General features: G+C 36.7%; 1 protein-coding gene and 1 pseudogene across 1 annotated transcript; both read right to left on the reverse strand.

The window, feature by feature from the left end:
* Nucleotides 1-553: 553 nt before the first annotated feature.
* Nucleotides 554-82511, reverse strand: ADAM28 (ADAM metallopeptidase domain 28). The gene is made up of 24 exons (XM_059177963.1): nucleotides 82287-82511; nucleotides 74926-75029; nucleotides 68292-68368; nucleotides 66675-66753; nucleotides 64934-65010; nucleotides 59363-59552; nucleotides 56492-56563; nucleotides 55508-55579; nucleotides 50745-50914; nucleotides 47895-47979; nucleotides 40234-40364; nucleotides 39056-39233; nucleotides 37415-37504; nucleotides 34719-34914; nucleotides 28921-29023; nucleotides 26750-26909; nucleotides 25959-26039; nucleotides 25575-25653; nucleotides 6259-6367; nucleotides 5228-5306; nucleotides 4382-4447; nucleotides 3568-3630; nucleotides 2631-2693; nucleotides 554-2149 (listed from the first exon to the last, which is right to left on the reverse strand). Exons 1-24 carry the CDS (start codon nucleotides 82336-82338, stop codon nucleotides 2129-2131), a joined length of 2397 nt encoding a protein of 798 aa, XP_059033946.1. The 5' UTR covers nucleotides 82339-82511; the 3' UTR covers nucleotides 554-2128.
* Nucleotides 82512-103041: 20530 nt separating this feature from the next.
* Nucleotides 103042-105834, reverse strand: LOC131827887 (large ribosomal subunit protein eL20-like; annotated as a pseudogene).
* Between the last annotated feature and the right edge of the window lie 38345 nt (nucleotides 105835-144179).

A 144179-nucleotide genomic window follows, 5' to 3' on the forward strand; every position in this document is an offset into this window, starting at 1 on the left:
GCAAGGTCGTCCAAAACCTAACCTCATAAGTAAAGCTAGAGTTTTTAATGTGCTCTCGAGTAAACTCCCATGTGGAAAGAAAGACTGCTATAATAGGAGAGATTTGGCAGATGGACCCTGGGTGTGCTGGAGATTGAGCTTATACAGAAATTCACACTGAAAGGGGAAAAGAATTTCTTGTGGATAAGTTTCTCCAAGGAGGAGTGCCTAGGTGGCTCAGTGGGTTAAAACCTCTGCCTTCGGCTCAGGTCATGATCTCAACGTCCTGGGATCGAGTCCCAGATCAGGCTCTCTATTCAGCAGGGAGCCTGCTTCCCTTTCTCTGCCTGCCTCTCTGCCTACTTGTGATCTCTGTCTGTCAAATAAATAAATTAAACCAGGTCCATGGTGTAAACGGGTAAAGCAGGCCAAGTATAAAAAACAAACCTAAATCATGGTGCTGATGAAGTGGCCTTATAATTGCACACAAGGAAATCACATGCCCTAATCATGGAAGCAGCAACTTTATTAGTTGAGATGATTTCTGTAGCAAATAAGAAAATCCAACTCGAAATGGCTTGAACAATAAGGATATTTTATTGACCAAATAATAGGAAATCCCAGCAAAAAGTAGGATAACACCCATAGTTATTAATCTATCAATTCAGTGACATCATTAAGAGATCAGGTTTTATTCTTTTTATCTCTTTGATCTATTTTATTCAGTATCTCAGCCTTGACCTCAAAATCACAACATGGTTGCAACACTACGAGAGAGGTTATTCAGATCCCAACATCCAGAAGAAGGGGCAGGATATCTTTTGTGAAAATTTCTCAATATATCTCTTCTCTTGCCTCATTGGCAAAAAAAAAAAAAAAAAAAAAAGAAAAAAAGAAAAAAAGAAAAAGAAAGAAGGGAAGGAAGAAAGAAAGAAAGAAATGTGGGGTTGAGGGAAGTAAGGAAAATAAGATTATTACAATTGACTTAAAATGATAGAGATTTATCCTGGAGATGAAATCAGGATCACCTTTTCTAAAATATCTACAACTGAATAAAACTGGGGTTCTGAAAACAAGGAGGAAGAAGGTTATTTGGAAGGCAACCAACAATGTTTATTCCAACATCAGTCAACTAAGTTAATGGTTGCTATGGGCGATGTGATTCCAGGGCTGCCAGATCATTTGATTACTTTTACAAAGCTGGATGTTTATGCAAGATCTCCCAATTTTAAAATATTGGCAATCAACAAACATTTAAATTCAAAACATTTAAAAATACTTTATGACCAAAATCATCCCTGCCAAATAAAATCAATCTGTAGTCCAGATATGTCCTGCAAGCTACCAGTTGTCAACATCTGGTTTATGCTATTAGTTTATGTAATTAGAACTTTCTCTACTTAGAAAGTGAAGTTCACTTTAAGCTTGCCAGTAGCTGAATTATACAAATTTTTATTTGTATTTGTATTTATTTGTATTTATTAATTAAAATTAAAATTTTAGTTAATAAAGTTTTATTCACTTGAAGCAAACTTCATATAACTCAGCTAATAAAGATTGCAAAAGATAATGTAGGAAAAAGATGTTATATAAATCAGAGGTTGTTTATGTAATTTTGTTCTTACAGTTCTAATTTGACAGGTTTATGGTTAAAACAGTCAAGATGCTGTTAGTCATCTAATGATGAATGTAAAATTTTGTTCCATCCCTCCCAGGTTCCTGTGATTTCCTGGGGACTTTTTCATTTGCTTGCTTTAATTAGAAGGTAAATTATTTCTTACTAAATGAGAAAATCAAGATGTTCAAAATACCTGAGGAAATATTAGTCAACATCACAATAAGAAAAGGGGGGGAGGTTAAGAAAGTCACCTAATTAGATATTTTAGATGTACAGCTGTTTGTTTAGAGTCCTCTCCTCTCCCATGAGTATGGAAGAGAGAAATGGTGAATTCACACAAAGATTCTCAAGACCATGTCTCTCTTGAAAATGTTTGTTGAGTTGCCTCAAAGCACAACATGTATCAAGAAATGTTAACATCCTTGAGTTATCAAGAGCTAATAATAAGGAGAAAGCATCTTTCTCTTCCACCCGGATTATCCAGTCTTCCAGGTTGATCATCACCCCACCCCTCCCTGCTTAGCTGCTGCTTCAGACGTTTGGATTGGAACCCTGAAAAAGACAAAAGTTCTTAAGCCATCTACGTAATTCTAAAATGTTAGATATTCTATAACTTGGAGCTATTAGGAAATTAAAATAAATTCTTTGTAGTCACACTTCCTATTTCACAGATCACTGTGGATATACCACAGTGAAGGAGTGCAAACATGGGAAGGCAGAGAAAGAACTGGAGAAAAATCGCATTAGGATCCAAATATCCATCTGAATAATGGACGTAATATGGAGAAGGTGAGGGATCAGGAGAAGAGTGGTGAGACACTGGGCCATCATCTGATGGGATATGTCCTCTATCTAGCTAAAAACTTTCCATCTTCTTCCTCTTGGTTTTGACCACACTAGGAAGGTAGACATGTCTTAGCTCCCATCCTATGATGATATAGATACTCTTCTTAGTGAACATCTTCTAGGAAGATGAACTTCTCTCCTGTCAGTAGGAGTGTGACAAGATTACATTTTCCTGCAGATCTCTTACCTTAGGTGTTGACATTATTTTGTCTTTAAAAACAGTAGAGGGAAGTACCTTCGTGGCATTATGCTATATGAGAGACAAAAATAATACTAAGTCATTAGAAATGTTATTCTTTCCCAATCCTAGGCATATTTATTACCTTATTTAAGTTATCTCTTACCTCCCCATCACTCTGAATGGCCAATAGTTGAATGGCCAATTGAAATAGTTCCAATTTCGACCACTTAGCCAGGGGATCTTTCTCTTACTTTAACTACTATGAGTCCATTCATTTTCCCCTTTACCACATTCTTTTCATTAGTTATCACTTGCTTTGGCACAAAAAAATATGTGAAAGATTAAGCTCTCTATACACATATGACTGGTTTTCACCCTAAAAATGTAAACATTCTTGAAAAAATGACTTTTAGTTCTTTCTCATCTATCGGTAATAGAGTACCAAGTAGGAACATGTTCAGTAATTACTTGAGTGAATGAATTTTACCTTTTACTTCTTAAGTGCCTAACTTTTGTTCCAGGTTTGCCTACATATGGTCTGTTTTTTGTACCCCAACTTCTATACAAAACTGTAGCTAATATAGGCCTTATATAATAAAGTCCCCTTTCTAGATACTTACTTTGGAGAATATAATAATAAAATTTTATATTCTCCAAAGTAAGTATCTAGAAAGGAGACTGTTTACCTCCTAGAGCAAAACTATTTATCATTTTTTGATGAGGAGATAATGGTAGAACTATTTTTAATAATAAAAAATTAATATCCATATTAATTTATAGATAGAACGTAGGCCTTGCTTTCTCAGATATACTTGTGTGCTACAGTAGCTCAGGTTGACCTAGAGAGTGTGTCTCCTGAGAAGGAATCTGTAGATTTAGAGACACTACCCACATGGGGCCCAAAAGACATTTAAAAAATCATCAGTGACTTCCTGGTACTTACAAGGAAAGAAGTTGACACAGATGTAGGAATCGGTGGTGGTGGAAAATCTGGCTTTGTAATTAGCTAATGAAAAGGTAAAATAAAATTAATTCAAAGATGGGGCCTTGAAAATAGATGTGCTTAATGGAAAGGCTTAAATCATTTTCAGAAAGGAAGAACTCATGCTCCTACCCATGAAAATAGTTTAAATCTGTAAGTTCAAGTGTTTTCATTTAGGTGTGTGTATGTATGTATATGTGTATATATATATATATATTTTTTTTCTTTTTTCCCCCCAGAAATTCAAGAAGTAAGGCCATTCAGACATAAGCCAGTGCCAACAGATGGATGATGAAGATGCCACTCTAGGGAGCAGATTGGTTCTCTTCTTATAACAAGTTACCAGCACATTGGGAAGGGTATGGCAAGAGCTGTGCTATGGCAAGAGCTATGTATTAACCTCTGGGGCTAATAATACATTATATGTTTATAAAAAATTTAAAAATTATAAAAACAATAAAATAGCAAAAAAAAAAAAAAGAAAGAAAAATTACCAGCATTGTGGACCCAGTAATTCAGATTAAGGGGTTAAATATAGGAATATAATCTTCTCACATTTTGCATTTCAAAAGTTTTGTGGGAAAATCTATATTTTATATTAATACTCACAAAAATTTTAACATTCTTCTAAGGAAATAAATGGGCATCATGGGTCATGTCTCTTAATAGTATTTCCTTGAGATTAATTTGGAAATGATACTTTTTTGTTGTTGTTTTTTTTTTTAACTCTGACCTTCTAATTGGAAGGAATACTTAAGAGAAAGTGTTAACTCACAAAAGAAGCTGGAGGCTCATTACCCTCTACTGGCAGATCAGGTGATTGGAGCTTCATCTGACTCATCTAATAAACAAACAAAAAACAGACAGACAGACAAAATTTTTAAACGAAATGATAAGTTCCCTAAGTTTAACTTCCAAATAACCAGTACTTTCATGGGAGATGAGAACTTAGATCATACCAAGAGAGGGATGGGAAATCATAGCGGTCCAGCTCTTGCATTCTGCTATACCCAGAGCTGTCAGAGACAGGTACATTTCCATCAAAAATATCATTGCCATTGCCAATGACATTAGCAATAACCGACCTCTGCTAAAATTTCTAAACTTCCAGGACATAGCCAGGGCCTTGAGGGTTATACATATTACATGTTTTGTCATACAAATAAACACATTATTATCTTTATTGGGACATTTGCAAAAGGAAAAAGAAATCCACTTAGAGTCAGAAAGAAAGAGAGAGAGAACAGAGAAGAGACAGGAGGGAGGGGGACAGAGAGGGGAAAAGAGATGCTGGAGGAGCTGGGGAGGGAAGGAGAGAAAGAAAGAGAGAGAAAGACAGCTGGGGTCTGCTCTCCTGTTCTATTTTCTCTGCGGTTGTGAACCTCAACAAAGCAGCCTCTGAATTTTAGGAAGACTTTTTCGCACTTAAAAAAAAAAGGCAAAGGAAAATTTTCTAAATGTGTAGTTAGAGAGCCCCAAATTCTTGCTACATACTAACTAGCGGACTGGATTTGTAAAACACTGCTGAGTAGGAGTGACAGATAAGTAGGTGGTCAGGACAAGATGATGAAAGAATCACAAACTGGGGCACGAGGCAAGCACACGACAAACTATGGCTCACCTCTTGGGGCTGAACATCCTTCACCGTCTGTGGGTTCCTCTTCTGTCTGCGAGGCCTGTTGCGAGTAGTCGACAATGGCCTGTGTGTGAAAGTATACCATTTAAATGGACTTAACAGTTTCTTCACCATGGGGAGGACACTCAAAAGAAGTTTGCCAATTTTCTTTGCCCATTGAGTCATCTTTGGACATTGACTGGGCTTTCTTCTGCTCTCTAGAACATTCTTAAGGCCTCCTTGTCCTGGAATTCATAATCACCACCACTAATTTTTTTCTAGATTCTCTAAAGAGCATTATTATTATTATTATTAATTATTATTCCTAATAATGATGGTGTTGAATCAGTGTTTATCTAAACTATTATGTCATTTAATTAATGATTTACTTTATTAATTCAATATTTAGGAAACTCATTATATATGAATAAGGCAGTCTTTATAAAAGGTTAGAAAGATACTGTAGTGTCAAGACCATGTTTGAAAGACTAACCAATGTAGGTGCAAATCAAGATTCCATCAGTTTAGGTGTAAGATTTGGAACATATTTGTTAACCTCTCTGAGCCTTTGTTTTCACTTAAGAAAAAGTGTGAAGTGCTTGATTTTATAAGATTGTTCTAAGGATTAATATACAATACCTTTTATGTATAAAATGGAAATAATAGTTACTACCTCACAACATTCTTGTGAAGATTAGAGATAATGAATGTAAAAAGACTCGGCATAGCCCTTGTCATAAAGATAATGACCAATAAATGCTACATAGTATATTCTTATAATGGGTATAAAACCTTTATTGAGAGTTATTATAATTTGTATTATTTATAAATACAGTGATTAACATAAAAACAATAAATGTATTGCTGTGAACGATTTCTCAGTAAAACTGATACCAAGCCTCTGGTCCAAGAAAAATATACCTGTACTTATTTTTTAGTATTTGAAGTAAACCACTTAAATTTGAGAATTTGGGCCCTATCCTTGAATTTAAATAAATTAGAGGTCCAAAAGTTCCCAAAGCAAGATAGAAGGCTACCTCTGGACTTCCTTCTGCTTTCTTCTGGTACTTTGGTGCCAGATTACTATAGCAACCACCACCGATATGACAGCCATAGGAAACAGCACCCCAACCACAATGGAGAAGTCTGCAACAAAGAGAACCCAGACCTGATAAGGGTATGAGAAATTCACAAATATGCATCTCTCTGGTCCTTATTTCTTCATTTATCACAAACTCCATCTACCCTTTCCTCCACAGTACAGATTCCCTGGAAAATCAGTCAGAGTCGGTAAAATGAAACTGCATTTTGATCATGAATGTTGTAGTATTATGTAGATAGGGGAAGCAAAGGGGAAATCCATATAAAATATTGGATATGAAGTAGGTAAAGCAGCATGCTACTGAGAATCCTTAGAAGGGAGGATGTTTGTTGTTATGCCCCAATAATGGGTCCGTGATTAAAGGAGCGAGACTGATATAAAGCGAAGGTCAAAAACAAAGCTTTATTTCGCGCCAAGCATCAAGAATCTAACTGAAGTTCTGGACTCACCTCTTACAAGAGAGGGCGACCCTTCTCTGTTTCACAGACTAGCTTTTAAGGGCAAAGGCCATGCGGTCGGGCCTGGCCATGCACAGGTGGCCAGTGAGATTGCAACACATACAGGAAACTCCACAATGATACTAGGTGACCAATTGAATTACAATTTACCCTAGTAGACATTTGAACCAGCCTATTACACCCTGATTGGGATTGGAGCCAAAAATGCTCCCAAAGGGCGGGGGCCCATATTCCTTGGTAGCTAGGGAGATAGTATGCATCACCCCCACTGATCAGAAGTCTCCACCTGGCCTGACCTACCCTCGTATCTGGGCTTTGTTACCTGGAGCTGGTTTCTGGGACTTGTTTTTAAGTAAATCCCCTGGGGGAACGGGAGCAGGGACAGTTTGACTTTAATGAAAGCTTCTTGCTAAATAGGTCCTCACATTTGTAACAACTGGAAAGTGTTGGGGCTGGGAGATTCGAGAGAATAGGAAGTGAGGGGGATGGAAGAAAGGGATTGAAACATTTTTAAAATTCAGCATTGGCATCAAACAAAGAAAAAGAAACTGAAGACTTGAGATCATATCCCTGTCAGCAGCAAATGAGGAGTGGAGACCTGAAGAAGAGAAGTGATCGAGGCACAGGTGAATGTCTTACTCATGTTTGCTCTGTCTCGAAATTATTGCAGACAGAAAAGAAATTACATCACCCTGTGAACTGCAGAGCAGATCGAACAAATTTCCTGGATGTATATGGCATTTTCCCTTCTAACTGCTAATTGAAGTAATGACTGTAACTTCCAAATATTAATTTCTCTTACAAAATATGAAACTTTAGAGACAAGGAGGTTTACGTTTGAAGAGCAATGAGAACGACCGCTTTCTTAGTAGAGATCAGCAAGGCAATAATAAGATTAATTTTGGTAATTTATAAGAGATGCAGTTATAGTGTAATAGAAAGTATATAGGTTTGAGGGCAGATTACAGTCATGTGAAATCCTACCAAAAGAAAAAAAAAAAAAGATTAATTTGGTATAAATGCAAGAAAAGCTCCCAAGTGGGAACATGCATACATGCAGATAGAGGCAGATATGTCAGAAGTAGAATTCTAAGATAATGGCAAATATCTAAACTTTCCACCCCTCCATAACAATTCCTATCTAAAAGCCAAAAGAAATAAAATTCTGAGGTATTTCGGTTGAATATAGCATAGATAGATTCAGAGTGGGAAAAAAATGTACTGGCGATAACCTCAGAACTGTAACTATTTTCAGAGGAGCAACATGGTATCAGAGGAAATAAAAAGGTAATTGACTGGATTTCACAAACTCCCCTACTTTGAAAGTACAAGGTCTGCAGAGAAAGGTGGAGTATAAGACAGATGGGAAATATTACGATAGGAAGAAGGTATGCACTTGGACATGGAAATAATTGAAGAGAAAGTAATGCTCTTCTGTTTCTGGTCTGGGAAATTCGGATCAACTCTCCCACTAAAATAAACTAAGACATTTTTGTTCTACCCCTCCCACCCCTCCCCCCACAAAAAGACAAGGAGAAACTAATTTGGAAAGATTAGTGAGAGGACAGGAATGTAGAAAGACAGAAAGGAAAATGATCCTGGATGCAAGTTCAGAAATGCAGGAAGGAATGAAAAATAAATAAACCAAGTATGAACCCTAATGTAAACTGTGGCCTTTGGGTGACAATCAAGTGTCAATGCAGTTTCATTTGTGACAATGCACCACCCTGGTGGTGGGAGATGTTGATAGTGAGGGAGGCTCTCTGTACTGGGGAGGAGAGGACAGAAGACATGTGGAGATTCTCTGTACTTTCTGCTCAGTTTTGCTGTGAACCCAAAAGTCCTCTAAAAACAAATATCTATTAAAATAAATAAATAAATAAAATGAACATTTTTATGATGACCACTTAAATAATGTAAAATAAATGTATAATTTCCAAATTAATAAAAAGAAAAATGGAATGATTAAAATCCTCAGTAAGCCCATAAGAAAGGAAGGAAGAAGAGAAAGGAGAACATAGAATAAGTTCCTCGGGCTCCTGGGTGACTCAGTCAGTTAAGTGCCTTCAGCTCAGGTCATGATCTCAAGGTCCTGGGATTGAGCCCCGCATTGGGCTCCTTGCTCAGCAGGAAGCCTACTTCTCCCTTTCCCTCTGTCTCTCCTCCTGCTTAAGCTTTCTGTCAAATAAATAAATAAAATCTTAAAAAAAAAAAACTGGGCAGAATAAATAAAAACAATAGGATATGATTGTAGATTACACCCAAGAGTATCTGTAATTACCTTTAATTTAAATGGCGTAAACACCCTGGTTTTTAAAAAAAAAAAAAGATTGTATGACTAAAATTTAAAAAATATATGTATGCCATATATATATATATATATATATATATATATATATATCCTTGCTTTTTAAAAATAAGATATATGCAAAACATTGAGCTTCAGAAAGAATGAAAATAGAAGTATGGGAAAATATTATAATGATGCAAAGGAGACCAACAGAAATTTGGTACAGATATTTTCGTCTCCAGGAACGAAAGACTTTAAAAAACAAGCAGACTGGAGCTATACACAAGCATGGTGTTGTCATTAGAGTGCTGAGTCAAAGACATAACAATTCTAAACTTTTATGTAATAATAGCGTGGTCATAAAGTATATAAGCACGGTAGAACCAGAAGTAATAGCCAAATTCATAGTTATAGTGAGGGATTTTAATGCTCCTGGCTCAGCACAAACAAAATACCAGTAGGGTTTAATAGATGTACACATAGTGAACAAACTTGGCATAACAAATATGGAAAAAACTTCACATAACAACTGTAGAATACATATTTCTGTGTACACAGACAATATTTACAAATACAGGTATATGCTGAACCATAAAGCAAGTTTCAACAAATTTCAACATATTCTTAACACAGTAGTTTCTCTGATCTTTATGTAATTACATTAAGTATTAATTTAGCAATGACTGGAAAATCTGCATATGCCTGTATGTTAAAAAATATACATCTAGGCATGCCTGAGTGGCTCAGCCAGCTAATCATCTGCCTTCAGCTCAGGTCATGATCCTAGGGTCCTGGGATTAAGCCCCATGCAGGGCTCCCTGCTCTCAAATTCCCTGCAGGGAATTTGTTTTTCTCTCTGCTCCTCCCCTCTGCTTGCTGCTCTCTCTCTCTCAAATAAGTAAATCTTTAAAAAAATATATACATCTAGGGGTGCCTGTGTGGCTCAGTGGGTTAAGCATCTGTCTTTAGCTCACGTCGTGACCTCAGGGGCCTGGGGTGGAGCCCCGCATCTGGCTCTCTGCTCAGCAGGGAGCCTGCTTCCTCCTCTCTCTGCCTGTCTCTGCCTACTTGTGAGCTCTTTCTCTGTCAAATAAATAAATAAAATCTTTAAAATATATATGTGTGTATATATATGTATACATCTAAACATTTAAAAGGCCAAAGAAGGAAGCAAATGGAAAATAGAATATATTTTGAATCAAATGATAATGAAAATATCATTTACCAAATGGGTTACAAACAAGAGTTCTTAGAGGAAAATATATAAATTTATAATCCTAAAAAATATTATTATAATCTTAAAAAAGTATTTAAAAAGAAGGCTGAAAATTAATGAGCCAAATAGCCCTTTCAAAAATTGTTTTAAGAAAAAATAAACTTAAGAAAAGGGAATTGAATAGCATAAATTAAAGTATAAATGAAATAGCAAACAAATGTAAAAAAAGAAAGCCAAGCAAATCCTCAAAAAATACAAATTTAAAAATTCTGTTTGGAAGATATAAAAAGAGAAAAAACAATTCTACATATCCTATTGATAAAAACATAAGTGAATATTATGAGCAATTTTAGAAAAAAAATTAAATTTAGATGAAGCATAAAAATGTCTAAGAAACCATAATATACCAAAACTTATATAAGAAGAAATTAAAAAGCTGAAGGGTCTTATAACTACTGAAGAAATGGAATCTTCCATTTTTATACAAACTCTTCCAGAGAATATAAACAAATGAACACACTTCAATTTATTTTCTATGATTAACATAACCCTAATACTCAAATTGAGGAAGAAATCACAGGCCAATATCACTCATGGACATACAATAAGAGCAAATTGCATCCATCAGTATATGGAAGAGATACTGTTTCTACATTGAGTTTATCCAAAGATTGCAAAGTTAAATAAATATTCAATTTTTTTTAAATTTTGCAATATTAACAAAGTAAAGAGTTAAAAACCTTAACCAATAAAAAGAAAAGGTATTTGATTTAATTCTTAACAAACCAGGTTTAGAAGTGAACTTCCTTAATCTCATGAAGAATATCTAAATATGTACAGAATACCTTCACATATCAGGGCAAAACACAGTCTTTGAGATTGAGAAAGAAACAAAGAAGCTAGTTATTACCATTTCTATTCTGCATTGTGGGTGGGGGTACTATTTAGTGAAGGAAAACAAGTACAAGAAATTAAAATCATGAAAATTAGAATGAAATTAAACAATCATTTCCTGAAACAATATGACTGAATATGTAGGAAGTCTAAAGGATTGATAGATAAATTACAAGATTTTTTTTTTAAAGATTTTATTTATTTGTTTGACAGAGAGAGATGGCGAGAGCAGGAACATAAGCAGGGGGAGTGGGAGAGGGAAAGCAGGCTTCCTGCTGAGCAGGGAGCCCAATGTGGGGTTCAATCCCAGGGGATCATGACCTGAGCCAAAGGCAGAAGCTTAACGACTGAGTAACCCAGGCACCCCAGTTACTAGAATTATTAAGAGAGGTTAGCATATGTGCTAGACATAAAAATAAATATACAAAATTGGTTGAATTTCTATATTCTACTAAGAGTTGAAAATAATTTTTCAAAAGACATCACTTAAAATATACAATGAAATTTAAATTCCTATAAACAAATTTAACAAAATAAATGCAAAATTTCTATGGTGAAAACCACTAAGCATTAGTTGCCAAAATTAAGAAAGACTAAATAAATGGATAGATATTTCATGTCAATGATTAGGAAATCAATATTTATCTTATTTTATTTATTTATTTTTAAGCTTTTATCTATTTGTCAGAGAGAGAGAGCACAAGAAGGGGGAACAGCAGGCAGGGGGAGAAGCAATCTCTTGGCTGAGCAAGGAGCCTGATGTGGGGCTCAATCCCAGGACCCTGAGATCATGACCTGAGCGGAAGGCAGAGGCTTAACCAACTGAGCCACCAAGGCATCCTTTTTTTTTTTTTTTTTTTAAAGATTTTATCTTAAAAAGATAAAACATATCTATAAAAGATAAAAAGATGTTTTATCTACAAAAGATAAAAAGAGAGAGGGAAATCAATATTTTTTTAAAAAGATATATTTATTTGACAAAGAGAGCAGGCAGGGGGAGGAGCAGAGGGAGAGACAGAGAGAGAAAGAATCTCAAGCAGACTCTGTGAATAGTGCAGAGCCCAACACAGGACTCCATCTCACGACCCTGAGATCATGACCTGAGCTGAAATCAAGTTAAACGCTTCACTACCTAAGACACCCAGATGCCCCAGGAATTCAATTTTTTTTTTTTATATATGTTCATTCTCACAAGTAGATCATAGATGCGATTTATGTTAAAATGTCAGTCCCCACAAGAATTATGTGTATAAGTTGAGAATCTAATTATAAGATAAACATAAAAGTACAAAAAACCAAGTCATTCTTAAAGAAGAACACAATTAAAGGACAGCCTATATCAAAACTGCTTTAAAGACACAGTTAAAACAAGTGTCATATTGGCACAAAGGACATTCAAATAGGACCACAAGAAAAGAACAGATATCCCAAAAAGACACATGTGCAAACATTTGCTGTATCAGGTAAATGGCCCTGGAGAGCATTTGGGAAGGATGATCTATTGTATGAATGATGATGTGACAACTGGGCATCTATCTGGGATGAAAATGAAATTAAACATTTGCATCATAGACAAAAGACTTTCAGATAGATTATAGACTTAAATTTGAAAAACTAATATAATAATGCTTTTTAGAAGACAATATACAGATGTATATTCATAACTTCAGGGCAGGGAATATTTCCTTAGGAAAGGACACACAAAAGAAAAAAAAATCAAGAAAATGATTAAAAAATTGACTACATGGAATTTAGAATCTTCCATTAATCACATGGCACCACAAAGAGAGTGAGAAAACACAGGAAGGAAGTTCTTTCAACATGTGTAACTGAAAATAGCTTATATCAAAAATATATTAAAACATATATAAGTTAATGAAGGGGCGGGGGAAAAACTCAATAGAAATACAAACAAAAGGGATTGAACAAATGCTTCACAGAAAAGAAAATCCAAGTGGCCCCCAAATAAGGAAAGATTCCTTTATTATAATTATTATTAGCAATATTAGATATAAAAAGTAAATTAAGGAACACCTGGGTGGCTCAGTGGGTTAAGCATCTGCCTTCAGCTCAGGTCATGATCCATGGTCCTGGGATCAAATCCCACATCATGCTCCCTGCTCAGCGGGGAGCCTGCTCCTCTGCCTGCTGCTGCTCCTACCTCCTCTTGTGCTCTTGCTTTCTCTTTCTCTCTCTAGGTCTCTTTCTGGTAAACAAATAAATAAAATCTTTTTTAAAAAGAATGCAAATTAAACCCCCAGTGTGCTACCACTACTGACCTACCAGAAGGAATAAAATTTGCTGTCTCCAAGTGTCAAATGGCTGAAAGGTTGTATAGCCATAGGAACTGGTATTCACTGCTGCTAGGAGTGTGAATTTGTACAGCCAGTCTGGAAACAGTTTGTTTCCAATAACATATATTCCATAACATATTCCATAACAGTATGATCTAGTTAAATTAGAGTTGAATGACAATATCTATAGAAACTTTTTCTCAAAATTGCCCTGAAAAATCTATAAAAGCAGTTAAAAAAAGGAAAATGTCATATATATAATACAAAACCGTAATAAAATATTACACCAAAACATGACAAAATTGTGATATTATGCACAATAGCAAAAATAAACTAATTCTAGCTATAAATAGGAATATGGATAATCTTGAAAACATGATATGGAGGAAAGAAGACTATGAGTACCAATAGTTTATATATTTTATATGTAATATATATGTTATACACATACATACATATACATACACACACATATAGTTTAAAGACAGAGCATACTGCTTAAGAATGTTTATTTGGAAAGGAAGACCATGAAGAAAAGTAACAAAATGTTTATAATAAAAGACACATTAATGATTAACCCTTAGAGAGAGAGAGGACATTAGGACACGAGTGGAGCCAAGGGATAAGATGCCTGGGCTGCTAGCTATGCTCTGTTTTTTGGCCCAGACTGTAGTGTATGAATGCTTATATGCTCATTTTATAACTATAAAACTATAACTATAACTATAACTATATATATATAGTATATGCATATATACTACACACACATATATGAATATATATTATAAATGTAAACAAATAATACATGTAATATATCTATTTATATGTTTTTCTGTATAAATTTTACAAAAAAGATGGTTTTAATCAAGGAAGCTTGCAAGCCCATGGTTATGTATGGCATACTAAAGAGCAGGGAACTTAACCTTATATGTGCCAGAGATCATTTTGGAAATCTGAGAAAGCCTATAAACCCTTTCTCTGAATGTTTTTAAATTCATTAATAAATGATTAGGACTAAAAAAAAGCCAATTATGTTAAGATATAGTTGTCAAATTTTAAAAATTTATTGATGATATAGATACATATATGCTTCTTTTTTAAACCCTAAATTACAAGACCCAACAATGGATTAATAGCCACCAAAATCTCAAACTAGAAACATATATATAGGATATTGAGGGATTTATGTAGCAACTGCAATGTGATGTAAAGATGTGTAATTTCTATTGGTGACACAGCCATGATAACTAATATCACTGTGGTTTGTTTTCTTACATCTCTGTTAATTGTAGAACATTCTAAATTTTAGATAGAGTTTAATGAAAATAGAAATGTAATTTTTCTCATCCAAGTTTTGATTAGAAGCCTGGATTTCATGAAGAGTATGCATTGCAATCTGTCCTTTTGGTGACAGGACACCTTCCTACATTAGAGGATTTTTCCCAGCCTGGTGGAGGCTTTCCTGGATGACTGGGTCAGAAGTAGTGCCAGAAATGGAATCACACTACCCACAGTGTTCCACAACCAAAAGAAATCCTGATGGATGAAGTTGAATTTGACACAGTATTTTAATGACTAGAATAAGTGATTAAGAGGAAAAGCGTCCCCTATCTGTATCTTGAACAACTCCAATCACCTCCTTGATTCCCTCGAGATATAAATTTGATGTCACATAATGCATATTTCCATCACCAGTCCTTTGATTTAAAGTTTACAATAAACACTTTAACAATTTGCAATGAAATCGATTCTTCTTTATTGGATGATAAGTAATTAAGGGAGAAAAAGCATAAAAAATATTAAAAGATTAGATTAGGTTTAAAGTACTATGTGGATATAGAATAGATATAGAATATATGCTTTCGGGGGAGGAGTCAAGATGGCGGAGAAGTAGCAGGCCGAGACTACTTCAGCTAGCCGGAGATCAGCTAGATAGCTTATCTAAAGATTGCAAACACCTGAAAATCCATCGGCAGATCGAAGAGAAGAAGAACAGCAATTCTGGAAACAGAAAACAACCACTTTCTGAAAGGTAGGACCGGCGGAGAAGTGAATCCAAAGCGACGGGAAGATAGACCCCGGGGGGAGGGGCCGGCTCCCGGCAAGCGGCGGAGCAACCGCGCACAAAATCAGGACTTTTAAAAGTCTGTTCCGCTGAGGGACATCGCTCCAGAGGCTAAAACGGGGCGAAGCCCACACGGGGTCAGCGTGGCCTCAGGTCCCGCAGGGTCACAGAAGGATCGGGGGTGTCTGAGTGTCGCAGAGCTTGCGGGCATTGGAACGGGAAAGCCGGCTACAGAGACAGAGCCGACAGTAAGCTCGCAGCTCGGGGTGACCTTGAAACGGTCGCAGGCTCGGTGAGCTCGGAGCGCGGCCGGAGGTCAGGCAGACGGGAGTAACTGGGCGCGGTTCTCTGAGCGTGCACTGAGGAGTGCGGCCCTGGGCTCTCGGATCCTCCGGGCCGGAGACCAGGAGGCCGCCATTTGTATTCCCGTCCTCCGGAACTCTACAGAAAGCGCTTAGGGAACAAAAGCTCCTGAAAGCAAACCCAAGCTGATTACTCACCCCGGCCCCGGGTAAGGGCGGTGCAATTCCGCCTGGGGCAAAGACACTTGAGAATCACTACAACAGGCCCCTCCCCCAGAAGATCAACAAGAAATCCAGCCGAGACCAAGTTCACCTACCAAAGAGTGCGGTTTCAATACCAAGGAGAGCAGCAGAATTCTAGAGGAGGAGAAAGCAAAGCACGGAACTCATGGCTTTTGCCCTGTGATTTTTTTTTAGTCTTGCGGTTAATTTAATTTTTTTCTTTTTCATTTTTTGTTTTTTTTTCTCGCCTTCGGGTAAAATTTTTTTTTTAACTGTTACCTTTTTCTTTTTTAACGATTTTTTACGAGTTTATCTAATACATATATTTTTTCTTTTTTATATTTTTCTTAGGTGTTTTCTTTTTTTTTTAAATTCTTTTCTTTTTTTTTTTTTCTTTTTTTTCTTTCTTCCTTTTTGAACCTCTTTTTATCCCCTTTCTCCCCCCTCACGATTTGGGATCTCTTCTAATTTAGTTAAAGCATATTTTCCTGGGGTTGTTGCCACCCTTTTAGTATTTTACTTGCCCCCTCATATACTCTTCTCTGGACAAAATGACAAGACGGAAAAATTCAACACAAAAAAAAGAACAAGAGGCAGTACCGAAGGCTAGGGACCTAATCAATACAGACATTGGTAATATGTCAGATCTAGACTTCAGAATGACAATTCTCAAGGTTCTAGCTGGGCTCGAAAAAGGCATGGAAGATATTAGAGAAACCCTCTCAAGAGATATAAAAGCCCTTTCTGGAGAAATAAAAGAACTAAAATCTAACCAAGTTGAAATAAAAAAAAGCTATTAATGAGGTGCAATCAAAAATGGAGGCTCTCACTGCTAGGATAAATGAGGCAGAAGAAAGAATTAGTGATATAGAAGACCAAATGACAGAGAATAAAGAAGCTGAGCAAAAGAGGGACAAACAGCTACTGGACCACGAGGGGAGAATTCGAGAGATAAGTGACACCATAAGACGAAACAACATTAGAATAATTGGGATTCCAGAAGAAGAAGAAAGAGAGAGGGGAGCAGAAGGTATACTAGAAAGAATTATTGGGGAGAATTTCCCCAATATGGCAAAGGGAACGAGCATCAAAATTCAGGAGGTTCAGAGAACACCCCTCAAAATCAATAAGAATAGGCCCACACCCCGTCACCTAATAGTAAAATTTACAAGTCTCAGTGACAAAGAGAAAATCCTGAAAGCAGCCCAGGAAAAGAAGTCTGTAACATACAATGGTAAAAATATTAGATTGGCAGCTGACTTATCCACAGAGACCTGGCAGGCCAGAAAGAGCTGGCATGATATTTTCAGAGCACTAAATGAGAAAAACATGCAGCCCAGAATACTATATCCAGCTAGGCTATCATTGAAAATAGAAGGAGAGATTAAAAGCTTTCAGGACAAACAACAACTGAAAGAATTTGCAAACACCAAACCAGCTCTACAGGAAATCTTGAAAGGGGTCCTCTAAGCAAAGAGAGAGCCTACAAGTGGTAGATCAGAAAGGAACAGAGACCATATACAGTAAAAGTCACCTTACAGGCAAAACAATGGCACTAAATTCATATCTCTCAATAGTTACCCTGAATGTTAATGGGCTAAATGCCCCTGTCAAAAGACACAGGGTATCAGAATGGATAAAAAAACAAAACCCATCTATATGTTGCCTCCAAGAAACTCATTTTAAACCCGAAGACACATCCAGATTTAAAGTGAGGGGGTGGAAAAGAATTTACCATGCTAATGGACATCAGAAGAAAGCAGGAGTGGCAATCCTTATATCAGATCAATTAGATTTTAAGCCAAAGACTATAATAAGAGATGAGGAAGGACACTATATCATACTCAAAGGGTCTGTCCAACAAGAAGATTTAACAATTTTAAATATCTATGCCCCCAACATGGGAGCAGCCAACTATATAAACCAATTAATAACAAAATCAAAGAAACACATCAACAATAATACAATAATAGTAGGGGACTTTAACACTCCCCTCACTGAAATGGACAGATCATCCAAGCAAAAGATCAGCAAGGAAATAAAGGCCTTAAACGACACACTGGACCAGATGGACATTACAGATATATTCAGAACATTTCATCCCAAAGCAACAGAATACACATTCTTCTCTAGTGCACATGGAACATTCTCCAGAATAGATCACATCCTCGGTCCTAAATCAGGACTCAACCGGTATCAAAAGATTGGGATCATTCCCTGCATACTTTCAGACCACAATGCTCTAAAGCTAGAACTCAACCACAAAAGGAAGTTTGAAAAGAACCAAAATACATGGAGACTAAACAGTATCCTTCTAAAGAATGAATGGGTCAACCGGGAAATTAAAGAAGAATTGAAAAAAATCATGGAAACAAATGATAATGAAAATACAACGGTTCAAAATCTGTGGGACACAACAAAGGCAGTCCTGAGAGGAAAATATATAGCGGTACAAGCCTTTCTCAAGAAACAAGAAAGGTCTCAGGTACACAATCTAACCCTACACCTAAAGGAGCTGGAGAAAGAACAAGAAAGAAACCCTAAGCCTAGCAGGAGAAGAGAAATCATAAACATCAGAGCAGAAATCAATGAAATAGAAACCAAAAAAACAATAGAACAAATCAACGAAAGTAGGAGCTGGTTCTTTGAAAGAATTAATAAAATTGATAAACCCCTGGCCAAACTTATCAAAAAGAAAAGAGAACGGACCCAAATAAATAAAATCATGAATGAAAGAGGAGAGATCACAACTAACACCAAAGAAATACAAACTATTATAAGAATATACTATGAGCAACTCTACGGCAATAAATTTGACAATCTGGAAGAAATGGATGCATTCCTAGAAAAATATAAACAACCACAACTGAACCAGGAAGAAATAGAAAGCCTGAACAGACCCATAACCAGTAAGGAGATTGAAACAGTCATTAAAAATCTCCAAACAAACAAAAGCCCAGGGCCAGACGGCTTCCCGGGGGAATTCTACCAAACATTTAAAGAAGAACTAATTCCTATTCTCCTAAAATTGTTCCAAAAAATAGAAATGGAAGGAAAACTTCCAAACTCATTTTATGAGGCCAGCATCACCTTGATCCCAAAACCAGACAAGGATCCCACCAAAAAAGAGAGCTATAGGCCAATATCCTTGATGAACACAGATGCGAAAATACTCAACAAAATACTAGCCAATAGGATTCAACAGTACATTAAAAATATTATTCACCATGACCAAGTGGGATTTATTCCAGGGCTGCAAGGTTGGTTCAACATCCACAAGTCAATTAATGTGATACAACACATCAATAAAAGAAAGAACAAGAACCATATGATACTCTCAATAGATGCTGAAAAAGCATTTGACAAAGTACAGCATCCCTTCCTGATCAAAACTCTTCAAAGTGTAGGGATAGAGGGCACATACCTCAATATCATCAAAGCCATCTATGAAAAACCCACCGCAAATATCATTCTCAATGGAGAAAAACTGAAAGCTTCTCCACTAAGGTCAGGAACACGGCAGGGATGTCCATTATCACCACTGCTATTCAACATCGTACTAGAGGTCCTAGCCTCAGCAATCAGACAACAAAAGGAAATTAAAGGCATCCAAATCGGCAAAGAAGTCAAATTATCACTCTTCGCAGATGATATGATACTATATGTGGAAAACCCAAAAGACTCCACTCCAAAACTGCTAGAACTTATACAGGAATTCAGTAAAGTGTCAGGATATAAAATCAATGCACAGAAATCAGTTGCATTTCTCTACACCAACAGCAAGACAGAAGAAAGGGAAATTAAGGAGTCCATCCCATTTACAATTGCACCCAAAACCATAAGATACCTAGGAATAAACCTAACCAAAGAGACACAGAATCTATACTCAGAAAACTATAAAGTACTCATGAAAGAAATTGAGGAAGACACAAAGAAATGGAAAAATGTTCCATGCTCCTGGATTGGAAGAATAAATATTATGAAAATGTCTATGCTACCTAAAGCAATCTAAACATTTAATGCAATTCCTATCAAAGTACCATCCATCTTTTTCAAAGAAATGGAACAAATAATTCTAAAATTTATATGGAACCAGAAAAGACCTCGAATAGCTAAAGGGATATTGAAAAAGAAAGCCAACGTTGGTGGCATTACAATCCCGGACTTCAAGCTCTATTACAAAGCTGTCATCATCAAGACAGCATGGTACTGGCACAAAAACAGACCCATAGATCAATGGAACAGAATAGAGAGCCCAGAAATAGACTCTCAACTCTATGGTCAACTAATCTTCGACAAAGCAGGAAAGAATGTCCAATGGAAAAAAGACAGCCTCTTCAATAAATGGTGCTGGGAAAATTGGACAGCCACATGCAGAAAAATGAAATTGGACCATTTCCTTACACCACACACGAAAATAGACTCAAAATGGATGAAGGACCTCAATGTGCGAAAGGAATCCATCAAAATCCTTGAGGAGAACACAGGCAGCAACCTCTTTGACCTCCGCCGCAGCAACATCTTCCTAGGAACAACGCAAAAGGCAAGGGAAGCAAGGGCAAAAATGAACTATTGGGATTTCATCAAGATCAAAAGCTTTTGCACAGCAAAGGAAACAGTTCACAAAATCAAAAGACAACTGACAGAATGGGAGAAGATATTTGCAAACGACATATCAGATAAAGGACTAGTGTCCAGAATCTATAAAGAACTTAGCAAACTCAACACCCAAAGAACAAATAATCCAATCAAGAAATGGGCAGAGGACATGAACAGACATTTCTGCAAAGAAGACATCCAGATGGCCAACAGACACATGAAAAAGTGCTCCATATCACTCGGCATCAGGGAAATACAAATCAAAACCACAATGCGATATCACCTCACACCAGTCAGAATGGCTAAAATCAACAAGTCAGGAAATGACAGATGCTGGCGAGGATGCGGAGAAAGGGGAACCCTCCTACACTGTTGGTGGGAATGCAAGCTGGTGCAACCTCTCTGGAAAACAGCATGGATGTTCCTCAAAATGTTGAAAATAGAACTTCCCTATGACCCAGCAATTGCACTATTGGGCATTTACCCTAAAGATACAAACGTAGTGATCCAAAGGGGCACGTGTACTCGAATGTTTATAGCAGCAATGTCCACAATAGCCAAAGTATGGAAAGAACCTAGATGTCCATCAACAGATGAATGGATCAAGAAGATGTGGTATATATACACAATGGAATACTATGCAGCCATCAAAAGAAATGAAATCTTGCCATTTGCGACAACATGGATGGAACTAGAGTGTATCATGCTTAGCGAAATAAGTCAATGGGAGAAAGACAACTATCATATGATCTCCCTGATATGAGGAAGTGGTGATGCAACATGGGGGCTTAAGTGGGTACGAGAAGAATAAATGAAATAAGATGGGATTGGGAGGGAGACAAACCATAAGTGACTCTTAATCTCACAAAACAAACTGAGGGTTGTTGGGGGGAGGGGGTTTGGGAGAAGGGGGTGGTATTATGGACATTGGGGAGGGTATATGTTTTGGTGAGTGCTGTGAAGTGTGTAAACCTGGTGATTCACAGACCTGTACCCCTGGGGATAAAAATATATGTTTATAAAAAATAAAAAATTATGTTAAAAAAAAAGAATATATGCTTTCAAAAAAAGTTATAAGGAACACAGAAAAGAAATTTAAAAAAAAATTTATAAAGAATCAAAGTAAATTTAGGGTGGCATCTGCTTAGTACTCTCAATAAAATGAAAATAAATCTATTTAAAGAAGATGCAAAATAAGAGAAGACAACAAAGTGGTATGGAAGATGTTTAAAGAAACACAAAAATGCCATTTACCATTTTAGAATGTCATTATAACTAATAAATAGGAGTGTTGACATTGTGAACAATTCACTCTATGATACACAAAATAAGTTTGAAAGACTTTCCCCAAAATAACAGGGGATAGAGAATGACAAAAAAGGATAACAGGAAGGTCACACAGTTAAGATGTTTGATACAGATAATTTATATTTCTGAATTAGAAAACAGGGAAGTGTTGAGTTGAGACAGTACAGACAAAAGGTTGATATCCAGGATCTATAAAGAACTCAAATTCAACACACACAAAACAGATAATCATATCAAAAAATGGACACTTCTCCAATGAAGACATACAAATGGCTTTCAGACACATGAAAATATGTTCATCATCACGAGCCATCAGGGAGATTCAAATTAAAACCACATTGAGATACCACATTACACCAGTTAGAATGGCCAAAATTAGCAAGACAGGAAACAACGTGTGTTGGAGAGGATATGGAGAAAGGGGAACCCTCTTACACTGTTGATGGGAATGCAAGTTGGTGCAGCCTCTTTGGAGAACAGTGTGGAGATTCCTCAAGAAATTAAAAATAGAGCTTCCCTATGACCCTGCCATTGCACTACTGGGTATTTACCCCAAAGACACAGATGCAGTGAAAACAAGGGCCATCTGTACCCCAATGTTTATAGCAGCAATGGCCACGGTCACCAGACTGTGGAAAGAACCAAGATGCCCTTCAATGGATGAATGGATAAGGAAGATGTGGTCCATATACACTATGGAGTATTATGCCTCTATGAGAAAGAATGAATATCCAACTTTTGTATCAACATGGATGGAACTGGAAGAGATTATGCTGAGTGAAATAAGTCAAGCAGAGAGAGTCAATTATCATATGGTTTCACTTATTTGTGGAGCATAACAAATAACATGGAGGACATGGGGAGATGGAAAGGAGAAGGGAGTTGAGGGAAATTGGAAGGGGAGATGAACCATGAAAGACTATGGACTCTGAAAAACAACCTGAGGGTTTTGAAGGGGCGGGGGGGTGGAAGGTTGGGGAAGTCAGGTGGTGGGTTTTAAGGAGGGCATGTATTGCATGGAGCACTGAGTGTGGTGCAAAAGCAATGAATTCTCTTATGCTGAAAAGAAATTTTAAAAAGATTTAAAAATAAATAAATACCTGAAAAGAAAAAAAAAGAAATCAAGGAAATGGAACAGAATCCGTTTTCAAATCTGTAATAACAGAAACATTCCTTGTACTGAATACAGAATCAAGCCCTCAATTTGAAAGCCTTCACTGGGTAACAATCAAAATAATTAAAAGCAAACAACACACAGGCATGGCAAAATGGTATTTTCATTAAGTAGCAATTCTAAAAACATTTAAGGGAAAACAAACTAATGATTTTTAAAGGGTTATTTCACAACAACAAGAAGCAAAATCAGGGTAGCCTCAGTTTTTGAACATTAAATATCAAGATCCACTTCTCGAGAGAGTCATGAAATTAAAACTCTGAGTCAAAAAAATCTAGTCCAATCCAACCTATTCATGTTTTCTATTTAGCAAAGGAAATAAATTCTTGTAAATGCAACATAGAAAGTTTCATGCAAGAAGAAAGAAGAAATGACTAATAGAAGTGATTTACCAAATCAAGAGATAAATAAAATAGAATTTACGAAGAGGTAAGCCATAGTTTAAAAGCATTTTTAGTGAGTGTTGAAACCATTAAATAATTTTCTAATTAAAGATTGATGTTTCTGTGTCTATTACCCTACCATATCCAAATATCAGAGGACACATCCTAAATAGAATATGTGCATATATGTGCCTGTCTATATACATGTAATAACATATTTAATATTTAAATATATACATAATAAAATCATAGAGCACTAGAAAAAACTCATAAAGAATTTTCAGAAATTTCAGAAAGTAAGTAAAGGGATATAGTCAGACAGAAACATTAAATTATAATCCAATGTCAGAAGTAAATGCTATTCTTTCTTGGGAAGTCTAGCAAAGAACCAAGAATTTTTTATTATTATTGGCATATAATGTAATATTTGTTTCAGGGGTACATGTCTGTAATTCACCAGTCTTACATAATACACAGAGTTCACCACAACACATACCCTCCCACAAGTCCATCACATTTAAAAAAAAAAAAAAAGGTGTTGTATCGAAGTGTTGAATCACCATACTGTACACCTGAAATCAATATTATGCTATATATTATCTAACTGGAATTAAAATAAAATCTTAAAAACAAAAACCAACCAAACAAAAAATAGCCCAGGGGAGCCTGAGTTGCTCAGTCAGTTAAGCGTCTGACTCTTGATTTTGGCTTTGGTCATGATCTCAGGATTGTAAAACTGAGCTCTGCCTCAAGCCCGCATTCAGCATAGAGTCTGATTGAAATTCTCTACATTTCCCTCTGCCCCTCCCCCATCTAAAAAAAAATAAATAATATATATTTTTAAAAATAGTCCAAACATCAGAAGCAAGTACTATTCTTTCTTGGGAAGCCAACAGAGAATCTGAACTGGAGACAGATGGTTTGGTCAGGTGTGTCCCCATCTACATCCCCATCCACATCCCTTGTGTACATAGAACAAGAGCGAAGACAAAGACCCAAGAACTGCTATCTAGAAGCAAGGGGATGCAAGGGCCTGAGAAGCAGAACAGAGGCTAACTGCAGATACCCACAGGAGATGAAACAGAAGAGAGGATCAAGGAAAGAGTGCGGAGAGAAAGTAGTTCTCTCAGGATATAAATGCTATGAGGAGCTCTTGTCTGGTCAAAGTACTCCTCACCATAGTGACTGGGGATGAGGATCCCCACCCTGGCTGCTTTCCGCCCTGAGGGCCTGGAGGGAGGTCTTTCTACTGATAGAGCTCACTGCCGGATCTCCCATCTGGAGAAGTATTGGTTGGTATAACAAGCACACAAACATGCAAAAAACCCCCTTGAAAACCGATTGAAGTCAACCTATCTCACCTTCAACTAAGGCCCCATACCCTGAAGAGAAAAAGCAAATAAGAGACAGGGTGAAAAAGAAATCAAACTCAAAAGACATAGAGATGAGGGGCGCCTGGGTGGTTCAGTGGGTTAAGCCTCTGCCTTTGGCTCAGGTCATGATCTCAGGGTTCTGGGATTGAACCCCGCATCGGGCTCTCTGCTCAGCAGGGAGCCTGCTGCCTCCTCTCTCTCCCTCTGCTTGCCTCTCTGCCTACTTGCGATCTCTGTCTGTCAAATAAATAAAATCTTTAAAAAATAAAAAAAGAAATAGAAATGATTCAAAGAACAGAACTGAACCTACAAAAATAATCTAAGTTGTGTTCTTAGAGAGTTCTATGAGGATATTATATCTATACATTAAGTCAAAGTTGCTACAAAAATAGAACAATCATAAAAGAAAAAAATTGGGGAAATTAAAATAAAGATTGCAAATATAAAATTTGAAGAAATTTTTTGTATGTATAGTAAAAGCATAAGGATGTGGAAAATATGCTTCAAAAACAAAAAACTATTAGAGAACTTGAAGATTAATATTGCAGATTAAATATTTATGGAATGAACAAGAATTCCAAGAGGATAGAGAAAAGGCAATGAAATCTAATGTAATATGAAATAAAAGCTTAGAAGAGCAATTTTTTCAGGCTAGACATGTAATGTTACCTACGGAAGACCACTGAAGAGTCATCACAATCAGGAGGGGCCCATCCTTCTTTACACTGACACTGGAGATCATGGTCACACACCTGGAGAAGACAAGATCTTACTAGTTTCCACACTGGGCTGACTGACCACCAACCCAGGGGCCCTATTCATCAGAAGCTAACCCTTACTCTGTAGCCTTTCAGCTATCTACATAATGTATGAATCCATCGTAGGGATGTCAATACCAAGTTCTTAGAAGAAATTCTTTTCACTGAACCAAACTACTGAGCATTAAGGCAAACTTAATAATTTTAATTTAATGCTGAAACATTAATTCAGCATCATCAAAACTGATCTAAAATTACAAAAGATTCAGCAAGATTGGGGAAGCATTGTCAAAACTTACAGCATGTCCTTTGCACTTGGAGGAGCAATTGGTTGATTTGTAGGCTCTTTCAATATCTATACATTCTGCATTAATGCAAACCTGAAAGTGATGTGAAAAGCATCAAGCTGACATCAATACCTAATGGCTTCAGCTCTGCAAATTGCTGACTCTTTGGAATTTAGTCTTCTATTATTAGCCATGATTGTTGCCCTTTTATTAGGGAAATCACAACATTCTTTTGGAAATAAGAAGATGAAGCTAGATAATTTGTGTTAAAAAATTTTTGGAAAGTCCTCTAAAGAATATTTCCTTACTTCACTTTATTCCTCCTGAGTCATTCCCTTAATCCACCTCTTCAGTCCATGCCTGAGACTGATACTTATCACTGAGCTAAGCATTGCATATGATACAAAGCACCCATTCCAAACAAAAATATTATGGAGAACATGTTAATATCACATCATCTTCAATATTGCAGTACCTATCATTTATGTAAAAATAAATAGTATTGTTATTATTCTCTTAATTATTATTTTCAAGGGAGTTATCATTTATTGAGAACCTACTGATTTGGGGCAATACAATATACCAAGTTTTAATAACCCAGTACTTAAGCACATAATAGTTACCTATAAAACAATATTGAAGGGATGAGTGGACACATGCATAAATGAGTGGTGCTAAGTATTGCTTTGAAAACTGTGCCCCATAAAACATAAAGAGTCCTTGAGAAGCAAACAAACAAAACAAAACAAAACAAAAAACAAGACAAAAGAACACTTTGATTAAAATCTACATTTTCAACTTACCTTCTTGTTTCCACACTTGGTTCCATTGGCTACCATGGCTACTTCTTGACTGCTGTCTTCAGGTTCAAATGTTTTACATGTCAGGAAAGTTATAATATGTCCTCTCCAAGGCAAAGTATCTGACCCACCTTGACAGAACAACTTCCCACACATGGCATCACTGAGGAAAAGTCAAATTTGTTGCAGTTGAAATACCAGGATCCTAACTGCAGTTCTCTGCAGTTCTAAATCACCTCCCAGGCCATCAATATTTAACTCATCATATTCTCTCTTTATGTGAAATTTCCCTTTATTCTTCTGTAATAGAGCCACCAAACATTAACAAGGCACATTGTTGCTTAAAAGCAAAACCCACATTTCTCAGATTCCTAGGCAGCTAATTTTGGTCAATTGCCTAAGTTCTGGCCAATAGGGAGGAAGCAGAATCTTATGTGTAAATTCTTGAAGGGGGTATTACATGAAGGAGTATGTCCTGCTCTTTACTTTTTTCTCTTTTTGTCTCATTGGAATGCAATGGCTGCCACTGCAGAAGCCATGACAGACCAAGAGAAACACCTGGAAATGAAGGTCATGTTTGAGCTATAAAGAGGAAAAACTTTTAACATCATGGAGGACACGTGGATATTTCTATTTTGTTTCAACTAAAGTTACTTTATTTTCATGAATTGCAGCATATTAAGTCTCCCAACTATAGCTGTGTCTACATAAGGCTGAGCCTTGGGTGACACTCGAAGACATCATTTGGGGTTCCTGAAAGAACTGTCTCCTTGCAAATAATGATGAAACAGCTCAGCACTTAGTAAAGCCATTCATTCACTGCCGGTGAAAAAAGATCCAATAAAATTGGAGTCAATCACTTTATGCAGAATTCTGAGGAAGTCTGTGAAAAACTCCTCTGAGAGGTACAGAATAAGATTCTCCTGATATTTCTGGCAACTGTTAGCAAATATGACAGAGGAGTAGAGAAAGGCACACATTCTCTCCAAACTTGAAGAGGCATTTTTCTTGAGTCACTTAGGTAGAGCTTTTATAAGGAGGGCCTAGAGCACAGAGAATTTCAGGTCCTCTCTCCACTACAACCGATGACTATTCAGAAGTGACTAGGAGGTTAGCCTGTGGAAAGAATGATATGTTTGTGCCTCTAGTTGGAGGAATGATCCAGGGATCATACAGTCATTCAGGACAATGTGTGCACCTGCTACAGAGAGAAGGGGAACCACCTTACTCTCTTTCCTGCTCGCTGCCGCTCGGACTACATATTGGTTCCCAGAAAACATATGCATTGCTTTTTACAAAATTATTTTCCCTTTTGAATCTTCCCTGATTTCTTATAAAGGAGAGACCATGGAATATTTTTATCTTTTAGGCTCAGACTCTCCAAAGGAAGACTCTCTGTCTGAAATATAGCTTGGTAATATTTATCATCTGGAAAAATCACTGTTTAACAGAAAAACTTTGAGAAAAATTAATCTTATTCAGTTTCTTATTCCACATTATTTAGTATGTGTGAAATTTGGAGAAGATACTCAGTTTAATCCATTATAATTTGAATTTTACAAGTCATCTTGAAATTATAGAATCAAAAAAAACCTTATCCAAAGATCTCAAGTCCATTGCTTATGATATTGAAGAAATTTATTTTACAGAATATCAATACAAAAAGGAAAACAAATTCTCCAGATGAATTGTCCATCTTTTCTCTTACTGTGTTTTTTCTTAGATAATGCCATGGCAACCTTAAATAAAACCAAATGAGCATTGTATTGGTTTTTCCTCTGAGTAGATAAATATTTACACTCCTAGAACCATAATGAAACACCTAGATGGAAAAGCTCCTAAGTTATATTGGAAAATCCATGTATAGACTTCCAGACATGCCCATTCACTGCTGCACATTCCATCCACATATTCCCTTTATTTCAAAACGACTGTATGTGTCATCCAAAGCACCCATCATGAGGCACTGGAAAAAAGAATTCTTTCTTATTTGTATTTTAACTTAGTGCCTAGTCTAAAACACAGCACATAATCATCACCCAGTGAATGCTTATCAAATGAATGATGTCCAGATTAACTTTTGCTTTAACTGGAATAAATCAGAACATGTGTCTGGAAGTGAATGATTTCTCTAGTCTATGCGGCAGGAAGGTTCGAACAACAAGGCCACTTACGTTGATTTGCAGGGAATGGGTGTGTCATCCACTTTGCGACAGTACCCATACTTTGACCCACCTTCATTCCTGCTGTAACACGATTTGTCTGCAACATTGGTCCCTTGAACCAGGCATGGTCAGTAGGGACATATTAGAAAAGAAAAGAGATAAGATATTCAATGCTCCAAATGATTAATGAAATATAAAATTGATGAAATATATAGCATGAGAATTACTTTTCTGGCATAATCCTATTGACCATTGTCAGAAATAAAGGTTGGAATAGTTTTGTTATTAAGAAAGCTAGCTAGAATTTAAAATACTCTTTTAGGGGCATCTGGGTGGCTCAGTTGGTTAAGCATCAGACTCTTGATTTCAGTTCAGGTCATAATCTCAGGATTGGGAGATCGAGCCCTGGGACAGGCTCCACCCCTCAGCTTGGAGTCTGCTTAAGATTCTCTCCCTCTCCCTCTTCATTTTCCTCGTCCCCCTCACACACACTCTCTCTAAATAAATAAAATATTTTAAAAAAATAAATTAAGCCTTCAAAATTTTAAGTTTTGAATAATGACTATCTAAATATTTAGAAATGTGGTTGATTTGCTGAAGATTAAAAAAAATCTAAATATGAAGACTGAGCTAGGAGAGCCACAATCATTATATTAACAGCCCACAAGCAGACATTGGGAAGCTCTTTTGATAATACTTGCTACTGTCACAATTACTTGCTATGCTTAGTCAAATTTCTGCTTTGTGCAGGCACAGCAATAGGCATCACATACTTAATTGCTCATGCAATCTTCTTTATATCCCTATCAGATGAGCAGTAGAATACAGTGGTTAAGAGCTCAGAAGCTAAATCACAGCTATGTGACTCTGGCCGACTGCCTTAACCTCTCGGTTTATCTATAAGCTGGAATCATTTTAAATAAATTTCACGTTCCAAATTCCAAGATGATAAAAAAAGTTTCATTATCATATTTTCTACATGAAAAATGTGAATAGTTAGGCATGAATGATAAGGAAAAAGCATGCTCCTAATCCCAAACTTCAGAGTTATTGCTGCTAATATTGTGGAAAGCATCATTCATACACCCAGTACCACACTGCTTCCCAAATAACAAGTATACTTGTCCATTCCCCTGGCACTAAATATTGAGCAGTATCGTGGCTATAAAAATTGCATTTTGTAAATACTCTATCATTTATTTGACTAATGCTTATTCTTTGACTTTGAGATGTTTCACAATTATCCATTATCAATTTTAAAAGTGTTGGGTGATGGTGGTTCACAGACCTGTACCCCTAGGGCTAATAATACATTATATGTTAATTAAAATAAAATACTTAGGGGAAGGCAAAAAAAAAAAAAAAAGGTGTTAGGTGAAAATCCTTTGTGAAAAAATATTCCTAAAAACACTTGCTGGGGGAAGCAGTGCATTTTCTTTTTAGGTTTTACATACATTTTTCCAATTCATCCTGGAAAGACTGTGTTAAGTCATGTTTTTACTGGAGTGCGTAAAAGTAGGTGCTTTGCCACATCTTCACTGACACTGAGCATTAAATATATTAAAGTTTTGCCAATCTGACAGGTGTTGAAGTAATCAACTTTTCAATTGTATTTCCTACTCTATTTGCATTTCCTGACACATCAATGTGTCAGTACTTCATACTTCTTGCTAGTGAGTTAAAATGATTTAAATGTTTTTTAGACATTTGTATTTCTTTATGACAAATTACCTGTTAATGCCTTGTTCACATTTCCAATATTTGGAACTACAAAGGGTTTATAGAAATGATTTGAAATTGAAGAGGGTGATCTCCTTCCTTATATATTTTATTAGACTTTTAAAACCTTGAAGATTAATTTGAAATAAATTTGTGATCCCTTATAGGTCACATAATTTGAAACTTATTTATTTGTTTGCTTGTTTATTTATTTATTTATTTTTCAGCATAAGAGAATGCATTTTTTATGCACCACACCCAGTCTCCATGCAATACGTACCCTCCATAATACCCACCACCTGGTTACCCCAACCTCCCACCCCCCCCCCTTCAAAACCCTCAGATTGTTTTTCAGAGTCCATAGTCTCTCCCGGTTCATCTCCCCTTCCAATTTCCCTCAACTCCCTTCTCCTTTCCATCTCCCCATGTCCTCCATGTTATTTGTTATGCTCCACAAATAAGTGAAACCATATGATAATTGACTCTCTCTGCTTGACTTATTTCACTCAGCATAATCTCTTCCAGTTCCATCCATGTTGATACAAAAGTTGGATATTCATTCTTTCTCATAGAGGCATAATACTCCATAGTGTATATGGACCACATCTTCCTTATCCATTCATCCATTGAAGGGCATCTTGGTTCTTTCCCCAGTCTGGTGACCGTGGCCATTGCTGCTATAAGCATTGGGGTACAGATGGCCCTTCTTTTCACTGCATCTGTGTCTTTGGGGTAAATACCCAGTAGTGCAATGGCAGGGTTATAGGGAAGCTCTATTTTTAATTTCTTGAGGAATCTCCACACTGTTCTCCAAAGAGGCTGCACCAACTTGCATTCCCACCACCAGTGTAAGAGGATTCCTCTTTCTCCACATCCTCTCCAACACACGTTGTTTCCTGTCTTGCTAATTTTGGCCATTCTAACTGGTGTAATGTGGTATCTCAATGTGGTTTTAATTTGAATCTCCCTGATGGCTCGTGATGATGAACATATTTTCATGTGTCTGATAGCCATTTGTATGTCTTCATTGGAGAAGTGTCCATTTTTTGATATGATTATCTGTTTTGTGTGTGTTGAATTTGAGTTCTTTATAGATTCTGGATATCAACCTTTTGTCTGTACTGTCATTTGCAAATATCTTCTCCCATTCCATGGGTTGCCTCTTTGTTTTGCTGACTGTTTCCTTTGCTGTGCAGAAGCTTTTGATCTTGATGAAGTCCCAAAAGTTCATTTTCGCTTTTGTTTCCTTTACCTTTGGAACTTTTTTAAAGCTAATTTGAATCTCTGATCTTTTATATGGGCAACCTTTAAATGTGTGATTTAAAATATCTTCCCTATTCCAGTATCAGATGAATATGTTCAACATTAATTCAATAATTTTGAACATTTATGAAAGTCAGACAATGTGCTCGAACACACTGGGAAGGCCGTAATGAACAAAATACATAGTGTCTAGGTACTGGGAAATCTACAGATTTTCAGGGGTGACAGATGGTGAAGGGTCAGGCAAAAGGAGAAGGCAATTGTATTTACTGCAGTGATTTATTACTTGATAATAAAGGAAAGCTCAGAACTTCAACTCTGTGCAGGGAATTTTTTCTTTCCATAGATTTCTGCTGTATACAAAGTCAGTCAAGAAAGCACAAAATCTTTCTTTAACCCACAAAGCCATCTCTGTTTCCAGCTGTAACTTAGCATGTGAGGCTGCATGATCCGTAAGTGGGAGGGTTGCAGAGGCCAGACTTCTGCCCGCTGGTGCACCTGCCCACACACAAATGGTATCAAGCTTTGCTCCTCAGATTGTGTCTCAGCCCACCCTTGCCTGATACAAAGGATTTATTTTTATTCAGAAATTTTTCTAAATTCTAATCCATGATTTTTTCTCAGGTTTCTTTTTTACTGGGTATACTGTGAAACAGTATTTTGTTATTTCCTTTATCTTGCTTTATGTATATATTCTAGAATTGTGGAAGGTTCCTGGTATGTGCTAACCCTCATTGAGAACTTTTAGGAATATATATTTTCCCCTTTAAAACGTCCCTTCAGTCATTTAAGGACAAATCTGAAAGTGTAGCTGAAGAGGGTACGAAAATTACAGATACGTGCACCATGGACATCATGTCCAGGAAGTCCAAAGAACTGGTAGTTCTTAAATTGCCTTTCTGATCAAGCTTGTTCAGTACAATTTGTTGTAGTTTACAGTTTGGGAGATTGTTAAGTTTTATTTTAAATTCCTTTTTTATGGTATAATCAGAGATTATGGTTTCTAAAACTCTAGTAATATGGGCAAAATAAGCATTCAAGAGATTTCACTTTTCTAAATTGCTCATCTGCATTCCCACAGTCCTTTTGTCCTCCCCTGTCCCTTACGCTCTGCTCATCTCCCAACACTCCTGCCATCCCGACACACACACAGACACATGGACACACACAGAGAGACATACACAGACACACACAGAGACTTCTAAGGATGTACTTATCTGAAAAGGATTTTGATTAGGGTTGCCAGATAAAGTACATGATACCCAGTTAAATTTGGGGGTTTTTTGGTTAATTTTTTATTGAAATTTCAGTAGTTAACATACAGTGTAGTATTAGTTTCAGGTGTATAATACTCAAAATTCCATAAAAAAGAGTCTGTTTTTTTGGTTTGCCTTTCTCTTCCCTTCATTGGTTTTGTTTCTTAAATTCCATGAATCATGTGGTAGGTCTTTCTCTGACTGACTTATTCTCCTTAACATATTACACTCTAGCTCCATCCATATCATTGCAGATGACAAGATTCATTCTTTTTATGGCTGAGCAATAATCACATATATATACATACACACATATATGCATATACACAAGTATTTACGTATATATAATATAAACATACATATATACATTTATATATAGATATTAATATGTCACAACCATATTGTTGTTATTGTAGATAATACCACTATAAACACCAGAGTTCATGTATTCTTTTGAATTAGTATTTTTGTATTCTTATGGTATATACCTAGTAGTGCAATTGTTGGATCGTCGGGTAGTTCTATTTGTTACTTTTTGAGGAACCTCCATACTGTTTTCCAGAGTGGCCACACCAGTTTGCATTCCCACCAACAGTGCAAGAGAGTTCCTCTTTTTCTACATCCTCACCAGCACTTGTCCTTTCTTGTGTTGCTAATTTTAGCAATCCTGATAGGTGTGAGGTGGTATCTCATTGTAATTTTGATTTGTATTTCCCTGGTAATGAGTGATGTTGAGCATCATTTCATGTGTTTGCTGGCTATCTGGATGTCTTCTTTGGAAAATGTCTGTTCATGTCTTCTGCCCATTTTATAACTGGATGATTTGTTTTGGAAATGTTAAATTTTATAAATTCTTTATATATTTTGAAAACTAACTCTTTATCAGATATGTCATTTGCAAATACCTTCTCCCATTCCATAGATCTCCTTTTAGTTTTCTTTATTGTTTCTTTCACTGTATGGAAACTTTTTATTTTGATGAAGTTCCAATAGTTTATTTTTCTTTTGTTTCCCTTGCCTCAGGAGACATGTCTAGAAAGAAGTTGCTCTGGCCAGTGTCAAAGAGGTTACTGCCTGTGTTCTCCTCTGGGATTTTTATGGTTTCAAGTCTCACATATAGGTCTTTCATCCATTTTTAATTTATTTTTGTGTATATGTTAGAAAGTGGTCCATCTTCATTCTTCTGCATGTTGCTCTCCAGTTTTCCCAACACATTTGTTGGAGACCTTCTCCCATTGGATATTCTTTCCTGCTTTACCCAGTTAAATTTGAATTTCAGATAGAGTTTTCTTAGTATAAGCTTACCTCAAATATTTCATGAGACATACTGATACTAAAAAAAAATTGTTAATCTGGAATTCAAAGTCAAATTAACTGGCCCATCCTTGTTTGTATTTCTTGAAATGCACTTATCCAGGATTTTGAGCTCTAACGCAGTTTCTAAGAAAGAAGATTGAGACAGAATACTACTTTGGCCATGATTAAACACTGTCACCTGTTACAGCATCATTTTTCTTTTCATGTGCATAGAGGCAGGAATGCCCGCAACACTGGGACTTGTCCTCTTACCTGGTCCCCACAGCTCAGTGCACTGCTCCTGCAGCGTGGGGCACATCCCCATCAAGCAGTAGCCCTCCCCGTTTTGGCAGGGGAAGCCATTGACTCGGAATCTATCATCAGGGCAAATACCAGATTTACCATCACACATTTCTGGCAGATCACACTCATCTTTTGCTGGTCGGCACACTGCCCCAGGCTTCTTAAACTGCAGGGAAATAAAAATGAAGAAAAGGCTTTGCTTTCCCACACGACTTACTTGAATATCTTAAGCTAACGTAAATAATATTTTTCCTTTGGCCTTTTTTTGGCAAGGTAGTTAGAGGCATCCTTCTATTTTAGCTTAAATCTGCATTGCATAAACTAAAGACATCTCCTATTATATCATTTCTATTGACTTCTGCCAATGGCCTGAGTCTTTAAGTAATCAATATTTCTGAATTTATAGTGCAAGCACTACACAAATATCAAGGAGAAAGGTACAGAAGAAAACCAAACCTCATCTTAGTTGCAAAGAAGGGATTTATTTTTTCCTTTGTTGAATACATTTTTGTCAAGATTTTCAAGGAGATTTATATCTGCAACTTAAGAGATTTATTGGCCAAGTGAATCTTCTGTATTAAGGCAGGTAAGTTTATAAGCACCAGATCAGTGTGCCCTGAGACTTTCCCAGGTATCATGTTTCCTAATCCTTAACTCCTTTTGTTGTATGCTCAAATATGTCTTTTCAACTCACTTCTTCCTATGAAATGATTTCTTATGGGAGAGAAACAACTGAATGTGAATTTGAATTATTCTTTATTTGATGTATTTTTGTTTGATGTATTAATTCCACTGCAAATCTTGCTCTTACTGCCTAAGGAAAAACTTAGTCAAACAAATTCTGCCATTTATGCAGATCTGAAGATTCCTGTGTGAACACTGCGAAGCATATCTTTCCCTAGATGAGGTGAACAAACATGCTCCTCTATCATCAGAGAACTTTCAGTATCTTTACATAATAACAGAGTGGAATCCAAAATTTAATTAGATCATACACAACCCTCCAAACTCAAATCTTGCTGCCCGGCCAGATGAGCTTTCTTACCAGCTCTCACATGAGCATGGTTATACTTCCTGTTCCATCTTTATTCTTTCCCTCAGTCTCATCATTTAGGAATTTTTCCTCCTTCTGTTTACTTATTTAAAATCTGCGCTTGGGGCGCCTGGATGGCTTAGTGGGTTAAAGCCTCTGCCTTCAGCTCAGGTCATGATCTCAAGGTCCTGGGATGGAGCCCCGCTTCAGGCTCTCTGCTCAGCAGGGAGCCTACCTCCTCCTCTCTCTCTCCCTGCCTCTCCGCCTACTTGTGATCTCTGTCTGTCAAATAAATAAATAAAATCTTAAAATAAAATATGTGCTTGACTTTAAGACTAGTGACAGCCTCATCTTCCATGAAGCTTCCTCTAATGTCTTCAGGGCACATGGTTGCCTTTCCTTCCTACTCATGATGGGAAGATCCCTGAATTTAGATTTGGAAGATACAGATTTGAATCTTGGCTCTATCAGAGGCTAGCTTTATGACTTAGAAAAGGGACTTTATTTCTCTGAAAATCCATTTCCCCATCTAATATTTCCTTTACAGAGTCATTATGAAACTTAGGTGAAAATATAAAGTGGAAAACATTACACAAAGGGCAAATATCCTTATAATGTCTACCTGGGCATTTGATCCTTACTATATTTTCATCTGTTTCAGGTATGTATATCATTACCCTAAAGAAATAGCATGTTCTTTGAAGTCAAAGACTATCTTTTTTTTTTTTAATCTCCCACAATCTCCAACAAATAGCACTTAATCAACACTTGCTGAATAAGACTTAAATTCCCAAATTTTCTTCCTTTTGGACTTTTTTATTTCTTTCATCTCCTTCTGACATCAAAAATAAAAAAAATCCTAAATCCTACCTATAATCTGGTATGTCATCTGTCCACACATTCCTTCTGCAAACAGGTCTTGAACATTTAAAATGTATGAAACTCTGTGCTAGGTGAGAATGAATCAGTCCCTTACCCTCAGAAGTCAGTCTAACTAAGAAAATAGACACATAAACAAATAATCATAATAGAGAAATCTATGCAATGATAGAATGTGAAATTCTACATTTGTACCTGAAAGGAAAGTCAACAAGCCTCACAGAGAAAATGACACAGAATGCTCACTTTATATTTAAGAAATTCACCCTGAAGTGACATCAAAGTCTGAAGATAGGGAAGACCCCACATTATTAAAACAAAACAAAACAAAACAAAAAAAAAAACAAACAAAACTTTTCCACTTAACCCATTATTAAAGGAATATGCAACCAGTTATGAGGTTTGGTGCAAGAAGGCTCTGTGACATCGGAAGCAGCGGCAGGTAGGAGTCCCAGCATTGGGTTTGGAAAAGGTCATATTTGGAGTTTGACTTTCAGTGGCTCTCTTACTTCACACATTTCCTATTCTGAGCTTTTGTTCCTTCAAAAGCAAAATGAGATAATAATATCTAATTCAAAAGGTTCTTGGGGGATCAAAGAGCCCATGTTTGTAAACACTCATATGTAGGCAGCATTATTTTATAGACAAAAAGCTAGTGCTTTGCTATTTTATTTAACATAATCACTGAGATTTTTAATGTAGAAAAATAAACAGTAATTATAATTATTAAAATAGAATAAAATAATAATCTTACCAGGCATTTTTCACAGCATTCTCCTAATGCACATTGAAAACTTGCTTTGATTTTACAACTTTTAGCGTCGCAACAAATGTTGGTACATTCCTAAGAAATACCAGAGACAAAGGCAAATGCCAGATTGGGTCTCAATATTTTGCTCTTGTTTCACCACACTTCATAGTATAATTTTTTCATCACACAGACCCTACTGTGATATGGTCTAAAGATAATTTCCAGGAAAATAAAATATTGAACAAAATTCAACATTAGAAAAACAGATTTTAAAACCACTGGTGACTTGTCACATATCTGAATTCTACTGACACCTTTTTAAATTTGAGTACCTCCTCTAGATCACTCAGCCTCCCATAGGATACTGAAAATGATCTATTTTTGGTAAACTATGAAAGAAAACAAAAGGAAAATGTTAGTTTTTAAAAATAAAACTTATCTAAATAGTTAAAAACACAATTAGTTGAGCTCATTGGTTTTGTACCTACTCAGCAGTAGATTTAATCTCTAAGATGTACTAAAAACCTAAATGTATAGTTCTTTATGCAACTTTGACATTTAATTCAACTCTGCATTAAGCAATGGACTTTGTCTTGCTCTCCTCACCTTGTTTCTGAGAAATCAGGTATCTGCATGAGACTTTGGGGAAGCTCTCCCCTCAGAAACTTCCTCTTATAGTTGTTTATGTTACCTAAGAGAGTTACAACTTTTTAGGAGTAAAACTCTTGCCCTTTTTTCAAATAGGAACATCCTCTTGGAAAGATTCCTCTTTTCTCATAGAATGAATGCATTTGTGGTCAAATTTTGAAATTACAGAAGATCCGATCCCTTGAGGCCTTGACAGGTCACTCATATTAAATATTAATAAAATGGTGGCAAAGGTCCCATTTGGAAGCCTGGTGGCCCTACGAATAGGGTAGGATCAGACAAGGACTCCTAATGGTAAAAACTCTGAAGTCACAAAGAGGAAAAACTAAATCTCAGTGCAAGACAGCTTTGCGACTGCCAAATCAAACACCTGAGTCTACATCTTGGCCTCTCTCTCTACCATCTCTGTGACCTTGGGTGAGCTATTTACACTCTCCAAGAGCTATTGAGGTGCCACGTCTAAAGTAACCGCTCAGTAGGTCATAGCCACATAAGAAAAGTGAAGTTATTTCTGCCAGAAAGAGAGGAATGAGGATACAAATCCCAGTTGTTGAGTGGTTCTTTTTTTTTTTTTTTTAAGATTTTATTTATTTATTTGATAGACAGAAATACAAGTAGGCAGAGAGGCAGGCAGAGAGATAGGGGGAAGCAGGCTTCCCACTGAGCAGGAAGCCTGATGCGGGGCTCGATCCCAGGACCCCGAGATCATGACCCGAGCCGAAGGCAGAGGTTTTAACTGAGCCACCCAGGTGCCCCTGTTGAGTGGTTCTTAAAAATCAGGAAATGGAGACAGAACCCCAAGAAAGAAATTAGGAAGGTCTGTTAAGCAATGCAGTAGTCATTGTTAGAAAGGCTGGCCTGACAAATGTCTAACAGATGAACATATGTAAATTATTAAAAAATGTACAACTTCAGAATAATAATATAGTTTTATAGTTTATAGTCTTAGCAATTGAAAAACAAATTAGACCATCTTAGAAAGTTCTTCGGTGGTACCTCAGGAGTCCCACAGTCACAGTCCTCTCCCATTTCTACCAGCTGATTCCCACAGATTGGGATGGATATAACCTCTGTAGGCAATGGAGCATTGAAAAGGCAATTTGATAATTTATCTTCAAAGAACTTCTCATAGCTGACACGGCTGCAGGAACTGAAGTCTGTAGGTATATAGAAGCTACGAAGATAAGGAAAGAGAAAATGGAACACAGTCATGCTGAGCATGAAGGGAGCAATATCACACATTGGGGATGATGCACCCAAAACCTCCCCTAAAAGATTAAACCCAATCCACCACCCAACTGCTAAATCATGAGCTCTTTTGTGTGCCTGAATTAGCCCTCCAGGATGGACACAAACACCTCGAGCTTAATGAAAAAAAAAAAAAATCAATTCTTAAAGTGTAGCACCCAGGCTGCTGTTTTAAAAAACAAAGATGCTCTGACTATTCCAGAGAATCTTAATCAACCTTAGGTCATTTTGGCTGCAAAGTCCTACAGGTAGTAAAGTCATACTTATTTATGTGTCTAAGAATTTACTTTCCTTCAGAGGAATTACTTTTGGCAGAATTTCTTCATTTCACAAACAAAGATGAAGTTTAAAAATGCAATAGTATCTGGGAGAGATAACAAATATATGTGACTGGCATTCCACCTTTTGGAGAAGGGTCTGGAAGACTAACCCTAGGTTGAGTGAGCTGGGACAGGGAAATAGAAGAGAGGAAATACATATATAAAAGGTATTTGGGGATTTTTAAAGATAAAATTCCCTGGAAACTTTGCTTAGGCAAGACAGGGATGTATAATGTCTTTATCCTCCTGCAAGGATGCTCTTCTTTAATTAGCTTTTTGTCCTAGAACCACCCAGTCTGAATTCAATGAAAATTTGATATATACTAATGATTTTCTGAAACCAAGTCTTGTGTAGGTAAGATGAAGTTAAAAATGTCAATCATGTCAACAGCAAAGACATAATATGTTTAAATGATGTCTTAGTTAATGAAAAATATTGCATATAGAAGGATAAAGTGGTTTGGTATAGATATGCATTCATGATTATACTATTCAATATTTAAAAGCTTGAATGTGTGGCTGAAGAAGACATGAAAGATATAGCACAGATACAGCCCAGAGTGAACCAAAACCAGGGACAGAATGCATCTTCCCAGAGAGCCTCACCTTAGTGCTCTGTCCATCACACATATTGTAGAAGGGCACTTGCAAACATAGGAGTCATGAAACATTCCAAAGTTATGACCCATTTCATGGGCCATGGTCCCTGCTACTCTAAGCATGTTGTCACTGTGGTCCTAAGGGCAAGAATAGGGAAACAGATCCTCTGGTTTTCAAACTAAATTACCACTCGGGGTATAATTAGTTTTACTAACTGGGGCAGAGAGAGTGACTTTACCTTCAGCTTTTCACTACTCACCATCTCTCTTCCTCCCCTCCCCTTCTCCTTCTCTCCTTTATTTTCCTCCTGCCTCTGTCTGTCTCTCTCTCTCTCACCCTCCCTCACTCTCCCTCTCGCTCGCTCGCTCGCTCTCACACACACGCAACTTTGGTACTGATTGCACAACACAGGGCTCATTGTTTGCTCTTTATTCTTTTAAATGGGGAATATTTATAATGAGAAACATTTCTGTGGTTTCCTGCCATGAAAGATAGTGGCAAAATGTCTTCAACGATGATAAGGAATCAGAATTTTAAAAAAACTAATCTATCTGCCACTCCCACTGGCTTGTTTTTAATACCTTCTAATTTGACTGAAGGCCTTTGATATGTTTGGCTAATGGGCATCTGAAAATGTTAACCCAGGACTTTAGTACCATTGGTATCTTTTTTCAGTTCTGGTACCACCGAAGACATCAGTCCCTTCTACACATGTCCCATTGCATGAAGTCCAGCTAGTCACCAACTTCATTCCCAGAGTATTTCTGATTAGAAGTGTCACACTGGGGGCTCCAGGTTTTTCCAGGAGCGATAAAACAGCACTACAGAATCACCACAGGCTGTAATTTCCCAGAGGGGAGACAAGAATCTGCCAGTTACACCCACCAGAATCCTGATTTCCTTATCTACTTCAATCTGAAGAAGCAAATAAAGAGATCCATACAGTACAGTGCAAGACTGGTAAACAAGGAACAACTGTGTAAGATAGGAAGTGAATACTTACAATTCATAATATTGAGTCATTCTGTCAAGATGAACCTGGTAAACCTTCCTATTTAGTAAGATGGAGTTACTCAAGGAGGAACAAAAACAAACCAAAAAAATTAAGAAAAATGGAAATAGGCTTAGACTTTCCACATTGCCTTATGAGGTCCTTAAATTTATGGTATCTTCCTTTAAAAAATTATTTTCATAACTTCAATGCTTCTTTCCTTTGGAATGAACACCAAAAGGCAGATTTCTTTTCCAATTTTATGGTAAGCTCTTTCAATTTAGAAAATATGTATTTTACTTCTTCTATTCACCTTATAAAGCTTATCACAAACTCAAACTCATAGGATATATTGGAGATATATATATATAACCCTTCCAACTCAGATGTGCAGAGCTGGGAAGAACATTATTCTTGCACTAAACAAAAGGACTAGACAGAAAAACTTAATTATAATTTTCCTTGATTCTATCAGTCAATTCTGGTTGCAGGACATCCACAGATCTGAAAACTAAGAAGAGACAGGCCCTCCCAAGTACAGATTTGACATGAGAACTGGATTATCTCCAGCAAGGCAAAGAGGAGGACATGTCAGGTACCTGCAACTGGGGATGCAATTCATCTGAGTTCTTAAATGAATTGCTAAAGGCCTAGTATGGGCCACTGTAAGAGTATAGAATCAGCAGGACCTCAGAAACAAGGGTGCTTGGCACATACTTACAGACATTTCTCGAGAGACCTCCTCTCTATAGCTCATGATAAACATTGGGAGCTAGGTAGTAGAACAGAAAGAACTTCTTTTGGTGGAATGGGCCATGAGGAGTGAAGTAGCAGTTGCTGCAGGAAAAGAGCATAAGCCATATCCAGATCTTTCTCCTTCAAGGAAGTGGCCTAAAGCCACTGGGAAGAGAAATAGTAATCTCTGATAACCTAGGGTAGAACTGAAGATTCAATATGGCTAGAGAATGGGTTTAATCTCTCTCTCAAACACACACACACACACACACACACACACACCCTCTACTCTTGAAACAGGAGGACAAAAATCTTGAGCCCAGAAGCCCATATTGATATTAATTGAGATTTTCTCCCACTGAAGGTGAGTCAGGAAATTTTTCCTCAAAAGACCTGCAAAAGATAGAAAGGAGAGTTTTGCTGCCATGGGAAGGATAGGCAGGTCCCTAAGAAAGTTTTTCCTCTGAGACCTATGACCTGCCTAAGACTAATACCGGATAAAATCGAAAAAGAAACCCTTACCCCTGCTCCTCACCACCAGATTATAGCAGGCTGGAAAGAGTGTCACTCCCCAACTTATAATAAATAAAACATTTGGCAAAGTAAGATTCATAATTTATAGAACTCATCCACAGCTCAGGGCACAAGGCAACAAACAAACCTGAAATCCAAGGAAAGGTAGGCTAACATCTGCAGCGAAAGTCAGGGCACGAATATTTGTTTACACTACCAGATACCAGATACTACCAGATGCCAGTAATAACTCATACTAAAATCTAAAACAAAAACAACACAAAACAAAACACAAAAAAACCCTAAAACTGATAAAGGCAGAGTGTGTACAGTACAGAAAGAAAATATACAAAATAGGGAGCTTCAGACATAGGGGAATTCCAACCTACTCACTGTCTTTTCTCCACATGGACCTCATCAAGTGAAACTATGGGAAAGTTTACCCAACAGCAGCAGAAAAGGCAGGAAACCCCTCCAGGATCATTCTCCTCTATGCCACAGAACAAACATGACTGTTTAGGGTGAAAGGAGGGTCTCCCTTGCCTTACTCTAGTCCTACCTCTAAACCTAGTTAAAGGGCTTTAAGCTTCTGAGAGAAATGGTGGAAAATCTTGTCCCACCTAGAGCACTGGTGAAGTCTCAAAGCAACTCTAAAAAAGGAACAGGAAGGGAAACACACACACACACACACACACGGCCTCTATCCCTGGAAGGAAAGGGAAGGAAGGGCATGAATACATGCTGGGCAGTGTCATGAGAGGTCTCCACCCCCTGGCAATGGAACAGGAGCACTGTAAGGACTACCCCAGACACTAAGGGACATGAGACTGAGATTTAACAAGAACAAAGGAGAATGTCCTCTTCCCACCAGAAGCCTACTAAGGGCTTAAAGAAACTTTGGGGAATCCAGTAAAGACCTAAAGATGAATGTGAAGCACACACTCAGAAAAACCCTCTGGAAAACCAGCCCTCACTCTAACCACAAAATAATATGAGAATAACTCAAAGCCTATGATGTACTGAGAGTAGTCTCAGCAACAACAACAAAATCCCAAACCCAACTCAATTCCTGCTAGATTGATTCAAATCCTCATGCAAGAGACCTAGCCGAAGGAAAGAAATGATCATTTCCAAGCCAACACACACACACACACACACACACACACACACACACCTTGGACTAATGTCTTTCTCAGGGTGCCTGACTTTCAACAAAAAATAGTAAGGTGTCCAAGAAAACAAAAAATAAAAACAGAAAGAAAAGCAATACCCTGCCAATCAACAGATCCAGATTCATATCTTCTGCCCCAGATGTTAGAATGACCACACAATACTTTAAAATAACTATGATTAATTGGTTAAAAGCTCCAGGGGAAAAGATGAATAGAACACAAGTCTGGGTGAGTAATTTCGGCAGAGCTGAACACCATAAGAAAGACTGAAATGGAAATGCTAGAAATGAAAAAGACAATAACAGAGATGAATGATGTCTTCAATAGGCTCAACAGTAGATTTGGAATAGCTGAGGAAATAATCACTGGATTTAATAGTTCAACAAAAATTACTCAAATGGAAACACAAAGTGCAAAAAGAATAAAAAAGAAAACAAACAAACAGCAGAACAGAACATAGAAGTTTTGAGGGGCAATATAGAATGGTCACAGATATATATAACTGGTATCCCTAGAAAAAAAAAAAGGGACAGAATGAAATAGAAGAAATATGTGAACAAGTAATGGCCCAGAATTTTCCAAAATTCATCACGATACAAGCCCCAGACCCAAGAAATTCAGAGAACACTAAGTGGGATAAATTACCCATTTCTCCCCAAACGCCCACTTAGTTATATCACAATTATAATCAAATTGAAGAAAATTAAAAAGAAAGGAGAAATATTAAAGTAGAAAAAAAGGCACATTTTAGAGCAACAAAGATAGAGTTTACAGCACACTTTTCATCAGGAACCCTGCAATTCAGCAGACAGTGAAATGAAATAATTAGAAGTTCTAAAAGTAAAACATTATTAACTCAAAATTACAAACCCAGTGAAAATACATGCAAAAGTAAAAGAGAGAGAGAGAGTTATCTGAAGCAACTAAAAGAATTCATTGACTGTAGACCTGTATTACAGGCAATATTTTTTAAAAATATTTTTTAAAAATCTCTTGGAAGAAAAATATATATATAAATACCAGATAGAAACCTGTAACTATACAAAGAAATGGAGAGCACTGGGAATGTGATAAAGGTGAATGTAGGTAGAGATAAGATAAGCATACTAATATTTTTTTCTTATTTTAAATTGCATTGAGAGATGACTAAGAAAAATTAGTAGCAATATATTGTGTATTTTTAATACATGTAAAGTAAAGCACATGATAACAATAGCATAAGAAATGGAAAGGAGTATTTAGAGGAATATTCCTATAATATTCTTATACTACATGTGAAGCAGCTGAAGAATATTCCTTTTTTTAAAAAATTTTACTTAATTTTTTAGAGAGAGAGACTGTGTGTGCAGGGAGGAGGGCCAGGGAAGAGGAAGAGAGAGTCTTAAGCAGATGACTCCACACTGAGCATGGAGCCCAATGTGGGGCTCAATCTCACAACACTTAGAACATGACCTGAGCAGTCTGATGAGGCAGCTGAGGTCATGAGACACTCTGAGACCAAAGATGCTTAACTGCCAACACCACCCAGGCATCCTGAGGACAAGAGTAAAAATGTAAATGTAAATGTAAAAACAGACAAGCAGAGGTATATAATAAACCAGGGCAACCATTAAATAAAAAAGAGAGATAACAGTTAAAAGCTAATAATGGAAATAAATAAAATTATTTTAAAGAAATCTTCAATCCCTAAAGAGGGCAGAAAAAAAATAGAAAAGATGGAATTGCAAAGATCTAGCAAGATGGAAGCTTTTAGTTCAACAATATCAATAATTATATTACATATAAATGATTTAAACACACTAAATAAAATACAGAAATTGTCAGATTAGATAAAAAGTAAAACATGAGTTTATACTGTCTACCTAAGACCTTTAAACATAGAGAAAAATATATGCGAAAAATAAAAGTAAGGAAAAGGTTGTATCAAGCAAACTTTAGCCACAAATGTCAGAGTAACTATAATCATATCAGACAAGGTAGGCTTCAGAACAGGAATATTTCAGGAAAAAAGAGGAACATGAAATAGTAAACGGATTAATTCTCCAAAAGATTTGACAACTCTATTTGTGTATTTACTTAACAACAGAGCTTCAAAATACATGAAGTGAAAACTTACAGATTTAAAAGAATAGACAAATCTACAATTATACTTGGATATTAACCAGTCTCTCTACATAAATGATTCAAAAGAACTGAACAACACTGTAAGTTAACTTGACATTATTGATAATTAAAGAACGCTCTATCCAATAACGGCAGAAGACATTCTTTTTCACGTTCATATGCAGTATTGACCAAGAATAAACCTCAAAAAGTTTAAAAATACCAAAATTCTACTAAGTATGTTCCTAGACTATCATGGATTGAATTGTGGCACCCCAACACACACACTCCAATTCATATGTTGAAGCCTTAACCACCAATGTGACTGTCTTTGGAGATAGGATTTCTAAGGAGATAATTAAGGTTAAATGAGACTATACTCCTGGGGCCTTAATCCAACAGGAGTAAAAAGGAAGGGATATGTGCCAGAAGAAAAGCCACATTGAGGATACAACAAGAAGGTGGGCATCTGCAAGCCAATGGGGAAGACCTCAAGTGAAACTAAACCTAACCTACCAACATCTGGATCTTGAGTTTTTAGCCTCCAAAACTCTGAGAAAACACATTTGTATTGTTTAAGCCATACACTCTGGGATATTTTTTAATAACAGCCTTAGCAAATGGATACACAGATCAGAACCAAATGAAACTAAATATACACTTCTAAATAATACATGAATCAAAAAGGAGGTCAGAAGAAATTAGTGAATTTTTTTAACAATGAAAATGAAAACATGCATATCTAAATATGATGGGTTCAGCTAAAGCAGTGCATGGCAGGAAATTTATGCATTAAATGTTTATATCGAATGGATAAGGAAGATGTGGTCCACATACACTATGGAGTATTATGCCTCCATCAGAAAGGATGAATACCCAACTTTTGTAGCAACATGGACGGGACTGGAAGAGATTATGCTGAGTGAAATAAGTCAAGCAGAGAAAGTCAATTATTATATGGTTTCACTTATTTGTGGAGCATAACAAATAGCATGGAGGACATGGGGAGATAGAGAGGGGAAGGGAGTTGGGGGAAATTGGAAGGGGAGGTGAACCATGAGAGACTATGGACTCTGAAAAACAATCTGAGGGTTTTGAAGGGGCGGGGGGATGGGAGGTTGGGGTACTGGGTGGTGGGTATTATAGAAGGCACGGATTGCATGGAGCACTGGGTGTGGTAAAAAAATAATGAATACTGTTATGCTGAAAATAAATAAATTTAATTAAAAATAAAGAAAGAAAAGAAGTCTCGAATGATCTAAAATTCTTCCTTATGTAATAGGAAAAAAAAAGGACAAATTAAATGCAGAGAAAGCAAAAGAAATTCTATAATCAGGACAAGAGCAGAAATCAATGAAACTGAAAGCAGGAAAGCCCAGAGCATCAATAAAGCAAAAGCAGTTTTTTAGGAATGAATAAAATTAATAAACTCAGTGAGACTGACCATGAGAAAAAGATGTAAATTACTAATATCGTGAACAAGAGGACATCACTACAGATATAAAAATTATACAGATTTTTAAAAAACAATATTATAGGAATATCATCAACAAATTTATGCCAACTTAAATAAAATGGACACTTTTCTTAAAGACACAAATTACCAAGTCTCACTCAAGAAAAGGTAAATAACCTGTATCAGTAGTAGTCCTGTATCTACAGGACTTCTCTACCTACAGAAGAAATTATACTTGTAGTTAAAAACCTTTCCATAAAGAAAATACCAGACCCATATGGTTTTACTGATGAGTTTTACCAAATATTTTAGGAAGGAATGATGCCAATTTTACTAAGACATTCTAAAAAATTGAGGGGTTGGGAATATATTATTTTATGTGGCCAGATATGCCCTAATAACAAAACCTGAAAAACACATAACAGGAAAAGACAACTACAGACTAATATCCCTCATGATTATATAGAATATAGAAATCCTCGAGGTATGTTAGCTTGTTGAATCCAGGAAGATACAAAAAAGATAATGCATTATGACCTTGCTGGGTTTATAATGGATACGCAAGACTATTTCAACATTTGAATTTCAGTCCATGTTAGTTACCATATCAACAACAACAACAAAAACTACATGATCCAGAAAAAAGAGCAATTGTCACACTTGAACTGTAGAACCAACAATTTATCTTCAAACAAACCTGAACGATGCCAACAGAATGATAAGGAGAGCACATTGTAGACATGAAAGCAAGGCCCACAGTTGTTCCAGAAAGTTTTGTTGCTCTGCAAGAAAGAAAAAAAAATTATATAACAACCTACGATTCTCAACTATATGTTCTATAGACAATCCAGAACTCTAAATTGTTAACAGAGAAACTCACATTGTGAATAATAACTTAAATATTTCCTTCAAGTTTTGACTTTGCATTAGGTTTTTTTTCCTGTATGCGATGGTTGTCATATCACCTAACTACAAGCACCTGGATATAATCATTTTTAATATTTTATATATATATATCTTATTTTTATATTATTATTATCACATATGCTTTGTTTTAATTTATATTTTTCTCTCATATATTTTTATACCCATTTACTTTTGTTCTCTTTAAGCACTGTTTTAGCTATAGTGGGATTTGGAATTTGGACCCATTCTGAACATACTTGTGTTACAGAAGCATTTATGTTATTGAAATATTTGTTACTGAAAAGGAATTTGAACCACTTGCATTTATTTGCATAGACAGTTGGTTTTGTCTTTCATACTTTTATTTTTATTTTTTAGTTTCATTTTGTTTTTCTTACAATTCATAATAATTCCATGTGCTGCCTTTGTTATTATCCTGCTATCTGTTCAACATCCTAGCCCTGATTTGTCTGTAATAATTTGCAAAGAATGCAATTATTTAAAAAATTCCTGGGGCGCCTGGGTGGCTCAGTGGGTTAAAGCCTCTGCCTTCAGCTCAGGTTATGATCCCAGGGTCCTGGGATCGAGTCCTGCATTGGAGCCTGCTTCCCCTTCTCTCTCTGCTTGCCTCTCTGCCTATTTGTGATCTCTCTGTCAAGTAAATAAATAAAATCTTTAAAAAATTCCCTTAGTAGAGGCATTTAAATTAAAAGTTGAACTTATATTTTCCCAGTTATCATCCTCAAGAATGGGGACTATTGATTTTGCCATACAAAATAAGGAAAATTAGAGAACTTTTTCCCACTTTACATTTCCTCTGGAAAATTTTCACATATGTTATTTTGAAATGGTATTTTGCATTGTACATGATATTTTAAAGATTCGTGGCATTTATATCCTCTTTAAAAATTATATTATAAAATTATTGATACTTAAGTCTGCATTTATGTAGGTTTAATACTCAGTACCAGCTCATTTAGAATAAGTAAAATCTTCTCCCATTTGGTAGTTAGCTATTTTGGTTCCTGTTTTCAGTGGTTCTTACCTGGTTATGCCTAGGTATAGACATATACCTTTTGTTAGTTTATCATGTAAAGGCTAGAATTTTCAATTTAAGAACTTTCAGTGAAAGGACAGTTATTTCCGTCCATCGTAACTTTTTAGTGCCTTTATTTTGTTTATTCTAGTCTAATCAGGAAATCTACTCTTGATATTGGATTGCCACTTACTGCCCTCTTTAATGTCCATTATCCAGTTACCCCATGTCCTACCTAACTACCCTCTAGTAACCCCCAATTTGTTCTCTATACATAAGAGCCTCTTATGATATGCCTCCCTCTGTTTTCATCTTATTTTACTTTTCTTCCCTTTCCCCTATGTTCATCTATTTTGTTTCTTAAATTCCACATATGAGTGAAATCATATGGTATTTGTCTTTCTCTGACTGACTTATTTTGCTTAGCATAATACTCTCTAGTTTTATCCACATCATTGCAAATGGCAAGATTTCATTCTTTCTGATGGCTGAGTAATATTCCACTATGTGTGTATACCACATCTTCTTTATCCATTCACCTGTCAATAGACATATGGGCTCTTTCCATATTTTGGCTATTATGGATATTGTTGTTAAAAACATTCAGGTGCAGGTGCCCCATTGAATCGCTATTTTTTTATCCTTTGGATAAATACCTAGTAGACACTGTGATTTCTAAGTTTCAATCATGGAAGTCTTGAAGCTTTCTCTTGGTCCTCTTAGAATGCTTCTTCTGGGGGAAAATTAGTCCCCTTGCAAGATACCCAGAACCCTGAGCCTGCCATGCTGGAGGCAGTCAAAGGAAGCCACATGAAAGCGGTAGATGCAGAGATGACCAACCAGGCCCTGTGCCCCAACTATACCAGGCAGGAAACAACACACTCAAGAACATAAGAAGACTTATTTTAAGTCAGGAAGTTGTAGGCTGATATGTGTAGTAGATAATCAACACAGAGTATTAATTAATTCTTAATTCCTTTAACAACTCCTGTTTTGTTAGGAAGTAAAACTTGAATACTTTTAAGTCACTTCTTGCTGCTTCCTTCTATCTGATTCCAGCTGCAAATTACCCAGCAGAATTTTTTCCAGTTCTTTTGAGGCATACCCTCCTCAGTCTTGTCTAAATTATAGTCACCAGATTTACTTCCTGTTTTTTTTTTTTAATTAGTCATTTCAGCAGGAGGGTAGAGGTATGGGATTAGAATATAATATGCCATTTTCTTTCAATCCTAGAAGTTTGTCCTGACTAGTGCTTAAAGCTAATCAGGTCTTTTAAAACATTGAATCGAAATTTCTCTTGTCATTATCTAAACCTATCTTTCCTTTCTGTATACCTAATCAAAACAGACAAAATTCTAATGAATCATTGCCAAATTGTTAGCTTTTCTTTAAAGATGGAAAAAAAAGAAATACTTGTAACAAAGGTAAGAGCATATTCACCATCAGAGTCAAATGAGTATTTTAAAACTTTTAACTCCCTTTCCCTAAGAAGGAAGCCACTTCCTCTTACCCTGCCTCCTGAGATACCACTTGCTTTGCCAAGTCTTTGGAAAGTTTCTATGCTAAATACCATTTAACATACAAAGGAGGAAAATCTATACATACGTGATTAATTGTGCAATATCATGACGCTTTCTTCTTCGGAGGACACTTCCCCTCCATTTAGAAAAATTTTCCAAGGTGAAGCTTGCATTTGGACTTATCTTTATTTTATCCCCCTCATTCCAGATTTCCATACCAACTAAGGCCACGTGAGTATCGAGCTTTTTATAAAGCTGTTCAAAGAGAGTACATGTCAAAGGAATTTGTAATGGTGATAATATCTTCCAATATTTTCAGTGTACTTTAGATTTTTGAACGTATTAACAGCAACACTGTAAACACTTTCTTTTCAAACATACTGGTATAATGGAAGTTACCACCTCTTTTATTAAGGCAGACACCCTTAGATATTTCAGGTCTGAAAACTCCTCTCTCTCTTTTTTTTTTGGAGGAAAGTTCCTATAGAAACAAAGTTCTCTTGCTTGCAATCTCAAGAAACATATAATTTTCTGTTAGTAGTTTATTACTATGACTTCAACTTAAGTGTATCTACTCAAATGCTTTTTAATGTTCTCAGAGTGATAACATTTCAAAATTAGCAAGGTTGACCCAGTGCTGGTTTGGACACTGATTATAAAAAAAAAAAAAAAAAGATGTTATGAAAAAGTCCTTCACCTATGAGTCACAAATAAGTAAGTGATCCTCTAATTCTTAAACCTAGACTGAACCAAATAATCTATAATGCACATGGATAATCTCCAGAAATAATGAATTAATCTTATAAGTCAATATGTTTACTTTAAAAACAAAAGTTTAAATTTCTACTATAGTTTACAAAACTGAACAATGTTGGTCAGATGAACTTCCAGTCATTAGATGAATGAGTTCTGGGGATCTAATATACAGCTTACTGGTGATAGTTAATAATATCATCTTAATTATTTTAACATTGGTGAGAATAATTTTCAAACGTTCTCATCACAAAAAAGCAACGGCAACTATGTGATGTGATGGAGGTGTTAGCTAACCCATGATGGAAATTATTTTGCATGTAAATATATCAAATCAATATACTGGACCCCTTAAATTCACACAATTTATAGGCCAATTATATCCCAATAAACCTAGAAAAAAAGCTGCACAGTGACAGGTTTTCTCATGGGCCAACTTCCTGCTGAGAAACACAGACATAGCTTTAAGTAGTTTGGAAAACAATAAAAGCATTGAGGAATGCAATTATCATCATCGAAAGAAAAGTCAGAATCTAACTAGAATAAAACCCTCCCTTTGATGATATCCTCAACTTCCCTCTTCTGTTCTTGCTTTATTTGACCAATCTGACAAAACCCCAACCCTGGTTAAAACAATTCCTTCCTCGGTCTCTCCTCATCATGCCCTGGAACCCAGGAGAAAGCACACTATGCTGACCACTTTCACTTGGAAGCCATGACTACTAACCTCAAGTGGTGGTTACCAGTCTCGGCAAACCTGCTGCATTACCAAAATCCACTTATTACAAGAGGCTTCTGCACATTTTTTTCCATGCTCGCTCTTCTCTTTTAGAAATTGTGACACTTTCTAGTAAAACCTCACTTCAAGTAGCTGCCCCTGCTTCCAAATTCACTCAGAGTATAGAAGCAACCAAAAGAGAACATCCACAAGCTCCCACCACTGTCTGCCTATTATGTATTTATTTATTTATTACATGAATGAATGCTGTGAGCCCAAGGCCACCTTCTCCACTCATGCACTAGATCTCCAGTCTATTCCCAGGTCAAGGAGATTATTCCAGCAATTCTTCCATCTTCCTTGCAGTTCTATGCTTAACCTTCCACAGAATCGTTCCCATCAGCATGGGAATGACCAGATGAGATGACCTATCAGGGCGGGGGGGACAATTTTTATGACCCCCATCCCTATCACTTATTCCCCATTTCTCTGATCCCACTTATAGCAAGAGTTCTGAAGGGAATTTTCTGTGTTGTCTCTAATTCTACTTCTTATTCTCACTGGACTCACTCTAATCACACTTGTACTCTTACAGTCTTACAGAAACTTGCATCATCCAGATGACCAAAAACTTCTATCTTGTTAAATTCCATGGCCAATCCTCAGTCCTCAGAAGCACCTAACATCATTGATTGTTCTCTGTCAGTTTCTCCTACCTCTGATATTTCCTCAAAGAAGCACTTCAAGGACCTATTCTCAGTCTCTGTCCTACTTATTTAGACCCACTCCTTCAGTTATCTTATAACAGTATTGGAAAGCTTCTTCTGTAAAGGTCCACAGAAAATGCTTCAGACTTTGAGTCTGTGTGGTCTCTGTCCTATCTACTCACCACCACTGGCACTGTAACTTTAAAACAGCCACAGACAATGTATAAACAAATGGGTGTGGCTATGTTTCATTAAAACTGCTTTTAAAAAGGCAGCAAGCCAGATCTGGCCACAAGCTACACTTTGCTGATCCATGTCCTATGCCATCTGTATGTGTTAAACCCTTATGGATTTATATCTCCACCTAGACCTTGCCCCTGAACCCCATCAATCTTGTATATCTAGCATTTTCACCTGGAAAAATTTTGTTTTTGCATCCATGAATCTTCTCTTCTATTTTAATGATCCAAAATTTTATAATGTCATAACCCGACACATGTTACTAGGTGCTGGACATGAAGAAGACATTGTCAGTATGTCTACCGCTCATCTTAGGAAAACTTCCTAGTATTGTTTCTCTGATTTTTGAAATGTAAAGTCTCTAATATTTTCATTTCTTAAATATAAAAATGTAACATGAAACATGTACACATTTAAAAAAATTAGTCATAGAACACTTTTAATAAAAATCAACAATCCACTGTCATTGTCACCCCCACTAAGAAACAATAATATTTTCATTGAGATATAATTGACATATAACATTATATTAGTTTTAAGTATACAACATAATGAAATATTTATACAAAAAGAAATGTCAAAGTGAATGTGTTCAAAATGGAAATCCTCATTTTCCATCTGAGTCACTATCCCCCACCATGTTACCCATTCTTAATGTTGCTCAGGTCCAAATCCTTGATGTCACTTATTCTCCTTTCCTTATACTTTTCACCTCTCATCTACCTCATCTACCCTGATGACTGAATCCAGAGATCAGCTATTCTCAATAGATCCACTACCACTGCTTTTTCTCAAGCCACCATCATCTCCTGCCCTGAATTAGGGAATAACTCCCCTATCTGGTCTTATTTCTGCCAGTGGCTTTCCTTCAGTTTGTTTCCAACACAATCGCCAAGATGATCTTTTAAGAATACACATCCGAACATGTTATACCTCAGCTCAGGCTCTCCAATGTTGTCCTTGCCTGTGAAGAATAATAAAGTCCTTACACAGTCCTACCAGGACTACAGGTTCTGGCCACTACTCCCTGTCTGATGTCATCAACTTCCACCCTCCCACCCTTACTACATGCCAGCCACAATAGCCAACCCACTGTTACTCAAATATGACAATCAAGGTTCTGTCCTTAGAACCTCACTCTGCCTTGCACACCCTCTCTTAGAGTCAGACTCTTACCTACATTCCTTTCCCTACTCAGATGTCACCTTGGACACCTTGGACTTGAGCTTTCCTATTTAACATACCACCCAAGACGAACCTCTCTTTTTTTTTTTTTTAATACCACTTTATTTTTTTTAGCACTTATAATCCCCATCCTACATACTCTTTATGTGGGGTGTTTATGTTCATCTTGAACAAGAATGTAAACTCCTTGAAGGGACATTTGTCAGTTTTTTGTCTCACTCTATTTCTGTCACCTAGAAAAGTTCCTGTCACAAAGGTGTTCAATAAATATTGCCAGTTCTTGGGGTTCTTTAAGAAGAGTCAGAATGATCTTTGTGGTGAGAAGACAAGATGCAGATGATGCTGGTCATTGAATCCACCTTCATTTTATCTCTATCCTTAGAGAATTTGCAGGCTACCACAAAATGACTCACCGTGTAAGTAGGCAGACTAATGGTATATTCAACTAACAAGGCACTAACAATTAAGGTTTAAACAGAAGAGATACAGAAATCATTTTTTAAAGATTTTGTTAATTAGATGACAAAATCATCTTTACAGACCAAAATCAACATCTTTCCAATTGAAATGGACTTTGAAATCCAAAAAATCCAAGTTCAAATCTTAGCTCTACCATTTCCTAACTTTGTAATTTTAGGCAAATTACTTTGCTTCCCAAAATCTAATTATTTAGTTATAAATTAGGTTTAGAAATATATAAATTATATATATATATATATATATAATATATAAATACATATAATATATAATAATATATAAATTATATATATAATATAATATATATAACATATAAATTAGGTTTAGTACATCATCTCACTGAATCTTCAAAACAACTCTCTCAGAGTTGTTTTGAAGATTCAGTGAGATGATGTACTGAAAGATACTACTGTGCCAGAGTTTGGTTGATTTTGTTTGTTTTCCCATGTTCTCCCATAGATTGGCTTTCTGTTGGGAATTGCTGGTCTGTGATGTCTCCCCAGGCTTTAAAAAAAACAAAAAAGCAATTCAAACAAAATGACCTCTTTCTTAGATCTTCATCAACCTGAGAATAGTGTGGCAGGTAAGGGAGAAACATCTCTATCATGTAATATTAATATTTAATTAAATAGTAAAATTTCAAGAGCCAATCAGCAGTATTATTAATCTGGGAGTATTGACTTTCTTTCCCTGCTTCACAAGCATTCATAGATCCACCCAATGACACCGCCTCACAAATTATTAAATTCCACTTGAAGTATACCATACCATGTTGACATAATTGGCCATTTCAAACACCCTCTTTCTTATTTCCTCTGGATCTTGGTTGTACTTTTTAAACTGAAAAAACAAAAACAAAAACACAAAAAAGCCAACTATGACAAAATATGGGCACTGTCAGAAATGAATATAATTGGAAGGTAAAAAAAAAAGGCAACTTCAGTTTATTTTACTTCTCAGTGGTTATAATTAACAATCAGTTATAAAAATTAACAGTTAAAAGGTAGAAGCAAAATGCTACCTTTGACTAAATTAACGTACTTTCAGAGTAGAGATGATGTTTTACCCCTGAAATAGTAGCTCAGTAAAGCTCTAAGGAATTATTAAATATATTTCCATTTAAATTCTATGGTTTCATAAGCTGTGCAGAATTGGTGCAAGCAACAGCTTATTCATATATATACATATATATATGAATGACAAATGGTAAGTGCATGTAGTATAATGAGAGGCCAAGCTTTAGGGCCTGAACAAATTAACTTATTCATATTATCATAAAGCAAAGTTTTCCCTTTTAAGGTCATACATGTGAACCTTAGATTTCCAAAATTTGAAAATGCATTCTTGTAAAATAATATAAACAACAAATATTATCCCCCAAAAATATTTTTCAGAAGATTCCGTTCATCAGTCTTATACATTTACCATTTCCTGATGAAGATAAATTCTAACTTTCCAGTGATTTAGCTGCTTAATAAAAGACAAAAAGAGAAATGAATTTAACTGGAAACTAAATTTGGAGACAATAATAGAAGATAAGATGTGAAAAATTCACTTTATGCATAGGTATACATTTCTAAGAAGAAAAAATCCTGTCTAATTATATGTCAAATTTCCTAAGATCAGAACAATTCATAAAGAAGAAAAGCTCATATTCATGATTTATCAAAACTGATCTGTATATTTAATATTTCCCATAATAAATACATGTAGAAGGGGATTTTGAAAGACACATTTATCTGTTATAATTACCTCACTATTATCCAGGACCAAATAATACTCTACGTATTTCTTATGTTCCAGACCCTTCTGGTCTTTTGATTTCTGTAATAAATACAAAAAAGAAAATCACTAAAACAGCATCATTCTCCTTGAGAGTCATTCTTTTATTTGAAAAGTGTAATTTTGGAAAAGATTGGTTGATATCTGGCAATAAAAGAAAACATTACCATTTTAACTCTTAACAAGCAGAATTAACTATAGACAAGGCTCAGTGTATCAGAGCTAGAGGGACATGAGCAACATTCTAGTCTGACTCTTTCATTTTGGCAGAACTTAAACTAATAGGTGTGCTTGAACTAAAACCAAAAGCTTTCAGGATGCCTGAATGTTTCATAGGTTAAGCCTCTGCCTTCAGTTCAGGTCATGATCTCAGGGTCCTGGGATGGAGCCCCGCAAAAGCCTCTCTGCTCAGCAGGGATCCTGCTTCCCCCTCTCTCTCTGGCTGCCTCTCTGCCTACTTGTGATCTCTCGCTGTCTGTTGAATGAATAAAATATTAAAAAAAAAAAAAAAAAAAAGCTTTCAGATTTTTTGAACAATGGGTTTTCTCCGCTATGCTGCCCTGAAATAGAAAAACTCTGACTTCGGCAACCTCTTAGTGTTTTCTAGTTGTAGTTGTTGGTAGTGGTGGTGGTGGGTTTAAGCAGCCTTTATCCCTCTCCTAGTGAGCACCCCCTTCCTCAGCAATGGTGCAATGCCCAGACCCATCATGGCACCCAGTCTGCTCTTTTCTCCTCAGGCAGAGCTGGATCTCTTTCTCACATTCCAAGCTTCCCTATTTTCTGTTCCTTTTTCTCCACAAAACAAAACAAGACAATAACAACAACAATAAAAGATATATTTCCTAGTGGATTATTCCATTGAAAAGTAGCAGATACATTATTCATACTAAATAATAAACTATCAAAGTTTACTATGTTGCATATCTGGAAGGGCTTGTCTTTTTTTTTTTTTTATTTTATTTACTTATTTGCAAGACAGAGAAAGATAGCATGAGTGGTGGGAGGGGTAGAGGGAGAGGAAAAGAAAGAATCTCAAGTTGACTCCATGCTGGGCATGGAGCCTGACTCAGGGCTCAATCCCACGACCCTGAGAAACCAAGTCTGATGCTTACCAGACTGAGCCACCCAGGCACACAGAAGGGGTTGTCTTTTAACAAAGCAGTAAGCTTCCATTAGCAAGAACACATTACTGAAAGTAGACTTCAGGTGTAGTCCTCTAGGTAAACACTTCCTTCCCAGTCTCGAAGCAGTGTATTCACTAGCACTTACTGGACACCAGGGGTGCTAAGAATAAGGCAACGAAACATTCTTGGTCCGTGGCCTTAAGGAGCTCCCACTAGGCAAATAAGCATGAGTAAATCAGGTGGTGATTAGTGCTGTGAAGAGGAGTACATGGAGTCATGTGATACTGAGTACCAAGGTAGTTTTATAAGAATAGGTGGTCAGGGAAAGCTATAAGGGTTTGGTCATGCAGCAGACATATTAATGAGAATATTCTCATTAATGTTCTCATCAGGCAAGAGAAGATAAATTGGAAGATAACTCCAGCAGAGAAAAGAAATGAACAAAAAGATTGTGAAGTGAATTGATATTGGCATGTTTAAAGCACAGAAAAATTGTCTGTGTTTGTCAGAACATAATGGGGGAAGTTGTCCATAGGAAAGGAGTTGAAGGAAAGGAGATTACAGAGGGAAGTGGGGCCCTAAGCTTACAGGGATTTGCAATTCACTGTCATCCCTCCTCTGTTTGACCTCCATATATTAGAGGCCCTCATAAAATCTCAGCCATGGGTCCCATTCTTTATCTACACATTCTTCCTCAGTAATCTCATCCTGTGTTATGCCTTCTTTAAATAGGAACTCTGCACTAATTGCTATCAAATGAGTATCTCCAGCCTTGGCCTCTCTTCTAAAGGCCAGACTGTTACAATTAATACCTATTTCACGCATCCATTCAAATGTCTAATACCATAAACCTAATGTGGTCAAAATAAAACTACTGATTCCCAAACCTCAAACAAAACCAGCTTCTCCCTCATTCTCCCCAGCTCAGTTAACAGCACTACCATTCATCATTTGCTCAGGCCCAAATCTAGAATTTATCCTTGATTATTTTATCCTTCATCCCTAGGAGTGAGTTCTTAGTGGGATCCTGGTATCATATCACTGGTGGAATTTAAATCCACAGCAAACTGAACCCAAAAGAGATATTCTTTTGTTAAGACAAATTCTGCCCAGTGCTTGTGGATGGTGAAAACATTTAGAAGAGATGACTGGATATAAAGCATCCCGTGAAGAAAATGAAAGCAATTATGGCAATGACTCCCTATGGTTTCAAACAAGCCATATTCATTTTTCTTCTGTGACTGGAAGCTGAACTCATATATCTAAGAATATCCTCAGTTCCTCTGCACATATCCTGCCTTTATTTTTGCTCACTGTTACATCCCAAGCACCTATGGAAGTACTTCAAGAAAGAAAACTATTGAATGGATTCATTCATAAAGACAGCAGGATATTTTATGTGAAAGTAATAATACTTCATACCTTTGTTGTATGTTGTGGTATTGTCAAAGTTGCCTGTTCCCAGAGAGCAAGCATTATATTTATATTTCTTTTTAACCTTGGCACATTGTTGTTAATAATAGTTAATGCACAAATACTTATTAAATAAATCATCAATGTACCACAAGGTTTTAGTGTCTCTATGGCCTACTATAATACTAGTAATTCAACCAAGACTATAAAGTTTCTGTTAATTGTAACTACTAAGACTGGAACCCAGGAGAGCCAGGACAGGATACATGAAAGCACTGCAAATAAAATATGAAAGTATGCATACCACCAGACTGGTGGCAGGTAGAACCATACTCTGCCGAGATCCGTGTGCCCGTAGTATGTCATCTGTCCCACAGGTGCTATTAGTCTTTTCCTCTGGATCATAACTGTAGAGTGCATGTTTCTGTCCATCCTGATTTGTAGGGCTTAAAGGTTCAATGAAGTATTTTTGATCTCCCTGACTGAAGTAGCCCCTGAAAAACATGAAAATCCTGACTGACTTCTTAAAAAATATTCCTGCTTTTGGGTGCTATAGACTTACAGACTTTAAAGAATTTCCAATACCAAATAATTTCAAGTTCATGGCAGTAGAATATAGTGTAACTTTGCAGCTAAAGATACACTTAGAGATGATCTAAACTTAGTTTTTCTATGAGAAATCAGATTTCTTGGGGAGAAGTGACTACTATAATGTTACATAGCTAACTTATGTCAGTGCTGACGCTAGAATGGAAATTTCCTCATTCTCACCCAGTGTTCTTCCAATCTAATACCTCATCCGCTCTAAAGGTGCACTGAAAATGAAGACCTTGGGGTCTTATAAATAAGACTTAGGATTCTGGGTCTATAACTTCTTAGATGTGATACCATGGGAAAAATACATAAACCCACACTGCCATAGTTTCTGGAGACCTCTATAACATGAGAATAATACCTACCTAATAGAATGGTTATAAAGATTGAAGGACATAATACGTAAAGCGCATGATCAACAAATATTACCAGATTCTTCTCAGTTATCTCTGCTGAAACTCCAAATTAAGATACATTTAACCAACAGTGAGGGGCACCCATTATTCATTAGCCCTTGGATTAAGGGCAGAAAATCAGAGAAAAAAGTCATGGTTTCTCCTTTTGCGGAGCTTATAGTAAAATGAGGAAGATGGATGTGGATCAAATAGTCACATTTGACCCCAAAACAATATAATTAGATGATATATATGAAGTATTCATAATTATAGATAACTGCTAGGATAAAAAAGCATAAAAGTTTCTAGGAATGCATCCATTTCTTCCAGATTGTCAAATTTATTGCCATAGAGTTGCTCATAGTATGTTCTTATAATAGTTTGTATTTCTTTGGTGTTAGTTGTGATCTCTCCTCTTTCATTCATGATTTTATTTATTTGGGTCCTTTCTCTTTTCTTTTTGATAAGTCGGGCCAGGGGTTTATCAATTTTATTAATTCTTTCAAAGAACCAGCTCCTAGTTTCGTTGATTTGTTCTATTATTTTTTTGGTTTCTATTTCATTGATTTCTGCTCTGATCTTTATGATTTCTCTTCTCCTGCTGGGCTTAGGGTTTCTTTCTTGTTCTTTCTCCAGCTCCTTTAGGTGTAGGGTTAGGTTGTGTACCTGAGACCTTTCTTGTTTCTTGAGAAAGGCTTGTACCGCTATATATTTTCCTCTCAGGACTGCCTTTGTTGTGTCCCACAGATTTTGAACCGTTGTATTTTCATTATCATTTGTTTCCATGATTTTTTTCAATTCTTCTTTAATTTCCCGGTTGACCCATTCATTCTTTAGAAGGATACTGTTTAGTCTCCATGTATTTGGGTTCTTTCCAAACTTCCTTTTGTGGTTGAGTTCTAGCTTTAGAGCATTGTGGTCTGAAAATATGCAGGGAATGATCCCAATCTTTTGATACCGGTTGAGTCTTGATTTAGGACCGAGGATGTGATCTATTCTGGAGAATGTTCCATGTGCACTAGAGAAGAATGTGTATTCTGTTGCTTTGGGATGAAATGCTCTGAATATATCTGTGATGTCCATCTGGTCCAGTGTGTCGTTTAAGGCCTTTATTTCCTTGCTGATCTTTTGCTTGGATGACCTGTCTATTTCAGTGAGGGGAGTGTTAAAGTCCCCTACTATTATTGTATTATTGTTGATGTGTTTCTTTGATTTTGTTATTAATTGGTTTATATAGTTGGCTGCTATATAAACATATAAACTACCACAACTGAACCAGGAAGAAATAGAAAGCCTGAACAGACCCATAACCAGTAAGGAGATTGAAACAGTCATTAAAAATCTCCAAACAAACAAAAGCCCAGGGCCAGACGGCTTCCCGGGGGAATTCTACCAAACATTTAAAGAAGAACTAATTCCTATTCTCCTGAAACTGTTCAAAAAATAGAAATGGAAGGAAAACTTCCAAACTCATTTTATGAAGCCAGCATCACCTTGATCCCAAAACCAGACAAGGATCCCACCAAAAAAGAGAGCTATAGACCGATATCCTTGATGAACACAGATGCGAAAATACTCAACAAAATACTAGCCAATAGGATTCAACAGTACATTAAAAAGATTATTCACCACGACCAAGTGGGATTTATTCCAGGGCTGCAAGGTTGGTTCAACATCCGCAAATCAGTCAATGTGATACAACACATCAATAAAAGAAAGAACAAGAACCATATGATACTCTCAATAGATGCTGAAAAAGCATTTGACAAAGTACAACATCCCTTCCTGATCAAAACTCTTCAAAGTGTAGGGATAGAGGGCACATACCTCAATATCATCAAAGCCATCTATGAAAAACCCACCGCAAATATCATTCTCAATGGAGAAAAACTGAAAGCTTTTCCGCTAAGGTCAGGAACACGGCAGGGATGTCCATTATCACCACTGCTATTCAACATCGTACTAGAGGTCCTAGCCTCAGCAATCAGACAACAAAAGGAAATTAAAGGCATCCAAATCGGCAAAGAAGAAGTCAAACTATCACTCTTCGCAGATGATATGATACTATATGTGGAAAACCCAAAAGACTCCACTCCAAAACTGCTAGAACTTATACAGGAATTCAGTAAAGTGTCAGGATATAAAATCAATGCACAGAAATCAGTTGCATTTCTCTACACCAACAGCAAGACAGAAGAAAGAGATATTAAGGAGTCAATCCCATTTACAATTGCATCCAAAACCATAAGATACCTAGGAATAAACCTAACCAAAGAGACACAGAATCTATACTCAGAAAACTATAAAGTACTCATGAAAGAAATTGAGGAAGACACAAAGAAATGGAAAAATATTCCATGCTCCTGGATTGGAAGAATAAATATTGTGAAAATGTCTATGCTACCTAAAGCAATCTACACATTTAATGCAATTCCTATCAAAGTACCATCCATCTTTTTCAAAGAAATGGAACAAATAATGCTAAAATTTATATGGAACCAGAAAAGACCTCGAATAGCCAAAGGGATATTGAAAAAGAAAGCCAACGTTGGTGGCATCACAATTCCGGACTTCAAGCTCTATTACAAAGCTGTCATCATCAAGACAGCATGGTACTGGCACAAAAACAGACACATAGATCAATGGAACAGAATAGAGAGCCCAGAAATAGACCCTCAAATCTATGGTCAACTAATCTTCGACAAAGCAGGAAAGAATGTCCAATGGAAAAAAGACAGCCTTTTCAATAAATGGTGTTGGGAAAATTGGACAGCCACATGCAGAAAAATGAAATTGGACCATTCCCTCACACCACACACAAAAATAGACTCAAAATGGATGAAGGACCTCAATGTACGAAAGGAATCCATCAAAATCCTTGAGGAGAACACGGGCAACAACCTCTTCGACCTCTGCCGCAGCAACATCTTCCTAGGAACAACGCAAAAGGCAAGGGAAGCAAGGGAAAAAATGAACTACTGGGATTTCATCAAGATCAAAAGCTTTTGCACAGCAAAGGAAACAGTTCACAAAATCAAAAGACAACTGACAGAATGGGAGAAGATATTTGCAAACGACATATCAGATAAAGGACTAGTGTCCAGAATCTATAAAGAACTTAGCAAACTCAACACCCAAAGAACAAATAATCCAATCAAGAAATGGGCAGAGGACATGAACAGACATTTCTGCAAAGAAGATATCCAGATGGCGAACAGACACATGAAAAAGTGCTCCATATCACTCGGCATCAGGGAAATACAAATCAAAACCACAATGAGATATCACCTCACACCAGTCAGAATGGCTAAAATCAACAAGTCAGGAAATGACAGATGCTGGCGAGGATGCGGAGAAAGGGGAACCCTCCTACACTGTTGGTGGGAATGCAAGCTGGTGCAACCTCTCTGGAAAACAGCATGGATGTTCCTCAAAATGTTGAAAATAGAACTGCCCTATGACCCAGCAATTGCACTATTGGGTATTTACCCTAAAGATACAAATGTAGTGATCCAAAGGGGCACGTGCACCCGAATGTTTATAGCAGCAATGTCCACAATAGCCAAACTATGGAAAGAACCTAGATGTCCATCAACAGATGAATGGATCAAGAAGATGTGGTATATATACACAATGGAATACTATGCAGCCATCAAAAGAAATGAAATCTTGCCATTTGCAACAACATGGATGGAACTAGAGCGTATCATGCTTAGCGAAATAAGTCAAGCAGAGAAAGACAACTATCATATGATCTCCCTGATATGAGGAAGTGGTGATACAACATGGAGGCTTAAGTGGGTAGAAGAAGAATAAATGAAACAAGATGGGATTGGGAGGGAGACAAACCATAAGTGACTCTTAATCTCACAAAACAAACTGAGGGTTGCCGGGGGGAGGGGGTTTGGGAGAAGGGGTTGGGATTATGGACATTGGGGAGGGCATGTGATTTGGTGAGTGCTGTGAAGTGTGTAAACCTGGTGATTCACAGACCTGTACCCCTGGGGATAAAAATATATGTTTATAAAAAATTAAAAAAAAATAAAAAATTTTAAATAAAAAAAAAAAAGCATAAAAGTATATAATCAGAGACTGGTTAAGTGTATACAGAGCTAGAAGACAAGGATGCATATGAGATCCTTCATGGTCTGCATAAAGGATCATGGCAGTTTGGACTAGGAAGTAGCAGTAGAGAAAGAATAGAGTGAATAATCCCAGTGAATATTTAGCACATCTAATCAGTAGGGCTTGAAAATGGATCAAAAATGGATAGCTGAGAGGCAAGATCTCATCAAGGAATCTAGGTTTCTGAATTGGGCATGTGGTTAGTTGATTATATCATTCACTGAAATAACAAACACTGGAAAGACATGAAGTTTGGGAGAAAAACATTATTGATGTGGGGTTTATTAAGATTGAGATTTCATTAATCTATCCAAATATGGAAGAGATATGGATATATGGAAGACAAAATTAGATGGTCAAGTCTGGGCATCAGAAGAAATATCTCACTGTAGACAGATGCCTGGGGAGTTATTAATATACAGAAGAAAAGCTGGGCATGGATAGCACAAGCCGAAGAGAGAGTTTAAAGAGGAAAGGTGGAGAAGAGCACCCATTCCTTTAAGAGTTGGACTCAAAAACTGTATTTTGAAAATAAGCAAACAAACAAACAAACACACTTCTATAAGCAATTCAGATGTGTGAATTTAGAAACCACTATCAAGAGAAACTCTGTTTCCTTTAAATTTCAAAATCTTTGAACCCTTAGGATTTATATTTAACTACAGGATAATTCATTCTATTTGAGATTCCTCAGGTTTATTAAAAACACACACACTCACCCCATTACCACAGGTATACACGAACCATTTATGAAGCCTTACCTTAGTCCCCTACATGTGCTGATGCTAGCATCTGAAACTTTTTCATTAATGATGTGTCCTTGGTAATAACAGTCATCCTAAAGAAAAGAAAAAGGGAGATTTGTAAGAGAATGTACATGTTTCTTAGAGACACTGCTAAATTTGAATTTGAAAGCTTGAAACGAGATCTATGTTTTCAAATAATTTTATGCTGAACAATAGTCAACTTAGAGATGTAAATAAAAGGTTAAGAAGTTTAAAAAAAAAGAAGTTTTTTATGGTTAAAATCTTTAATATTTGGTTAATTAATCCAATGCTTAAAGGACATTTACTAATTAAATATTGGTATTGCAGAAAAAGGATAATGGGTGAATGCAGTCTGGAAGAAACAAACTTATAGATAGAAGTTTAAAATATGAGCCTCCAAAATATCAGACATTCATTCTTTCCCTTGGCTGATTACTCATCGTTTTCTTCTTTCTTTATTTCTTTCTTTTTATTATCTTCATGTAAGTCATCCCTTTCTTCCTTTTCTTTAGCCACTGTATAGTTAGCCACCATATAGTGCATCATTAGTTTTTGATGTAGTGTTCAACGATTCATTAGTTGCTTGTAACACCCAGTGTTCATCACATGTGCCCTCCTTAATACCCATCATCCAGTTACCCCATCTCTCCAACCCCCCCTTTCTGTAACCCTCAGTTTGGTTCCTGGAGTCCAGAGTGTCTCGTGGTTTTTCTCCCTCTCTGATTCCTTCCCATTCAGTGTTCCCTTCCTTCCCTGTGGTCCTCCCCACTATTCCTTATGTTGCACATATGAGTAAAATTATATGATATGAGTCGATAAAGAAGATGTGGTCCATATATACAATGGAGTATTACTCAGCCATCAGAAAAGATGAATACCCACCATTTGCATCAATATGAATGGAGCTGGAGAAGATGATGCTAAGTGAAATTAGTCGAGTAGAGAAAGACAATTATCATATGATTTCACTCATCTGTGGATCATTATTTTTTTTCTAACACCTACAAGCTCTTTCAAATGAATGAGTTATCAGGATTATATTTTATGTCTTAATTTATTCAAAGAGTTTCAGCAGAATAGTGTGACATCCCCTTCTCCATCTGGAGAAAAATGTCCAATCCCAGAACTTTTCCATGTGGATGTACTTTAATCAAGCACACCTTTCTGCTTTGAGACAGATGAGGTATTGACATAAATACCGGTGCCATCACTATGAAGAGAATGCCTGAAGGCCTGCCAATAGAAAAATGGAGCTCAGAAATATGGCAATGATAAAATACTCCTCACATGACTTCACACAGCCACCTTCTAAATAAGAGTCAAGAGTAAAAAATATTTAAGGAAAACAGAATTCTATAATTCTGTTATTGAGGAAATAGTCTTGAGTTGGAGACACTATATAATCTAGAGATTATATAGTGCTGACTAAGAACACTAGAAGTATTCAATTCTTCACTCTTCTAATGAAAATGAAAAGCTCCTTCCACTCTCTTATAGGGAGCCCCTGAAGGGAAGCCCACATAACCAAGGGGTTACCATGGTTGTCAAGGAATGACTTTGTTCTTGTCAAAATGTATAAATATTAAGGGGTGTATTAAGAAATTACTACTTCTGGAAAAAGCACCAACATTGTAAATGCTGTTTCATTTTCACTATTTGTCTGGCAATGACACTCACTGCCCTTGGGTGTACCGGTCACACCCCAAATGACAGTGATTCTAGGATACTCTTTTACCATTATTTGTGGGCTTGTGGTGACCTCCTCTCCAGTGGAATTATAATGTGTTTCCATGTAACCTGGTGCAAGGAGATCCCTGGAGGAAAAAAAAAAGAAAAAATTTCATGGTTACTCATGCTAATTGAAAAGTGCCTTGGTCAAAGTGAAAGCTTCCACTGGTAGTCTAGGAAAGTTTTTAACTCCTGAGCTCCTTCTACTAAGCCCTCAAGCAGAGTCCAAGCACGAAGAGGATGCTTACAATGCAAAGACTGAGGGAGCTGAGTCTTTGGCATTCCTGAGTAGTGTGGACATTCCTAAGTAGTGTGGAACAGTGTCTGCTAGAAAGCAGACACTTTGATACTTCTCTGAGGGGTGACTTGAGGAAGGAATGGGACTGAGAAGGGTAGAGTTGACTTAAAAAAATGACTGAAAAAAGAGCGTTCCTCATCAGTTTGTGATAACTACATTTTCACCCATTCCTTTTCAGTTCCCAGGGACTGCTAAGAACTGTAACAGTGGCAAGTTTCGCGGTCAATGACTTGCCTTTGGTAGGTAGGGCCCTTCTGGTATTTTCACTGAGCTTCTCAGAATTCTTTCAATTACCTGACAGCACATAGGAATCTGGATATTCCTTTTAAAGAGGCAGGGCAAGGAGGAAAGGAAGTAACTAGGATATGTTAAATGTTATCTCTGTGCCAGCCACTGAGTTAGACACCTTACATGGATCATTTGTTTAATCATTTCTGCAGTCTGATAAGGTAAGTATGACTTGCTTCATTTTTCAGATAAGATGACACAGTTCGAGGGGCAAAAGATCACATCTAAGTCTGCCTAAAGTCCACACCTGTACTATTTCTATTCTACCATTTCCAAAGTCCAGGCAGTTGTGATTTTTGCAAATGGCAATAGTTTATTTGAGGAAAAACAATCTTGCTGTACTATATAGAATGGTTTAGGGATTGAAAGAGCTTGAAAGCACAGAATTAGGGGAGAAAACTACTTTTGAAGTCGTCGAGATATAGGATCATCAAGATCTGAGTCAGAATCGAGGCAGTGAAACTTGAAAGAAATGTTGAATGTAACTGACCTGAATGCGGACAATGAAAGAACAAGAGGACGATATAACGCATGAGAAAGTGGGACGGTCAGTGTGTAGCTGGATGGGAGGAGCACTGGTGTGGGCATCAGGAGAGCCCAGTCTGGCTTTACCACTGACTTGTTCTTTAGTCCTTGAATTTATTTAATTATACATGTTTGGTTTTTTTTTTCCCTGATGGAAATAGTTGCAAATTGTTTTAAATCTTAATCTTTGAGTATTAGAATAATAAACTACAATAATGTAGGGTAAGATTTAAAAATCTGCTTTTTCACAGAATTTGATACAATTTTATCTCATGCATTATATTTTATTACTGGAAGGGTCCAAACACTAGTAAACTGTTATTTTACTCAATGTGTTTCCACTACTTTGATAGAAACAAATATTCACCAACACCCGCCCCCAGGCCAGTTGAGAGAAAAAAACTTATTAGCAGAGGTTTTCGAGAGCCTTAAGCAGAAAAAGCCTCAATTAGCACATTTCCCACATACTAACTTGCTGTCGGTAAGGATAATATCAGAAATAAAAACACTTACTTGTTTTTTTTCAAGTAAAGCACTGCAATTTTCCCATTAACTGTAATTTTATACTTCAATTCAGTTTCAAATTTTTCCTGCAAAAATGCACAAACATTTACTGGTCATTATAAACACACACAAATATTCATTCAGCTGTGTTCATCTTTTTAATCATTGGAAAACAATGCCTACTTTCTTTTTTTAAATTTTATATTATAAAATTATATATATAATATATATTATTTAAACATATATATAAATTATATATATAAATTATATATAAACATATATAAATTATATATAAATATATAAAACATTATATAAACATATATATATTATATAAACATGTAATGTATTATTAGTCCCAGGGTACAGGTCTATGAATCACCAGGTTTACACACTTCACAGCACACTTTACACACTTCACCATAGCACATACCTTCCCCAATGTCCATAACCCCACCACCCTCTCCCTACCCCCCTACCCCCGGCAACCATCAGTTTGTTTTGTGACATTAAGAGTCTTTTATGGTTTGTCTCCCTCTCAATCCCATATTGTTTTATTTATCCTTTTCCTACCCCCCAAACCCCTCACATTGCCTCTCTACTTCTTCATATCAGAGAGATCATATGATATTTGTCTTTCTCTGGTTGACTTATTTTGCTAAGCATAATACTCTCTAGTTCCATCCATGTCGTCGCAAATGGCAAGATTTCATTTCTTTTCATAGTATTCCATTGTGTATATATACCACATCTTCTTTATCCATTCATCTCTTTCTTTAATGGTAGTCTATATAGTTTATATACCAAATGTCTGCTTCTAGCCTCTTTTAACAAATCAAACAACTCTGCAACAGAATAGACAAATTATCTGAGACCTTTCTATCCATCCATCCATCCACCCATCTATTTTATAAATATTACCTGAGTGTTAGTTATATGCATGATTCTACTCAGTTCTGGAAATTCAACTCTAAGCAAGAAAAATTGACCCCTACTGTCAGAAAGCTTATAATCCTGTGGAAAGACAATAAAAGTGATTTATGTTGTACGATAAAGGATATAAATATGAGTGCAATGCAAGCTGTCTAACATCTTAAGGTCTGGAAAGGCTTTCTTGAGGAAGTACCAGGCAAGCTGAGTTATGAATTAGCCAGGTGAAGCAGGGTGGGAACTTATTTGAGAAGAAGGAATAGTATGTCCACAGACCCAAAGACCTCAAAGACTCCTACTGATGATTTTTGGTCTGATGGTATTCTCATGGCTAACTGGAGGTCAGAATGTGGACAAAACAACAGGTGTATGTATTCAAAAATCAGAGAGAAATTAAGATCTCAAGACTTCAGAAAGAGAAAATATCACCTCAAGAAAGCCTCATGTGGAAAAGGAGAACCGTTTCAAGATTTAGATATACAAAAAGAGATACAGAAGACTGTATGTTAGGGAAGATGCTATTGAGTACTAAATTCTAATTTTGTTCTATAAAACAGAATTATTAACCATGGTTACACTCAAAATCTAAAAATTCACTGGGGAGTGCCACAACATTGTTATTAAAGAGATCTAAGTATGGCTGACCAAATATGATGGAGTGCTATTTCCTCTGCTGGGCTGCACCTAAGGCCAAGCTTCTCCTCTCTTCTCCCTCTCCTAGCCAGAGCAGCACCTGAGCTCAGCAAGGGAATATAGTGCATTAGACACTTCAGGTCAGGAGGATTGTGCAGGGATGCACCATCTCCAAGGTCAGTTGGAATGGCCCCCATTCCCTTTAAATGGTTAGTTATTAGAGTCCTCTCTGATGTCAAAAGCTCCTGGGTATAAGTATCCTATACTGCAGATCTAGATGAGGAGAGGCTGCTGTAACTCACCTTACTGAAGAATAACAGCAGCTGGGGGGAAAAAAAGGCCTGAGGTTTGAAAATCAGTTATGGGGAATCATTGTAACCATTTATCACTTAGATTTAAGAAAGGCCAGATGGAATTAAAATATTAGGAGGGTAGCAGATATAATTTTCTTCCCAGAAAAGCCTTCCTGATAACTATTTTGTGTTAGCAATGGATTTTAGTGGACTTTCACCTAAAATGTTATTTGGAGATTATTTTAGAAAAGATTATTGCTTTTGGACTGGAAGTTTTAGCCAACACTGGCATAGATTATAGATGAAAGGAAACAACAAGGAAGAAAACAAGTCTTTATGAAAGAGGTTGCACTGGGTGATGTGATAACCTCATGTCCCTAGTAGAAGTCCATGGTAGAGAGAAATGCCTGCTAAAAAAAAAACAAAAACAAAAACAAAAACAAAAACAAAACAAAAAACTATCCTCCTTGTGTGCAACCTGAGTCCTGAACTATGAATGAGGAGAGGAAAGATGCACTTTGATTTGGAGAGTACCCACTAGAAGGCAATGATTTGGAGCCCAAAGAGTAAGGTTAGCTGGTCACAGGGACATAAAAATAAACGTCCTCCAGGAAAAATGCCATGGATAAGGTTGAATGGGTGGACTGGGAAGGCCACTATCTGGGATGTTCCCAGGATGGAAGAGAGGGTGTAAAGTCAAGATGATGCCCATAGGCACACAACAAATAGTAAATCACACCCTAGAAGTCCCAGGAAGGCTTAATGGCAATAGTACAACTGTTGTCATAACATACAGTAAGCTGAGGCCTCCAGGAACCCTGGCAGACCTAGCTTAGGCCTGAAATTGTTCCTAGTGTAAGGGAGGCATTGTGTTGCCAGATATTCTATTTGGGGCACTGGCCAACAGCATGGCAGTTTTGGCCTCTAAGGAGGTGTGTGTGCTCTGGAGGCAGAATCCTGGGAAAATAGGGATTACCTTTGAAGTTAAGTTCACAACATCAGGGACCTTGATTAAGTACTTGGCAAATATATGGACCACGTAGTCCAGTATTATCTATGCAGTTATGGACAATGTACTAATTCATTCATTTAACCATTTGTCCATTTACTTATTTATGCAACAAATACTTAGTTTTCCTTGTGCCATGCATATAAAATATAATTAAAAATACGATAATGAATATGGAATTCATGTTTCTACTCTGGCCTTGAATGTCCACTCCAGAAAATGTTTCAAAGGATCATTTCATTCTAGCTCAATTGGGCCAGGTGCGATGAAGTCAGAAGGATGAGGCCAGGCTCTTGGAATAGCAAAGTAAAGCTAGTGCTTCTGTTCTCTGGACCAGTAGAGGGCACAGTTGCATAATAATAAGTACACATGTCCTCCACATCTCCACTGCCTTGAAGAGTGAATAATCTAGACTAACTAGATCTATGTTACATCTATGGGATGCAGAGATCCCTTCAGTCACATGCATTCCAAAGTCTAGATGTTTCAAGAAATTGCTAATCAATTCCTTGCACAAGGAAGACCAATAGTCTCAACTGAAAAGCCTCGAGGATAACTTCTAAGAACTTGGCTTCTATCTAATAGGACAGTGTTCTTATTGGTCATAAGTTGTACCTGAACAAAAAGAGAAGATTCTATGTCAAAAGAATGTGCCTTCTGTGTGGCAGATAAGGATTACCTGGCTTCTCTAATCTATGTTTATGAGACAAGTGTGATGTGATACAATTCAGTCACCCTGACAGAGCAGAACTGAAATATCAGACATGAAGCAACATGGGACTTTACATGCATAACCAAAATGGTGGCTGGAATCAGAGACTACAAAGGCTTAGCCCTAGATGATCAGAGGGAAGTGACAAAAGACACATGGTGTGACTGTCGCATAAAATACAGGACATCAGTTAAATCTGAATTCCACACAAAGTGAATAATTTTCTAAATATAAGCATACAATATTTGAGATTACTTACACTAAAAAAAAAAAGCATTCATTGTTTATCTGACATTCAAATTTAACTGAATATCCTGTATTTTTACTTGCTAAATCTGGTTGTTCTGCACACAGTAGAATCTATAGCAGGAGCTATAAGAATGGAAACTAAACATCTGTGACCAGGGTAAGGAGGTGAAATTCTGAAATACCAGAACATGGAAACCACTGCCTGGGAAAAGCAGATTGATGCTTTTGGAATGTTTCTTTAGTCAGGAATTACTTTTAATGGTTTGATCACATTCTTGCTGTGGGGTACTTCAAAGGCATCAAGTAGCCCCTGAGAACATCAATGCCGTTTGAATGCTAAAAGGCAAACATGTCTGAGTTACACATATTTGTGAGATGGCTGAAATCACTCAGTGCTTCCCCCTTTCCATTCTTCATGGCTAATATGTTACCTTCTACTGTCTACAACTGAAGGCAACAAGGAGAAGTTTGCAAATATATTACACAAAACTCTAAAAATAAAAATGGAATTAAAGCATGCAAGTCATTTAGGCATATTCCAATCTCTATGGAATTTGGTGTAATGGTTTTATTTCTTTCAAAAGATAAAATTGACACGTTTTGTAGGATTTTTTTGAACCAAAAGGCATTTATGGAATACTTTTCATAGGACGGAGTGAAAGATGAGGGTGAAGGGGGGGAAGAGGCATGTTAAAGACGCAGAAAATACTTTTTTCTTTTTTTTTTTTTTTTAATTGTGCTTGGCCATTTTAAATCAGAAGAGAAGATTAAACTTACACTCACAGACATGCAGAACATGCACACACACACACACACACTCACACACACACACACACACACACACACATACACACACACTATAGTAAAATCAATATTAAAAGAAAATCAAGAGCCAAAAGGTGTAACACTGACCTTTCCTGAAGCATGGACTATTCTGTGTTGACTTCACAAAGAATGTAAGATGGACTGGGCATTACATAAACAGAGAACAAGTTATGTAGGGGAAAAACTTCTTAAAGGGCAGATAGGTAGCAATAAGTATATTCTTAAGAAAGGTCTTGAGAATACCAAAGCTGACTAAAAAGGAGGTTGTATCAAGAAGCAGAAAGAAGACAAAATGGTTTAGTAAACCATAGCATCAAGCAAAAGAGCCAAGATGATGAGTCCTAAGAAGTGAAGTTTGGTGAGTTACGTAGGTAGTGCCATAATATAATTTTGAGCAGGGACTTAATAATTGTATTCTGCTTTGCTTTTCAGTAAGTTTTCTCAGAATAGTCATATAAGATAAGCATGGCTATTATTATCTCAGTTTAAAGACACAGAATTTGAAGTTCACTTATATCTAAATTTATACAGAGAAAATTAACAATGTTAAGATGTTGAGCATAAACAAGGCTTTTCAGTTCAGGTCCTTTACCCTTCCACTATGGATTGGGAAAACCTAAAGCTCATACAACCAGTTAATCGAGTTGTGCACTAGACAAATAATGTGTTTGGGATAAATATCAAGCACAATGCATCAACTACATCTATGAGATACCAGTACTACTGTGTAGAATAGTAGAGTAAAGTAGAGTAACTATTCTATTATATAGAATAGTAACTACCAGTAACTCTTGTACTAAAGGGGGATGAAAAACTATTCTAGTTTTTCATCAAATTAAGTTGTTCAAAAGCTTAAATTTGTTTTAGAAGGAAATCACTTTATACCTATGATAAAAACACTACATGTGTATCCAAATTTTCCTCAAAATATTCAGTGACAAAATGTATCTGGCATTTAAAAATTTTTTTTATTTACTTATTTGTTAGAGAGAGAGCGCATACAAGCAGAGGGAATGGCAGGCAGAGGAAGAGGGAGAAAGAAGCAGGCTCCGCACTGAGCAGAGAGCCCAACACGGGGCTTGATCCCAGGTCCTGGGACCTGAGCCAAAGATGGACGGTTAACCAACTGAGCCACCTAGGTGTTCTGATATTGATATTTTTAAGAGAATGCCAGAAAACATTTAGAGGGACCATACTGATAAGGAATCCAATGCATAAAGATCCCATTCAAATTTAACAGAAACATTTTGTTGGAAGAAATGTTATGTTTGCTTTAGAAGAAATCATCTTTTAGGAACCTTACCCAGTGGTGGGGGGTATGTACTCCCAGGGAGTGGCATCTCAAAATATTTCTTCAAGTTATTATCTATGTCTCATTTATCTATATTTTTCCTGGCTCTCAGCAGAAAACTTTTGGGTGCAGGTATTTAGAAAATTGCTGAATGAATCACTGTGTTTTAGCTTTTATCATTAGATTAAGAATGTGTTTTTTCATTAAGTAATAAGAACCATACAAATTTTAATAAATTTCTCTTTAGAAAAGACAAAGGTAAATTTTATGTTTAACCATAGTAATTCATTCTAGCTTAATTTTCATCTACAATATTTTGTTTTCTACTTTAATATTTATGGTTTTGTTTGTATGTGTGTACATAGACACATAGATGATCAATCAATAATAGATAAAATAAGTTGTATCTAATCTCTTTGGAAGAGTCACAAATTACCATAAAATTAAAATTATTAAAGTTTACTTTTTGTGTGACCATGGGCAGTTTATTTCAGTTGTCAGAATCCTCATCTTCAAAATGAGACTGATAATAGAATACTGTGTTATTGTGAAGATTAATTAAAATAAGGTCAAACAACAAATGCAAATAAATGTATATAATTAAATATGTATATATATGTTATAGTTATATATCTATGTGTATAGCATATGTAAAATATGTATGTATGTTTTTTCAAGATTCTTTATTAAGTCAAAAGCTGTACCTGTTGCTCTGCCTCCTTGACTTCTCTTTTATGTACTGAATGGAGTCTTCTGGGATAAACTACTTCATAGTTCTTTACTCCAGGGAGTTCCTTGATAGCATTTACTGAGGGGGAAGAAAGTAAGAGAAGATTTAGCAGAGCAGAACAAATAAACAAGATGGTTGAAAATAATCAGCCTTATTGCATTTCTGATGGATAATGTTATATAGAGAGGTTTAACTGAGTTACGTCAGAGAATTATTTAAGTTTAGAGATAGACAAAATCAGAAGTCCACACTACCTTTCAAATCTTGAACCTATTTTCCCGCTAAAAGTGTTTCTCTATTTGGTAAAAATATTTCTTTGGGATTTTTTTCATCTCTATTTGCTACCTTGAATCCTCTATACAGGAATATAGCAAAGAGTACAGGCAAAAAGCTAGTACAGCAAGGCAAAAGCCAAACTAATCTTCTAAGATACTAATCAATGTTGGCATAATTGTGTAGAAGTACTCTGAAAACTACATTGTTACAAAAATGAAATAACTAATGCATGCCATTTCTGACTCTCATACTTTTCTTATATTTTCCAATTGTAATGAATGAAACTAAGACAGTAAGAAAAGCTCCAATGTAAGCTCCATAGAATGCTTGGCTTTTGTAATACAGATAAACTTTCATTTTTGCATACAAAGCATGAAAAAATGAAAATTAGATAAGTAAAATTTAAAACACTTTTACTGGTCTGGAAGGAAAATTTTTGAGCCTGCAGTCATATTGAAAAAGAACTGAATAGTTATCTCATCCAACCTTCTATCTATATTTTGAATTGTTGTTACAAGTTATTTTTTTTTTAATTTTATTTTTTGAGAGAGAGAGAGAGAGTATGCAGGCACACACGAGCAAGCAAGGAGGGGCAGAGGAAGAGGAGGAGAGAGAATCCCAAGCAGATTCAATGCTCAGCACAAGACAACTCGGGGCTCCATCTCAAGACCCTGAGATCATGTTCTGAGCCAAAATAAAAAATCAGATGCTTAACCAACTGAGCCACATAGGCGCCCCTCCACAAGCTATTTTTCAGAGGAATTCAGAGTTTTCCCAATGCTAACACTTAATTTTCTATTTTCTCTTTTATTTGTTCACTTGATCAGTCCTTGCTCTGGGTAGAGTAATGGATAAGGAAATGTCAATAAACCAGTTCTTTGGTTTTTCAAGGGGCTACTGGTCTACCCAGAATATAGATGCAGTAGGAACTAAACTGTGGCCCCAGTCTCGCAATTGACTAACACTACGGACTGGAAAGGCTTTAGTTCTGTCTTTTGACTAGCGTGCTCTCTAAAGATAATCCCAGTTCATTAATTTACTCAACCCTAAATTTTATAGTAATATAAATTTGCTATTATTGTTGATCTTTTCACAAATACAAGTGAGTATTTCTTTTGTTAGTCATCTTGGATGACTTGTACATTTATCCCAATGATGCTCCAGAGAATATTTATTTTAAAAACTAAAGCAGAATCTTTTTAAAAAAACTGTAGTTTTGTCAATTTATTTCTTATCATTTTAGGATGGCTAAATGCACTTGACCTCTCAAGAGCTATTTACTTCTAACTTCGAAGAACAGGAAAAGTAATGAGCTAAAAACTCATTGGGTCAAAAATGAACAATTAAAGGGATGGAATGATTTCTCTTTCACTGGCTCAATATTTACTTTTTTAACATTTAAATTCAATTTAATTAACATACAATGTATTATTAGTTTCAGAGATAGAATTTAGTGATTCATCTGTTGCATATAATACCCAGTGCTCATTCCTCAAGTATCCTCCTTAATGGCCATCACCCTCTACCCCATCCCACCACCAACCTGCCCTTCTGCAACCCTCAGTTTGTTTCCTATAATAAGAGTTTTCTGTGGTAGTGATGCCTGGTTGGCACAGCCGGTTAGGCATCTGCCTTCTGACTCACATCATGATCTCAGGGTCCTGGGATTGAGCCCCACATCAGGATCCCTGCTTGGTGGGCACCTGCTTCTTCTCTATCTGCCATTCCCCTCGCTTGTGCTCTCTCTCTCAAATAAATAATTTTTTTATCATTTGTCTCCCTCTCTGTTTTCATCTTATTTTTCCTTTCCTTCCCCTATGTTCATATTTTGTTTCTTAAATTTCACATATGAGTGCAATCATATATTTTTCTTTCTCTGATTGACTTATTTCACTTAGCATAATGCCCTCTAGTTCCATCTATATGGTTGCAAAGGGCAAGATTTCATTCTTTTTGATGACTGAGTAATATTCTGTGTGTGTGTGTGTGTGTGTGTGTGTGTGTGTGTGTGTATGCATGTGTCTCAAGATTTACTCTTAAAACATTTCAAAACACCTTAAAGCTATGGATTCAATCCTAGAATACTTAAAACTTGGCTTTGGTTCTAATTTATTAACTGTTTGAACAGACACAGCAGATTAAATGATCTTTAAGAACAGTTCAAGCAGTCTATGATTTTATGCAAATAAATACAGGATTCCTCATAATCTTTTTGAAGAAGTGATGATCATTTGGATAAATTTTTAAGTGGATGTGATAAAATAAGTCTTATTACATAGTCAAGACTTCAAAAAGTACTTAAGTTACCTCAATGACTTCTTGTTGTTAAAGAGATAATTACTGGGCATTTTTCTTTCTATTTAATTAGTTTTTGGTAAAGGAAAATAATAACATTGTTTTATAAAAAATTATAACAAATTCAAAAATCTAGAGTTATATTACCAATCATTTTATTAACATCGAGTTGAAATGTTTATAATTATTATACTTATTTCAAAATAATAAGATGTCACAAGGTAAGAAAATTACTCTTGCCAGAAATGAACTGATGGTGTTGACACAATTCCCTGGAGCTTCTTGTAAACCCATAGTACCAAATAAGCATACCATAAGGCAAACACATGCTGTCTAGTGTATTGTGTCCAATCAATGCAATTAGTCCCATTAATATAGAGTTCATAAAGCCATATATTCACCAATGTTGCGACCAGAGTAACTCTTCTAAAAGTCCTATATAAAAAGTGGTTTCATCCAATACACACACTATTCTGAGAGTAAATATTAGTCCAAGTTACCCTGAGGTCATAAAATAATAGCTAATCATAATTGATTCTTTTATAAAAGCAAAAAATGATAGCCCACACAATTTTCCCATTCAGAAGTGGTGAGGGAAAGAGGCCAATCCAACCACTGCAGGTTTTCTTTTCTTTTTTTTTTAAATTGATTTATTTATTTTCAGAAAAACAGTATTCATTATTTTTCACCACACCCAGTGCTCCATGCAATCCGTGTCCTCTAGAATACCTACCACCTCGTACCCCAACCTCTCACCCCCCCCCGCCACTTCAAACCCCTCAGATTGTTTTTCAGAGTCCATATTCTCTCATGATTCACCTCCTCTTCCAATTTACCCCAACTCCCTTCTCCTCTCTAACATCTCTGGTCCTCCATGATATTTGTTATGCTCCACAGATAAGTGAAACCACATGATAATTGACTCTCTCTGCTTGACTTATTTCACTCAGCATAATCTCTTCCAGTCCCGTCCATGTTGCTACAAAAGTTGGGTATTCATCCTTTCTGATGGAGACATAATCCTCCATAGTGTATATGGACCACATCTTCCTTATCCATTCATCTGTTGAAGGGCATCTTGGTTCTTTCCACAGTTTGGCGACCGTGGCCATTGCTGCTATAAACACTGGGGTACAGATGGCCCTTCTTTTCACGACATCTGTATCTTTGGGGTAAATACCCAGGAGTGCAATGGCAGGGTCATAGGGAAGTTCTATTTTTAATTTCTTGAGGAATCTCCACACTGTTCTCCAAAGTGGCTGCACCAACTTTCATTCCCACCAACAGTGCAAGAGGGTTCCCCTTTCTCCACATCCTCTCCAACACATGTTGTTTTCTGTTTTGTTAATTTTGGCCATTCTAACTGGTGTAAGGTGATATCTCAATGTGGTTTTAATTTGAATCTCCCCACTGCAGGTTTTCTTAATATGCAACTGATCTAATGAGGTACATATTGACTAACATAATATAACATAATAATAATTATATATATACACACTCATCTCCATGATTCTAGTTAGTATCTAAATCTTAATGTTTTATGAAATCAGAAATTACGAATTGACTTAAATAAGGAGCCAAGTATGTAAATTAGTGGAGAAATTTATTCCCAACTCTTTGATGCTGAGCACTTCCCAATGACAAACAAAATTAATCAACAAATGAACCAGAGTATTTTTTTTAAAAGCCTCTGGGACCCTCTCCTTTTCTTCAGTTGAAACCAACAGACCTTCAGCTCTTCTCAAACTCTTGCAACAGAGTACATTGTCTAAGAGAAACAGATAGAATTTCTTTTAATGGCTCCAATTTTTATGAAACCAAGAAAGCCCATGAAAGAACGAGACTTGAATTATAACAAATTAGACAGCCGTTAGAAAAATGGACAGACCTAAATATTGTTTGGCTCATTCATCCTTAAGGTTGATGGAAATGAGACAGCCTCCTCCCAGCTGAATAACATCAGGCTAATTATCTTGAAGCCTGTGGAATAAACACAACTAACTGCCATCCAGGGATTAAACAAATCTGAGATGTAACACAATATGTTTCTACTAATTCATGTTAATACTTGCTTTCTCTCTCCCACAGAACTCACATGTTGGATTACTTCTGACAAGAAAAACTAGATCAAGAAAAATAAAACTATTATTTTGGCTTGGGTTAGATAATTATTTTACTGTTTATTAGTTTTTAAAAAGTTAAAACGCATTGACAAGATTAATACAACAGGCCCTGGTGTGGGTTGCTACTTTATTTTTTAATAAGTTTGGGGCAGTTTTGGAGTTTAGCTATAATGCATAATATTGACATTTTCATTTTTGTTCAGATCTGTTCCAAACTCTTTAGAGAGTGTCTTTCCAGACAAAACACATGACATTCAGACCTGGATCAGAGTTTATTCAATATTGACCTCAGATCTGGGCTTCTCTGTACCCCCCTCAAACTATCTGGTACTTTTAAATTTAGTGTTGTAAAAGTGAGTGCAAACATTGAGGGAAAACACATCCCGATTAAGTCTATCATTTTGGCTAATAAGATTAAATTATAAATACTTCTAAGGGTCATCTAGTCACCTTATAAAGATAAGAAAGGATGTCTAATTTGAAACAAAATAATTTCAAAAAGTACTATATCCCCTAGATATCCTGCTGGAATATCTTGAAGACCTTTCTCTCTTGTCATTTCCCTTATATTCTCCCTTAAACAACTGTCACTTCCCTTTAACTATTTGGGGTTTTTTTTCCTATGATGAAATTCTATTAATTATTTCTCTCAGGGGATTGTGAAGGACATACAAACAGCTGACCTACTTATGTTTCACTCTTTCATTTCATGTATACAGAAACTGAGCACAAGTCATGATCTGAGTTGCATATTTTTTTCTTTGGATGATGGGGGCAGATAAACAAAAAGGAAGAGAAATGCAAATTCCTTTATTTTTTTACATTCTGACTGGGAAATAAATTCATGTGGTAATAATATCAACGAGAATAATACCAAGAAGATAGTTGAAAATACAAGATGGAAGGTAGAGAGTGGGGTGACTCTCTGTTCAAGGTGGAAGATAAGGGATAATTGCCTATATGCCCAACCCCTATTCTCACAAAAGACACTGCAGAACCTCTGTTCCCACCACTAAGCCCTTGAAGATCTACAGCTTGAGGCATGATTTCTAAGGAAGATGCCTCTTGGTGCCATGTTGTGAATGCAAAGAGAGGGGGAAATGAGCTCATATACTCTTTTTTTCCCAAGATTTTATTTATTTATTTGACAGAGAGAGAGAGAGCACAAAAGAGCACAAGCAAGGGGAGGGGGAAAAGGAGGAATAGTCTCCCCACCAAGCAAGGAGCCCCATGCAGAATGCTGGGATCATGATCTGAGCCAAAGGCAGACACTTAACAGACTGAGCCACCCAGGTGCCCCCTTAAAGCCTAATTTTACTGAAAAAGCTGTCACGTGGGTGGACTCCAGGGTTATCTATGTGATTTTGTTAATAGAGCCTGCTTGATCTTTATGCTGTTGGATAAAGCAGGTCCCAAACAACTCTTATATTCCAACTAAGTAAAGGATCCCAAAGAATTTTTAGGGATAACACTTTTGGAGAATGTAAGGAAAGAAGATTTCTATTAAGTTTGACTCACAAAGCAGAAATTTTGAGTCAATAACTTAAATGCCTAGTACAGTTCTATATTTAATTGATCTTAAGTAAAAATTTCATAAGTCTGGAAAACAAATCAGGAACCAGGAGTGGGGAAAATCACTTTTACCCACAAAGTGTTGAGTGAGTGCAAGGGTGAGGAGAATCTTTCCCTCCCTAGCCTTGTACTTGTTGACAGTCTGCTCCCATTACTAAGTCCCAGCAAGCATTCTAAAACCAAAGAGAAGGTTTGTTATTCCCAGGCACTGAAGCTGATGTGGTGACTTAACTAAGCTCTAGAAATAGAAATAAACTAAGGAAATGTTGCCCAATCTAATCTAACCAAAATCTAATTGGTAGATTTTTCAGAAATGGAGAGATATGCTAGAATTGATTTATTATTGAAAAGTAAAATTCCTCTAGTTTGAATTCTTAAATTCAAAATGGAAGTAAATTATCAGCTTAAGCTTAGCAGCACAATTGTTTTAACCAAGTAATAGCACAATGCTTTATAATTATCGAATCAGTTAATTATTTATTTCTAACTGACATATTTATTATCACCAGTTATGGAAGGACAAAACAAAAAAATGTACACCCAAAAGGAATAAGACCAGCCAAACTGGTCCGGATAATAACAGCAGATACTTCTGAGAGCCTTCTGCACCAATAGCTAGTCAAATCCACTGCATCTCTACTGCTTTAAAAATGATAAGGTGGTTTACACACTTCACAGCACACCCCTGGGGATAAAAATAAATGTTTATAAAAAAAAATAATAAATAAATAAATAAATAAATAAAAAGAAAATGATAAGGTGGGATTTGAGGAATTTCACGTTTTGACTCGAAGATCATATTTACTATTTAAATTAAATTATATGAAGTTTCCCCTTTGATATCTATGTATTCTCAGATCAGACATATCGATTCAAGGCATCTCCTTGCCTCTCCTTTACGTGGAGAGTTTATATCAGTCACACTCCCCCCAAAACAACAGATCCAAACCAGCCCAACTGGTTAGTAAAATTGGCTTAAAAATAAATAAATAAAACTATTGAGAGACGATGAAAAGCAAGCAGTTCACTGACATATTTACCAAAACCTGAAAAGCAATCAGACACTTACCTGGAACTGGAGAAAGGAGGAAAGTGGTGGTCAGAAGAAGCCCCAGCCACATACTGGGGGAGCTCAGGGGCGCAGCACCTGTCCTTCACACTCTGAGAGCACTGCTCGGTCTCTCCCAGCCTCCGCTCAGGTGAGACAGAATGAAACTCCTGGGTTCATTCTTGTCTGCTTTCAGGAAGTGTTTACTAAAGGTGTTGCACAACCTTGGAGCTGTGGTCCTGTGACAATGGCACCCGTGGGCAAAAATTCCGGCCGCCTCCAGGCTTTAGGACTCCTCCTCCTGTTTCTCTTTCCGGCTTCCCCATATTCCCCACTCAGAGGTAGTATGTTTCCAGTATATTACTATAGCCCAATAAGCTACCTTGATTGACATAACTAACTTTGATGAACCTTGGTAAATATGTGTATTTATTATGTACATTATAAATATATGTAAATATTTATATATGTGTTTGCTATGTTAGCAACAAGTTGTTACAAATGTTCTTCTTCCCTCACATACATATGCTGTCAATAAAACAATTTCTAATCCAATCCAGTTATTACATAAAATTCTTTTCGGTTATCTCGTATTCTATTCTCACACAATGGTGCACCAGGGAGCTTGAACTATTCTGAAATAAGAATGTGTGACAATACAAGCTCAAGGCTTATCAGATCCCCAAGGGCATTTGTATCATTACTAACAACCAGGAGTTAGGGAAAGCCTTCAAGTCTCAAAGGATGTAATTTCCAGAAAAGCTGTAGGAGCTGTCATTGGTCATAGTGAGGCTAAGCCGACATGTCCAAATATCACACTATGTAACAAGTTAAATAGCTACGGTTGAGTTGCTTTACTAAGTTCCAGATCCTTTATACTTATTATTATATTAATTGTTATGATACTTCTGTATGATAAATGCCATTTTACTCCTATTTTGTAGGTTAAAATACTAGGATTTAAAAAGATAAAGGATTCAAAAGATTAAGACTCAGTTATCCTTCCTTTATATAGTAAATAAGATTAAGCAGTTTGCCCAAGCTCATATATCTTGTAAGTGGCAGGAGTGGAATTTGAGTTCAGTATTGTGTGAGCTCTTAGTCACACATTCTAATAGCTGACTTATAAATCCAGTCTTACTTCTACTGAGAAATCATCATATATATACACACACACATACACACGTGTGTGTATATATGAAATACAAGTACTATTCCTATGAAATACAAGTTCCTGAGATTATGACTAACACCAATTCTTGGTCCACTAGAATTAATACTAAATACTAAAATTATTAGCTATTCTATGGATTCCAAAGGATATTTTTGTAATACAGTGATTTTGATGAAAAAGGATTTTTCAAAATATCATACAGCATCAACTAACAACCACAAGGCAAAGTTTAAATCTAGTTACTGAGCCTTTCAGCCAAAAGATTAGGAATATCACACATTTCTTTTCTTTTAATCGAAGTTCCACTGCTTTTTCTTCTTCAGAGAACAAAAAGCTTATACCTACTTTTTGATTGTCACATGATTTCCCCCATTAATTCTATGCACATTCACTAGTACATATTACATCTAAGACCCTGAAATCACAGTTGAAAATAGTCATTCTCTTTGAGATGCTTATAATCTGGTGAGGGAGATAGGCAAGGACAGTTACCATGAAGACGTGCAAAGTGAGTGCTCCCTGTATATCACGAGACACTACCCATAGGGCTAGGAAAGATTTAGGCATGAAGTCAGAGGTAGTATGTTTCCAGTATATTACTATAGCCCTAGCCAGGTAAGGAAAGCTTTCTGGAGACAGTAACAATAAGGTCAATGAAAAATTAACTATGAGAAAAAGTGAGGACATTATGTCATAGCATACTAGTTTATGGTAAATACTTTAGTATTGTTGGAGCAAAGAGAGCCTGAAGTAATGGGAAAAGATCTTATGTCTGGTTTTGTCACTGTGCAAGTGCTCACAATATTGACTCCATATTTGGCCCTCCATCTTGTTCATGTTCATGGGATGACCTCCCTTGGTGCTACATGTTCTAGATCCCTTGGAGGTTAATGTGTGCCCTGATTGAAAATGCAGGGAGGCTTGTTCTGGTATTCCCTAAAGTTGTTTACATAAGTGGTAGAGATAATTTTGATTCCCCCTTACGCCTTTGCCCAATGACACCACAAGCTCCATTAAGTGTTAGCGATCAAGTAACTGGATACAGATTCTTTGACCTCACTGCATGCCTTCTGCATATCTTTTCACTTTATAAAATCTGTAGACAAAGGTTTGGACTTTATGGGGAATAGCTAGGTCACTGTCTGGATTGCTCACCACAGATTCCCCCATCAGTAAGTTACTCTGTGTAAACTGTATGGAGTATCCTGGTTTGTTTTTTGGTTTTCAAGTGTGTTATTGGCTTGGATGATACTCTAGTATCCCTCCTCCATCTTCTCACAATTGGCAAGCCAGTCAGGGGATTAAAAAAAAAAAAATCAAGCTTGGGTTAAGGGGCCCTGCCCCAGGGAAAACCCATTGTCTGTCGGGGAAATCCCAAGCTGGACAGCCACCTTCATGTGGGGAGACTTGGGGAGGTTTTTTGAGCACTTTACACCAGTACATGAGTAAAAGGATGCCCTGAAAATGCCCAATGTATTATTAGACATCCTATCAGAAATGGTGGGGGAAAGGAAATGGAAGAGGGAAAGTGAACAAATTATTTCGGCAGTTGTTCGGCCATTGTTCTGTGCATTACAAGACACCAGAGAGATGGAATCATAAGAGATAGCACTTTGAGCACTACCACCCTTTCTCTTTGCTTATAACAAGTAGTAAAAGTTTCTTTGCTTTCAATACTCCCTTGGGAAGTGTTTGATTTAATGCACTCCAAGCAATTAATCGTTTGAGTTCAGTTACAAATTTGGAGACTTAGATGGGACCTCTGACCTGACCCCTTTAAATTCCCCCAGCTCCCAGCAAGTAATGTAGTGGGCAGCAGCCACTCACCTGATCCAGCTCATCTGTGTTGCTGGACAACCTATGGGAGGGGTGCATCAGAGAATCCCTCTTGACTCCTTGTCGGGTCTGTGCACCTCAACTAGCTGGACAAGCTCAGCGGCCACTCCAGACATTTTAAGCAGAGAGTCCTTTCAGAGAAGTGAGTGGCTATTACCCTACAAATCAGCTTTAGGGCTCTGCCTCTATCTCAAGCAGCAGGAAAAAGGAACTGTCTGGGGAAGTATTTTAAGAGATAACCCCCTCTGAAAAAAAATCGAGAGAGAAAAAGCTCCCTTTGATAAATGCACTAGTAGATTGAATATATCTGTTCAAGTAGAGCCTAGTAATTCCCAGATGAAGGAAGTCAAAAGAAAGTTTTAAGATTACACGAGGATGATTTTAACACTCAGAAGGCCTAAATGAGGTACTTAAAAAAAATACCTAATAAATGTATATATATAGATAACCAACTTGAGAAAGCTAGCTAGTAGACTAAACAACCTGAGTGGGATGCATACTCTGATTGTGTCTAAAAACACTTTTAGAAGTATCTAAAAACGTGACAGGATAAAATAGAGCCAAATGCGTAGGTCAACCTCTAATGTCATTTGGGTTGCAACCCAATTCCTTGAGGGATTGAAAGCAACTGTCCTTACCTTGCAAATCCTTGCAAAAATTAGAAATTGAGGCCCCAGAAACAAGCCAAGTATTTTCAACATTTCTGGGAACTCTTATTTAGTTCATTCCCATTCCTAAGATTGAAAATTTTAAAAAAGGGATATAGAAGTCTTTTAAGAAAAGTACCTCAAAATCGAGCCACAGCTTCCATGAGGTTATGTATCAAGGATAAATACAAATCTTCACTATAAGGTTTTTTATTTTATTATGTCTGTCTGTATGTGATATTTTCTCCCTCTGAATGGTATTGCCTTAATTAATTTGTAAAAGAGCTCTATTTCAATGGTTAAAAGGCAAGCAATTGTAAGAATTGAGCATCCTAAAACTAAAAACAAACAAACAAACAAACCCAGAAATTAAGCCAAATGTTTTTCATATTCATGTGATCATGTGAGAAATATTCAGTATTAAAGCTAGTTTAAGTTTGTTGGTTTAGTTAAAATAAGCATGCCTTTTAGAGTTACAAACATCAAATACAATACAGATAATCAATTTTTGTTCTACATGAATTTATTAGTTAAATTCCTGCTGTATCTATTGCAATTTGTCAGCAAAAATGACATTATAGTTGATTTTGTCTGTTTCATGAAGCTTTCATGAGTAATCAGTAGGAACAGTAGGTTGAATAGATAAAAATGGTTTGTAGGTAAGTTTCTAAATAGCTTTCAAAATTTCTGGTAACCTAAATCTTTAAAGTTTGTCTAGGTTAAAAATTTAGTTGAGGGGCACCTGGGTGGCTCAGTGGGTTAAAGCCTCTGCCTTTGGCTCAGGTCATGATCACAGGGTCCTGGGATCGAGCCCCGCATTGGGCTCTCTGCTCGGCAGGGAGCCTGCTTCCTCCTCTCTGTCTCTCTCTGCCTTCCTCTCTGCCTACTTGTGATCTCTATCTATAAAATAAAATAAATAAAATCTTTAAAAAAAAACCTTTCTATAAAAAAAAAATAAATTGGCTTAATTGTCTTTAAAAAAAAATTTTAGTTGAATTCATTGGATATCTAAGTCTTTTCCAAATAAGATAAAATACTGAAACATTGATTACTAAACATACATTTATCTACTTATGTATGATTAAAAATAAAGTAAATTTGAGCCTTTTAGTAAACATATTTTATGCTTTATTGAAAAATGGTACCATGGAAAAACACATTTCTAGAGATTATGAAATATATTCATAAATTGGCCAATCCAGAGAATTCAGGTGAAATAGAAAGTTCACACTTGCTTACTAACTTAGTTTTCACTGAAATGTGAGTTTTTTAAACATGAAGAATTCTAATAAATGTCATTAAGACTACTAGAAACAATAAGAGAAACAACTCTATATATAAGGAAAGGAAGGTATGTGTTTTTATAAGAAATGTATAAAGAATGAGAATACATTTTTGTTGAAGGAAAAGAAAAGTAAATTTGTCCTAAAATGAACTTGTTTGCTTGAGAGGGAAGACAGAACAAAATCTGAATGAAAGAGAAAGCTGTAGAAAGTTTATTAGAAAAGACTCTTTGGAAGAGAATTTTTATGCATAATGAAGAATGACGAAGATTGGAATGAATGAGTTTTAATATCAGAAATATGGCATAAGATTGAAATTTATTTTTTCTCTCTGTTAAGATGACAAAGATTTTTTTGTTTTTTTTGTTTGTTTGTTTCTTGTTTTATTGTTGGTCTGCACTTGATAGAAAATTGTAAACAAAAATGTTTTTTATCGCCCCATAAAAAAACAAAGTTTCATTTGTTTGTCTTTACTGGCTCTTTAATTACTTAGGAAACCTAAATCTTTTCAATATTAAAACAGTCAAGTTTTGCGGACAACTATGTAAACTTCTGTATTTTCCTTTAGAATCTCTTATTGCCACCTTGGTTAAACAGATAATTAAGTTTTAAATTTTGTAATGACCTGTAATCCTATTTAGGCATATGCTTTAAAAACCTCTTGATAATTTTTTTTTAAATTTTTTATTTTTTATAAACATATATTGTTATCCCCAGGGGTACAGGTCTGTGAATCACCAGGTTTACACACTTCACAGCACTCACCAAATCACATACCCTCCCCAATGTCCATAATCCCACCCCCTTCTCCCAAACCCCCTCCCCCCGGCAACCCTCAGTTTGTTTTGTGAGATTAAGAGTCACTTATGGTTTGTCTCCCTCCCAATCCCATCTTGTTTCATTTATTCTTCTTCTACCCACTTAAGCCTCCATGTTGCATCACCACTTCCTCATATCAGGGAGATCATATGATAGTTGTCTTTCTCTGCTTGACTTATTTCGCTAAGCATGATACGCTCTAGTTCCATCCATGTTGTTGCAAATGGCAAGATTTCATTTCTTTTGATGGCTGCATAGTATTCCATTGTGTATATATACCACATCTTCTTGATCCATTCATCTGTTGATGGACATCTAGGTTCTTTCCATAGTTTGGCTATTGTGGACATTGCTGCTATAAACATTCGGGTGCATGTGTCCCTTTGGATCACTACATTTGTATCTTTAGGGTAAATACCCAATAGTGCAATTGCTGGGTCATAGGGCAGTTCTATTTTCAACATTTTGAGGAACCTCCATGCTGTTTTCCAGAGTGGCTGCACCAGCTTGCATTCCCACCAACAGTGTAGGAGGGTTCCCCTTTCTCCGCATCCTCGCCAGCATCTGTCATTTCCTGACTTGTTGATTTTAGCCATTCTGACTGGTGTGAGGTGATATCGCATTGTGGTTTTGATTTGTATTTCCCTGATGCCGAGTGATATGGAGCACTTTTTCATGTGTCTGTTCGCCATCTGGATATCTTCTTTGCAGAAATGTCTGTTCATGTCTTCTGCCCATTTCTTGATTGGATTATTTGTTCTTTGGGTGTTGAGTTTGCTAAGTTCTTTATAGATTCTGGACACTAGTCCTTTATCTGATATGTCGTTTGCAAATATCTTCTCCCATTCTGTCAGTTGTCTTTTGATTTTGTGAACTGTTTCCTTTGCTGTGCAAAAGCTTTTGATCTTGATGAAATCCCAGTAGTTCATTTTTTCCCTTGCTTCCCTTGCCTTTTGCGTTGTTCCTAGGAAGATGTTGCTGCGGCAGAGGTCGAAGAGGTTGCTGCCCGTGTTCTCCTCAAGGATTTTGATGGATTCCTTTCGTACATTGAGGTCCTTCATCCATTTTGAGTCTATTTTTGTGTGTGGTGTGAGGGAATGGTCCAATTTCATTTTTCTGCATGTGGCTGTCCAATTTTCCCAGCACCATTTATTGAAAAGGCTGTCTTTTTTCCATTGGACATTCTTTCCTGCTTTGTCGAAGATTAGTTGACCATAGATTTGAGGGTCTATTTCTGGGCTCTCTATTCTGTTCCATTGATCTATGTGTCTGTTTTTGTGCCAGTACCATGCTGTCTTGATGATGACAGCTTTGTAATAGAGCTTGAAGTCCGGAATTGTGATGCCACCAACGTTGGCTTTCTTTTTCAATATCCCTTTGGCTATTCGAGGTCTTTTCTGGTTCCATATAAATTTTAGAATTATTTATTCCATTTCTTTGAAAAAGATGGATGGTACTTTGATAGGAATTGCATTAAATGTGTAGATTGCTTTAGGTAGCATAGACATTTTCACAATATTTATTCTTCCAATCCAGGAGCATGGAACATTTTTCCATTTCTTTGTGTCTTCCTCAATTTCTTTCATGAGTACTTTATAGTTTTCTGAGTATAGATTCTGCGTCTCTTTGGTTAGGTTTATTCCTAGGTATCTTATGGTTTTGGATGCAATTGTAAATGGGATTGACTCCTTAATATCTCTTTCTTCTGTCTTGCTGTTGGTGTAGAGAAATGCAACTGATTTCTGTGCATTGATTTTATATCCTGACACTTTACTGAATTCCTGTATAAGTTCTAGCAGTTTTGGAGTGGAGTCTTTTGGGTTTTCCACATATAGTATCATATCATCTGTGAAGAGTGATAATTTGACTTCTTCTTTGCCGATTTGGATGCCTTTAATTTCCTTTTGTTGTCTGATTGCTGAGGCTAGGACCTCTAGTACGATGTTGAATAGCAGTGGTGATAATGGACATCTCTGCCGTGTTCCTGACATTAGCAGAAAAGCTTTCAGTTTTTCTCCATTGAGAATGATATTTGCGGTGGGTTTTTCATAGATGGCTTTGATGATATTGAGGTATGTGCCCTCTATCCCTACACTTTGAAGAGTTTTGATCAGGAAGGGATGTTGTACTTTGTCAAATGCTTTTTCAGCATCTATTGAGAGTATCATATGGTTCTTGTTCTTTCTTTTATTGATGTGTTGTATCACATTGACTGATTTGCGGATGTTGAACCAACCTTGCAGCCCTGGAATAAATCCCACTTGGTCGTGGTGAATAATCTTTTTAATGTACTGTTGAATCCTATTGGCTAGTATTTTGTTGAGTATTTTCGCATCTGTGTTCATCAAGGATATCGGTCTATAGCTCTCTTTTTTGGTGGGATCCTTGTCTGGTTTTGGGATCAAGGTGATGCTGGCCTCATAAAATGAGTTTGGAAGTTTTCCTTCCATTTCTATTTTTTGGAACAGTTTCAGGAGAATAGGAATTAGTTCTTTTTTAAATGTTTGGTAGAATTCCCCCAGGAAGCCGTCTGGCCCTGGGCTTTTGTTTGTTTGGAGATTTTTAATGACTGTTTCAATCTCCTTACTGGTTATGGGTCTGTTCAGGCTTTCTATTTCTTCCTGGTTCAGTTGTGGTTGTTTATATGTTTCTAGGAATGCATCCATTTCTTCCAGATTGTCAAATTTATTGCCGTAGAGTTGCTCATAGTATGTTCTTATAATAGTTTGTATTTCTTTGGTGTTAGTTGTGATCTCTCTTCTTTCATTCATGATTTTATTTATTTGGGTCCTTTCTCTTTTCTTTTTGATAAGTCGGGCCAGGGGTTTATCAATTTTATTAATTCTTTCAAAGAACCAGCTCCTAGTTTCGTTGATTTGTTCTATTGTTTTTTTGGTTTCTATTTCATTGATTTCTGCTCTGATCTTTATGATTTCTCTTCTCCTGCTGGGCTTAGGGTTTCTTTCTTGTTCTTTCTCCAGATCCTTTAGGTGTAGGGTTAGGTTGTGTACCTGAGACCTTTCTTGTTTCTTGAGAAAGGCTTGTACCGCTATATATTTTCCTCTCAGGACTGCCTTTGTTGTGTCCCACAGATTTTGAACCGTTGTATTTTCATTATCATTTGTTTCCATGATTTTTTTCAATTCTTCTTTAATTTCCCGGTTGACCCATTCATTCTTTAGAAGGATACTGTTTAGTCTCCATGTATTTGGGTTCTTTCCAAACTTCCTTTTGTGGTTGAGTTCTAGCTTTAGAGCATTGTGGTCTGAAAATATGCAGGGAATGATCCCAATCTTTTGATACCGGTTGAGTCCTGATTTAGGACCGAGGATGTGATCTATTCTGGAGAATGTTCCATGTGCACTAGAGAAGAATGTGTATTCTGTTGCTTTGGGATGAAATATTCTGAATATATCTGTGATGTCCATCTGGTCCAGTGTGTCGTTTAAGGCCTTTATTTCCTTGCTGATCTTTTGCCTGGATGACCTGTCCATTTCAGTGAGGGGAGTGTTAAAGTCCCCTACTATTATTGTATTATTGTTGATGTGTTTCTTTGATTTTGTTATTAATTGGTTTATATAGTTGGCTGCTCCCACATTGGGGGCATAGATATTTAAAATTGTTAAATCTTCTTGTTGGACAGACCCTTTGAGTATGATATAGTGTCCTTCCTCATCTCTTATTATAGTCTTTGTCTTAAAATCTAATTGATCTGATATAAGGATTGCCACTCCTGCTTTCTTCTGATGTCCATTAGCATGGTAAATTCTTTTCCACCCCCTCACTTTAAATCTGGAGGTGTCTTCGGGCTTAAAATGTGTTTCTTGGAGGCAACATATAGATGGGTTTTGTTTTTTTATCCATTCTGATACCCTGTGTCTTTTGACAGGGGCATTTAGCCCATTAACATTCAGGGTAACTATTGAGAGATATGAATTTAGTGCCATTAAAACCTCTTGATAATTTTAACAAAATTCCAGTTCTAAATGAAGTTGTTTTGACTAATTAGGGTTGTTTATTTGATATGTTAAGTTATATTGGAAGTACTGTCAGAAAGGGGAGGATAAATCTTTTTAGGTTATATTGCATGAGTGAATGGAACAACTCTTCTAGAAATTAATGAAATTCCTGAAGTTTAGGGTGCCTGGGTGGCTCAGTTGGTTAGGTGGCTGCCTTCAGCTCAGGTCATGATCTCAGGGTCCTGGAATCGAGACCCACATGGGGCTCTTTGCTCAGCAGGGAGCTTGCTTGTCTCCTGCCCCACCTGCCTCTCTGCCTACTTGTGATCTCTGTCTGTCAAATAAATAAAAATAAAATCTTAAAAAAAAAAGAAATTCCTGAAGTTTCATATGTCATGTTATAACTTCATTATATGTAATTTTAATTATTGATACTGAACTCTCATCAGATCTTTAACCATGGTCATTTTTGAGTCTTGTTTACAGTTATTGTTCTGCTGTTCTAACAAATGTGTTTTATCTTCAAAGAGATTTATGGGGAGGACTTTTGATGAATGAATCTTTCTTATACACTTAAGATCACAAAACTAAGTTGAGTGAGAATTTCCAAAACTAAAGGAAAAACTTCATTCAAACAGATCAAGAATTAGTAAAATGGGACTGAATTAATCAAAAAAGATAATTATAGTTTTTCTGACTCCTATGTAAAACATTGCTGAGTCTTATACATGCTCTAGTAGATTAAAAAACAACAACAACAAAAATTTATCATTTTCTCCCAACCTGATCCTTCCAGAATTCAGAAACTCTCAGTGAGTATTCTTTTCTCAGGGCAATTACAGTTATTGCATAAGTTCAACAAGAATCTGTTCTCCTTATAAAACCATGGGACACCATGGGACACACTGGTTATATTATCAAGGCTTTGCCTGGAATGTCATATTTGAGAAAGACATATAGACTGAGATATGAGTCGACAGTTTTGAGAAACTAAAGTTGACTTCATGCAGCCAATGAAGCCCCTTGGAAAAACTGGCCTGGTACCTCTTTAATAGCATTCCTGGGGGACTTCACAACCAACTACTGAAGGTCACTTTGTGACAGGCTCAGGAACCTCAAGATATTTGGGGGATATCAAGGAAAGATAAAGTAATCCAAATCTATAGGTACTGCAGCCAAGTCTGATGGCAAATATTTGACTTCGACCTTAGTCTTGAAGTAATGACATTTGTGTTATAGGAGACTCAGAAGAAGAAGAGAGAGAAAAGGAAGCAGAAGATTTATTTGAGTAAATCATAGATGAACACTTCTCTTATTTGTGGAAGGAAATAGACATTGAAATCCAAGAGTCAAAGAGAACTTCCATCAAAATCAACAAAAGTCCACGAACACCAAACATATCATAGTCAAACTTGTAAAATACACAGATAAGGAAAGAATCCTGAAAGCAGAAAGGAGAAAAAAAGTCTTTAGACTACAAGGGAAGATAAACAAGATTCACAGCAGATCTGCTACGGAAACTTGGCGGGTCAGAAGAAAGTGGCATGATAAATTCAGTGTGCTGGATGGAAAAATATGCAGCCAAGAATACTTTATCCAGCAAATCTGTCATTCAGAATAGGAGAGAGAGAGTTTCTCAGAAAAACAAACAAACAAACAAAAAAAAACCAAAAAACTAAAGGAGTCCTGACCACCAAACCAGCCCTACAAGAAATATTATAGGACTCTTTGAGTGGGAAGGAAAGACCAAAAGCAACAAAAATTAGAAAGGAACAGATAAAATCTCCAGAAACACCAATTTTATAGGTAACACAATGGCACTAAATTCGATCTATCAATAATCACTCTGAATTGAAATGAACTAAATGATCCAATCAAAAGACATAAAGTATTACAATGTATATTAAAAAAAAAAAGACCCATGTATATGCTGCCTGCAAAAGACTCATTTTACACCTCAAGTCACCTGCAGACTAAAAGTAAGGGAATACAGGGTCACCTGGGTGGTCCAGTGGGTTAAAGCCTCTGCCTTCAGCTCAGGTCATGATCCCAGGGTCCTGGGATTGAACCCTGCACTGGGCTCTCTGGTCAGTAGGGAGCCTGCTCCCTACCCACCCCCCTGACTACTTGTGATCTCTGTCTGTCAAATAAATAATTTTTTTTTAAAGTAAGGGAATACAGAACCATTTCTCATGTCAATAGAAGTCAAAAGAAAGCTGGAACAGCCATACTTATATCAGACAGCTTGATTTTAAACCTACTATAATGTAACAAGAAATGAAGAAGGGCATTATATAATAATTCAGGGGTCTATCCAAGAAGAAGTTCTAACAATTATAAATGTTTATGTCCCCAACTTGGGAGTACCCAAATATATAAATCAATTAATAACCAAAATAAAGAAACTCATTGATAATAATACAGTAATAGTAGGTGACTTTAACACTGCACTTACAGTACTGGATGGATGTTTCTATACCCATCCACAAAGCTTCCAAAATAATGGGTCTACAAAGGATGAGGGCTCAACCTAGTGCTAGACACTATAATTAGTTGCAAGGCAGTTTCACTATGCCAATCCCAATCCAGATGTCCCCAGCTTTGCACAACTGATGTCCCTCTCTGTTGCCTCAGGAAGCCTCTCCCTGTCATGGCCCACTATTTGTGCTGAAATTCACAATCACTCCACTGCTGCATCCTCATACACAGGAACTTATTAATAACATAAAAAAGATATCTTTTGCTGATGCCTTCACTAGGTAGCTCATCTTTTAACCAGGTCTCCGGGGGAACTCCAGTCCTAAGTTTTTTTTCTCTTATATGTATAATGACCTCATATTGATGTTTATATTGCTGCTATGGCATAAGGATGCAAGTCACCTCCCAGTAATTGTCTGTAGGGTCATCATGGAAGAATGGCACAAAATCCACCCAATCCCGCCCATCAGTAAATTACATGAATAGAATTCTCTGTCAACTGAATGACGTCTCCTGATTCTTTTTTTTTTTTTTTATCTCAAAGAGCTTTCTCAGTTTGAAGGATGCTTTACTGTCCCTCCTTTCCAACATATCTGTAAAATGTCTACTTTGTTTTCTATTCTACACAAACTTCTTTAGTTAAATATTGCCTAAGAAAGAGGATGATAGCAAGGTGATCCATTTTTTTACTTTATTTATTTATTTATTTATTTATTTATAGCATGCACGATGTGGGGGAAGAGCAGAAGGAGAACAGACTCCCAGCTGAGTGTGCAGCCCACTCAGGTATGGATCTCATGACCCTGCAATCACAACCTGAGCTGAAACCAAAAGTTTTTAAAATCAAAACCAAAACACAACCTACTGAGCCACCAAGACATTCCTACAAGATGACCTATTTTTAACCATCTCACTAAAAATAATGGGCTATGAAATCTGATTAGATGCAGTAAGAGTGCTGCACTAGTACTGCTTTGTACCAGTGTTCCAAATTGTGTAGTTCCCATATATTATAATTTATGGGAACTCAGGAAAACCTCTTTCCTTTAATATATGTCTGATACCATTTGAAGTGCATTGTACTTAGTGTCACTGATTCTTATAAAAACTTTTCAGTGTAGATATCATCAACTCCAAGTTCCATCTGAGGAAACTGAGGCCCAGAGGTGTTTAGGCAGTTGTCTCAGGGATGCCAGTGGTGTGTAGCTTCTGATGATTGTTTGGTGGTGCCATTTACATACAGGGTTTGCCCAGATCCTAGCTCCATCCCTCAGGGGACACAGCTCACTGGGTAATAATTGTTAGAAAGAGAAAAACCTTCAGGGGTGCTAACTGGGGAGAGATTGACAGTAAAAGACTTCTCTAGTACCAAGCAGAAAACATAATGAGGATTACTATCTCAAGGAGGAACTGGTCTTGAGCACTGCCTTTTTACTTGTAATTTGTCTTTGTGAGGTGTTTCTTAGAGCAGAGAATCTATATCGAGTTATGATCCCTTCTATTTCTTTCTAGTGCACATCTCAAGAAAGTGTTGGATAAAAACAGATACAGAAAAATGGAGAAGGGAGGTATTCAAAGCTTAAAATACTTTATTTTTATGGTAGATGGCCTCTTCCTCTTAGGAGTGGATAGTCCTAAAACTTTGGAGAAGGGAGATGAGAAAAAAAGACCAAATTATGGATAGTTTCCTAAGACTCATACAATGGATCTGATTAAATAAATAAACATAATTATTTTGCTCTGTTCTCTGTAAACATATTTCATCAAGGGCTTCAAAATATCCTCAGAAATAATTCCTTAGAACCACCAAATTCTATGGATGAGAGATCATTCTACGTGAGGCAGGTTATTACTGAAGCACCAGGAAGACCTCATTGTAACTGTTTCACCCCCAGGACCATAATGACTCCAATACCACTTATTCTATTACCTAAGGGCAGAAAATGAATTGCACATGTGGAAGATTATGTCTTTTCTCACTTCATCCCACTCTTCTCAGTATCCTTTCTGCTTTCCAATTTAATTGTTTCAAAGACTGTCATGTAGAAAGAAGAACGAATGGTGTCAGTACTGGAACTGAGAGAAAAAGATAATTCAGTTACCGCCAATGTGGCCCCACTTAGGCCAAGGATGCAAGGTCCTCTTAAGGGGAAGAGAGAAGCCTTACTGGGTGATTAGAACATGCCAGGCTCTTTTTTTTTTTTTTTTTTTTTTTAAAAGATTTTATTTATTTATTTGAGAGAGAGACAGTGAGAGAGAACATGAGCGAGGAGAAGGTCAGAGGGAGAAGCAGACTCCCCGTGGAGCTGGGAGCCTGATGTGGGACTCGATCCCGGGACTCCAGGATCATGACCTGAGCCGAAGGCAGCCGTCCAACCAACTGAGCCACCCAGGTGCCCCCATGCCAGGCTCTTTACATGAGCATGAACCCTTTACCACCACCTTGAGAAAGAAATAGCATTGAAATATCAAAGATAGTTGAACTTTTCTAAGCATGTGTGAAAAATCTTGGTATCGTTGGAAATAGGATCATTAATATAAGTTTTTATTCAATTAAAAGTTTTTATTCAATTAAAACCTTTTTAAACTGCTGTGCTATTACAATTGCTTCTGGAACAGACACAGGCATACCATCCTTCAGACCAAAGATAAACTATAAGGTGACTGAATTCTGAGGCACTGCCTCCACTGTTTACCCTGTACCCAGAAATGAACTGCATAGAGTTGACACTGAGTCAATGGCTGTCAATGGAAATCAATGGCTTCCAGTGATGCCAATAAAGGGTGTGTGGAAGGGCCTGAGAAGCTCAGGGTTTGACATGCTGGATACATTCTTCTCTCTGCTCTATATACACATTGTACATATGCTGATATTTTATCTAATCACATCTCTTACCTCTACTTGGGGTAACAGAGCAAACAAATAATACAGAGTTTGAAAGTAATCTGCAAGAGAAGAGAGACTTGTCAAATTCAACATTTTCACATATTTTCTTATATATTTTAAACAAAGAATTCCTCCACTGAGAATCACTCTATGAAAATTGTCTAAAATATAAAATGGGTTTTATACATTAAGAAATTAATCACATTATTTATAAAGGAAAAAGTTAAAACTAAATATCTCCCAAATAAGGAGATGGCTCTTCAATCTACTACATACCTATTGAGTGAAATATTAAACCATTATTTAAAATTATCTGTGCAGTGAATTTTAATATTAGGGGCAATCTCTACATTATAATATTAGAGCAAAGGGAAAGCAATAGACTTACAAGCAAAATGGTCAAAATTTTTTTTAAAAGTTTACAAACCTATTCAGAAGGAAACACAAAAACAGAAAAAAAAAATCAAAATATTTGGAGAAGCCCTTCTGTATTTGCTGGAAAGTTGAGGGTTTTTACCTCTTTTCTTTCTGTATTTCTTGATTTTTAAGTAGTGGTCAGTATTTTTTTGTAATTTAAAAATTATATAATGAATACCAAAAAATCAAAATATTATCCAAAATTATTGATGGGTCTTAAATTGAGCTCTCCTTTAGGATATATTCAGTCACCATTGTATCCCCAAAACCCAATATAGTGCTTTAAAAATAGTAGCCACTAAATATGGGTTTGCATGCTGAATTAATGGTTGGAGGAGGATCACGCTTAAAAAACAAAACAAAACAAAACAAAACAAAAACACAAGCATATCTCTGAACCACAAACCATGAACAACTGAGTTTTAGAATAAAGGGGCAAGAAATAGCTAGCAGTCTTTTAAAACCAAAACCACCTCAAAGCCTTCGGGCTTCCTATTCTAACCTATCATATTCCTACCTGTGGTAAGTAGATAGTGTGACACAAATGAAAGAAAGCTATTTGATTTCAAGCTTAGTAAATACATTTTTACATAAGAAAGCCAAGAGATTTTGTTATCACCTTTCAGGTACTATATTTACCTAAGAGTCTAGTTTCTTGCTTAGGTCTTAATATTATAATCAGCCTATAACCTGCTGGCACTGATTTATTAGCTCTGTGTTTAAGGCCTGCTACATTCCATTAGGTTCTTTGTACAGATATATCTCCTTTTACAGATACGTTTATTTACATTTATTGCACTTTACACATGAAGGTCTGTGCCAACCTTGCGTCCACCAAACCTACTGGTGCCATTTTTCCAACAGCACTTGCTTACTTCCTGCCTCTTCGTTATGGTTCAGTAATTTTTGCAGTATTTCAAAATTTCTCACTATTACATTTGTCATGGTACCTATGATCAGTGATTATGACTGGCTGAAAGCTCAAATGATGGTTAGCATTTTTTAACAGTAAAATATTTTTTAGTGAAGGTCTGTACATCATTTTTTCTAGACATACCACCATTATACACTTTATAGACTAGAGTACAGTGTAAAACATCATTGTCATATTCACTGAAAAACCAGCAAATTTGTTTGACTCACTTTACTGCAATATTCCCTTCATGACAGTATTCTGAACTCAACCCTCAGGATCTTCAAGGTACGCCTACAATGAGAAGTGTCTTTCCTCTGCATCATGCCAGATCTAAATCAAAAGGCAGTAGATAATCAGCAGAGATTTATCGGATCCAATCAAACTGATTCACAGTTTGCATAATCTAATGTACTTAATAAGCAGACAAGGGCTTATGATTACAAAGGACAAGGAGAGCACTTTATCCTCTAGAGAACGAGGATAGATATTGTCCATCTTTGTAACTGATCCTTGAATTTCTGTGTCCCATTGCTGACCCACACTCTCCCCCTGCATCTGGTATAAGAATGGAAATTAAGATCTAGCATTATGTGTTCCTTGACATCTGGGGAAAAACAAGGGGGTCTGCATTGGTCTAAACATGAGTTTCCCTTTCTACCCTATTTCCATGGGTCAGGGCCCCTAGTTAAGGGGCCTAGTTACAGGACCAGCCCGAGTCCGTGCTTATCTCCTGAATAACAGGCTTCAGTTCCTTGCCAACTTAAAGAAGAACTACTCAAGCCAATGATATGCTTCCATGGAAACGGGGGGAGCATATCATCTTCTTGATACTACCAAGCCTATATCTCATAGACCTTGGTTCACTCTGTTCCAAAGTGCAACTTTTGGGTGTTTGTGTGTAGCATTCATGGCATGGGGAACCTCCAACCCTGGGCTGTGAGTATATGTGACATAAGCTGTTGTTGATCTCATCTGTCCAGTATAGGGGGTTGCATGTTGAGCCATCCCTGTAACTAGGACAGGCATCATTCCTTCATCAGTGTGGTAAATAGTAGGCATTAAGCACCCCAACACAGACACCTCCAGGAACAGTTACATGTCCTTGGCCATGAGAAGTATTCTGTTTATATCTGCTTTGATTCATTAGTTTTTATTTCACAGTTAAACTCCCTCAGAGAAATCTTATTAATTCCTCTTCTTTATAATAGGGATAGAGAGAGTTTACTTATGTTTACTCCTGGTCTGCCTACATATGAAAATCCAGTGTGATTAAAAAATCTTCACCATCTCTATTAAACTCAATTCCATCCATTGCAGACTTTCAGGCTGAACAGGACCTGGTGTCTCATACTCTGCATTCACTCCTCTGTCCCTTCTGATTTCTGATCTCATCTTCTTGTTTGCTCTAACCTAGCCACACTGGGTTATTTCATATTCCTTGACTATGTCAGACATACGCCTGCCTCAGCACTTGCTTTGACTGCCACTTCTTCCTGAAATGTGCTTCCCTCAGATAACTACCTGAATGATAACCTAGTTCAAATATTTTGTCTAACATCACCTTCTCCATGAAAGGTAACTCGATTGTAATTTCCATTTTTCTCTTCTTTACCACAACCTATCCTCTTGATGTTTTATTTTTTTTTCCATTGCAACTATCAAACACTAGCACTCTACAGAATGCATTTGTATTTTTACAGTCTGTCTTTTGCCCAGTTGGTCCTTAAGTTCCATAAAGGCATGCATTTGTTCTATAAGGTAGCCCCTGCACTTATAAGTATGTATGTTTCAGAGTAAGAGCCCAGTAAATATTTGTGAATATTTGTTAAATGAGTATATTTAAATTAAGGATTTTTTAAAAGTTTTTGTAGGAAGAGTTCTTTCATTTATTAACATAGAATTCTGATATATATTTGTAATTTTAGAAAAGTTTTCAGTAACCCATTTGAGCCTCCTAATACACTATTAGCAGGAAATCCATCATATTTCTTTTTTGCACCAATTCCTCCAAATAAGTTTTACAGTTTTATATAGTTGAAAGTATGGCACGCCCTTCCAAGATATTAGGCATAGAATGAGGACTGGATTCTGACTGGTCTGTTACTGCAATTTTATTTTTACTGAACTGAAACTGGTCCATACAGTAGAAGTACTTTTACAGGCCTTGGACCCTCCCTAGGCGATGATGGTGCCCCCAAATAGGGCACTAAGTTTCTTAATTCATGTTGACTTAGCTACTGTTCACACTGGTTAATTTATTCCAGAGTAGTTTAGATCTAAAGGGATAAGAGTTCTATACTGCTTCAAACTTACTCTTCTCAATTTAATGTATATCTTTGTTTAAAGCCCAGTTTTCCAGCTTACACTCCTTTTATAGAATTTTTAAAATTTCTTTTATTATTATGTTCAATTAGCCAGTGAACAGTACATTGTTAGTTTTTTATGAGGTGTTCAACGTTTCATTAGTTGTGGCTTAGATTCTCCTTTCCCACATGTTATTTAATTCAGAGGACTGAAACGTTCCTTGAGTTGCCTCACACAATTGTAGAGGCTGGCAAGTCCACAATCTGAGAGTACGCTGGCCAGCTGGAGAGCCAGAGGAGCTGATGTTAGTTCAAGTCTTGAGTCTGAAAGCAGTCTACTGACAAAATGCCCTTTCTCTCAGTCCTCTGTTGCTCTTTTTTTTTTTCAGTGAAGGCTTTTAACAAATCAGATGAGGCCCACACATATTATGGTGGGTAATCTGCTTCAGTTAAATCTATTGATTTGAGTGCTAATCTCACCTAAAAAATGCCTTCACAGAAATAGAATATTGTTTGACCAATTATCTGGGTACTATGGCCTAGCCAAGTTGACACATACAACTAATCATCACAGGGCATATAGATTGGGATTCGACTATTTCTTTCTAGGAAACCCAGAGCTCTTTATTTAAATTGTCACTTTCACCACATAGATCTATTGATACCAGATGGGTATTGCAACTTTTTGACCATCAAAAAAGAAAGAGGGAAAAAAAAGACCTTGTTATATACTAAGCCACTAATAAATGTGTGCTGTGCATTTGCATACCAGAGAAGGTCCTCCAAGTGATCTTTTGTAGGACAAAGATCGGTTTCTCTGGATTAGAAATCCTGAAGATGTGACAGGTAAATAAAAATAAACTATAAACACCTAGAATTGAAATCAAGATGCTGATTGCAATTCCTGAATGAATGTTTTTGGGTAGGTTCTCAGACCCAAATGTTCATCTTTTCACCAAGTGGGATCATGTAAGCCAGGACAAACAAAACCCCTGAGGCTAATGGTGGTGTTCTTACTTTCAGACAAACTAGATGGAAGAACATTGTTTGGCAAGAGTAACACTCAACCAATTTATCTATGTATAACTAAGTCAGTTTACAAACTCCGTCCCTGTGTCACATCCTTCTGGGTTCATAGGAAGTCCTCATTAAGTCTGTTAGGACTAAAACAGATGATAAGCTTAGCAATCCTTTCTGATTTCTCTCTCAACTTAACCAACCAAAGTTGTTACCCCATGGTCTTATCAATGTGTGATCCTTTACACAGTATATATATGAAAGAAAACCAGCAAATTATTTATATATTCAATTAATTTTGAATCAAGTAGATGGAGATCTGCTTAACAGCTCAAGAATACAGTTATATCTGAAAGTGGCTTAAGAAAAGAGAAGGTAAATGTAACAAAATGTCAAGGAGCTGAGAGAAAAGTGCTTGAAGAAAGTAAAATTTGGAATATAACATATATGGTGGTGGTTAAATTTTTTGTGTCAACTTGGCTGCCATAATGCCCACATATTTGGTCAAATATTCTGGCTGTTTCTATGAAGGTGTTTTTGATGAGGTTTACATTTAAATCAGCAGACTTATTTATTTATGTACTGATTTTATTTAATAGAGAGAGAGAGTGCGCGTGCATAAGTAGGCCTAGGGGCAGGCAGAGGGAAAGGGAGAAGCAGGCTACCAGGCTGAGCAGAAAGCCCCATGCAAGGCTCCATCCCAGAACCCTGAGACCATAACCTGTGCTGAAGGTAGCTGCTTAACTGACTGAACGACCCAGGCACCCATAAATCAGTAGAATTTTTTAAAAAGCACTTTATTGAGATATGATTGACCTGTGAAAAGCTGTACATATTTAGTGTATACAAGTTATGAATTTGGATATAAGTATACACATGTGAAATCATCACCATAATTAAGGCCTTCGACATATCTAACTCCTCCTAAAATTTCCTCCCACCCCCTTTATTAGTAGTAGTATTGTTTTTTGGCTTGTTTGTTTTGTTTTGTTTTGTTTTGTTTTGTTTTTTCCCAACGAGTTTATTTGGACAGGGAGGCTCTACATCCTAAAGAAGGTGTTGGGACTCTTGGTGGTGAAACATGACTGGTGCTGGCCGTGCAGGATTCAGTGGGGCCCCGGAAACTTGATCTTGGAGTCGTGGAACCTCTTGACTGCTGCTATGCGGCCCTTGCTGGCTGGAAAGTCCTCCACTTTCCGGATCTGGATGGAGTGCGCCCCGGGTGCGGTGCAGGACATCCAAGTTTGGGTAGCACTGCCTGACGGCCCCTGCAGTGGGCCGTTCCGGGCGCCCCCGGTCCATGCGTGGGTGCCCTGAGGGAGTCATAGCGCAGCCAGATGAGCTTCTTTGCCTGCAAGAGGGACTTCTGGCATATCTGTCCACAGTACACAATTTCCCCTGAAGACTTCATATTCTTCAGCTGAGACACAAAGTACCAGAAGCAGGACTTGGCGACAACATGAGGAGGTGCAAAGATTCCCGTTCGATGGAGAGGAGGAGTGTGGCATTTGGGTGGAGCAGGCAGCACCCCACCACTTTGTACTTTTGCCCTGTGCTCCAGGCCTTCAGGACTCACTCTCCACTCTCACCTCCACCCAAGAAAGTCCCCCTTGTTATTATTATCATCATTATTGTTATTATTATTTTATGTGGTAAGAACACAACTGTAAGATCTAGCCTTTTAGTAAACTTTAAGTATACAATACAGTATTGTTAGTTGTGGGCACTGTTCTGTATAGTAGATTTCTAAAATTTATTTACCTTACATAATTTAAACTTGGCATCCTTTGGCCATCTACCCTTTGTTTTCCCTCCCCTCACTCTAGTACCAACATTCTACTCTCTGCTTCTGTAAGTCTGACTATTTTAGATTCTACATGTAAATAAATTATATTGTATTTGTCTTTCTGTGTCTAAATTATTTTACTTAACCTTTTCCAGGTCCATCCATGTTGTCATAAATAGCAGGATTTCCTTCTATTTTTATTAGGCTGATAATTACTATATTATATGAATATACAAAATTTTCTTTGCCCATTCATCCATCAGTGGACATTTAGGTTGTCTCCATACATTGGCTATTATGAATAAGGTTTCAATGAACATGAGAGTACAGATGTCCCAAGATTCTGATTTTGATTCCTTCAAATAAATGCCTAGAAGGAGTGGGATTGCTGGGATTGCTGGAGAGTTCTCTTTTTAATTTTCTGAGGAACCTCCATACCGTTTTCCTTAGTGGCTGCACCAGTTTACATTCCCACAGCTGCTGTACAGTCCACATATTCACTAGTACTTATTATCTCTTGTCTATTTTATGATAGTCATTCTAACAAATGTGGGGTGATATCATGTTGTCCTTTGGATTTGCATTTCTTAATGAATAGTGATGTTGAGCATGTTTTCATGTACTTGTTGGCCATTTCTTTAGAAAATGTCTACTCAGGCCCTTTGCCCATTTTAATTATATGGTGTGGTTTTTGCTACTGAGTTGTATGAGTCCCTTATGTGCTTTGGCTATTAACCCCTTATATGATTTGTAATCATTTTCTCCCATTCTGTAGGTTGTCTTTTTTGTGGTGTTGTTGTTAAAAGAGGTAGAGAGAGAAAGAATGGAGGGGCAGGGGGAGAATCATAAGAGAATATATTGGGGCTTAATCTCACAACCCTGAGATCTTGACCTGAGCTGAAATCAAGAGTTGGATGCTTAATGAACTGAGCCACCCAGGTGTCTCCTGCAGGTTTTATTTTGTTGAGAGGAGTCATCAAAATGATGCTGATGAAATTTGTAAATTCTTCTACAGTGGTCTGTATTTTAAGAGGTCTCACCGCCCCCTTCTTTTGCTTTAGTCTCTGTGGGCAGTGTTTTTGTTATATTCTGGGTTGTTTATACTTCAAAGACAAGAAAAGATTTACAACTTTAAAAGGCAGAGAAACAATTCTAGCTTTCTCCTATGAGTTTTGGGGTAATTACTGTTTCAAAGACAAAAGGATGCACCTGCCCGCCAGTCTTAAAAGTTTATGAAGAGGCCCTAACTGGGGTCAGTCATACGTACTATGCAGGTGTTCTCCACACCACATCACTATCTCAAGGTATGTACTTGGAGCAGTCTATGGAATCAGGAAAGGCAAGTGTAACCCATATTCTAAGGACCAGGGAGAGGGTTAGGAGCCTCCAAGTGTCTGGGTTCAGCTCACAGGTGAATCAGTGGCCACAATGATGAGGAGAACAAAAGCAAGAGAAATGTAGCTTAAATTAAATCTCCCTGCAGATTACAGCCCACTGACAGATACTGAAACATGCATAATGTTACTTTCCTCAAGGAACTTGTGGCTGCCTTAGTGCCTTAGATTGATTATATTGAACTCCTCTCCCTGAGTAAGGGTTCTAAATATGCCTTGGTTTGTATGGATACTGTATGTAACCCAACTTAAGCTTTCCCTATTAATGTGCAAACCAGACTGCCACCATTAGGTCGTTAAAATAATGAAATAAAACCTATAGATACCCTCATGGACAAGGCAGTCCTTAGGAAAGACATTTCCAAAAGTCATGGCAGGCCAGAATGAGCAAAAGAACATGACATTGAATGGTGGTTTCATCTCCCATATTAACCACAGCAAAAGCGTTGGTAGGAAAGAAAAATGGAAAGTTAAAGCAACAGATTAAACTATTAACATGTAAAACCACCTTGGCCAGGTAGACTGCAGTACTGTCATAGGCTTTAATACATTTGAGTGATCAACAAGTAGGTCCTTCTCCCATATACCCGACAGAGGACCCATGCCAAGGCATCCAATACCGTGAAAGTATGGAAGTCATGGGAAACACCCATTTTCCTTATTCTCACCCTGGATCAACATATTATACTACTGAGAGCACACTGGAATTTACAATGGGACATCTTGCTGCGATGGGTGAGTTACTTCACACCTAAGGCGAAGGGGAACTACTCAATCTCCACTAGGATCTCATTGTCCTTCTTCAAGATGGACCTATTTAAATATTATACCTGAAATGGAGCATGCACCATGGAAAGAGGGGAGAAAGGTGGGGGTCCTGGTCTCGCATATCCCACCCCAGTCCATCTCTTTATGCCAGATGATGCTGCCTCTTCCATCTAACACGTATGGTATGTAAAACCAGGTTAGGTTCCTAAAACTACCAACCTCCCTCTTTCCAAGGTTAGATGGACACAATTTTCCACTTGTACAATAATTTGGCAGCTATCTTTGTCTTCTCAATTGGCCTAAGGATGGTATAGCACAAATTGAATCCTTTGCTAAATTCTCCAAGCGAGCCTTAGCTGATAGCCAACAAAACCTGTCTTTAAAGAACACCAAAATGTCTCTCATGAGAAAAGCTGTCTTTCAAAATGAAGACCCTAAAACATTATTACTCCCTTTCAAGAAAACATCTGTACCATAATCCAGACAGAATGTTGTGTGTTCATACCTCATGAATCTGCTATTGTATCCTTTTTATTAAGTCACACAAGGACATAAGTTAACACCCTGAGTGATACAACCCTCAGTTTAGGGGACTTGATAAAGCAATAGTCCAGGTCTTGGGGCTCTGAATGGAAAAAGTTGTCTCTGATTTTGGGAATTGTAGTCTAATCTGTTTCCCCTGGCATGTGCCTGATTTGTGGCTATAGCAACTGTCTCCTGTGCAGCCAGGTAGCCATCAAAAGAGACACTTCTATGTGAGTGAAACCCCTTGTTGACCACTCAGGGTCCATGACAGAAGATGAGGGCATGTGAGATTGTAAGAGCTGCTTGCAAGAGGTGGAGTGTTGGGGAAAGTCATTGAAAAGATGACTTTCAAGATTTTGGGGGGAGGTGCAAAGATCCATTTGTCCTGCTGTTACCCCAGAGAAGACTTATATGCAAGTTCCCTTTGCTTCTTAAAACTGTCACCACCTACCAAAATGGAGGGGGCTGCCTCTTTCTTTGGTCTCTTCCTGCCCTCCATGTTCAGGAACCTCTTTCGGATTAGACCCAGGAAGCTCCTGAGGTTACAAACCAATAATGTTGATTGTTTATTTTGTTATGCAGCAGTTTTTAGTTTGTTGTAGTCTAACTTATTATTTTTGCTTTTGTTGATGGTGCTTTTGGTGTCACATCCAAAAATCATCACCAGGACCAATGTTAATGAGGTTGCTCCTATGTTTTCTTCTAGAAGTTTTATGGTTTTAGGTCTTATACATGTCTTTAATCCTTTTTGAATTAATTTTTTGTTTCTGGTGTAAGATAAGGGTTCAACTTCATTCTTCTGCATGTCATTATCCACTTTTCCCAACACTATTGAAGAAGATAAGCTTTTCCCATTGAGTATTCTTTGTTCTTTTGCCAAATAGTAGTTGACCACTTATGTGAGGACTTATAACTGGATTACACTGTAGTTACTGATTCTAAGTAGTTACACGTATAGATACATCTGAAAAGGGGCTCCTGGGTGGCTCAGTCAATTAAGCATCTGACTCTTGATTTCAGTTCAGGTCATGATCTCAATGTTGTGAGATCGAGCCTCACATCTGATTCCTACATTCAGTGCAGTGTCTGGTTGAGATTGCCTCTCTCTCTCCTTCTGACCTCCCCCTGCTCTTTCTCTCTCTAAACAAAGGAAGCAAGGAATAAAATCTTTAAAAAAAGAAACATTTTAAAAAATTGGCAAATATTAAAGAAGTATACACACTCTGAAAAGTATTTTCTCTAAGAAGAAAAGAAAGTAACCTGCTCTAGGTGAGGGACTTGAGGACCACATTGGATGTTGGGATTCATAAATCTGCAGTGCAGTTCCATCAAATTGTGTACCAGGAAACACCAGAACTAGAAGGATATCTTTCCATCCAAGCTGAATATAGATAAAATAACCATCTTGGAGTAGATGAAAATATGTGAAGAATTAAGGCAATAGAATGTTACTCTCAAGTTTAAGAAGCAAGCATGGATGTTAAAATAACTTTATGAAAAGTATATAAAACAATTTAGGAGGCGTATGTTGCCCTCCAAAATGTATTTCTTTTAAATTTCTGTATAACAGGAAGAGAAAGGGATGAGAGGAACAATACTTAAACATGCAAAGAGAGCTGCCTGTAATGAGACAAAAGTGTAAGATGGCATTATGAGCATAGGGACCTAATCTTTCTGTTCCAGACACTCCAAGTCTCCAGTAGATCTGCATAACACAGTGTAGCTTGGATATCCTGCAGGGCAGTTGCTGCACTGCTGCTGGTCACACTGTTGGCAATTACTTAAGAGCTAAGGCAGTTAATGACGTCTCCTTTTTAGTCTATGAGAGCTAATATGCCCGAAATTTTTGTGCTTTTCCTCAAATTGGCTTGGAACATAACATTACAATTTTAGAAAATTCATCTACACAGTCATTTTCCAGAGCACATGGCTTAATCCTAGCAGATCGGGCCAGAATGGGCTCTACGTCCCTTCACATAGACATAGACAAAATTAGGTATGTATACTCATCAATTAGTATACATGTGTTAGTGTGTTGAGAGGAAGAATTATAGATAATTAGATAGCTACATCGCTCGATGATTGCTAGCCAGCCAGATATCATACATATGATAGATAATAAACAGATGATGATAGATGGATGATTAGATATAGAAGTCTGTATATAATATATAAGTTACCAATATCATGAACTTACTGATAATTTTTATTTTCTTTATGTATTTGTGATTTCTTCAAATTTTCTAAAATGAATATTATTATTTTATAAAATAAGTAAGAAATCAAAACTTTAAAAAATTTTTCAAAGCTGAAGAATTTAAGAGTGATGAACAGGTCAAGAATAAGCTATTTCTGGAAATGGCATAAGAAGAGAGATGATAAGTGCAATTGAATGTCCAGAAACTGAGAGGTAAGTTATGGTTTTTGAACAATTGTGGGATAATGGCAGAAACTAGGCTTTAAAAAAGGAAAACCGTTAAATGTGTGCCAAATTCTAGGTGAATATGGAGAAATAGTTTGGAGGCTATGCAAATGTGGAGAGCTGCGTGACTACAAGGAAAAAGATATCCTTGCAGCATGTAGAATAGAGCATGCAAACGACAGTGGGAAACTTACAGAATCTAACCACTGCTTTCTCCACTCCTAGAAAGTGACAGAATGAGGATTGTCTACAGAAAAGCTACAGATATATTCTATCCTTGGAGTAACGGAATGAGGTGAAGAGATGTTAAAAGTGCTACAGGTTTTATAAACGATGAAACTCATTCTGGAAGCCTGCCTGGAAGACAGAGCAGCGGCAAGGTGACAAGTTAGCCTAGGAAGAATGAGAAATTTTTAAAGTAGAGACAAAAATTTACCAAAGTAGTTTCCATTTGCAAACATAACCAAGCATGCCAGGACTTGAAAGAAAAAAATATAATTCTAGGAGAAAAGATGCAATTGTAGGAGGAAAAACAAGGAGAATGCAGAAATGGGAGATGAAAGTTTTCATGTACCTATGTTGTCTTGAACTATCTTCCTGTGTCACAGGAACTTCCCAAAGCAATCTCAAATATCTTAAAGCATGCATTTCCTAATGAATCATTGCCAAAGATGCTTGATATACCTTAGCTGCTGGGTACACACCTTAGAACATGTTTACTGTAGAAAAGGTATTTATCAGGAATAGCGATACCTTGTGAATGACACCAGAGCAGTAGAATAAATAAAATGAAACATGAACCACGAACCACAGAATCCAAGGAGCTCTATGAGGTTCTACATTGTTATTGCTTGTTCCTAGGAAATACACTAAGTGGCAGGGAGTAAGGAAATTTATAGCAGAAAAGCTGATTAGGTGAATCACTGATCTGCAGATGAAAACTGTCTATGTGCATAAACAAGTCATAAGGAAATTACTGGCCCAAAGACCTAAGGAAATATATCTTCAGTTTATACCTGTCAAAACTTTGTAAATAGCCCCCAAATGGTCTTACTCATATTCTCGATCTTCTTGATTAATACTTTGCTATTTATTTTAGTAAACAACCTTTATTAAAGTGAGAACAAGTGAGGGTCTGTTTTCAGTAAATGTTAGAATCAGTCATGAAGCTACAATATTTCAAAGCCTTGTACAGGAGTAGAAATAGCCTGATAGAAAGTAGCCGTCTAAAGACATAAGCAACAGTTCTAGTGATTGCTAACAACCTGGCTACAGGGCTGAGGGCTGAGAGAGAAAGAAACCAGTGAGGAAATGAGGAGAGGACATTAGATTTTAGAACTAACAAAGGGTAAAAGGGACGGGAAGTCTGGGGTTGCTAGCTGAAGCAAAGTTAGCTGGTAATGTGTGTGGTGAGAAGCTAATTGGAAATTGCTGGAGGAGAGGGAGAAAATAGAACCAAGAAAGGGAAAAGCTGAGTTGTGAAAATCAAACCTGCTTTCCACAGCACACCTTGTTAACCCCAACAGAGGTGCCGCTGAATGTATCAGGGATCTGAGCTACTGAACAATAGTTCTGTGGGAAGACTCTTTAGGAAGTCTTTGAGCCAAACCCACTTATTTTCCTAAGAAAGCTGAGGTCAATGAGGCCAAGTTACTTGAAAAAAAAAAAAAAAATCCCACCATCGGTTAATGCCAAAAAAGGAAATAAACTCAGTTTTCGTACAAGCAAGAGCTTTTATTTTTCCTTCAAATCTCTGCTCCAGTTACAGCATTTTTCAGTTGTTATTTAGGCAGAAGAGGACCAGGGCCAGGGAATGAGATTTGTCAGCAAAGACCGAGAGAAGTTGGCATCCCCTAACAGTGAGATAAATAAAGGATTCCAAGGCCTGGTGTTTAGAGGTAAAGCTCGTGTAAAAAGGTGCATTAGACAATTCAGAAACTCATATTACAAAACAAATTTCTCCAAAGCCATCTGTTCCCACCAGTTGTGTATGGAAGAAAGGGACAGGGCGTGCCGTATTTCATGTAAAAGGGTGTGGTCTGTACCAGATTACAAAGTGAGTCATGACTAATTTATACTTCTCTTTATCATTTTTTGTTAAAGCTGATATTAGAGGGGCACCTGGGTGGCTGTTGTTTAAGTGCCTGACTTCAGCTTAGGTCATGATCTCGGGGTCCTGGGATTGAGCCCCTGCATCCAGCTCCTCACTCAGCAGGAAGCCTGCTTGTTCCTGTGTCCCTCCCCCTGCTTGCACTCTCTTCTTCTCTCTCTCAAATAAATAAATATTTTTTTTAAAAAAAAACCTTCACATCAGAGTGAATTGTGTCCTGCTCACTGTCTCTTCCGAAGACCCTATGTACTGTACATACTAATCAGGGTTCTATTTTCCTTACTGTTTCTCTAGCATGTTTCAGTCCGCTAATATTTACTTCTGATAAAATTCAGATGGCATTTTGAGATTAGAGATAGAGACTCAGGACACATCTGCGTAGATATTTTGAATTTAGGCTACCCACAAACTTGAGTTTTATCCTGTTTCACCTAATAATCTGTGTTATCACCCCTGGGTTCTGGCTAGCCTGTTTTTTGAAGATTTTATTCTTTCTTTCTTTCTTTCTTTCTTTCTTTATTTATTTAGAAGAGACAGAGAGAGCATGAGTGGGGGAAGGGGCAGAGGGAGAGAGAGAATCTCAAGCAGATTCTGTGCTGAGTGCAGAGCCTGGTGCAGGGCTCAATCCTATGAACCTGAGATCCTGTCCTGAGCCCAAATCAAGAGCTGGATTCTTTTTTTTTTTTTTTTTTAAGATTTTATTTATTTATTTGGCAGACAGAGATCACAAGTAGGCAGAGAGTCAGGCAGAGAGAGAGGGGGAGAGAGGCAGAGAGAGCAGAGAGCCCAATGCGGGGCTCGATCCTAGAACCCTGGGATCACTACCTGAGTCGAAGGCAGAGGCTTTAACCACTGAGCTACCCAGGCGCCCCAAGAGCTGGATTCTTAATCAGTTGAGCCACACAGGTGGCTAGCCCATTCTTGAAATGAAAATCTTCACTTGTCCATAACGGGTATTTGATGAATTGGAGCAAAAGCTTTTATTCAGTTGCACATATCTATTTTAGAAAAATTAGCAAGTAACAATGCACATAAAAGCATGAATTTAGCCTTTAATGAGATATTTCAATAATAATCTATAATACTAAGTAGAAATATAGAGCTTTGCTAGGTTTTTCAATATTCTCTGTGAAAATCTTTTCAGATATTAAGAGCTGTTACCCTTCACATTTCTGGGATTTGCCTGGGTTAGGCAGTTCTGGCTTGGAATCTTTCATACAATTGAAGTGTGACAGTGGCTGGGACTTGAAACATCTGAGGGATCATTTTCTCATGTCTGGAGGTTAGCACTGGCTGTTGCCTGGGACCCAAGCCAGACATCGGCTGTACCACACACAGAAGGTATTCCTACAGGGATTGGACATTCCTCACAGCACTGCCTCTAAGACCTGGGTGGAAGTTGTATTTATAACCTCACCTGGGTCTGAAAAGTAAGAAAATAACACATACTTAGGTGATTTAACACCTGTGATCCCACACCATACAAAGGGTGAGTGAATGCAAAGTGTTACTTCCCTGTATGCTGGATTGGAATTTCCCAGGAGCTGAGAAAACCTGAGAATCCTTCTAATACTTTCATCCTACACCCCGGGTGACCTTACTTCTTGTCCCACCTGGGACCTGGGACAAGCCTCCATTTACTCCTGTTGTCTTGGCCTGACTATTGGAATTACCACTTTTCATTGTCAGTATGGTCTAATTTGGATGGTAAATTCTATAGTAATATAGTATATGGTAAATTCTATAGTAACGCATTTATCCCCAAACACCCGATTGGATATTTGCAAGACTTTCTATTCAATTGTAGTTCTTGGTATGTTCATCACCCTCCTCTCAATTTCTATTACTATGCCTGGACTTTTGTAAAGTTCCATTGTGTAAATGTAGCTTTTCTAAGCCTAAGCTTTCTCTCCTATAGAATATTTTGCATTTCTTACTTAATCTGTTCTTTCTAAATCATGACTTCTGTCTTTCTTTGTAGTCTTCACGAATTTTTCTTCCCTTTAGCCACCCCAGCTCTTCACAGTAATTTTGCTGGTGTGACTACCTATAGAATCAATCTGCCTCATACCAGCATTTGTGTTAATCCTAAATAGTATAGGATGTAAGATGTAAGGTGTTGTCTCTATTCCTCTCCAGTAAAACTTATTCATAGGAATTGTTGCCCTTCTAGACTCGGGAATAAATGGTGTAGTCATACCTACTAGATTTCTATAATATTTTCTGAGTCCCTCTTGCTGTCTAGACCTTTGTATCTCCAGAAAAACATTCTAGATGCAAGTTATGTGACTGACAGGACTCCTTCTCCAACTCAATCAAAAGTTGGCCTAGTCCACTGTCTGGTGTTTTGATTTGGGATTTTGTTAATTTTTTGGTAGAGAGAATCTCTCTACCTGATGCCTTCACAGCCTCACCCTAAGACCTGAGCTCTGCTTCAGACCCAGATCAGTGTGCGAGACAGTGCATCTGTGGAGAGTTCACACAAAGAGTAACTGCCTCCTTAATCTTGCAGAAATCTTAAAAATTACCTTTGCCTGAAGTCTCTACTATTTTTCTCTGAATTGAATTTGTATCTGATTCATTGGCCACCTAAATTATTTGCCAAATCATATACTCTCTTCTCCACCCACTTGTATCCCTGCAGTCAGTTTTGTAGCCAAGTAACTTTCCTGAGCATCTTTTTTGCTGAAGTCCCCATAAATAGACCATATTCTGTATCTAAATACGTACAGATGACACTGCAAATTTATCACAGAACAGGAAATCCTACATAACTTAACTTCCTCTAGGGGCTCAGACTTCCTTTCTATAATCCCCAAAGCAAATCCCTTTTACCCAGGTTAGTCTAGCAGTCCTTCTCTCACTTACACATAGAATCTAAAAAAGACTTTTAAAAAGAAGTTGAACTCATAGTAACAGTAGAATGGTGATAACCAGAGCCTAGAGGGTGGGAGAAAAGGGGAGATATTGATCAAAAGGTACAAACGTTTAGTTATAAGATGAGTAAGTTCTGGAGACTTAATGTATAGAATGGTGACAATAGTCAATTGCTGTAAACTTGCAATTTGCTGAGGCAGTAGATCTCTAGTGTTCTTACTACAAGAAAGAAAAAGGTAAATACGAAAGGTGGTTAGTTTGATTATGGTAATTATTTCATAATGTATACATATATCAAAACATCATGTTGTGCACCTTAATATGTATACTATTTTTGTCAAAAAAACTAATAAAATCAAAATAAGTTAAAAAAATACTTTATACTTCATTACTCATATCTATCCTTTTACCTCCCCTACTTAGATACCATCAAAACACCGGAGGTCCCTGACTTAAAGTGCAATGACTTACGGTTTTTTGACTGATAATGGTGTGAAAGCAATACACATTCTGTAGAAACTCTACTTTGAATTTTGAATTTAGATATTTTCCTGGGCTACTGAGATGCAATACATTATTTTCTTATGATGTTGAGCAGTGGTAGCAAGCCATAGCCCCTGGTCAGCCACCCAGGTCACAAGGGCAAACAACTGATACACTTACAACCATTCTGTACCCATACAATTCTTCTATGGTTTACTTTCAGGACAGTACTCAATAAATTACATGAGATATTCAATACTTTATTGTAAAATAGGCTTTGTGTTAGATGATTTTGCTTGACTGTGGACTCAAGTACGTGTTCTTAGAACATTTAAGGTACACTAGGTTAAGCTGTGATGTTGGGTAGGTTAAATGTATTAAATGCATTTTTTCATCATGGGCTATTTTCAGGTTACAGTGTGTTTATTGGGACATAACGCCCTTGTAAGTCAAGGAAAATCTGTATTGTAAAATCTTCAGGGCTTCGTTTTCCTGTGATTCCCAAGCAAGACCTTGTATCTAGTATGGTGCTCACAGTGACAGCACTCTCACCAGCAATAAAATTGTTCAATAATGTGGTAGTTCTATTTTTAATTTTTTTTTTAGATCCTCTGTACTGTTTTCCATAATGGTTGTACCAACATACAGTCTCAGCAGCAGTGGACAAGGGTTCCCTTCTCTCCATATTTAGGCCAGCATTTGTTATCTCTTGTCTTTTTGGTGATGGCCATTCCAACAGGGGTGAGGGAATATCTCATGGTGGTTTTAATTTGCATTTCCCTAATGACTAGTGATGTTGAGCATCTTTTCATGTACCCATTGGCCTTTTATATGTCTTCTTTCAAGAAATTTCCATTAGAGTCCTTTTCCTATTCTTTAATTGGATTACTGACTTTTTGCTGTTGAATTATATGAGTTTTTTCATGTTTCAGATATTAACCTCTTATCGTATCTACAGCTTGGAAATATTTTTTTTCCCATTCTGTAGGTTATCATTTCACTTTGTTGATGGTTTCTTCTGCTATGCAGAAACTTTTTAGTTTTATGCAGTCTTATGCTTTTATCGCTGTTGCTATTGCCCTGTTTAAAGTGTCATTAAAAAAAAAACATAACCAAAATCTATATCAAGCTTAATTTTTAAATTTTCATCTTTGAGTTACTATTCAGGTCTTCCACTTAACTCTTCAATCTTCTTCAAATTAGTTTTTGTGAATGGTATAAGATATGGGTCTAGCTTTATTCCTTTACATGTAAATATCTCATTATTACAGCACTATTGATTGCATAGATTGTCTGTTCTTCATTAAGTATACTTGGCTCCTTTGTAAAATATTAATTATCTCTATATATTTAGGTTTATTGCTGGACTCTCCATTCTGTTCCATGGTCTGTTTGTCTGTTTTTATGTCGGTACTATATTATTTAACAACCATAGCATTGCAGTATAGCTTGAAATCAGGAAATGTGATTCCTTCTGCTTTGTTCTTATTTCTCAGGATTTCCTTGCTATTTAGGGCCTTGTGGTTCTGCATAAATTTTAGAAATGTTTTCTCTATTTCTATGAAAAATGCCATTAGAATCTTAATAGAGTTTGCATTGAAGCCATAGGAGGCTTATGATTGGGAATTTAAAACTAGATTTTGAAACAAGATCAAATAAACACAGGTCTTAATGGAAATTAGAGAATTCTTAGAACTTAATGATAATAGAAATATTACTTAGCTCCCACAGACAAAACTCTATGTTCTCCAGGAGGTTAAATTGATAAACACAGGAAGGGAACTATATTCCATCTGGAATCATTAAAGTTGGCTGAAAAGAGAGAATGGCAAAGATCCAAGGATTGTTGAAGACATCCTCTCATTATCAAAGCAGGAAGTAGGTGGACCTCCTCAAACCACTAGATCAACTAAACAGGAGAGAATAGATGGATGATTTCCTTATCAGTCTTATACCTGTTAGTAGGACACCCAGAGTTTGGGGCACTTTTTCTCTTCTTTTAAATGGGAGAAAAAGACAATGAGAATATTGAGTACATAAAATGGTAAGGGATGATAGAAACAGAATATTGTTAATAAAAGTAAAATATTACAGAAAGGAGAGCCTGGAAATACTAAGGACAAGTACCAACATTATAGTTTTCACTTTAGCATTTACCTCCTTTGACAGTCTAGATCAGTGATTTTTAACTCTTAATTTAGTCCACAAAATCCCTCAGAAAATTTGAAGACATCCATGGATTTTATCCCAGATAAATGCAAAATGAAGAAGAAAGAAGAAGGAGGAGGAGGAGGACGAGGAAGAGGAGGAGATGAAGAAGAAGAAAAAGAAGAAGAAGTAGTAGTAGTAGTAGTGGTTGTTGTTCTGCTTAGATTTTTATGTAGGGAATACTGACTCCCTGAAGTCCATTTATAGATCTGGTTTCAAAATCAGTGTTCTAGAACGTACACTGATTCCTGATATTAGAGGTAAACTATAATAATGTTAACCAGGAGACTGTTTCCACCTGTTATAATTGCCATCATCACCCCCTCAAACTAACCAGCCAGGACAGAGGGAGGCTTTGCCTCTCAAACAGGCCTCCTACATCTATTTTCTTTGTCAGCTAGACCCACTTCCTGACGAGGTGGGGCAGCTGGTTCTGGAACATTTCATCCATTTTCTAGAACACCATCATTCTATATTGCATCTATTTAGTCATTTTCAAAGCCCAAGAAGTTCACTAAGGATGGTGAGGAAGCCAGGAAAATGAAGTAGACGGACTGGAATTTTTAGGTTCTGGTCTCAGAGCAACAGACTGTGACTTTAGGTAATTCACTTAAACTCAGTTTTCTCACCTGGAAAATAACACAGCCAGTAAGATGATTTTTAATTTTCTTTTTTGCACTTTATTTTTTTTTTTAAAGATTTTATTTATTTATTTGACAGAGAGAAATCACAAGCAGATGGAGAGGCAGGCAGAGAGAGAGGAAGGGAAGCAGGCTCCCTGCTGAGCAGAGAGCCCGATGCGGGACTCGATCCCAGGACCCTGAGATCATGACCTGAGCCGAAGGCAGCGGCTTAACCCACTGAGCCACCCAGGCGCCCATCTTTTTTGCACTTTAGATGTCTCTAAGAGAAGGTGAGACAAGACTTCGGTTTGGAGGGTCTAGTAAGATTAGTGAAGAGGGAGAAAGTCAATTCTACATTTTTGGTAAACCTATAGTAAGACTCCAGAATGTGTTAGGAATTGGCTTTAAAATTTTCTGTGAAGAAACATACATATGAAGTTAATTTCATTTAAAGAGTATGGTGTATTACTTTGAAGCAGGAATGCCTTCCATTCGTAATACACTGTAGAACATCTATTGAAAATAGATAAGCCACCAAGATGTTTTCTTCTTTCTATTATCTTTATAGGACTATATTCTCAGGTAAGTCATATCAAGCCATAGACATTTCTATTTTGTAGGAATATTCTCAGTGTGTCACACAGGAGAATTTGGGGCTCTTGCTTTATCTTATTTTTCTGAACTTAAAAAAAAAAATGAACTTAACTCTTTATGTTTCCACAAAACAATAGAAGCACACAGTTGTGACTATTAAGGTGATGAAAATACAAACTAGTTAAGGTGGTACTACTTTTTTGTAAATTTCATATATATATTTATATATTTTTATACATACATAAATATCATCATATGTAAATTATACACATTTATGTAAAATTACATATTAATATGTTATATTTATATATTCACATTTATGTCTTCACTTAAAATAGACCAAATTCCTGAATAGATACAAAGGAAAAGCAAAACATCTTTCCTGACATTGAGGAGCTTAGAGTCTGTCATAAAATTCAAACATTTTCTGATCTTTATTGCCTAGTATTGTTATTCCATTTATTTAGCTATTTATAATTTTAAAAATGTTTATACTAACACATCTTCATTTAATTTGACTTAAGTTCACAGAATAAATATTTGATCATGAATTTTGAACTTTGCTTTGCCTATATAGGCTAAAAAAAACAGTAAAAGCCAAAGAAAGGATTTTTTTTGTTGTTTTTCTTTTCTTTTTTCTTCCCCCACCCACTTCTTTACTGGTAAATCTTTTATACATCTTGTGTGAGTCTAAGAAATCAAATATTGAACTGTTAATTTTAAAACTCTTCAAGACGTAAATCAAGTTTTCATATTTTTTGAGTGTCTATTATCCTTGTTCTTAACATTTTTTTAATGGTGCTAAACACACAGGACATAAAACTTACCATCTTAACTATTTATAAATGTACAGTTCAGTAGTGTTAAGTATATTCCCATTGTTGTGGAATCGACCTACAGAACTGTTCTCATCTTGTAAAACTCAGTATTTGTACCCAAAAAAACTCTTCGTTTTCCCCCTCCCTTAGCCCCTGACAACCACCATTCTACTTTCTGTTCCTACGAATTTGATGACTTTAGATACCTTATGTAAGTGGAATCACACAGTATTTGTCCTTCTGTGGCTGGTTTATTTCACTTAGAATAATGTCCTTAAGATTCATCCATATTGCAGCATGTGACAGAATTTCCTTCTTTTTAAAGACTGAATTGTATTCTAATGTATGTATATAAAACAATTTTTTTATCCATTCGTCTGTTGATGAACATGTGTGTTGATGAACACCCATTGGCTATCGTGAATAATGTTGCTATGAATAAGGTGTATAAATAACTCTTTGAGACATATGTCTCAAGTTTTATTTTATATATATATAATATATATATATGTGTGTGTATATATAGGCATATATATATATGTGTGTGTATATATATATATATATATATATATATATATATATATCACCAGAAGTGGGATTGCTGGATCATTTGGCAATTACATTTTTAATTTTTGTATGAACTGCCATTCTGTTTTCCACAACAGCTGCACCATTTTACATTTTTGCCATCCAAAGTGATCTACTGAATCAGTGCAATCCTCAAATTACAAAAGGCAATTTTTACAGAAAAGAAAAATCCATCTTAAAATTCATATGGAATTACAAGGGATCCTGAATAGCCAAAATAATCTTGAAAAAGAGCAAAGATGGAGCTCTCACACTTCCTGTTTTCAAAAGTTACCACAAAGCTACAATTATCAAAACCTTGGTGCTAGCATAGAGACACATAGACCAATGGAATAGAATAGAGTGTCCAGAAATAAACCCTCATTTATATGGTCAAATGATCTTTGACAATAGCTCAGGGGTAGAGCATTTGACTGCAAATGATCTTTGACAAGAGTACCAAGACCATTCAATGGTGAAACATACTCTGTTCAACAAGTGGTGTTGGGACCTTACATTATATATGCAGATTAATTCAAAATGGATCAAAGACCTGCATGCAAAACCTGAAACTATAAAACTCTTTAAAGGAAACATAGGGGGAAAACCTTCATGACTTTGGATTTAGCCATGATTTCTTGAATATGATGCCAAAAGCATAAGGAACAAAAGTAAAAATAGATATATTATAAAGATATATTATACTACATCAAGATTAAAATCTTCTATGTATCAAAAGATGCCATCAACAGAGTGAAAAGGCAATCTATGGAATGGGAAGAAATACTTGCAAATCATATATCTGATAAGGGATTAATATCAAGAATATATACAGTACTCCTAGTTCAATAACCTAAAACAACCCAATCAAAAACAAAACAAAACAAACAAACAAAAAAACACAGGAAAATAACTTGAATAGAAGTCTCCAGAGAAGTTATACAAATAGCCATAAACCTATGAAAAGATGTTCAACATCACTCAACATTAGAGAAATACAAATCAAGACCACAAGGAGATATCATCTCATACCCATTATAATAGTGACTATCTTTTTTTTAAAGGCAGGAAAAAAGGTCTTCATATTCTAAAGTTTCTTATATGTGTTTCTAATTTTATGCCCTGCTAGCATGAGCAGTAGCCTACACCAGCACATTCATTTTTAGCAAATGACTGTATTGAAAAATAATTTCTATTGCCACAACGAATGGAGACTATCCATTTGCCCACTAAGTTTTCTATGAGGGCATACATAACATGCTGACAATAAAAACAAAACAAAACAAAAAAATTTGGATTTTCTTGACACGCCCACATTTTTAGGCATGCATCTAGAGCCAGCTCCAGTAAAACTAATGAAAAGCAGTATGAAATCAAAAGTAAAAGTGAGATAAAAATCAGTGGCTTGATTCTAAGGCAATCCAGTTCCAAAATGAAATAGAAAGTGCGGGAATTTTATGAAAATTTTCAGCAAAGTCACCCTAGAAATTTATGAGGAGATTTATAAAGTTGGAAGTTAGTTCCCCTGAGGTTTGTTACTCTAAGTTTTGGCTCAGACTCCTTTAAAATGTCAAAACTCTGGTCCCTGGTTCTTCAGGCACTGCCTCCAATCATGTTTCAAACAGTAAATGCTTCCATAGAGCTCTGTTGGTTCTGAATCAATGTTTCTCTCTATTAACTAATTATTGCTATTACTAGTAATAACCATGTAGTAAAATTGCTCAAGTTTCACAAGTGAGCTAATCTCGTGATATTTCTGGAGGAATTCCCAGAATGAATAGTTAAGCTAAATATGTAGGGCTTGCCAATCACAAAGAAAATCAATGGAATATGAGAAACACATGGCGGTAATGTAGGACAGAACTGTATGCACTTCTTGTATAAATTTCCTGTTTCTTGCTGAAGATGCATGGCTATTTCTGGGCCTAGGAGATAATGTATAAGTAAGTAAAGTTGCTTTTTGCAATCTTTACTCTGTTATCAACAATTTTCCCATCACCATTCCATTTTTGGGGTGGTTTTTTCCATAATAGCTCAAGAACTGAGTGTCTTTGTGAATTTAGTGACTATTTATTGATTACCCATTATATATGGGCAATGTTCTGGGGACTAGAGATGAAACAAAGATAAGGGTACTTGTTTGGTCAGTCGGTGGACTATGGGACTCTGAATCTCAGTGTTGTGAGTTCAAGCCCCACATTGGGTATAGAGATTACTTAAAAGTAAAGTCTTAAAAAACAAAACAAAACAAAAACAAACAAACAAACAAATAAAAACCACAGAGACTAATGAGACATAATCCTACTGTCATTTAACATTACAACCTAAGACATAAAATATGACAAATTTGAAAAAAACCCAAAGGCAGAATGTAATAATTATTGTAAAAGAGATTTATGCCAGACTAGATATCAGATTTGCTTCGTTCCTGGACAACAGCTGCATGTCAGATACCACTAATCCTTTCCTTTCTTCTTCAATACAGTTCCATCAAAGCAAACTGCTTCTAATAACCCATTGCATATTAATAATATTTACTAAATATTCATATTATTCCCAAAAATAAATTATAATAAAGAAAACATAAGGAGTGTATATTTGGGAGATTTACTTTACTAAATGCCTAGAGTCATAAATGCTTTTTAAATATGAATCTAATTTCATTTAGATTAAGTATGATTGAGTTCAGTGAAATCAAAGTACTAACATTACATAGCTGGTAATACCATTAACAGAAATAAGCAGTACTGGGAAATACATGCCTGAGGGAAACATAATAAGTTCAGTTTTATATATGAGTTTGGTGAGGGAGACCATCAAACAATTGAAAATGCAAGACTTGAACTCAAGGATAGGACTGGCATTGAACAAATCTGAATATTACGTACATATAAGATTTTGTGAGAATGGATGATAATCTTAAGTGAGAAATTGTAAAAAGAGAAGATAGTTGTAGAATGCGTTTAGTGTAAAAACTGAACTTGGAAGACTAGAAAGAAAAATGAATTCAGTTAAAGAGTGTGAGATATTGGGTTTTACATATAAAGAAATCATGTCATCTGCAAAGAGAGAGAGTTTGACTTCTTCATTACCAATTTGGATACCTTTTATTTCTCTTTGTTGTCTGATTGCTGTTGCTAGGACTTCTAATACTATGTTGAACAAAAGTGGTCAGAGTGGGCATCCTTGTTGTGTTCCTGATCTCAACGGGAACCCAAAGGACTCAACCCCCAAACTACTAGAACTCATACAACAATTCAGCAATGTGGCAGGATACAAAGTCAATGTACAGAAATCAGTGGCTTTCTTATACACTAACAATGAAAATACAGAAAGGGAAATTAGAAAATCGATTCCATTTACTAAAGCACCAAGAACCATAAGATACCTGGGAATAAACCTAACCAAAGAGGTAAAGGATCTGTACTCGAGGAACTACAGAACACTCATGAAAGAAATTGAAGAAGACACAAAAAGATGGAAAGACCATTCCATGCTCTTGGATCAGAAGAATAAACATTGTTAAAATATCTATACTGCCTAGAGCAATCTATACTTTTAATGCTATTCCTATCAAAATTCCACCGGTATTCTTCAAAGAGCTGGAGCAAATAATCCAAAAATTTGTATGGAATCAGAAGAGACCCCGAATCGCTAAGGAAATGTTAAAAAACCAAAATAAAATGGGGGGCATCACGTTACCTGATTTCAAGCTTTATTACAAAGCCGTGATCACCAAGACAGCATGGTACTGGCATAAAAACAGACACATAGATCAGTGGAACAGAGTAGAGAGCCCAGATATGGACCCTCAACTCTATGGTCAAATAATCTTTGACAAAACAGGAAAAAATATACAGTGGAACAAAGACAGTCTCTTCAATAAACGGTGCTGGGAAAACTAGGCAGCTATATGTAGAAGAATGAATCTCGACCATGCTCTAACACCGTACACAAAGATAAACTCAAAATGGATAAAAGACCTCAATGTGAGACAGGAATCCATCAGAATCCTAGAGGAGAACATAGGCAGTAATCTCTTCGATATCAGCCACAGCAACTTCTTTCAAGATATGTCTCCAAAGGCAAAGGAAACAAAAGCATAGATGAACTTTTGGGACTTTATCAAAATCAAAAGCTTCTGCACAGCAAAGGAAACAGTCAAGAAAACAAAGAGGCAACCCACGGAATGGGAGAAGATATTTGCAAATGACAGTACAGACAAAAGGTTGATATCCAGGATCTAAAATGAATTCCTCAAACTCAACACACACAGAATAGACAATCATATCAAAAAATGGGCAGAATATATGAACAGACACTTCTCCAATAAAGACATACAAATGGCTATCAGACACATGAAAAATGTTCATCATCACTAGCCATCAGGGAGATTCAAATTAAAACTACATTGAGATATCACCTTACACCAGTTAGAATGGCCAAAATTAGCAAGACAGGAAACAACATGTGTTGGAGAGGATGTGGAGAAAGGGGAACCCTCTTCCACTGTTGGTGGGAATGCAAGTTGGTGCAGCCACTTTGGAGAACAGTGTGGAGATTCCTCAAGAAATTAAAAATAGAACTTCCCTATGACCCTGCCATTGCACTCCTGGGTATTTACCCCAAAGATGCAGATTTAGTGAAAAGAATGTCCATCTGTACCCCAATGTTTATAGCAGCAATGACCACGGTCGCCAAACTGTGGAAAGAACCAACGGACGAATGGATAAGGAAGATGTGGTCCATATACACTATGGAGTATTACGCCTCCATCAGAAAGGGCGAATACCCAACTTTTGTAGCAACATGGACGGGACTGGAAGAGATTATGCTGAGTGAAATAAGTCAAGCAGAGAGAGTCAATTATCATATGGTTTCACTTATTTGTGGAGCATAACAAATAGCATGGAGGACATGGGGAGTTGGAGAGGAGAAGGGAGTTGGGGGAAATTGGAAGGGGAGGTGAACCATGAGAGACTATGGACTCTGAAAAAGAATCTGAGGGTTTTGAAGGGGCGGAGGATGGGAGGTTGGGGTACCAGGTGGTAGGTATTCTAGAGGGCACGGATTGCATGGAGCACTGGGTGTGGTGCAAAAATAATGACTACTGTTATGCTGAAACTAGAAAATAAATTAAAAAAAAAAAAAGAAAAGAAAAGGCTCAACTCACTGAGCCACCGAGGCGCCCCTACAGTGGCTTATTTTTGATGGCAAATACTTTTGGATCCATAAAGCTTTCTGGTAATTATTGATGTGTGGTTTGTTTTGTTCATGAAGTCAAATGTGTATAAAGCCTCTTAATCCAAAAGAAAAATAAAGTTACATGTAATAATTTAAAAAAAAAAAAGAGTGTGAGATATGAGACAAAACTGAGGCCATTCTCACAGATACCACAGAGGGTGCTAACGTCATAAAGATAGGAATGCTGAATTGTAGGAAATGCAACTGAGAAGCCACAGAAGATGAAGTTTGAAAATAGAAGGTGTATAGACCAAACCATTCTTCTTAATAGAGAGAATGCATCTATTCACAGGAACCGAAATGGGGGAGAAGTGGAGATTTGAGGTAAGTGGGTAAAGTGTGGAATAGCCATGTTAGATAATGCAACATAAAGACAGCAAAAGTTCAAATCACAAATTGTGGAACAACAAGGAAGCACAGACTAGCATTGAATACTTCAGTCAAGTCTGGAACTACATTCTGCACTTATCTACTTCTGTTTTAGGAGCATATTTTAAACACTGGGAGTATTACAGAAATAAGACTCACAGTTCAATATATTTATTTGTATTTTTAAAATATAACCTCAGCCCAGTAGAGGAATGCAGTATCATGTGGGTTTGTGTCAATTTCATAACATTAAAATGGTCTGGTTTTCTCAATTTCTTAGAGTTATGATCAGCAAGTGGTCTAGCTATTTAAGGCAGTCATCGCTTACAAGTAAAATGAGGCTCTGCAGGCATTTAAATGCTCAACAACTTTCAGGGTCTGTTTTTATGTAATTATTCACTTATGCCGCAATAGTCGGATACATCTCTGAAAACAAATGCTTTTACATTTTAATTTAAAAAGAAAAGAGCAGGTGCAGGCCACAGAAGAGTTTTAAAGTATGCCTTTTTAACCAGCAATAGTTCATTTTAAAATAAGCCAGATTTTTGCCAAGATCAGTGTTTCTTCAAGATGAAGGTAGAAATAGATTTATAAGTGTGCTCTTGGATGTCTACATAGGTTCTTTTTTTTTTTTTTTAAAGATTTTATTTATTTAACAGACAGAGATCACAAGCAGGCAGAGAGAGAGGAGGAAGCAGGCTCCCCGCTGAGCAGAGAGCCCGACATGGGACTCAATCCCAAGACCCTGAGATCATGACCTGAGCCGAAGGCAGCGGCTTAACCCACTGAGCCACCCAGGCGCCCCTCTACATAGGTTCTTAAATAATTTTGAGCAGTTATGTATTTATCTGGGGAAATGAATCAACTGTGAATAATGTGAATAAATGCATGTTTCCAATGTGGTTGTTTCACAGTACATTTAGTTCTGATATTTTTAAAATTAGTATTTCACAGAATTTAGAATAGTTTGGAATTCATGTAGTTAGGACATCAGATAAACATGTAGACAAAGTGAAAATTTGTAATATTTTTTATGTAGGTGAACACAATGTACCTAACTGCAGAATTAATTATCTGATTAATTTTTAATAGATAAATTGTATAACATTTTCATATCTTAGAATGTTTTTAGATTAATATTTTGATGAAATGAAATTTTCCAAATAAAATTCTACAGAAAAAAATTAATATTTCAGTGGGACTGGTATATTTACAATACTTCTCACAGTGTTATTTAACAGTAAAAACAAAGTTAGCGATGTGAATTTTTCTAGGTTAAGCTCTCATAAGGTTGAGTGGCAAAAGTTTATAGTATACTCTTCCACAAATTAGTATAACTTTTGTTCAGATAAAAACCATAAGACAAGTAATACCACTTCTACTTTACACTCTGATGTTGCCAAGGTCACTCAAATATTAATTGGATGAGCCAGAAATTTGATGGGATTTTTGATAGGCACCCTGATAGGCATCTCAGACAATTGCTGAGAACAATTCAGATCTGGAAAGAGAGGAAGGAGGGATTACAAACTCACGTAGCAATAGCAGATCTGAGGTGTAGGAGGTTGGAGGTCCTCTCATGTTAATCAATCCCTGAGAAAGAGAAAGCTATGTGGAAAGAATTGGATGTCAATCTCCACCAAGGCTTCTAATATACTGGAGCAATTCTAATATACTGGAGCAATCACTGGAGTGATTTGCCTGGACTCTGCTACCTAGTCAATGCTCATTCATATTTAGTGCTGACTTCTATCTAACCCTCAGAGTACATTAAATTAATAAGATCATCTAATAAAATTAAGTAATGAAGAGTTAATAAAAGAAACATTTGCATGTTTTGAGTACAGAGACTATGCCTCCTCCTTCATCATGCTGAATTCTGCAGCTCTATTCCTAACTATCAAATTGCTTCTCAGTGGTGGAGCTTGTGGATATCTTCCCCCAGGATTGTCAAGCGCATTCAGCCTTGTCACTTCAAACTATAGCAGTTTTCCCAGTGTGGAGGAAATTCTGATGTGGGCTGCATCCCACCCCACATTCCTTCTTGCATTCTTTATGTGTTGTCCCTTTCACACCCAAGAAGGAGTGTGTAAAAGAACACTGGACAGCCCCTTCTAAAGCATTTCTCCAATTTATGTGTACATTACTGTAGTTAAGAGCTTTGGTTAATGTTTAATCTTAGGAGCACAAACGGTGCAGTTCTATTTTTATTAAAGACCAGTGATTATTACTATGATAGTTATTGCCAGCTGGAGAGTTTGAGCCATAGTATTTAAAGACCACATTAAAAGAAAGCTTGGGTGGGTTGCGTTTGTTAAGCATCGAACTCTTGATTTCAGTCCAGGTCGAGCCCCACTTAGGGTTCCAGGCTCAATGGGGAGTCTGCTTGGGGATTCTCTCCCACTCTTTCAACCCCTTCTCCCTGCCCTCTCCCCCTCCCAAAAATAAATCTTAAAAAAAAAATAAAGTAAAAAGGCTATGTTAAAGACCATGCCTCTCTGTTGCACCAAAGATGTAACCCAGTATGGTGTCTTATTATGCCTATGTGTGTTTAACTTCTAACTTTGTTTCCCAAAAGTAAAAAAATATTAAAGATCAATTAAGTTTCACACTTTGAGTAGAAATACCATTAAAATACACTTCTGATTATGTTGTCTATGTATTTCTAATGGGCAGTTGAGACAGTTTCTAGACTAATGGTTCTCAACCCTGTCAATGCCCAGATGTCACCTCAAGCTAATTAAATTATATACTCTAGGGGTAAGGCCCAGCCTTTGTTGTCTGATAAAAACTCCCTAGATGATTCTAATGCCCAACCAATCCTGAGGAACCATTGATCTCAGCCATTTGGTCCATAATTCTGCTTAGTTAAAAAAGCAAACTAGGGTAAGAAGGAGTTTTCCTTTTGGATGATTGTCTTACTTCTCTGCTTTTACATTTCCCTTTGTAAAAATGTCTTTTCCTTCAATAAATTGTTCTTATTTTCCTATTTTACCATTATGACTCCCTTCATGGGTATTGTTAAAGAGTTCTATAATAGGAAGTGATTCAATTTTTTATTTTACTTTATGTAAGATTTTATATATTTATTTATTTTAGAGGGATAGAGAGAGCACGGGAGGAGGAGCAAAGGCTCAGTGAGAGAAAAAATCTCAGGCAGACTACAAGCTGAGCTTGAAGCCCACTTGGGGCTTGATCCCGTGATTCCGAGATCATGACCTGAGCTAGAACCAAGAGTCAAACACTTAACTGACTGAGCCACCCAGGTGCCCCAGGAAGTGATCCAATTTTGATAAATGTTCAAATAAAAAGAAAAAACCTATCCTTTAAGCCCTTAATATTTCTTAAAACACTCCCTTTAGACACAGAAAACGAAAATGTAAGAACATCAGGTTTAAAGTAGAAAAAGCTGCTAAACACTTGAACATAAGACCTGAAACCATAAAACTCCTAGAAGAAAACATAGACAATAAGCTTCTTTAACATAGGTCTTGTCAATGATTTTTGGGATTTGACACCAAAGCGAAGACAACAAGAACAAAAATAAACAAGTGGGACTGCATCAAATAAAGAGCTTCTGCACCTAAAAAGAAACAAACCTTTAAAAAGGCAACCTACTGAATGGGAGAAAATATTTGAAAATCATATATCTGATAGTTAATATCTAAAAAATATAAAGAACATATATAACTCAATAGGAAAGATAAAAACAATCTTATTAAGAATAGGGAGAGGATTTGAATAGACCTTGTTTTATCAAACAAGATATACAGAGGGCCAACAGGTACGTATGAAGGTGTTCAATATCATTACAGTCATCAGGGAAATGTAAATCAAAACCACAATGACATATCATCTTACACCTGTTATAATAGCTGTTATTAAAAAGGTAAGAAATAGGGGTGCCCGGGTGGCTCAGTGGGTTAAAGCCTGTGCCTTTGGCTCAGGTCATGATCCCAGGATCCTGGGATCAAGCCCCGCATCAGTCTCTCTGCTCAGCAGGGAGCCTGCTTCCTCCTCTCTCTCTCTGCCTGCCTCTCTGACTACTTGTAATCTCTGTCAAATAAATAAATAAATCTTTATTAAAAAAAAAAAAGGTAAGAAGTAAGTGTTGGTAAGGATGTGGAGAAAAGGAACCCTGTGCATCTTCCACTATGGAAAACTCTATGCGGTTTCCACAAAAAATCAAAAATAAAACTACCATGTGGTCCAGCAGTTTCACTTTGGGGAATTTATCTCACATAAATTAAAACACTGACTCAAAAAGATATCTGCATTTCTCTGTTCATTGCATCATTATTTGTTAATAGCTAAGACACGGAAACAACCTGTGTCCATTGAAGGGTAAATAGATAAAGAAAATGTGATATACACACACATACACACACACAGGTGCACACGCACACAGAGGAATTTTTTTTAAAGATTTTATTCATTTATTCAACAGAGAGAGAGAGAGAGAGAGAGATCACAAGTAGGCAGAGAGGCAGGCAGAGAGAGAGGAGGAAGCAGGCTCCCCACTGAGCAGAGAACCCAATGCGGGGCTCAATCCCCAGACCTGAGATCATGACCTGAGCAGAAGGCAGAGGCTTAACCCACTGAGCCACCCAGGTGCCCCCACACAAAGGAATATTATTCAGCCATATAAAACACAAATAGAAGGAACTCTTACTGTTTCCAATAACATGGATGGACCTTAAGGGGATTATGCTAAGTGAAGTAAGACAGAGAAAGACAAATACCATGTGATAATTTTTATGTGGAATTTAAAAAGAGAAAAAAATAGACACAGAGTCAGTAAGTACTGGGGATATAATGTAAAGCTTGGTGACTGTAGTTAGTAATACTGTATTGTGTATTTGAAAATTGAGAGAGTAGATCTTAAAACTTCTCACTCAAGAAAAACTATAATTATATGTGGTGATGGATTTTAACTAAACTTATTATGATGATCATTTCACAATATGTGCATGTATTAAATTGCTATACTGAATAGCTGAAACTACTATAATGTTATACTTCAATTATATCTCAATAAATAAAAAACTAAGAAGTCTTATAGGAAAAGCTTACCAAAACTTTGAAGAGAAGGATTTGGGAAGATTCAAGTATTCCCTTCTCTAACACTGTCCAATCAATAGCCTCTTCTAAGTCTACAATATCAAGATCTAATATTATACTTCATCCTACTAGATAATAAGCATTTATTTAACATCTACAATGTACATTCTAGTGTGGACTTAGTCACTTTTCCCTGAGGAGAAATCTCAGGTAATCATAAAGGGCACAGGGAAGTTATTTCAGATTTATTTAGCACCTTCCCAGAGAATGAAAGGAAACAAAACTTAAATGATCCTTACACACCATGTTCCCATATTCAAACCTACTCTATTTCACCTCGATTTCTGTTTAAGACTCAGGTGTTTTCTTCATCAAAATCGCAGAACAGAGCATTATCTCCCCAAAAAAGCAGAGTAAATAGGAAATACAGGATTGGCCAGGTGCCCTCAATGGACGCCCCACCCTCGCCCATCTTTGAATTCACACTGTTAAGTGAGTGGTTTGGTTAAAAATAATTGAGTTTGACATTGTCTTAATCAACCCTGCTTCAATAAATTCATGGTGTACTTTAAAGACATGGTTTTATCTATTGACATCCTGTACTCACCAAAAAACATTCCCTAACCATATAAGCCCACACTGATTTCTTCCTCTAATGAATACCTAAAGTACTTACTGCCTCCAACACTCATTTGGCATTTAGAACAATTTGTTTCTTAGTTAGTGATCTTCCCACAGGTGTGTCTTAACTATAGCTAGCTCCATCACATACTGGTTATAGTTAAAGAACTTCTCTTTGCTTCAGTTTCCTCATGGATGTAATGATGATACTGGACTCATCAGTTTATTGTAAAAATAAAATGAATTACTCTATGTCAGGCTCTTAGAACAGAGCCTGGCACATAGTGCCTCACATAAGCCTTCACTGTAGTGATAGTAGAGGTAGCAAATTAGACTGAAGACTCTTTAAGAGCTTATGGTACCCCATAGTGCTTATCACAGTGTACATAACTGGTTTGTCTTCATTGATTTACACTGGAGAGGAATCCTTGGACCTAGCTTCTGGGGAACTAAGAAGGATTAACACATTTGTGTCATTTTAAAAACGGATTTTTTATTGCAAAAGAAATACATATTTGAGAGGCTTAGCCTCAAGTAAATGAATGGCTGTCTCTCATAAGAATCCAGTTGTAATTAACACTGATAACACTGAAAATTTTATGTACCTTGACCTCTGGCTACAAGACTTGCACCCAGGCAAAAGAGTAATATGGAGATGACACAGCAATTAATGCGGTTAGTACAGATAAGCCTAGAGTTCGTTTATTGATCTATGACACTATCACTATTGCTCTGTCACCTATCACCAGCTTAGGATCAGAAACAGATTAAACTTCTGCCAATAACCCAATATATATTTAGAAAAATCACATAAAAAAACTTTCCTTTGAAAGTTCTTCTTTGCCTGTGCATGGCCTCTCTCGTCCTTTAGCTTTTTAGAATACAATTTATGCTATAAAAGAGGAAAAGGCAAAATAGTTTGAAAAGCTCAGTGTTGAAACATAAAAATTTAATGAGATATAATTATACATAAAGAGTAAATCTCAAGTGTGTTCTATATAAAGTATTTATGTGTTAAGTAGCATTAATTAAAGATTCAGATATCCTTTTAAACTTTTGCAACATTTAAATGGTGGAGTCTCCAACTTTCTGTGTCAAATGTTTGATATATATGTACGTATACATGTTTATATAGTCCCCCCCCATTCCTCGTGGTATCTCTGCCTTATAGGAATTATCCCCTCCCCTCCTATTTTAAGATAAGAAAATAGGCTAGAGATATTAAGTAACACATAACAAAAGATGTGATGAGAATTTGAAGACCATTGTAACCTCATATTTATTTTCAGCAGACCACATTACCTCTTTATAAAATGCTTTTCCTTTTGCAGGTGGGATACTTAAGCATATAATCTATTTAAAACAGAGGAGGTAAAAAAAAGTTTTTTATTTTAATTCCAGTGAGCATATAGTGTTATATTAGTTAACAATATAGTGATTCAACACTTCCATACGACACCTGGTGCACATCACAAGCTCCCTCCTTAATCCCCATCACCTACTTCTCCCATCCCCCACTCCCTTCCCTCTGGTAACAATCATTTTATTCTCTAGAGTTAAGAGTCTGTTTCTTAATTTGTCTCTTTCTCTCTCTTTCTCTTTGCTTGTTTGTTTTGCTTCTGAAATTCCACATGAGTGAAGTTGTATAGTATTCATCTTTCTCTGACTTATTTCACTTAGCATTATAGTCCCTAGCTCCATTTATGTCCTTGCAAATGGCAAGATTTCATTTTTTACGGCAGAATAATATTCCATTGTGTGCATCTGTGTGTACACACACATATATATTTATGTCTTCTCTCGATTAATGTCTATTTAGGTCTTTTGGCCATTAGTGATTAACTGAACCTCTAGCCCTTCTCCCCACCCCAGAAGTCAGAGAGTGGCACTGAAAGTTCCAACCCTCCAATCACATGGTTCATTATCCTGGCAACCAGATCCCCACCCTGAGAGTCTTCCAAAAGTCACTTCATTAGCATAAATGCAGGTGTGGTTGAAAAAGGTTTGTTGTGCATAGGAAAAGATGCTTTTTCACCTTTGTAATTCCAAAGCAATTTCAGGCTTTAAAGATAAAAAACAAATATTATAACCAAAAATGCTCCTTTTGCTCACTTAGTAGATTACAGGGGTTTTAGGAGCTCTTGGCCAGAAGCTGAGGACAAAGATCAAGATAAGTTTATTATATCACAATATTATAGTAAGATGGAGAGACAATATAACTTTTTCTCAAATGAGGTTTAATAAAAATAGGAAAGATTTTTTGTTGTTGTTGGTAAGCCATAAATTATTACTAGCTATCCAGAGCCTAAGCTCTGGATAATAGCCTCTTCAGTTGTCTGAGTCAATTTGCCTTCCCCTAAAGGTTATAATTCAGTGAGTATGATTTCTCCGTTGTTGTGAGTATGATCGCTCCATTGTTTTTCTTTAAAATGCCTGCCAAATCATTTATCATTCTCTTCATTCATTTTTCGATGCTACCATTCCAATGATTTCAATGTAACAGCATGTCTCTCATTGACTGTCTCTACTAGAGCTTAACAATGTTCACATTTATCTTCCTCTTACTCCCTCCTATGTGTGTGCAAGCACGCATACACTCATCCACACATACACACATACACATACATTCACAGCCCCCCTCCCCTCAAAACAGAAAAAAAACTTCAGAAATTTGAAGCTAATGATAAATAATCATTAATAGAGGTTTTTGTGGGTTTTTTCTCTATACCTAAAGTTATAAATAAAACAAAACTGTCTTGAGATTAAAATAAGATGATCTCAAAACTGGCAAAAAAAAAATGTCCTAACAAAATAGAATAGATTTCTTGCTTTTTTTCTATGAGAAGCTTTTGCCTCTTGGAAACCGTTTGTGATGTTGTATTCATAAGACATGGTAATAAGAGATTTCACAGAATTTGGGGCATAATTAGTAATAGGCATTAGTAATCATTCTTTCTCTTATTTACCTTAGTGATCATGTCACCAGCTAGACCCCAAGACCTGGCCTTTACTGCCCACCTGCTTGTACTAAAAACCTTTGTCTTATATTTGCCTTCAAGTCCTTCTTTCTGGCTCTCCTCTTGACTCAAGCAAATGAAACCTGAAACCACCCCGTAGGTGATGGCAGGACTGCCCTGAGAAGACCTCCCACCAGTCCAGATCACCCAGACCCTTTGAGCTAAACCTAACTCATGCCTGTGCACATAGACCATTGAGTGACCTCTGGAATGATCTATAATTACCTTTACTCATTATAATACTAAAATCTCCACCCAAGAAAGAGGTAAAGGCATGTTTCCTTAAGGCGCATGCCTGACTTAAGCCCGCTTCTACACAGGAGGACAAGTCTTCTCTATCTATTCATCCCAACCTTAAACAAAAGGAACCCCTTCACCTTCTCTTGGGGAGTCATGCCTTTGGAAGTCATTCCCCATGGTCTCCTTACTTGCTGCAATTAAGTTTTCTTTGTGGGACAACTCAACCTGGTGCAAATTCTAATTCACCAAGGAACAAACTCATGTTGGTTCAGTTGCAATCATGCATAAATTAACTTCAATCCTGTAGATTTTTTAATAAAAAAATTAGTATCAGAAAACTCTTTGATAGTGTCCATATCTAAAGAGCATACTTGCCAGATGCCCCCAATATTGTGACATTTAGGGTAGAACTCTTGGTAGGCTCTTTGTCACCCAGAAATAGCATTAAAATATTTTTCAGAGCCCATGTCTAACTTTTAGCTTATTACATGAGATAATTGGGTTGGGAGGGGGTTGGGATTATCTACAAATGAAAAGACTGAGTTATTAAAAAAAAAAGAAGACTTGAGTTGAGGTATCAACAAATAGCCCTAAGGAAACAGTTATATTGTAAAATGGAAGAAAATGGGAGCTGACATTTAAATTTTATCAATTTATCTGAGAAAATGTTACATCCTGAAATTAGACCAGCCCTTTCTGAGAGGGGGAAAAATGCTCAAATAAAGAAAATTCTGGAGATAAAAAAATATATAATCCCTGCTAAAATGTGTGAGAAGCAGGAAACATTAGATTGGATATTAGAGGGAATTAAAAAGCAAGCTTGAGAAATTCTCCTGAATTCAGAATAAAAGTGTATGTCCAGGAAAGAAATAATAATGAAGAAGAACAAAGAACTTATCTTTACGGTGCAATATGAATATAACAGGAAGTTAACATAAATGTAGCAAAAAAAAAAGAAGATATTTGCTGCAGAAGTATTTGTAATACAAGTGGGAACATAAATATTCATTATTAAAATATTATTTGAGGTGCCTGGATGACTCAGTCAGTTAAACATCCAACTCTTGATTTCAGCTCAGGTCATGGGATTCCTCCCTTCCCCTTTGCAGGCCCCCACACTCAGCAGAGAGTCTGCTTGAGATTCTCTCCCTCTGCCTCTTCCCCTGCTCATGCTCTCTCTCTCTCTCTCTCTCAAATAAATAAATAGATCTTTAAAAAATAAATTAGTTAAACTGTAGAAAGTGAGATAATGAAATACTACAAAGATATTGGCATTAGAGAAGACATGAAATAAATAATATGGTATAGTACATTGTATTATGAAATTAAAAAGAAAATTACAAAATAGTATTGGGGGAATCAAATTGTGTAAAAATATTTTATATATTCCAAGAAAAAAAGGAAAAACAAAAAAATTAACAGTAGTTATAGATGGAGGGAAATATGAGAAACTTTTTTTCCTTTGCCCTTCTTTATTTACCTTTTCTTCCTTCCAAATTATCATTATAAGTGTGTATTCCATTTTTAACTGAAATCATGTGGGTTTTTTTTTTTCTTTTGTGGATGGAATTCAGAGAGTGAAGCAAATAAATGCCAAATTACTCTTTGAAGACTGCGAATGGGAAAGCCAAGTCCCCTTATTTCTGTCTGGTTCTCTCAGAGTATTTAGGTTAGTACAAACTGTTGGAAAATACCACCTCAGTAACTGTTAGGGTATTAAATTAGAAATGTATGTAATGGCCTCATACTTATAATTGACTCTGGGGGCAGAATGTACTAGGGTGAGTGGCTCTAATATAGTATGTTACTGAACAATCCTGGAAATGTGTAGCTTTTCACTGTCCAATTGGTAATGGGCTATTACACAGCAGACGCCTATTTGCTGTGGGAACACATAATTATAGTTGGGTGTAAAGAAATGTAGAATAAATGACCACAATTACACTCTATTTTCATTCCCTCAGCCCCCCAATTCCTGTCCCATTCATCTGGAAACTTCCAAAAGACTTAGCAACAGATTTATCCTGGGATCATTTAAATCCATAATTTGTCATGCCACATAGCTTGCCAAACATATGTTCCTCCAAATTGTTGGCTTCTGGGCAAATAAACTTAACTGTGCTATAACGTCTTCACAATTTTGGAAATATTTATTGTGCTTCCAATAAGAAGCTCTAGGAAAAACACTGAATTTCTTGTTTCCAAAGTTTAGTACAAAGAACAGAGCCATTCGGTGATGCTATTTTTCGTCAGAATTGCCATTTAGCATTTTTAAAAATTGCGCTTTCAAATTTCAAGTTAGGGATTATTGAATCAATTGAAATGAGAAGCTCAGATATTATCTAAAGATATTATAAAAATGAAAAAAGCTTGGAATGAATACTAATGTTTTTCTCTATGTTTTTAAAAAATCACTAATATAAATAAGCAGTTAAAAATTCGATTGTAGGGGCACCTGGGTGGCTTAGTGGGTTAAAGCCTCTGCCTTCTGCTCAGGTCATGATCCCAGAGTCCTGGGATTGAGCCCCGCATCAGGCTCTCTGCTCACCAGGGAGCCTGTTTCCTCCTCTCTCTATCTCTGACAGCCTCTCTGTCTACTTGTGATCTCTATCTATCAAATAAAAAAAAAAATTGATTGTATATATACTATATCTACTTCTGTGGGATATTAATCAGTTAAATACACATTCAAGTGTTGTGTGAGAGACACTGGTTGTGTGCTAAGGGAGAATACAGAGAGGAAACCCATATTTCTACACTTAGGGATTTTCAACATAGCTGAGGTGACAAGATATAAGCTTAGAAATGAAGGTGTCTGACAATGCAGACAGTGCTTAGGACCAAAAGAATGAAAGGGCCTTTAACGCTATAGAAATTCTGGGAAAGAACATTTTGGTGTTGGGGGTCAAGAAAGGCTTTTTGGTGCAGGTCCAATGTAAACTGGGTGTTAGATAGTAAGTAGAACTCAGATATATGAAAAAAAAAATGTTTGGTTGCCCTTTCTGAAGAGTGGAAAATACTTAGCAAAGGTATTTTCCTTGGCAATGAGGTCATTGTGTAGTCTGGGTGAAGCAGACAGTTGAGAACAGTTGGGATGAAAATGAGGCTTGAAAGATTAATTCCAGGCAGATCATGAAAGTTAACTGAGAATATCAAATTAAATAATTATAATTTTTGGTATCATGATGAGCACTTAGGACAGTATTATAGTGACGACATGATATTATAAATTCAATAGGATCCAGGTATTAACCATTATAACAAGTGCCTTATTCCATTCTGGCTGCTGTGACAGACTGTGTGACTAACAAACAGAAAGTTTTTCTCTTAGTTCTGGAGGCTGGAAATCTGAGATTGGGGCACCAGAATGGTTAGGTAATGGCCCTATTCCAATTACAGTCTTCTCTTTCTATCCTTACATGGCAGAAGGAGAAAGCAAGCTCTCTTAGGCCTCTTTCACAAAGGCACTAATTCCCAAATATAAACTACTATTGGGAGGAAGTAGTTCAAGATGACAGCATGGGACTTTCCAAACTTACGTCCTCCTGAGAACATACAAAAACCACAGTTGCATACAAAACAGTTCCCTCTGAAAAAGACCAGAGAGCTAGCTGAATTGATCTTTCATAACAAAGAACAAAGGCCACATTGAGACAGGTGGGAGAGGCAGAGACACTGTTTCAGCAGAAGCCCAACCCCCAGCACAGTGACCCACAATCAGGAGGGATCTCACAAATATGAACTTCTCACTGAGATGTGAGGGTTTTGTGCCCAAAATCAGGTACCCGCAATGCTTAGGACATGCCCAGGAAAGATGATCCTCCAAGATATCTGGCTTTGAAAATCTATGGGTCTTTCATCCAGGAGATCTATAGGGCTACAGGAAATGTATAGGGCTATAGATCTGTAGGGCTAGAGGGTTTACATCCAGGAGATCTATAGGGCTATAGGAATCATTAAGATTCCACTCTTAAATGCCTTGTGTACAGACTCACTAGCCCCAGGACACAGTGTAGAAGCAGCAGTTTGAAAAGCACCTGGACTATTATGGAGACTCATTTCCTAATCTTAGAGCATCTGCAGGAGAGTAAGAAGACTGTTGGGACTAGCTGAGGAAGGAGGCTCAGTGGATACCATTTTTGCCTCTCCTTCTACCTTGTCAGTGCCAGCACTGGTGGCTATATTTTTGCAACTTCTTTCTACTTTTCTAGGGATGGTGAGAATGCCCTGCCATTGCACCCATGGCCCTGCTAAAGATGACAGAGGTGCCCCACTCCTGAGGTCATATGTAGCCCCACTAATACTGCTAGGCACATGCAGACCACACTACAGATGCTCCTAAAACACCTTGTTCTGGTGTATAGGGAGGCCTGCATTTCTGAGCCTTCTGGGTCTGAAACAATCAGATAGACAATTCTTGGCAGGCTACCATCCTCAAGGCATTACAGATGCAGCAGACTAAAACACACCACCATTACTCCTATGAAAAAGGCCTATTTACTTGCCCTGAAGCTTCAGCCTGAGGAATAGGCTTCAGGTTTACCTTATCTAGAGGCTATAGAAATAGTCTCTGAGACTTTCAGGGAACATAGGTTGGAGGACATCACCTTTGTATTCTCCCTTAGCCTTGCTCACCAGTCTCTTCCAGAAAGGAGCTCATACACTCATTTGAAGACATGAATTTTTTCCAGTTGTTGCCAAGGAGACACCCCTGAACATCTGGTCTGGAGGCCGGCAGAGTTTACAATTTCAGTCTCACAGTACAGTATATAGGCTTCCAATCAGCCTAAAACAGGTGACATCCCTCCTTTGTAACACTGACAGGTCTTCACACACCCTGAATAACTTATCAAAAATTAATCAGGTTTGAGGGATAACCAAGAGCAAGAGCAATGTTAAACAATAAGGTTCATCTCATATTCATGGCCAGTCCTTCACAATTGGAGATATAGCTGCTTTGTCTCACACATAGAGAGCCACGCAAAATGAGGAAACAGAGAAATGTGTTCCAAATGAAAGAACATGGTGAAACTCCAGGAAAAGACATAATGAAATAAAGATAAGTCATTTAACCGATAGAGAGTTCAAAGTAATGGCCATAGAGATGCTCACTGAACTAGGGAGAAGAAAGGATAAACACAGTGAAAACTTCAACAAAGAGATAAAAAATATAAGAAAGTACCAAACAGAAATCATAGAATCGAATAATATAGTAATGGAACTGAAAAATATGCTAGAGAGTTTCAACAGTAGATAAATGAAGCAAAAGAAAGGAATAGTGATCTGGATGATAAGGCAGCAAAACTCACCAAAAAAGAGCAGCAAAAAGAAAAAAGAATTTTTTAAAAATGAAGATAGCTCAAGGGATTTACTAGAACAACATTGAGTGGAATAATACTCATGTTAGAGTGGTACTAGAGTGATAATTTGACTTCTTCTTTGCCGATTTGGATGCCTTTAATTTCCTTTTGTTGTCTGATTGCTGAGGCTAGGACCTCTAGTACGATGTTGAATAGCAGTGGTGATAATGGACATCCCTGCCGTGTTCCTGACCTTAGCGGAGTGGTACTAGAAAGAGAAGAGGGAGTGAAAGGGGCAGAAACCTTATTTGAAGAAATAATGACTTGAAAACTTCCCTAAAATGAGGAAGGAAACAAACCCCCAGATTCAGGAAGCCCAAAAAGTTCTAATGAAGGTAAACCCAAGCAAATCTACACCAAGTACATTAATCACTAAAATGTCAAAAGTTAAAGATAGAGAATATTAAAAGCAGCAAGAGAAAAATAACCTGTTACATATAAGGGAACTCCCATAAGATTATTATCAGACTTCTCAGCAGATTCCCTGAAGGCTGGAAGGGAGCAGCATCATATTTTCAAAGTGACACAAAGAAAAACAACAACAAACACTTCAAGAATGCTCTACCCGGCAAGCTTACTCAGACTTGAAGGGAAGAGAAAGAGTTTTCAGGCAGGCAAAAGCTAAAGGAGTTTGTTACCATTGAACCAGTCTTACAAGAAACGTCAAAGGAACTTTGTTAAACTGAAAAGAAAGGGCCCTGATTAGTCATAAGAAAACATAGGAAAATAAATGATAAAACAAACGCACTAGTAAAGGTAAATACAAGATAAAGAATTATTAAGTTTATTAAGTTGGTATGAACATTAAAAGAAAAAAAGTAGAAAATAAAACCATAGGGATGCTTGGGTGGCTTAGTGGGTTAAAGCCTCTGCCTTTGGCTCAGGTCATGATCCCAGGGTCTTGGGATTGAGCCCCGCATCAGGCTCTCTGCTCAGCAGGGAGCCTGCTTCCTCCTCTCTCTCTGCCTGCCTCTTTGCCTACTTGTGATCTCTGTCTATCAAATAAATTTAATTTTTTTTAATTTTAAAAAAGAAAATATAACTACAATAATGAGGTAAGGGATTCCAAGATAAAAAGGACATAAAATGTAACATCAAAAATGTCCCTTTTATAATTGTATCAAAAGTAATAAAATCCCAAGGGAGGATGCCTGGGTAAATCAGTCAGTTACGAATCAGACTCTTGATTTTAAGAATCTGATTCTTGACTCTTTCCCTCTATCCCTGTCTCTCCCCCTCTAAAAAATTTTTAATTAATTAAATAATTAATTATACTAGAAGTAAATTTAATCAAGAAGGTAAAAAATCTATATCCTAAAAAGCTATGCAATCTTGATGAAACAAATTGAAGAAGACACAAATAAATGGAAGGATACCCCATGGTCATAGTTTAGAATAATTAATATTATTAAAATACCTACATTATCCAAAGCAAACTATAAATTCAATGTAATTCTTATCAAAATTCTAATGGTATTTTTCACAGAAATAGAACAAAAAATCCTAATTTTTTTTTTAAATTTTATTTATTTATTTGAGAGAGAGACAGTGAGAGAGAGAGCATGAGTGAGGAGAAGGTCAGAGGGAGAAGCAGACTCCCCATGGAGCTGGGAGCCCAATGCGGGACTCGATCCCGGGACTCCGGGATCATGACCTGAGCCAAAGGCAGTCGTCCAACCAACTGAGCCACCCAGGTGTCCCCCCAAAATCCTAAATTTTGCATGAAACCTTAAAAGACTCCAAAGAACCAAAACAATTTTAAGGACGAAGAACAAAGCTAAAGGCATTATGTACCCTGATTTCAAACTCTATTACTATATTATAGTTTCAAACTATATTACAAGCTATAGTAATCAAATGGTATGGTACTGTCTTAAAAACAGAGACATAGATCCATGAAACAAAATAGATTGCCTAGAAATAAACACCTGCATATATGGCATATATGGTCAATTAGTTTATGACAAAAGAGGCAAGAACATAGAATGGAGAAAAAACCATCTCTTCAATAAATGGTGTTAGGAAAACTGTACAGCCACTCGCAAAAAATAGAACTAGACCACTACCTTATACCATATACAAAAATTAACACAAATGGATTAAAGATTTGAACATAAGGCCTGAAGCAAACAAACAGAGAAAAACTCCTTAGAGAAAACATAAGTGGTGAGATCCTTGACCTCTGTGCTGGTGATGGTTTTTTGGATCTGCAAAGGCAAGGGCAACAAAAGCAAATATTAAAGAGGCGGGACGGCATCAAACAAAAAGGTTCTGCACAGTGATGGAAACCATCAACAAGTGAAAAGGCAACCCACTGAATGGGAGAAGATATTTGCAAGTTATATATCCAATAAGTGGTAGACATCTGAAACACATAAAGAACCCATACAACTCAGTGACAAACAATCTGATTAAACATGGGCAAACAAACATGAAAAGATCCTCAGCATCACTCATCATCAGGGAGATGCACATGAAAACCACAATGCGACATCATTCACACCTGTTAGATGGGCTTTGTTGAAACAGACTAGCAATAACAGTGTTGGTGAGGATGTGGAGAAAATAATCTGAACCCCTATTATCATTGCCACATTAGTTACAATAGTCAAGGTATGTCAACAACCTAAATGTACACTGATGGATAGATAGCAATAAATGGTATACAATGGAATATAACTAGACATAAAAAAAGAATGGAATCTTGCCATTTGTGAAAACATGGATGCACCTTGACAGTATTATACTAAATGAAATAAGCCTGAAAAGAAAAATACTGTATAATTTCATTTACACGTGGTATCTAAAAACCAACTAAACAAATAAAACAAAACTCATAGATACAGAGAACAGATTAGTAGTTTTGAGTGGTGAGGGGTTTGGAGGATTGGTGAAGCAGATGAAAGGTGTCAGAAAATACAAACTTCCATAATGAAATAAATGTCATGGTACAGCAGAGTGACTATCATCAATTTTATTGTATTGCATACTTAAAAGCTGCTAGGAGAATAAATCTTAGAAGTTCTCATCACAAGAAAAAAGAAAAACTTTCTAACTTTACATGGTGACAGATGGTAACTAGACTTATTGTAGCAATCATTTCACAATGTGAAAATACCATATTATTATGTTTTACACATGAAACTAATATAATATTGTATATCAATTATGCTTCAATTAAAATTGAAATTCCAAAGAGCACTGTTGGAACCCCTGGAGTTTCATTGTAATCTCACATAGTCTTTATTGTTTATACCAAACTCAAAAAACATGCATCTGAGGTGCTGTGGGAAAGCTCATCTTTCTGTTCATTGACTCATATAATTAGTATATGAGTGTCATCTCAGAATCAACTTAATGATTCACATTCCAAGCCTACTTTTTATCATGTTAGCTTTCATTTTTATGTGTTCAAATAATGCACTTGTGTTTATATATTTAAATATGTCCACACTATATTTAATACACAGCAGTGTCTCAAACTAAGAACACTAAGTATTTTGAAATCCGGAAAGACAGTGGGAAGACTGGTACTTTTAAGTCATATGTTCTGTAATAATTGATTTTTTTAATAAAATGGAAAATTTAAAAAATAAGAATGTGTTAAATAGGAAAACAAAGAAGTTTAAGTTTTTAGAAGAAATCATGAATGGAAGACACATTACAAATAGATTGAGGGTAAGGTCATTTTTAAATTGTGAGTTCCCATTGTGTGTAATTACACCAATTTCCTGAAAATTATACCACAAATATCTTAACAGCTTAAAAATCTCTAGCAACAAATGATGAGATGACCTAAGCCACTCAAGAGAGGTAATTCAGTACCAACATACACATGCCAATTGTTAGAGGCTTCCCAGGTTTGGACACTACTCCTTCTTTATGGCACAAATGTTATGGAAAAAATACATTTGGTATTGTAGTAAGTTTAAAAGATTAACCTCTTCTCTTTTTGTTCCACTATCATGAGCCAAGGGAAATACAGTAGGGTCCAATCCAAATTGATGAGATCAATGCATTAGGTCAACACTCTATCTAAAGCCAGGAACACAAGCAATAAGGAACTGGCCCCAGGGTGAAGGACAAGAGGGCACACGGACAGAGATCTGGCTGGGCCCAAACAGAACTCAGGAGCCAATAATATACTCTGCATCTCACAACCTCGGTAACCCTATCCCCAGATATGGCAGGACCTGTAAATGTAGTCATCCGTGCAAACCAGCGTTTTACCAGACATCCCCAGAGTCCAGTATCTTAAACTCACCCGATCATCAGAATCACCTGGGATGTTTTTGGAAAACATGGATTCTTGGATCCCAATCTGGATGGTTTTCTTTGAGTAAAGTCTGTGACAGCGCCATAGCATCTATAGTTTATAAATGCCTACAGGTGATGGGATGACCAGCCAGATGTGAGAACATACTGCCTGAAGCTATTCCAACCCAGGTTTGTTCTTTGAATTGAAATATTTTTGGTTTCCTCTCTTCTAATACCTGTCAGACCTCCATAAGCACACATTTTCCAGGCAGATGTTATCCTCAACTCCACTTCTTAGACTTGGATCAATTCGGAATATAATTACCACGTTCTCCCTTATACCAACCACACAAGGCCAGGCAGGACTCTGCTTCTACTTTAGTCCATGTCTCAAGGGGTAACATGAGCAGTGCCTAGATGAATAACCTGGAAAGTCAGCCATGAAACTAAAGTCAAGGACTTTACGAAGATTGGATGAAATGCCAGAACAAAGAAGTCAAACATGCCTGAAGGAAGAGGCACAACATCCAATAATCAGGCAAGAGAATAAATAAGGAGTTTTGCTGGAAATGGAGATTATAAACATACACGGAGGTGATATATATATATAATTCATTTCACCTTCATTTTGGGAATCGCCATTTCACCCACAATACATCTCCCTCCCTGAAGAAGTACATTTTTTCCTTCTGAAACTTCATTAGGAAATGTTTGAGTGGCAGAGCTAAGGGACAGTGTTGTGGTAGGAATTTCCAACCTTTTCTACAGAAGGACTTAAAGAAGGCAATGGCATTGCAAATCCAAATCCTTCCAAATCTCACCCGGGCAATTTGC

The sequence above is a fragment of the Mustela lutreola genome, chromosome 1 (genome assembly GCF_030435805.1).
Source record: "Mustela lutreola isolate mMusLut2 chromosome 1, mMusLut2.pri, whole genome shotgun sequence".
NCBI lineage: Eukaryota > Metazoa > Chordata > Mammalia > Carnivora > Mustelidae > Mustela > Mustela lutreola.

Coding starts and splice junctions, on each gene's coding strand:
- ADAM28 (XM_059177963.1), bottom strand. CDS start 82,338: ATGTGGCTGGGGCTTCTTCTGACCACCACTTTCCTCCTTTCTCCAGTT. Junction 66,754..68,291: donor CTTTACTTGAAAAAAAACAA/GTAAGTGTTTTT, acceptor TTTTTCCTCCAG/GGATCTCCTTGCACCAGGTT. Junction 39,234..40,233: donor GTGATGGACAGAGCACTAAG/GTGAGGCTCTCT, acceptor TTATCTTCGTAG/CTTCTATATACCTACAGACT.